The sequence below is a fragment of the Sciurus carolinensis genome, chromosome 10 (genome assembly GCF_902686445.1).
Source record: "Sciurus carolinensis chromosome 10, mSciCar1.2, whole genome shotgun sequence".
Classification (NCBI taxonomy): Eukaryota; Metazoa; Chordata; class Mammalia; order Rodentia; family Sciuridae; genus Sciurus; species Sciurus carolinensis.
The window spans coordinates 31,055,190-31,199,368 of NC_062222.1; the positions used below are offsets into that span (position 1 = coordinate 31,055,190).

General features: G+C 36.1%; 2 protein-coding genes across 2 annotated transcripts; one reads left to right on the top strand and one right to left on the bottom strand.

Moving 5' to 3' along the window:
- Positions 1–9,069: 9,069 nt before the first annotated feature.
- Tdo2 (tryptophan 2,3-dioxygenase) lies at positions 9,070–27,158 on the top strand. Its single transcript, XM_047565707.1, has 12 exons — positions 9,070–9,206; positions 9,395–9,500; positions 10,465–10,555; positions 13,275–13,345; positions 14,338–14,465; positions 15,739–15,925; positions 17,160–17,267; positions 19,965–20,076; positions 22,822–22,879; positions 24,174–24,253; positions 24,774–24,864; positions 26,581–27,158. Exons 1-12 carry the CDS (start codon positions 9,172–9,174, stop codon positions 26,732–26,734), a joined length of 1,221 nt encoding a protein of 406 aa, XP_047421663.1. The 5' UTR covers positions 9,070–9,171; the 3' UTR covers positions 26,735–27,158.
- A 1,644-nt stretch (positions 27,159–28,802) lies between these two features.
- Ctso (cathepsin O) lies at positions 28,803–55,935 on the bottom strand. The gene is made up of 8 exons (XM_047565668.1): positions 55,695–55,935; positions 46,900–47,008; positions 46,177–46,316; positions 41,729–41,896; positions 40,206–40,327; positions 34,192–34,355; positions 33,412–33,504; positions 28,803–30,658 (listed from the first exon to the last, which is right to left on the bottom strand). Exons 1-8 carry the CDS (start codon positions 55,827–55,829, stop codon positions 30,624–30,626), a joined length of 966 nt encoding a protein of 321 aa, XP_047421624.1. The 5' UTR covers positions 55,830–55,935; the 3' UTR covers positions 28,803–30,623.
- Between the last annotated feature and the right edge of the window lie 88,244 nt (positions 55,936–144,179).

Here is a 144,179-nt window from a genome sequence, read left to right on the forward strand (position 1 = left end):
CAGTGGTTAACCCCTTCATTATATTATAGAAATATTATTTAAATCAACAGTTAAGGGGTCCCACCCCACCCCCCAAAAAAATTCCCAGAACTGTGAATTTGAAAATTAACTCGTTTCCAATATCTGAAATGCAACTAATAGTTTGGAACAATTCAGAAACAGCATCTTTATTTTTCTTCCACCTTTAAATTCTTGTGAAACTAACCTAAAAGAATTGAATGACATATTAAAATAATTAATTCCTATCAAACAGCAAGATTTGTGCTTTATTTAATTTCAGCATTTTAGCTGCTGACTGCACTGTACTTGCTAATGGTCAAGAATGTTCAATTGCAGATGGGGGAGGGGCCTCATGAGAATCCTTCCCCCAGCCTTCCTAACCTTGAGGATGCTCCCCCCCAGTTGACAGAGGAAAGCTCCAGTTGCATTTCATCAGTGACCAGTGGGCCTGTCTGCTGTATAACGGATCTAGGCAAATAAGACAAGAACATAGCAACATAGGTAAACTCAGTAGGTAATGGACAACTCACAGCAGCAGAAGCCAGACCTCAACACTGTGTCCTCTCAGAAAAGATGTTTCACAATTGTATGAATAGACAAAAGCACTGGGATCATGGAGGCGGCACGTGGTTCTGATACTGTAGGGCAGCAAAATTCAGAAAAAAATTGTTTTGGAATATGTGGAAACAGTCACACTGTGGCTTACCCCACAGTTCCAACACAGCATTAAGTTCTATTTGTGAATATAAACATATTTATTGTACAATTTTCTATGTATATTTTTTCTTTATGAATTTTCTTTGGCATTAAAGTGCTGTAAAAGGTACAAGCATGGTGCCAGCTGATCTGATGTTCACTCAGATCTGAATCCTCATTATTCGGGATCCTTCTCCAAGTGAGCTTCTTTCATCCCTTCTGACCCCTGTTATTTCATCTGATCCACTGTTTTATTTTTCTCAAAGACATAATTGTAATCTAAATTCATCTTCTTTTTTCTTAACTTGTTCAGTTTTTTAATTGTAATTTCCTTTATGGATTTTAACTTTGTGATAGAATAGATATTTTCCATCCTGTTTCATCTTTTGAAACTTAGGATCTGGAAGGTTGCTGATCTTCAATAGTGGGACCCTGTCTCAAAATTTGAAAAAATAACAATAGGATTGTGGATGTGGTTCAGTGGTTAAGTGCCTCTGGGTTCAATCCCTGGTACCAAAAAAAATAAAAATCTATATTTAGATTATATTGTAGAAATATGATTTAAATCAACACTTAAGAGTACGGATTAGAAACATAGCTCAGTGATAAAGCACTTGTCCAGCACGTGCAAGGCCCTGACTTCCATCTCTAGTAACACACACACATACACACACACACACACACAAAAAAAAAAAAAAAAACACACACAGATTATTTTTATTTTGGTATATTATTTTAAAGACTTCTCCATTATTGGATAGATGATGGACTTTTCTAAAACCTATGCCATATATAAAATGTTCTAGAAATTACAACATAAGTAATAGTATGTACAAAATACCAAACAACTACTTATTATTACATCAGAGACATGAATTTTCAGGTGTCCTGTTAGTATTTTATTTGATTAATGTTAGAAACATTTCTCCCTATTTGGCTGTTTAAACAAGCCTGTTTTAAAGTAAATTTGGAATGAAGGAGACTTATTTTTTCACAAATGTCTTACTTCCTGCAATCATTAGTGAGTTTGTCATATGAATGAGACTCTGGACCTTACAAATTTGTTCATGCAATAAAATAAAATTTGAAATCTAAGTCAAATGAGGAAATAATCATTGTAAAAGTAATTTCTTTAGTATACAAGGTCATTAGAAATATTCTTAAATGTAGAGCAGTGCAAAACCTGGGTTTTTATTCTGGATATAGGGAAAGATAACAGGGCCCCACTGAGTTCCAAGGGTTTTATTCCCCCACAGCTTCCTAGTCATTATTTTCCCTATCTCAGTGGAGGGTGAAAATTTGACCCCAAAGTGTGGACAGTATCAGCAAGCGTAGAAAAACAGGATTCTACCTGGTTAATACAGCTTAGCTAAATTTAAGTATGTATATTTCCTGGCTTTTGTTTCTATAAATTGTACCTGTTTCTACAGGACCAGTGGAGGGACAGACTAACTGATTCTCTCCGGTTTTGAACAACTGCTTTAAATTTATTTTTACTTTCTACATTGTTTGTTTATTTCTTATGGGGGTGGGCAACTGAATCTAGCCAGCTGAGGTCTAGTCAGCTTCCCTGGCTTGGTAATAGGCAATAGAATCTGGAAAGGTTCCTACAGTTGGGAATTTAAGGCAGCCTTTGTAGGATAAAGAATACAGACTTCAGATGAGAAATTTCTAAGTTTATGTCTGGCTGTGCCAATTACCACCAAGTATAACCCCAGTAAATTCAGTTCTCAGAGTTCTAAATGCACCTACGTATTTGGTTGCTGTGGTATACACCTAAGATACTAGGGAACTTGAAGTTTGAACCTGATAGTTCAAGGTCAGCCTGGGTAACATAGTGAGACCCCCATCTCAAGAAGAAAAAGAAAAAAAGAACAACTATATTAATAAATAAATGCATGAATATATAAAATAGCCCTATTGCAGTGTCTGGCATGAAAAGAGATTTCAAAAACATAGTTCTTTTCTCCACTTTTAAATTTTCTGCACTCATTTGTACAGATAATTTTAGACATTTCCAATTATTTGAATGTGATCAATTTAATCTTAGACTCATGAGAATTTAAAATGCACAGAACAGAGTTAGGGGTTAAGCAAAACTTTCAGACTTACTGACATCCCTCTGTAATGTTATATACAAACAGAATACAATTCATTGCGCTAGAAACTTCATAACCTTAAAACAAAGTTCATTCAGCTGATTTTGTGTTTTGGAGAGTCCATGTTTATTTCTTCCCAGGAGTCCAAATATTATTAGTATGCTATTTCTCTGCCACAGACTGAGGCTTTTGAATTCATCCTGACTCTGCTTGAACAAAGGGTGATGGGAAGATGAAATTGAATTTTGTTGAGAAATTTTTGTTGTGTTCTTATATACCTGACCTCTGCTGAGTTCAAAGAAAAGTGATGCGGAGTGCTAAGAGGAAATATAGTGTTATGAGCAAGTTGGGCACAAACCAAAAGATGAGAATCAAATGTGATAAGTGCTAAGAATTTGAACAGAAACCAAGTTTGCTGAATCACTGGGGAAGAAATTGCTCCTCTTGGAGGCACCTTGGAAAGCATCCCAGTGAAAGGCTATTTGAAATGTATTTTAAAGAAAGAATTCAGGATATGAAAGGGGAGGGAGGCCAATCTAAGCATGGAGAATTTAGAAGATTCCAGGATTTAGTTCTTATATTCTGGTTTGTCATGAGGTGTTTCATTGGGAAGCTATGGGACATAAGATCTTGTTATGGTTTGGATCTGGAATGTCCCCCCAAAGACTCATGTAATGAAAGTTTGTTTCCTAATGCAACAATGATCAGAGGCGGGGCTTTGGGGAAGTAATAGGAACAAGAGCCCTTTGAACTCAGCAATCGATTAATCCACTGAGGGGTTAATCATTTTAATGGACTATTGGATGGTGGTGGAAATTGTAGGCAAGTGGGGCATGGTCAAGGAAGTAGGCCACTGGGGGCATGTTCTTGGGGACAGTATCTTGTTCTGCTTCACTCCACCTTTGACACCCGCCCCCTATCCTTTTTGGTTGCCCTGAGGTTCTTGGTTTCCTCTGTCAGCTCTTTTGCCTCACATCAGGCCCAGTAAAAATGGACCCCACCGACGGTGGATTGAAACCTCTGAAACCATGAACAAAAGTAGATCTTTCCTCCTTCATGTCAGTTATGTCAGGTATTTTGTTAAAAAGAGGTGAAACGCTAACTAACACAAATCTGAAGTCTCCTGTAAGAGAAAGATGTTATGGGTTCTCTGCTGATATATGAGGGTGGTATGCAAATTTTCTTGATTTTATAAAGAGATCACATATCATGGAAGCATTAAAATATGCTTTCCCCTTTCTCTTCCAAAACAAACTTCTCTGAGCACTTTGCAAATATGCTTGACTTTCAAGCTGCCTTTAATAGTATTTGTAGTGTTTCATGTTTAGTATGACTGTACTAGTAATAATAGGATGAATCATGAAATCACTGATAGTCAAACATTTTAGCCTATACCTTATAGATTTTGTATGATTCAAACTGTATATTCTGGCCACAGGACTGAAAATTTTTAATCATTTCGTTTTATATAATAAAATATTTACTATAATTTATAATAGTTATCCATAGTTTATAAAATAGCTTGATTTTGATAAAAGGTGCTTTTAGTGCTTTCAAAATTATTTAATATATATGATTAAAGTTAAAAAAACAATACAAATCAGTTAATTTTTATACAATTCATCTCATGTAGATAATTTTAACCTTTTCTCATTTATAAATAGTGCATTCATTTTTTAAAATTCTACTGAATTGAAAATGTATAAATTTCACCTATTAAAATTCATTCACTAAATGAAAAACATTATTTATTGACAATTTTAAATGGCAATATATCATGTTGGTGTTCAGAAAAATGAGTGTTGAAGGGTTGATTGGAATTTTACCACAATTTGCACCATCAATAATAAACAAAAGCAATTTTCATAAACCTGTGCTTGAAATAACTGCAATTTACATTTCAAATCTCAATGGAATTATTTTTATGATGTTCATGGCTTTTAATAAGGAGGAAATAAGTTTACTTGTATTTCCCGGTAAACATCACATTCCACATCCCGGGGTGAGAAAAGAATCTCTGGATTCTTTGTGGATTTTTTGTGGTTTGTTGGCTGTGTGAGGTAGATAATTTCTTTGTCTTTCTTTTTTTTGTTGTTTTTTTTAACAGGGATTAAACCCAGGGGTGCTTAACCACTGAACAACATCCCCAGCTCTTTTTTAATTCTTTTTATGAGAATATGCTGAGGGTCTTGCTAAGTTGTTAAGGCTGGCTTTCAACTTGTGATCTTTCTACCTTGGTCTCCTGAGCGGCTGGGATTAGAGGCATGAGTCACCGTTCCTGGCTGAGTTTCTTTATAAGACTGCTTAGATTAACCTTACCTATTTACAACTTCCAAGAATTTTTAAGTTTTTTTTATTTTTCCTTTAGAAAACATTAAAGAAATGGTGCTGTACTTGACCTATAATTAGCAACGCAAGTCCCCCTTCACTTGAAATCAAGGTCCTAATATACATATAAATATATATATACATATATATATATATTTTTTTTTTTTTTTTTTTTTTGGTACTGGGTATTGAACTCAGGGTTGCCCTACCACATAGCTGCACCCCAAATCCCTTTTATTTACAGACTGGCTGCAACTTTTTCCATCCTCCTGCCTCAGCCTCCCATGTAGCTGACTGTTATCTGCGTTTCCTGGAGTAGGCCATAATTATCACTGAGCAAACATTATTTGTTGATGACTGGTCCTGGACTTCACCAAATAAGACTTCAAAAAGCTCTTACTTGTATGACTAAGGTAAAACCTAGCTAAGGGATTTTAATTATCTTCAGATTCTGAAACAAGGCATGAGAAAACACATTAACAACAACAAACTACTTCATACCACAAATCATGATTCACCATACCAGCTAAACTTTTTTGAATGGCTTCTATGTTCATAAACACTTTTTTTCTTAGAAAGAACAAAGGTTTTGAAGAGAAGTATTCAATTTCTAAATGTATAAGTATAAATAGATATATCATTTTGGTTTTGTCCCAAGCAGACCTGAGATAAGGATTTAATGGGAGAATTTATTTAGAAGGTGATTCTGGGAAGAAGTAGTGAAGGATTAGGGAAGTGGAGACAGGAAACCAAGGAGAAAAAGCAAAATAAGAATAAATTCTTTATGTCAATACTGTGAGCTGCTAGGAGTTCCTCTAGAATATTTGAGGGAAGGTTCTATTATGGTTTGGATATGTGGTGTTCCCCATCAGTTCCTGTATGAGACCATTCAAGAACATTCAGAGGCAAATGATTAGGTTACAGGAGGCATGACCTAATCGATGCCTTAATTTTCTGATATGGATTAGTTGGGTGATAAATGTAGGTAGGTAAGGTATGGATGGAGGAAGTGAGTCTCTGGGGTAATATTTTGTTCTTTCTGAATGGCGCTCTTTTTCTGCTTCCTCGTTGCCAAGTCCTGAGCTTCTTTCCTCCAACATGCCCTTCTACCGCAATGCTCTGTGTTACCTCTGGAGTCAGCCATCTGTTGACTGAGATCTCTGAAACTATGAGCCAAAATAAACTTCTCTTCCCTATGTTGTTCTTGTCAGATCTCTTGGTCACAGTGGCAAAAAGTTGACTAAAACAGGTTCATAGTCCTTTCAGAATTTTCTCTGGAAAACAGGATGCTGGAGACTTCATCCACAAGAACATTCCTGTGGGCGGGTTTCTGGGACTATTGTGGTTTATACCTGTTGAGTAAGAAAAATGTGCACAACTGAGTTGGTCGGGTTGCATCTTAGCAGTTCTGATCTTGCAGAGGTAGACAAAAGGAGAACATGTATAGAATGCAATAGATCGCATGTGATGTTTTGTAGAAACAGATATATTGATGGCTAAAAGAGTATTTGCAAATTCCTATTCACATTCTGAATTTAGCTCTAATACCAGTGTCTGCTAATTCTTCTCTGCTCCATTCTCATGGGCTTACTTCTGTTCTATAGCATAGCCTTAAGAAATCACAAGGGAATAATTGAGCTGAACATTTTGATTTTAAAAGGCTTAATTTATTTTTCATATATTTTTGATACTTTTACTGCGTATCTGAGGAAAAAGTTATTTTATCTCTTAACTTTTCAGTGTTCTTACTTCTGAAACAAAGGAGATGGTTTCTAGGGGCCATTGGAAACTCAGAATTCTTTATGATTTGCATTCTTCAAGCTAGCTCATCAACCACTCTTGCCTCTAGCATATTGCTTCTATAATCCATGTGTACACTGAGTTATGTGCATTTGGAGATATTATAATAAGTATAGAAGATTATTGGAGATCATTGCCTCTACTCATCTCATATTTTCTTTGGTGTCTGTTAGAATGCCTGAGGTTCATCATTAGATTTGCTTCTTTGAGTTAACATGCATTTTCATAATGTCTGTGGAAGATATCCTTTATAGGGGCTGAGGGTGTAGCTTAGTGGTTGAGAGTTTGCCTAGCATGTACAGGACCCTGGATTTGATCTCTAGCAGTAAAGAAAGAAAATCAGTATATAAAATATATTAAGAATATTAGATATTATTGGTTAAGAGATTTAAAACATGATCATGAAGAAAAATTCCCACTTTGTGGTACACATCAGATCAACGAATGGGGTTCCAACTAAAAAACTTTAATATTGGCTAGATAATAACCAGAATATAATCAGTCATAAATTTGGTAATGCTTACTATGGCAAAACTTGAAAAAAGTGCATGTGCTTGAGGGACCGCCTTTGTAGTTACTGTCATGGTGAAAGGAATACCGCTATTCTTTCATGAGTTTACAAATTTAAATCTTTGAATAATGACTCTTGTGTTATAAAAGCAAATCACTAAACTGATACTACTTAGGGGATAAGAGTAGAAAGCTACCTTCCAAAAAAGGCAAGTTATTTTTTTCCTAAAATATCCATTTCTTTCTAATTTGTAGGGGAAAAGCCAATTTCCTTATTACTTTCAATAGAATGTTTACCAATAAAGGAAGAACACTTCTCAGCTCAAAAGGCTTAAGGAGAGTACATAAATTATTTAGCTCTCTTCTTCATAAGCACATTCCTACTTGCAAAATCAAGTGGAGAAAGAGGGCTTATCAGATATTCTCACCTTCCAAAAACTGTGGCCTAGGACACCAGAAAAAGGAAAAATGACTCCACCCCTTCCCCACATAAGGCCCTGTCTCATGTGTAATCAATCACCAGGGTCTGAAAATCCCCAAGGACTTGTGACTGGCATAGGATATGATTTGATGATTTCCTGTTTTTCTTATAGCATTTTATGTTGTTTATCGTACAATGTTTATGCATTTAAAATGATAGTTTATTATACAGTGATACAAATCAGCACTTTAGGGTGGATCAGGACCTTCAAAATTACAATTTGAATGCTATCATTTCCTTCTTTTTTTTTTTTTTTTTTGAGGAAGTCGATATGTACAGAAATTAATCAGGTTTCCCCATATCGTACAGTAAGTGGTAAGGTCAAGACTAGAAAAGAGGTTTCTGACTTTTCATTACTTTGTAAAGGTAGACAAATATTTATCATTTTAGGTGGTAGAATAAATGGGAAGTGCATCTCTGTGGACAGTTCTTAGTGAGCAGCCAGCCCAGACAGGCTAAGGAGCTTTTGCCCTGATATAAGGATCCCCATAGCAATTGTTTAGAGCTTAGACCAATAAATAATGGTCCTATAAAGGATGCTTGACATTGTTTCAAATTGTGGGCCCACAGTTATTGTTTTAAAATTCTCTATAGACAATGTACCCTAATGTAGATGACTTCTATTACCTGTCATTGTTGTGACAGGGTAAACTAATAATGTCCATTTCAATTCCAGTTCAATGTGTTGTAAGCTTACCTGCCTCTAATTATTAGAGGAGATTTTGGCTGGAAGAACTTTGATAATCACATGCAAGTGAACTTGAGTAAGTATCAGCTTCTGTCGTATAGTGAATTCTTTTCCCCAGAGATATTCAGGTTCAGTTTTTGGCTTAGGATTCATAAGAATATCCAAATCTGAAATAATAAATATTTGTTTCTTTTACTTAGCTGATCATCATCGTATACCCTAATACTATGGCAAAAGGTTACTTGAAACTGAATGAACTTTAAAAAAAAATTGGATTTATTTAAATTTTTTTCACCTTGGAAATAAAAGCAGAACTGAGCAAGTCAGGTGATTCAATTTGGCAGAATAGTTGCTGTACTAGTGAAAACAAATTGTACCCAATAAAAATCCACTCTAAAGTTTCCCACCCTGTACCGGTGGAATTGAGAACCTAACTGGGAGTACAAGAGAGTGCTGATTGGCTGGGGCACAGTTAGCAGAATGCATAAAAGGCAACTGGAGAACATCTGGTTGGGTCAATGATATCATCGATCTAGACTCACCTCCCTGTTCCTCAGTGCCTTTTCACCATGAGTGGGTGCCCATTTTTAGGAAACAACTTTGGGTGAGTATTGACCTCTATCCTAAGTGGAGTTAAACTCTTAAAGCTTGTGATTGTTTTACTCTCTGAATTTAAAGAGCATTGAAAATTGTCACCTTTCTTAAATTAGCAATAGAAGTTTAATCACTCATTATTAATTAGCTGTGTTTTCTCAAGCTCTGTTTTTTCCTCCTCATTTATTAAATCTACAGATATGCTTTTAAAAATCTAACTGTAGAAGGCAGCAAAGAAGACAAATCACAAGCTGGCGTGAATAGAGCCAGCAGAGGAGGTCTCATCTATGGTGACTACCTGCAGGTAAGTGGCAGGGTCCTTATAATATTTTGCCTCTAGGGTTAGTCTCTAAATTCTACTAGGTGACTTTTTTTTCCCCCCAGTCATCAGTTTTCCAGACCTAAAGACAGATTCCCTTTTTTCATGCAAATTTGTGCCTTTTCAACTTCTGTGGAAAAAAAGACTCTAGGTGAAAAGTCACCTCTCTGATAGAGGTACAGTAAAAAGCACAGAATCCAGAATCTGGATCGAAGAGTATAAAAAATAAATTGCAGTTTAGATAACAGGCAGGCATTGCACAATGTGGATAAATAAGACCTGGGTGATAAATCCCAGCCTAGGTAACTGTATGTGCATCTGAAAAGTAAATTTTTCTTATAACGTCTCTTCATAAAGTAGAAATATTAAGGGCACATGAAGAATCTTCTTGAAATCATTAGTAAATAAAAGAGAAATCTGGACAAGTGAGGTATGTGGATATTATTCTGAGCTAAATTTTGTCCTGTTTGTCTTTTTTTACTGTGTGTGTGTTTTTTTTTTTTTAAGAAGTCAAATAGTAAGGGACTTTGACGCCTTCATCGATGGGTTTCTAAGGATGAACTGATAAAGAATGTTAATACCTTCACAGACCAGGCTCTTAATGGAATAAAAGAGCAAAGGACAGGAAGATATACAGTCGACTAAACCAGTTGTCAAGCTTTTGTCACACTCCCATCATGAGACAGATGAGACTTAGTGAAGTTACAGCACTTGTTATAACAAAGTCCTGCCAAATCAAATTTTCTAAGGACAGAAATCCAAAATTCGACTCACTCTTTATGATGAGACGGCCTACATTCATATTTTTTGAAAGGAACTAGATTGGTTTCTGAGAGTTTGGGGCTTTGGGGAAACTTTTCCAGAGTTATATTCTACTTCTTATTAAAATTGATTAAAAAGACTCAAGTTCTGTAATTCCAAAATCAGTCCTTCTATTTTTCATTTAAAGTTGGAAAAAGTTTTGAATGCACAAGAACTTCAAAGTGAAATAAAAGGAAATAAAATCCATGATGAACATCTTTTTATCATAACTCATCAAGGTAAGTTACAAAGGGTTGGACAATTACTATTTGGCGGGCATTTATCATTGAAAATGAGGACAACTACCATCCTTTATCTGTCAGATGGGGGAAGATCAAAGAATAGTTTTTGTTAGAAGAGCTTGAAATATTTTGCTGCCAGATTAATTCTCATAGGACCCTTTTTGGGCATTTTAATAGTCATCTTTATGTTTCTTCATTGCTAGTTGGGTCAAATAGGACTTCAGCTTTGTCCTTAACTCCGAGGGAACTTTTCACCGTTTGGAATTTCACAAAGAATTTGCAAGTTAAGATGGTGCTATTTCTTGACTTGGAACATTAAAAAACTACTTTCAAGAAATAAATCATTTAAATTTATTGCAGCTTTACATAATTTTATAAAAATCTGCTACTGAGCAAAAATATGAATCTTTTCTCAAATGTGTTTATCTTTTCTGTATTCCAATTTCTGGGCAGCAATTTTTTAGAATGTCCCTGAACTCTGAAATTGTGTGCAAATTTTCATGAATATGTATCTTATAGAGTTCCATAACCCCCAAATATTAAGAACACTTGCTCTGTGATTGTAATACAGTCCTGTGTCTAACCAGGACCCACACATGCTGGCCCATGTCCCAAGACTACACACCTTCCCCTTCCCTATCAATTCCTTGTGTTCTTCTCTCAAATGGGTGCTTGCCTCACTAACTTGTTAAAATGGCAAAATCTGCCAGGTAAAGAAATTAAAGATGTAAAATAGTTGGTTTGATGTGTTGTTTCTCCTGTTTTTATATTTGCATTTTTATTAGTGGCTTTTCTCAACACAAAATCAATAGGAAGCCAGGCATAGTGGTGCACGATTGTAATCCCAGTGACTTGGGAATCTGAGACCATATAGAGGCCAGCCTCAGCAACTCAGTGAGACCCTCAGTAATTTTGTGAGACCCTGTCCCAAAATAAAAAGGACTGGAAAGTGGCTCAGTGGTAAACGTCCACTGTGTTTGATCTCCAATACCAAAGCCTGGTGTGTGGTGGGGGGATCAATGAGAGAAGAATTATGACATAGTAGACAAACTTGGAATTCAGAATTATTTAGAATAGCATCTCTACCATTATATGACCTTGGTTAAGTTGATTAGGTCTCACAGTTTCCTTTTCCTCATTAGTAAAACAGAGAGGATAATCCTATGTTCTCGCTCAGAGAGATTCTTAGGAAAATGAAATAGATAATGTGCATTAAGCAGTTTGTCCAAGGTATAGCATGTAATGAGCATGCAATGATTGGTGGCTATCATTATTTGATGAGTACACTTTCCTTGCACCATTTTAGTATAGTATGTAGGCAGTAGTCATGGGAATAGCCACATAAGGTTAGACCTGCAAAAGGGATGCAGAAAATAAGTAAACTGATCAATAAACATTTTGTCTCTTCATCCAAATATAAAAATCAGATCTCCCATATCTCCTTATACATATATTGAGAGTATAATTGGATTTTCCCATTATCACAGAAATGTAGCCCTTTTCCATATGATAGAGCCAAACAGAATGCACCAGAGACATCTAAGATGATTGACTATCAGAAGTCATTATTACATTGACTATTTAATTAATTTATCTGTTCACCCAGTGTTTACATTATGTCAAAAACTGTGCTAGGTACTAAGGAAAAAATAATTGATGAATATGACAAAATCTATAGTTTCTTGGTACTTAGAGTATTATGGGTAGGGCAAGTTAACAGAGAGAACCATTTTTGCTGGCCCTGGATTGTCTAGTGACAAAAAGGAATCAAAATGTCTCCCACTTCTGTTAAGTTATTATAAGTCTTAAGATTTTGAAACACAGACTTCTGCATGTAGGTGGTTAACCGATCAGTCTATAAGCGAGTCATTTGAAATTAAGGAAAATTAAGATTTCCATCCCACTTACCATTGTTAGTAACTTCCAATACATTGATTCTAACTGTGCTTCCATTGAAAACTTTATTGTTAATGGCTCCCTGTAAAAGGGGAAAACATACTCACTTTGAAGAGTCCTGTTTAAATCCTCCAACAGAGATGCTTTGACAGAACTTTGGTGTAAACAAATGGGTTTGATCAGAGGAGATGTACTGGACAATGCTGAATCAATTGCTGTAATGTTGCCTCTGGAATTAGCCACGAGACTAATATAAAGCTTTGTCATTATTGTTTTTCTACAAACATCCATTGACTTTCCCATTTGTCCTGTGCCTATGAATTACTGGATTTTTTTTTTTTTTTGCAAATAACAAAACAAAACAAAACACTGCATTTTAAGTAATTCAACCTAAAATTTTCAATCTTATTACACTATGGTATTTCATTTAAGTTAGTGATTATTAATTTCTCCTTTTGTAATTGAAATTGAGTATCACTGCTCTTTTCCTGTATGACTGCACTTTCCACATAAGAATTGAGAATGAGGTTACATGCTGTGTCCTAAAAACCCTAAATAATATTTTTATTGAGAGGAACTAGTGTAATAATAATGAACATAAAGCACATAGGTAAAAGGACTGACATATTAAAACAATCAATACATGGAGGTTATTATAACTTTAGCACTAGTGACTAAATGGGTCTATATTGATATTGACTGGTTTTAAAGTTATATTTTCATTTCTTTTTCAACATGTTAAATGTGTATTTCATATAATTATCATCCAAAAGACTCTTGTAACTTTCCAATTGAGATTTTCTTTTTTTTCTTTTAACAGCTTATGAACTCTGGTTTAAGCAAATCCTTTGGGAATTAGATTCTGTTCGAGAGATCTTTCAGAATGGCCATGTAAGTTATGCCATGATATTGATTTCACATATTCTTTGGAAAATGTAGAAATTTTTAATGTGAAAATTTAATACTAAATATTGAAACCACTTTTTGGTGATTTATTTTTAAAAAGCACACTTTCTGAGTAGACAGTTTAGACATATTTTCCCAGTGCCATTGCTTGGAGATGCAAATTTCAGTTTGAAGTTCTTTACATTGAACTCAGTATTTTCCTCTTAAAAACAGGTTTCAAAGTGATGGCAGATTACCAAGTTAACTCATAGAGATCCTTCATATAATAGGCAATGGATTGGTATTGTAATGCACACCAGCTGTGGGAAGGTAGGAGCAATAAGGAGGAAAGTGAAAAAGGCAGAGGAGGAGGGAGAGGAAGAGTGGGAGGATGAAGGAAGAGGGAAGAAGAGCAGGAAGGGTAGTGGGGAAGAAAAGGACCAGAGGACAAAGAGCAAGAGGCAGATAGAACAGAGCTTCAGGGGAAGGGGAAGTTCCAAAAGCACCTCCCCACTTTCCCAAGCTCTTTGGGATAGAGCTTCAAGTCCTGTACACCTGAGCCCCTGCTCCCAGAGGCCACAGGAAAGGAAGCACACATACACAGGCAGTACCCCTTGGTGAATAAGAGTACAATTCCCAGTTTTATATTTGGCAACTTCTGCCCTCCCTGAAGATCAAATTTATCCTGCTATTGCTTAATCCTTTCCTACAAGTCCCCATGTCACCTTAACCTTTCTTCTTTGACGCAAAAATAAAAGAGAAACTCATGTTGGAATCAGTGAGAGTCGTATTCCAAAATTTATTTCTACCTTACTTCCATGTATTTTCTGTTTATTCTAAATTAAAAAGAAAATGATTCTGATTTTGCAGAATTTCAACATATGTTTTGGCAAATTTTAGTTCTAATGTTCATCTTTAATATCTACATAAAATTAATAGGATACATCATCCTTTAAATCTATTCTTAATCTTCTCAAGTTTTCTCTCTTCATCTCCAGGTCAGGGATGAAAGGAACATGCTCAAGGTGGTGACCCGGATGCACCGGGTGGTGGTCATCCTGAAGCTCCTGGTGCAGCAGTTTTCTGTCCTGGAAACAATGACGGCTTTGGATTTCAATGACTTCAGGTGTGCACCTGTGGGATTTAGAAAACAAAATAATGGGGCTTAGGTGACATGAGGAGCCTGTTCTACTGACACTCACTTAAAGGAGTTTGGGATCTCTCATAACAAAGCATTTGGAAAATTATTAAAACATTTTATGATTCACTTTTTACTTATAAAAATAGTATGATCAATTGATTTCAATTTATCATTGTGTGTCATATTTTTTCCAAGAAGCATGTTAGACAATTTAATAAATGGTTAAAATAGTTAATAAACTATGTATAATTAACTTAAAAATTAAAATCTGCAAATACAAGAAACAGTAGTGATATATAAAGAAACATGTCAATCGAAGTGTCGTAAGTTATGTATTGAGCCACAAATTTTAGCTCTAAATTTTAAGGCAATTGTAGCTGTGGATGTGTGTCTTTAAAAAGCATACATACATGCTTTTTCTCACATAAATTAGAAAATTTTCTCCAGAAATTTACTTTGAATGCATTATATTTTGTAATGTGCAATGTCCCAAACATATTTTGACAATCAAAGGAGCATTGGTAGAATTCTTTGTGGCAGAGTGAAAAATTAGTTTCAATGTCAATTAGGTGAAAGACATTTATAAGGATATAAGATTTTGGGGTGGTTTTAAGGAGGTAGTAGTCACTTTTTTTTATGTTTTGTGCTAAGCAGTACCTTATTTCTTTAATGTGCATTATCTCATTGATGCTTCCACTAGTACTACATAAGAAGATGAATGATAATATCCAATATATCCAATAGTGTAAGAGGGATTAAATAATACTTGTAAGCAATCTTCTAGCATTATAGAGTAAAAACAGTTGCCTACACTCTACCTTTCTTTATCTTAGAAAAAAGTAGCAAACACACATTCACACACACAATTACTAGCATATATATATGTACACACACACACATATACATGCACATGTATACAAACATGTATATATATAGATACACACATGTATATAGTATTCAATATAATTATGGAAAATTTATATAAAATGTAACATCATATATTTCAAACTATATATTGTACATGGTATAATATATATGACATTTCACAACTGTATAATCTGTTCAACTTCAAGTTGATTGACAGCTCATTTTCCTTATTTCAATAAGGGTGAAGTCATATGTACAACTCCAGGTGGTTCGTGTGTCTGTTCTTGGTGCTATGCTGACCACCCATCACAAAAGAAGAAACCATTGCAGTGATTTATGATGCTAACCCATCTCTTCCTTTCTGTTCTCTTTGGGTCTGCATATACCTCAGAGAGTACTTATCTCCAGCATCGGGCTTCCAGAGTTTACAGTTCCGACTATTAGAAAACAAGATTGGTGTTCTTCAGAGTATGAGAGTCCCTTACAATAGAAGACATTACCGTGATAACTTCAAAGGAGAAGACAATGAACTGCTGCTTAAGTCTGAGCAGGAGAAAACACTTCTACAGCTAGTAGAGGTATACACTCACACACAGCTTGTAAAGTTTAATTCCATGCATTTCATTAATTTAGTGTCTGCTACATCAGAATTTTAAAACTCATATCAAAGTTGGGATACAATCATGGTAAATATGGACAGGACAAAATTTCAAAAATACTTTATAAGTTCAGCTTATTATAACTTTAAAAATATCAAGAACCTTCTTGAGAAATTCAGAAGTTAATCAAGGGTATGTTAATATTTAATAACCTCATCTCATTAAAACAATACTTTGAAACACTTTTGCTGAGCAACTTTTACTCAGTTGATTTTAGACTGGGTATGGAGAATTGTTCAAACAGTTTTATTTCTCTAAAATATAATGTAATTGAAAATTTCCACTTTGGCATTTTTCTTAATTAAATTGAATTACCAAGAACATACTCTTCAGAATTTTTTCCCTTCATATCTAAATTCCCCAGGGACCGATACTTAGTCTTCAGAAATTAGTAATTTGATCCTTCATAAGTAAATTATTAAATAAGAATTATACTGTTTTGAATTCTTTCACAAAGTCTTTTCCCTTGCAAATTAAACTTTACTTTTAGTGAATTATACTATGCTTATTAATTCCCTGGGTGTTATAAATGTAGATTTAGATTACTACATAACATACATATTATGTTATAATGGTTTTTTATGTATGATATAATGAGGAAAATTAAATCAAAAAAGTAATTTCAAACATAAATGTAGTTTAAATAATAATCCACGAATGTGTAAAAATTCAGTTTAATTTTTAGATCACGAAGTTTGGTGAACTATAAAAATAATTGCATGTTTTGTTAATTTTAAAGTTTTAGGACTGTGGTCCTGAAATTAAAAGAGATCATATGTTATGCTTTCTTCAGTTTCTAAAACATAAAGTTCTTTTATAACAAACCAGAAGATACCATTAAACAATGTTTAGTTATGTTCATGGATTTCTAGCAGAAAGTTGGAATTTCTATAACTAGGTATTTCTTAAAAAATAATAAAGAGTAAATATTATTAATAATGATTACCTTAATAATTAAGAAAATTAAATATATCAATTGCTTTTTCTCAAGGGAAGGAATTAAAGAGCAAGGAAAATATTTACAAATAAACTTGTGGCATTTTTAAAAAAAATTATGAGTATTTCTTGTTTTAATTTTATAAATGATAGTACAATATATTTTAATTATTTTAAAATTTACTGTGTGTTCACCTAAAAATAATATTTACTTAAGGCATGGCTGGAAAGAACACCTGGTTTAGAGCCACTTGGATTTAACTTCTGGGGAAAGTTTGAAAAAAATATCATCAAAGGCCTGGAAGAGGAATTCATAAAGATTCAGGTATTTATGATGCCATAAATATGAACGCAGCTAATATAAATTTACTATAGAAGAAGAATTGGGAGTTTAATTTTTTTTTTTGCTATTTCCTTAATTTTTCATTTTTTTCTTTCACAAATATATCATCTTGGGCCATATCACATGATATATTAAATTTTCTTCATAGGCAATAAAAACCTACTAAATTAAGATACTAAGATTTTGTGCGTGGTGAATGGCCGAGATTACTAGAATTTTTATTTTTGATTGAAAATTCCAAATTATGATCAGTTCAATCAACTAATCACACAAAGAAGTAGTCCAACAAATATATTTAGCCATTTAACTTTAACCTCCTTCTTATAATTTGCTGTGTTCTATTGACCATAGACAGTTGCTCCTGCTTTAAAAATACTGTTGATTCTTCATTTCCCTCAAGTTGCGAATCTCTCATCTTCTCTTTACTACTAAATTTCTTAAAAGAGTTGTTTAAACTCTCTATCTTGTTAGGTTGTTCCAGGATAGTTCTTAAAACGTGAACTTTGAAGTCACATTGTCTGGGTTCAAATTCCACCTCCACTGTGGAATTTTGTAATAGTAAACATGTTACTTAACCTCTCTTTGCTTCAGTTCTCATTGATAAAATAGAAGAGTCAACCTCACAGAATTATTGTAGGTATTCAATTAGATTGACATTTGTAAAGCATTTAGAACAATAGTCAGAAAAACTTATTTCTCATCTCCCATCTAACCCTCAACCCACATTTCATTATTCACAAATGGCATCCATGTTCATAAATCCAATGACCATTTTTAATGTTAATTTTATTTAGCGTCCCAACAGCACTCAATACCAATGTCTACTTATTATTATAAAATAATAATGAAAATAAAATGGAATAAAATAAAAATAGCAGTTTTAATAAATAATGATTCTATTTAATTCTCTAGCTCTTAGTTCTCCCTTTCCTTTATTTATTCATATTACTTTCATAGACCAATAAGTGGTGGGGTTTTGAACACATTGACTTAGATCCTTTTTGATCTATCTCTATTTTCTTTCATTAGAAGATCTCTTTTTTTATCCACAGTTTCAATATCTTTTACCAATGATTATCTTTTTTACATATCAATAATTATTGAACATTTATCTCTGGTTTGGATATCTCCTCAGTTTTCAGATCATATATTTAAAACTCTACCTAATATTTCTTCCTCTGAAAAACACATCAATAAAACAAAACTTAGAAACTTGCCCCTTCCGTTCACTCTCATACCAATGGGGCCCTCTCAAAGTTAATCTCATGTAAAACGTGTAATTATCAACAGTCAAATATAAGTGATCCTTGTGCCCAACCCCCTTAGCCGCTTCTTTGAGCAATTTCCAAATCCTAATTTTATCATCCACATTATTCTCAAATATTTCTTTTTCACCTAACACTACCAGTCAAGGAAAAATTACCATTGTTTTTCACCTGGACTGAAGTGATAGTCTCTCAACTGTCTTACCTACCTCCCATCATGGCTCCACTTCAATTCATTCTTGAAGCTACAGCCTGAGTAACCTTTTTGAAATGCATATCCGATCACATCTCCCAATTGCTTAAAGCCTTTTTATGTTTTCCCATTATTTTCAGGATAAAGATAAAAATCCTTAGTATTGTCTACCAGACTTTCATGATCTCACGTGGTCCAACCACACTGAACTTCTTCCACTAGCAGAGTCTACTCTTTTGTCTTTGCACAATATTTTTGCACGTTATTCTCTGGGTTTAAAATAATCTTCACCAGGTAACTCTATCCCACTTTTGGATCTTGGCTCAAGGAAGACTGCCTTAGGAAAACCTTCCCTAGACTCCTTCTTACTATGGGGTACTATGGCACTAATATACTATATAGCACCATTCGTGGTTGCAAATTCATGCTTGGGTAATTATTTGTGTAATATCTTATGCATACCAGATAATGGGTGTGAGATTAGGGGACTCAATTTTTGCTCACAGTTATTATCTCCATCAACTTCACATGAACATTACTGAATAAGTTTAATGATGTAAAAATCTGAAATGAATAATTAATTAAAATAATTAATTGAAATTATTAATTGAAAATAGTACCCAGACAGACTCTTTGTACAATACTGTGTATTTGTTCTGATGGTGAGAAGATTATTAGGTTAGCTAATTTGCTCCCTTTGGTTCATTGAGTTGTAAGTATAACATGTATGGTAGGCAGAAAAATAAGGTTTTACTTAAAGCAATCAATAGATATCAAATGAATAAAAACATATCTGAATTGTATGTACAAAATGCAGTACTGGATATAGCATGTCAATAGAGTTAATGTTTTTCTGACTAAGAATTCTTAACTCTTCTTAAGACAATTACTTTAGGTCTATTCTCAATAATTGATATTTAAAATTCAATCATCATTGACCACTTGTTACCTACAATTTTGTTCATCTTGGTCCATTTGCATGATTTATGAAGAGAATATTTCAGATGTAAAACATCATTAAACTTAAATAAAAGGATAGAAACATTGCGTGTGTGAAAAAATCCATTTCATAAGAAATAGTTTCCAAATTTTAATATAAGATGACAATATAAATATTCCAAGTACACTTGTTCTGAACCTGATAGTATATTTCTCCTAAGTGAAGTTGGCTTAAAAAGAAATCTATTCTTTGAGAGTATTGATGCAGTATTTTCCCTGAAGGCTAAAGAAGAATCTGAAGAAAAAGAGGAACAGATGATGGAATTTCAGAAACAGAAAGAGGTGTTACTGTCCTTATTTGATGAGAAACGTCATGAACATCTCCTTGGTAAAGGTAGGTATTTTTTTCCTAAGATTTTTTTCCCTGGAATGTACAAGTGTATCACAATATAATTTTAGAAGACTATCAAACTTTACTTGGGGAAAATAGAATGAAAATTTCTATTCTACCCATAGGAACAAGAATTGGGTAATGTCATTCATAATCCTATGTTAATAGATTTTTATGCCCACTGTACAAAGCTACTAGCAAAGACTTCCCAGTATGTGCTAGATATGAGGGATACCAAGGCAAATTAAAAGTGTTCGTTTTTAGTGTTTTTTTATTTTTTACAAACTGCATTTTGATTCATTTCATTGTACACAAAAGCGGTACATCATTTCATTTCTGTGGTTGTACACGATGTAGATTCATACCATTCGTGTAATCATACATGTACATAGGGTAATGATATATGTCTCATTCCACCATTTTTCATCCCCGCTCCGCTCCCTCTCATTTCCTTCTACATAATCTAAACTTCCCCCATTCTTCTCTCACTCCCCATCCCCCCACCCCATTATATATCATTCTCCACTTATCAGGGAAAACATTCGGCCTTTGGTTTTTTGGGATTGATTTAGTTCACTTAGCATGATATTCTCCAATTCCATCTATTATGTGCAAATGCCATAATATTATTCTTCTTTATGGCTGAATAATAGTCCATTGTGTATATATACCAGAGTTTCTTTATCCATTCATCTGTTGAAGGGCATCTAGGTTGGTTTCTCAATCTAGCTATTGTGAACTGAGCTGCTATAAACATTGATGTGGCTGTGTTACTGTAGTATACTGATTTTAAGTCCTTTGGGTATAAACCGAGGAGGGGGATAACTGGGTCAAAAGGTGGGTCCATTCCAAGTTTTCTGAGGATTTTCTACACTGCTTTCCATTCTAATTGAGTTAGATGAGATCTTAGAGTTGTTTTAATTTGCATTTCTCTAATTACTAGAGATGTTTTGAACACTTTTTCATATATTTATTAATTGCCTGTATGTCTTCTGTAAAGTGTCTGTCCTGTTCCTTGGCCAATTTATTGATTGTATTGATTGGGTTCTTTGTATTTGTGGAGTAAAGTTCTGTAAGTTCTTTATAAATTTTGAAGATAAGTGCTCTATCTGAAGTGCATGTGGAAAAGATTTTTTCCCACTGGGTAGGTTTTCTCATAGATTTCATCTTACTCCAATTAGAATGGCTATTATCAAGAACACAAACAATAATAGATGTTGGTGTGGATGTGGGGAAAAAGAGTCACACTTTTTATTTTTTTAAGTTTCACCTTTTTTTTTTTTTTTTTGGTGGTGCTGGGAACTGAACCTAGTGCCTGTGCATGCTAGGTAAATACTCTACCAACTGAGCTATATCCCCAAATTAAAAAAAAAAAAAAAATGTTTTCAAGTAGCTCACAGCCTAACAGGGACAAAAGAAAGAAAAATCATTGCAATTGTACATACTTTGGTAGAGATAAGAGGACACAAGGACTACTCAGAATATGAGGGTGACTTGTCAGAGATGTTTCCCAAGCTGACTTTTGGTGCAATTTACATTGAGCTATAATTTATTGAAATTAATTGACCAGTATAATCAGTATCCTCATTACTTTATTTTTTTCTTGTATTTGTTTCAATCTGTTGTGTTCATTTTGATTGAGAATTTTTATTGTGACATCCCTCAAAACTTGTTCAGAAGTAGACAGTAGAATGAATCCGATACAATTTTCCTATGTATATATATATATGTGTATATATATATACATATATATATATACTACAGTGAATCTCTACATGCCCAAGATTGGGATCCTAATTAGAATAAATGTTCTTCATGTTTATATAAATACTGTCATGTTTAACTAAAAATAAAAAAAAATAGATAGAAGTTACGTTGGGAATTTTTATAAAACAAGGCATAGCAGTATGCAAAAATAGTGTCCAAATTCTACAAGCTGAAAAGTTAGCCTCAGTGTTGTCAAAAACCTTGGTTAAGTATGGCAAATTTTGTTTCTACAATGTACTTAGGAGTAAATCCTTGTATAAGAGCACACAGATGCTTTGATATAATCATTGCACTCCTTAAAGCTAAGAAAACTTCTTTTAAGTGAATTAGAGAAAACCACTTTAAATGAAGACTTGAAGGAATCTTGTTTAATTGTTTGAAAGGCAATAATCATATTATTTCACATGGCAAGTTAAGTAGTTTCTTTCACATCAGGTTTTCCAGACACGGCATTGAAAGATTATGAAATGGACCAAAATATGCTATGTGCTCATATGAATATATCACAACGAATTCCACTTTTAAGTATAACTGTAATACACCTATTAAAAAACAATAAGTAAATAGAAGGAAGACCAGCAGAGCAGGGGAAGGGGTTCGATAGCAGGGAGTAGGGAGGGAAGAGGAAATAATGGGAAATTAAATGGAACAAATTATGTTATAGGTATTTATCAATGTGTCCTGATGAACTTCGCTATAATGTATAACTATAATGAACAAATAAAATGTATACATGTGTGTGTATATTTATGTGTGCTATTTTTAATTGTCTCTTAGAATTCAATATTCAAATAATGTTTTGAATGATAGGTTTCCAACTTCAAGCAAAGGGTGAAATATTTAAGATAAAACTTATAATGTTCTCTAAAAACAAATTAACCATTTAAGAAAAGGCAATATTATTATTTAAGGTAGTAACACTATATTAATATGACTACTCTAAACTACTGTTTAAATTAAAACTTGCTATGTATCTTGCAGGTGAAAGACGACTGTCATACAAAGCTCTCCAGGGAGCGTTGATGATATATTTTTACAGGTAAAGACACATAGGTTATATAAATTGTTATCATAGTGTAATACAGTAATTTAATTTTTGAAGAAAACAAAATAATTAAATTCTATTTTTAATTTTTATATTTAAATGGCAAGGGATGATCCTTGTAGGAGCTCTCTCTCTCTCTCTCTCTCTCTCTTCCTCTAATCAAATATTCTTTTTAAATTAAACTATACAAAGTATTTTATATTATTAATTATCCTAAAAGGCCAAATTCAATTTTTCTGAGAAACTCAGTTATGAAATGTATTCTGTCATTAAATAATGTTGCTTGGTTATTCCAATTTTATAAAATGAAAAAGAACTAAATGAAAACATTTTATCAACCGTTGTTCTACTTATTCAACAATTTCAAATATTTATTTTTTTTAATGTCTATAATGTTTGAAGGGCTCCTTAAATGTCCACATACTCATTTGTGTGTGTCAAGTTCCCTTCAAATCATCCATGAACCAAGTATGTCAAAACCAGGGTAACATGATAGCAAAAAGGATTCCAATACCTATATTTTCAGAATGTTTTACGTCCTCATATTTCTTTAATTTTTCTTTCAGTATTAGGGAGAAAACCAAAGATCTCATGCATGCTAGGCAAATACTCTACCACTGAGCTATTTCCCCAGCCTTTTCATTTTCTATTTTGAGACAGGATCTCACTAAGTTAACCAGGGTGGACTTGACCATGGTATTCTCCTGCCTCAGCCTCCTGAGTAGCTGGGATGACCAGCATGCTTCACCATGCCCAGCTCTTTTAATTTTTAATATCATCTCAAATCTGTTTCTTCAGAGTGTCAGCATAAACAAAGAAGTAAAGATATGCCAGTGAAGCTTAGATGTCCTAAGTAAAGAATGTACTGAGAAAGTTGAAGGATTAGATGAAAAAAGGAAAACAAATACAGGAAATAAAAAGCATTGTTTGTTTTTGTGTTTTAATGTATTTCCTAGAAGCTTTTGACCTGTCTTAGCTGGGAAATATGAGCTACTATAGGTATGTTCCTTTTAATAATAATCTATGTTAGGTGTAAGTCTTCCTGGTTGTTTTGTGTATACTTCTGGGATTTTCTAGGTTTCGAACAAATACTGCAAAGTGAGTATTATTATTTCCATTTTTGAGATGAGGAAACAGAAACCAGGACAATAATCCAAAAGCTGCTAAGGATCCTATTAGACAAATACAACATTGTTGCCAGGACCAACTTATTAATCATAAAACTCATACTCCTCTTAAGCCACTGAATTTGCTTGAATAGATGTTTCTTGTTAATGTTTCCCTTTAGGGAAGAGCCTAGATTCCAGGTTCCTTTTCAGTTGCTGACTTTCCTTATGGACATAGACATACTCATGACCAAATGGAGATGTAAGTCCTCCTCCTATTCCCAAATTCATTTTGTTTGGGTACTTAATATTTTTGAGGCCTCAAAAAATATTTCAATTTTATAATCTAAAAGAAAAAAATGAAGTTTAGGTCAAATAAAATATTTTAATATTTAATAGTAATATATGCTTATCTTTATGTCAATGCAATTTTAAAATACAATTTTAATCAACTTAACTTTTTTGAATTAAGATGAGAGTCCCATAAAGGCAAAACTGGAATGGACTCATGAAAGTCATTATGTGGCCTTGCCTTCCTGTATTATGTTCACGTGCTAACTGCAATGACGGATGGAGTGAAATGCCTGTCACCTAAGCCATGTGGGATGCTAGGCAACCTCATGTTCTCACCGGTTCCCACAGGTGAACCTCCCATATGGCTAAGTGATTACAAGTGTCAGCCTTTACTCAGAAACAATAGTCATTACCAACCCTTGTTTTAAGGACATCATGGAACTAATGGCAGAAAAACATTCATGGAGTAAATTTGTGTGTTTGCATAGATAACCATGTGTGCATGGTGCACAGAATGCTAGGCAGCAAAGCTGGCACTGGAGGTTCCTCGGGCTATCAGTACCTGCGCTCAACCGTGAGGTGAGTGGGGCCAGCGGGTTCATCTTGTAGAAGTCACCAATTCTTTCTTTCTCCATATCCATGTCCGTTATCTAGGAAACTGCTAGATAACTGTCTAAACTGCTGAAAATACGTGTAGTTAGATGATGATATTCCTACTGATTCTTTGAATTACAATTCTATAATTGTATAGAATCCTCAATTATGATGCTTCATTCATTTGGTCCAGTGATGAATAGGAGCATTGTTATCAATGACTGTGTGACTAGTGGGAGTTAATAGTGTTTGTATCCAGGAAGAAAAGTCTTCAGTTCATTCTGACTCAAGCTTTAACTAGACTAAAACTTTCATTGATAACACTTCTAATTTTTTGGTCAGATGAATGACATAACAAGAACAGTTTCTTGTCTCCTGACATGACTCTATTTTATATTGTGAAGCTCCTTTCAGCTACTCCAGAGGGTTCCTTTACCACAGTCTTTACAAGGAAAGAGGTCAATATTTATTGTGGACTTAAAACACACCGAGCAGGTTTTAGGACATTTGCCTTCTTATTTTATTTAATATGCTCAATATTATAGACAGATGTGTATATATAAGCAGATGCACTTGAAAATGAGGAAACATAGCTCCTTGGAAAGGAAGAATCAGTTAAGTAAGTTAGACATTCACATTTTTGTCCCTAGATTTCTTAAAATATTTGTTAGTTGTAGTTGGACACAATACCTTTATTTTATTTATTTATTTTCATGTGGTGCTGAGGATCCAACCCAGTGCCTCACACATGCTAGGTGAGCTCTCCACCCCTGAGCCACAACCCCAGCCCTGGCCCCACATTTTTTATAGTACATTACATTCATCCCTAATCTTACTACCAGATGGGCTGATTCATAAAATGCACAGGTTGAAATTGCAATTATACATTTTCACTGTCCATGGGAATAATTTCTGTGTGCATGAAATAGTACGTGTCTATAAAAAATTAGCACATACATCAGTGGGTATTGGGAATAATTAACATGAATAGTAGTATTTCTAGTGTGTGGTCATCTTATTTAATGTTCAAAAGGACCTGGCTAAATGAAGGGACTGTGTTTTATTTTACAGTTAGAAACAGGAACACTGATGTTTAAACACAAAGTCCAAGGCCCAGTGGTTATAGGTGACCGAATCAGAATTCAAACCCATATTTATTTGACTTCAAAGCAAATATCTTCCTCTATGAAACTGAAACCACTGAAATAATTGACTAAAGAAATTTTCATGTGAAAACCACTCCTACAGACATTTATAATTAATCCAAGATGACATTTCAATTCATTACTCCCTTCATGGCCGTTACATGGGGCTCCTTTGCTGCTGGGAAATACTTTTCCATGAACAACCAAGAATACATGCCAAATATATTGCTTTATGTACCATTCTTTAAATATAGGAAATAAAAACACACCCTTATACAGATAGCCTGATAATAATGATTCCAGGTTTTCATCTGAATCATTCTGGTCTTAATTTACTGAATATATAATATTGTTTCATGAACACAATCTTTGGACAATCTTAACACTGAACACTACTTAATAACTAACATAATACATATGATATCTACAACATGCAATATATGATATTGAATATTAACTATTTAATGGAAAATATTTGAGGAAAGAAATTTGGGGGTTAAAAATTTTAAATGTTTCATGACAAAAAATCTGACACATCTGCATATGTTCTTCCCAGTGACAGGTACAAGGTATTTGTGGACTTATTTAACCTTTCAACATATCTGGTTCCCCGACACTGGATACCCAAGATGAACCCAATCATTCATAAATTCCTTTACACAGCTGAATACTGTGACAGCTCTTACTTCAGCAGTGATGAATCAGATTAAAGTCATCTGAAATATTATTGGAGAATTTTATCAGTCTATTTTTTATTTTCTAATATTTCATGAGGCACAAAGAATCTTAATGTAATGTTTTTGTATTTGTATACATAGTTTTGCACTGTGGTGTTTTGATTCAATTCGGGGGAAAAACTTAATTACTTCATGTTTGTGATGTTGTGATTAACCATTAAGATGAGAAATACTTCAGTTGAATTGAAACATTGTAAACTGGGCATTTTCTTATTAAAAATTCAGTTTCTCCTGATACTCACCTTCGTGTAATCACTAAATGTCATCAGTCTCTCTTTGCTTCATACTTCATAACTTGTAAACCAGCTCCTTCTGATATTTTATGCAATAAATGCCATTCTGTACAAGATCTATTCAAACAAAATTTTAAAAATAATAAATTTAGTCTTTCATTGTGTATTGTTTTTGAATCATTGTATCCCTTAGCATTCTTGATGGCCAATGGCAGACATTTACCTGAAGCTTTCTTAGAGAGGATCCATTGGACAATTACTCCATTTCACTTACAGAATTCAAAAGAGCCTTAGACATGTCAGGTACTCAATTCAGTTCCTATCATGTGATATCCCTGGAAACCTTGGGAACCCTCTGTCTCTTCTCTGCGGATGTTAACTTTATTCTTTCCTGATATAGATCACTTCTTTTTTCAGACTGTGTCCCAACTCTCAACCATTTGGACCATAAAAGAGCAAGAGTGCACCTTTCCCTGGCTCCAGTGCCCATGGTGCGGGAGATAAGAGTCAATTTTAATACGTGGAAAATGTTCTCCCAAAGGAGAATGTTCTTTCCAGAAGAAGTGAGATGTAAACAGACTAAATAATGACCTCATTCAAATCTAATTCAAAATACCAGAGGAAGAATTTAGTATGTGTATGAGTTTTCATCTTCTTTTTAAAATTTTGTCCAAATATTGAAATATTCTGTTAAATTTATGTTAAGGGAGGTAGTACATAATTTTATCAAAGGAATCTAAAATGTACATCCATTTTAATGTAGATTGATTATCTCTAGCAAGCAGTAATTCTTGATGAAATAGAACTATTTCTTTGATCTCAATTACAAGATTTGTTTCCCTTAAAAGGATCATATCCTCTAGTTTGTCTCTAAATTACTTATTAATTTGATCACATTCATGAGTTCTGCATCTGCAGATTCAAGCAGCTGCAGTTTGAAAATATTAAAAATATTCTTCATCCTTACTGAACATATATAGTTCTTTTTTTGTCATTCCGTAAGCAATATGGTATGACAACTACTTGCATACCTTTTACCTTGTACTAGGTACTGAGGTAATAAAGCGGAGATTACATATGGATGCCTGATAACAACAACTATCACAACCCTCTTCCAGGACCACCACCATGCATGAAATGTCACCATAACTCTCTATAAAAGTACTTCTGTGAGGACATCTGCACAGTAACTGCCTGTTAACCTTGGACTAACGCCATCTTGGTTATGACTCTGGTAGCCAAGGATAACTGTTTCAAAACAACTCAGTTCTCTTCATTTTACCTTTAAAAACCCTGTTCTTCCATTGCCTCTGCAGATATGCCCACGCATCTGGTCATTATCATGTCCATTCCTGAATAATTTCATTATCTTTGAAGAATCTCTCTCCGCTCGTTATTTTAGGCGGGACAGTAGACTACTGAAAAGTAGCAGTAAGAGATTTCAAAGAATGCTCCTCTCACAAAGGACAACAGAATTGGGGAGGTGGCAGGTAATTAAATGATGGGTTTCCAAAGTGTAGTTTACTTGTTTGAATATGTAGGATTTCTTTTAAGTTTAGTGATACTGTTGACCAAAACTCCAGGAAAAGGAGTTTTTTGGTTTGGTTCTTTGTGTGTTTTGGACAGACAGAATAGAGTTTTGGAAGCATGGAGATTATAGTTGTCTACAGAGAAAACCAAAAATCAAACATATGGATTTGGGGGTAAGAAAACTGTGTGTGAATGTAACGTACATTAATACTATGTTGACAGAATGTAAGCCATACACTTGAGAAACTTCTCTTTAACCCAAGGTCAAAAATATAGCTTGTTTTATTATAAATGTAATCAAAGTCCAGAACAGCTGAGAAGTATTAGTTATTTTGAAATTGTAAAAATTCCTTAGCATTTGAAAAAGAGTATTAGCAAATATTAGCAAACCATTTATGTCATATACTAACCTAACACAAAATAGAACAGAAAAAACTTAATTCCTTCCTGACTTACTTGAATCATTAGAATACTTATCAATTGAAATATAAATATTTTTCCTTCTGGCATATCTCTAAACAAGTCCACAATATTCTTTTGAGATTGCTTCTGGTTCATGTAAGAAAAAAAGAAATAGCTTTTTTTTTTTTTTTTCTAATAAAGGAGAAAGATAAAGGCCAAAAATGAGGAAAAATGAGATGTCCTAGAATTTTTTTAGTGGTGATTGCTGCCTTCAAATTTCTATTTTTGTCAGCATCTTCTGCAATAAAAAGCAATCATGAATTTTAGAGAAGAAATGGTTACAAGTGTATTATTTGATAAGATTTATTACAGTGACGTTCAAAACACATTTCTACTTAAAATTCAATCAGAAGATCAGCTCTTTTATTACGAGGTTCTTAACACTGCTGCACAAGAAGTTGCTCGTTTCCTGGCTGCAGAGTAGGAGCTGCACAGAGTCCCTTCTGTGCACACAGATTTATCAATCACTGCTGAGGACACAAGTTCATCATGACCCATTAGTGGCATAGCACCTGAATTCACTTATGCAATTAATGACACCAGAATGATCATGGGCATTAAGATCCAGAAGCCAAATGAATGCCAAAGGGAAGCACAAAGAAGCAGTTGGGATGGGAGATCAGGAAAACTAAAGCAAAAACTGGAAGCCAGAGAGCCTGGGAAGCTAGGAGATGGGACTCTGAGAGGTGTGGTGCCCAGAATCATGGGTGGAAGAAAGAGATGGAAGAAAGAGACGTGGAGGAGAGCCAAGTGATTAGGAAATAGAAAAGGAAGGTAAACAACAAGGATCATTTCTAAAGTCGGGTGCACTAAACCACCAGAAAAATTTGGGAATTATGCAGTAGATTAGGAAAGAGTGAACATATGGGAAAATACTTTGTTCTCTAATATAGGCAGAAGAAAGTAAGAAGTTAAATCTCTTGAATTTCTGTCAACAATGAGGATTTCCAGGCAAAGAAAATTCCAACATGGCAGGCAATGCTACTTGAAGATTCTGATCACATAGCTTCCATAACGGTCGTTGAATTTCAGTTTGTTTCTCTTGGGAAAGGATTTGCCTTCTGTTCCTTACATGTGGTCCCTCTCCTGTTCAAGAGGTAAGCACCATTTGATGAGGTAAAGCAGCTGGTATTTCAAGTCTTTATGATATTCCATATTAAAAGGTTGCTGATATAACTGTGACAGGCACACCTCACTTTAGGTTGACCATTCTTGTAGACAGGGACAATCAAAGGCTAGTGACCATATCCCAAAAAGAAAAACAAATTCTTACGTTTTCTCTTTGATTTCACCTACTCAAAGCACCTCCTTAGAAATAAAGAATCAAACAAACAAACAAAACAAAGCAAAATAGAAAAGACAACAAGAAAATCAAAACAAATAGTAGCTTGTTTGGGTGTGACGGGACCTAAAATTCCTTCTAATCTGACCTTCTTCCCCAATCTGCTCCCCTAAAGGCTGAGATGCTGGGGCTCCTACACACTTTGGAAGAGGGGGACATTCTGTAACTTTGTTTCAATACCCAGGCCCTAGAGCTTTTGTAGGTAGCTGCTAAAACTTGAAGTTAGGTAATGCTTAGAATGCTACGTTTCAATATGAAAATCTTCATTTTTGCATCTCCTGTTTCTGCCAATACGTCACACAAATACAACAGAAACGGAATCTGCAATACCTAAGGAGAGAAAAAAAGAAATTGTTACTACTTGTCTATTCCCTCTTCAGATGCCTTTTAAGCATCAATTAAAATTTAGTAATCATTTAGGTTAGAATGAGTTAGTAGTTACTAAGAAAACAGTTAATGGTTATCAGGAGGTAAAGAATGACAACCTCAAAAGTTAATATTAGAAGAGATGCTTAATATGTTTGTATCAAGAAACTAAACTAAAACAAAACAAAATAATTGTAATAGTTGTTAATTCAATAAGTTAATGCATCTAAGATCTCCATTGCACTAATACATATTTCTTAAAGGAAATAAAATAACTTAGGATATTATTTTAAATATAATTTCAAATTTTAAACTCTAAGATTTGAACTTGTCACCTGTGTCTTTAACTTTCTTAACACAAAACAACACAGATGTCAACATCATGGTGAGTACAATAAATGAGGTACTTAAAGACTGGATTTCATGTTAACTAACCGCAACATTGAAAATCTCCTGGGCTTGTATAATACCATCTGCTTTACACCATTATTCACTGGAGTACTGTGACCTTCATCTGGAAATACTCTCAAGAAAGATATGATTCCCCCATGTAATTAATAACCAGGCAGGCTACTGGAGAATCAGATTGTGAATGCAGATAGAAGAAATCATCTTATAGTTGAGGGCTGGGAAAGGTCGTGGTGGGGGTCACAGAGTTACAACTGAAGCAATAATTATGAACCAATGTTTGAATTATGTTCTTGCAACTCCCCTATCGGAGTTCTGAAAACAGCTACTGCTTGGCACAAATCTAGGCACCTCCGCTTCTGCCATTAGGGATAATGTACATTGGTAGCACAAGTTCAAGGACTGGCAGCAGTAGTTTATCTGCCAGTTCTAATAGTATCAAAGCACCAGTGATGTTGTAAAGCAGAGGTCTGAATGGATTTTTTTTTATTAATTTTTTACAGACTGCATTTTGAATTCATTGTACACAAATGGGGTACATCATTTCCTTTCCTTGGTTGTACATGATGTAGATTCATAGCATTCGTGTAATCGTACATGTACATAGGGTAATAAATACTGTCTCATTTCACCTTCTTTCATACCCCCCCCCTCATTTCCCTCTACATAATCCAAAGTTCCTCCATTTTTCTCTCCCTCCCCTCACTCTCACTTCCATTATTATATTATTCTCCACTTATCAGGGAAAACATTCGGTCTTTGGTATTTTGAGCTTGGCTTATTTCATTTAGCATGATTATTCTCCAATTCCATCCATTTATTTGCAAATGCCATAATATTATTCTTCTTTATGGCTGAATACTATTTCATTGTGTATATACACCAGAGTTTCTTTATCCATTCATCTGTTGAAGGGCATCTAGGTTGGTTCCACAATCTAGCTATTATGAACTGAGCTGCTATAAACATTGATGTGGCTGTGTTACTGTAGTATGCTAATTTTAAGTCCTTTGGGTATAAACCAAGGAGTGGGATAATTGGGTCAAAATGTGGGTCTATTCCAAGTTTTCTGAGGATTCTCTACACTGCTTTCCAGAGTGGCTGCACCAATTTGCAACTCCACCAGCAATGCAGAAGTGTGCCTTTTTCTCCACATCCACGCCAACATCCATTATTGTTTGTGTTCTTGATAATAGCCATTCTAATTGGATTTTTAGTGCTCTGGCCAAAAGACTTCTGACTCCTTTCAATGAATTTAAGAAAAATATTATACTGTGGAGACAGCACAGGTCACTTATTAATTTTCATGGCTTATACATTTGGAATGATTAGACAATAGTAACTAGATTAAATCAACATACAAATTTTGCCATAACTTTTATCAGTCTCACAATCTGCAATTTTTTAAAAGTCACATACTACAGATGATAAAACTTGCAATGAGAGATTACTGTTTCCCCATGCAATTTAGTTTGGATCTAGTTTTTTTCAGAAAATAGGTTGATTTTTCTAAATTAAAAGTTTTAGAATGTAGTTTTGAATATAGTTATAAGAATATAGCTTAAAGTACTGAGCTTCCTAATTTAGTTTTGTCTATGGTTAATTTTCTTTAAGTTCAATGAAAAGTATGTTTGGTGTATGGCTAAACCTCTCAATTCCACAGGTGTTCTGCTAGAATTTTGTAGGTAAGAAGGGACAAATTAAGTCAGAAACAATGCTATTGCTCAAATTTTCAAATTTCGATACAAAGAAAAACTCTTGATCATGATTTATGCCTGCCTGCCTGACTTCCTCCCTCTCTCCCTCCCTCCCTTCCTTCCTTCCTTTTGATGCTGAGGATGGAACCCTGGATCTTGCACATGCTAGGAAAGTGCTATAGTACTGAATCTTGATAATCAAAGTGATAAAAAGTACAGAAATTCGGAATTATAAAAAATTAAATTGGGAACAAGGAGACATTTCTGGAGGAGTTCAGTTTCCAAGTCAAATGTTTATGTGGTTTTGAATATTGACTTTAATAAAATATTAGTTTATGTTGTGTTTTTACATATACATGTATAATACATATAATGTTTTCAATGCAATCCTCTTCCTTTATAAAAATGTGAATAAGTGGAATAGCACCTCTTTTTAAAATGTTCTTTTATTTTTATCAACTGGTTAAAGGATGAAAATTATTACCACGATAGTGCTCTGAGTACACTGGAAACATTCTATGAAATGGATTTGTATTTTTAATATTTTCAAAGAATCTGCCTTGATTACTTACTTACTTAGTCTGAAGTTTTAATCAGAAATTCATTACTTACCACAAACATTACCTCCCATTTTTACATGGGCATAGCCATCTACACCCCATGAATTTCCCCATGAGTTCCGCACAATCCAATATGGAGTATCTCCTACAAAACAAAACATAAAATGGTAACAAACTCTGAAAAACTCAGGTTTGTTATAAATGCATGAGTTCCGTATCTAAATTTTGGTTTCCTATAAGTCTAGTAGTTTTGAGAAAGATTATCAAAGTAATACGATCATTTACATTATATGTTATATTGTACAAATAAAAGTAACTCAGCTAAACTCCAGCTGTACTTTGTCACATTCCAATCAGCAGAAATATGTGTTTGAATTCATTTTGTTTAATAAAGATGGCATAAATTCAAAAACAAAAACAAGAATCAAAAAACACCATTTCCAGGGATTTAGGAAAAGAAAAAAATTACTAGATATATGACCAATTAATAACCACTTCTCTTTTCCCAGAAATTATCCTAAATATTTCAGATGGAGACTGCACACTCTTTAAATAGGCAATTATCATTATCAGGATGGGGATGTAGCTCAGGGGTAGAGCACTTGTCTAGCATGTGTAAGACCCATGTAAAATCTCCAGCACCACAAATAAAACAAAACAAAAATGTCATTATCAAAACTTGGTAGGTGGAACCTGACAGGATATTTACACATAGGTCATTGACACGGGGGATTTTGGACACAGCAGATCAAATTTCAATATTCTATGGGTTGTTCATAATCAGGCACAGGTCAATCTTGAAAGTAATCAATCAAGTCTTGTTAGCACTTACCTGTTTTATCAAACCCAGTTATAAGAACTGCATGATTTGCTTCTCCACTGGAGCAATGATGCTGTATTATGCCTCCCAGATAATCTTGCCAGCTCACTGCATCTACTATCACTATTAAAGGGCCAAAGGTGAAAAGTGCTTTTGCCATTTCATCTTCTTGGTCACTACCAAAAGAGGAAGTATAGGGGTAAAGAATTTAATGTTTAAGGTAAAAATAAAACTGACCTATGCAATCTCTATATGATCAGGCGTAGGTTGAGTTGCAAATACAAAAGATCAAAACATCAGAAGCTAAAAAAAAAATCTGGAATATTACCATTTCAGGATTGTACAGGGCTCCAGGATATCAGGAACCCACATTCTTCTATACTATTATTCTGCTATGTTTCCATAATCAAGATCTGTGCATGGCTCAAGATAGCTGCTAGACATTTAACATATATTTCATATATTTAACATATAGTTCCACAAAGAGGAAAGGAGATGAAGTGCTGTTCTTCCCTGAGAAGACTTCCCAGAAATAACATCCACCATTTCTGCACACATATGCATAAATCAGACTGGCTATAACCCAGTCTTATCCACCCTGAAGGAAGATAGGGAATAGAGTTTTGAAGCTGGCACGACACTATTTAGTTATCTTTTAATAACGAAAGTGTGAAGATTATTTATTGGAAACACTTTGTCATCTCTGCCACACCATGTGAGAATCAAGAGATGATCAACTTATAGTAATGAATGTCAAATACAGAAGACTGGCTCAAAAGTAGCTAATATAATAATGCAATAGAAGACACATCCAAAAAATAAATAAATAAAAAGAGTGGGAGGTAGAGAGGAAAGAGGAAGGGGAGGAGGACTAAGATGTGGGAAGGTGCTAGGTTGCCAGGACCTCAAGAGACCCAATTATTGCTTTCACAACTGTTCTGGACATTTACCAGCATAATCTCATGTTGCACAACATTTGGCCTTCATTGATCTTGCAAGTATGTGATCAAACCCTTATTTACATTTCTCAAAGGTCAGCCGTGTGGGTAAAGCACACGGAAACCAAGTTACTGATAGATCAGGCCATTAAGATAACATTTGGCAACATTGCTTCAGCAAGGCATGGGTGGATTAATGGTTTGAAAGAATAAATAATCCCTCCTCCTGCCTGCTGAGGTCCAGTGTCTAGCAAGGACACAGAAGAGGAAAATCTTGAATGCATAACAATGGAATTCATTGAAATACAAACATTGCATTCATTTCACATATTTGTGCACCTAAACTTATCATCAAGATTTATGTATCATCTTACCTGTCATTGCCACTTCAAAATTTTGTACATTTCCATCTCATCTTCCCTAGAATTCATTGTATTGTGTCCTGTATTCTTTTTTTTTTTTTTTTTTTTAGGAAGGTTTCTTTCCTTTCTGTTTACCTAAATAGGTATTCTAATGCAACATTTGTTCATGAAATTTGTTTTTTGGAGATTTGTAAGCAGGCATTTCTAATTTTTGCTCTCATAAATGGTATCATAAAGATTACCCCAAGATAGGCAAAATTAGAAATTTTTTAAAAAGATAGAAAACAGACTGTCTTTTCCCAAACCTTGATTCAAATTCCAATTGTACACTGGAGTTATACCAACTGTCACACAGAATGGCGTCTATGTTATGCAACATGCCTAGCATGAGTTACACACTTACCTTATGAGAAACATTCTTTCTCACATTTATGTCATCTAATAACTAATTCTGTTGAACATAGGTTTTAGCATATAATGAATAATTTATTGTCTTTAAACTCTCAATATTTTGCAACTTAAACATGATATATGATATAATTTGTGCATCACTAGAACATAGGTGTTTTACATCTACTTGACATAATGAAAGATATACTATAGATATGTCGTGCAGATGATCCAGTTACTAGGACACTATAGGAGAAGCGGGAAGATTAAGAAGGAGAAATTTTTTAGAATGTAAAGGATTATTAATTTCATAGCATCAAATAAATAACTAGCAATAATCCCTTTGAGTGAGGATAAAGAAAGTTATCAAAGATATTAAAAAATCAGTACTAGGATGACATGCCAAATCACCACCAGCAGACAAATGTTCCACTTGGCTCCTGAATCGAGTGGCATTGTAGTCACTTGACTTACAGAAAGATGTTGCCTTTTGGAAAGCCTAAATGTACTCCAAATGGCATTTTTATTTCCATGATTAGCATATACAATTAATATCAAAATGCACACTGTTGCTAATATATAGATTATCATGCCTTGGTTCCAGGTACTTATTCTTCATCTCATAGGTCAATAATTTATAAAATCTATAGTCTTCAAAGAATTCTCCTAAGCAGGGCATGGTGGTGCACACCTGTAATTCTCAGGAGGCTCAGGCAGGAGGATTGCAAATGTGAGGCCAGTCTCAGCAACTAAGCTAGGTCCTAAGCAACTTAGTGAGACCCTGTCTCAAAATAAAAAAAGGTCTGGGGATGGGGATGTAGCTCAATGGTTAAGTACCCCTGGCTTCAATCCTTGGCACTAAAAAAAAAAGTTCTCTTAAATTTCATTGTCAACACGACCTGTTGTTTAAGATGTATCTTTGATGTCACTGCCACTTCATGGTTTTATAGATTTCTATCTCACGTTCCCTAGACTCAGTGCATTGTATTGTGTCCTTTTTTTTTTTTTTTTTGTCCATTGCAATATATAATAAATGTCTTTCATTTTTGCTTGTTTAAATACTATTCTCATACCCTAATTTGAGTTTTGAATGCCTTTCATTGGATCTGATAAGCAAAGACTCATAAAGAAGCTCAGTATGAATGGTTATTTTGTTTTAAGACTAGATGATGTTTTCTGTGTTTTAATTATCTCCTTACTTAGATCTTTTCAGTTTCTGCACAGTGTTTTGGCTGCAGAAGTTTTTCTCTGAGAGCTGTGCACTGAGATGGCATTTTCCCCAAACCCTGGAAACCAGGACCTCATGATCTTAAGAACAGAGAGGAGGAAACGGGTTCAGAGTTGCACAGATCTAAGTCCTAACCCAGCCCTTCAGTTTAACAGCTGTGTGACTCTCTCAAGTCTCAGGTGCCCATGTCAGATGGGAAGTGGGTACTGAAGTGCCAGAGTATGGAAATATGCCTAGGAAGACCTCCCACATGCCCTGGCCCTCCCCACTGCGGTGCAGGCCAGCTGACCTCCAACAAGGAGACCCTCAGATCTTTGCCCAAGGCCTCTGTCTCTTCAAGAACCAGGAAATCAAGCAACTCCACATCTGCTGCAGCTGCAGCCTCACTAATGAATCACAGGAGCCCGTGAGCATCAACTGGATGGGAAAGCTCTGAAGGGTACATTTTACCTTGGCCCCAGAGTTCTCAGTAGGTTAAACACCAGGTCACCAACAGTCTAACTAGTTTCATAAAGATGCAGTTTTCCCTGTTTTGGCTCATTTCTCCATCTCCTACCAGACTCTTCTGGGATCACTTCTTACATATTCCAGCAGAATGCTTGATATTTCCTTCTAAATTTTTTGTCTTAGATTTTGATGCTTCGTTAATGGTAATTAATTTTTATTTTATTTTATTTTATTTTAGTTTAGTTTTTCCAACCCCAAAGCCTGGAATCCTCTTTGAATCTCTTTTTTCCTATCTACCATAAAAACTGCATAGGGTTTAACCCTCTTGGTGGGTTATTTACCTATTATCCTTTGTCTTCAAAACCCTTCTGCTAATATCCTGTTCTAAGGTTATTATTTAGTGTCTTTGGCTGGTTTTGTCCTTCTTACTACTGTTATTCAAACATGCCAGACATGTCCCTACTTCAGGACCTTTGCACTTACAGTTCCTTCTGTATGAAACAATATTCCCCTAGATGTCTGCCTGGTTATGTTGCCACATGTCTTCAAATCTTCATTCAAAGGTCACCTTCTCAGGGAGGGACTAAAATTTTCTAAAATTACATGCTTCCATTTCCCTTTATTTATTTATTTTTTTTTCTTTTAGAAATTACTACAACTAGCATAGCGTACATATTATTGTTTGTTATTTCCTGTCTTGATTACTAAAATATAGTTCACAAAAGTAGGGGTTATATCTGTTTTGTTCACTGTTAAATCCCCAGAACCTGAACAGTGTTCAGTAAATATCTGACTGAATGAAAACAATCAATGAATGATCTTTTGCAGTCTAATACAATCATCTGCAGATTGTACTATCACAGAGTACAGTAAGAGTATGATGTTCAGTGTTAAAATATGGAGACTTTTTTTGGTCGTGCCTGTGGCTCAGTGGTAGAGTACTTTCCTAGCATGTGCAAAGCCCTGGATTTGACCCCTCATACTAAAAAAAAAAAGCAGAGATTTTTATTTTATTGGAGTCTCTTCCTTGTTAATCAAAAATCAATGCCAATAATCTTTGTACATGCTCTTTAGCTTCCTGCTAATTCAGTCTAGTGCAGATTATTTTTGTTCTTCCTAATTTTTTCAATTTACTACCCATGACAAGAGATCCTCTGGATCTGAGCCACTCACATTTCAGAAATATGATTCCTTTTGCACACGCCCTTCCTTCTGCCCTGGAACTGGCAGATTACAGAGGCACACTTTTTCACTTTAGGAAGGGCATTACCTTTACGCCCAAAGGAGAAAGTGACCAATGTACCCGCACATCCTATCATAGATGCTAGACGGCTTGCCAGCAGTGGAATTAAGGCTGTCTGTCTTTTGTGGTTCCTAGGGTCACCCCTCGAGGCCTGGTTTAGACAGGAGCCAGCTGACAATCTGCCAGTCCTCTGGCACACTTAGCTTATTTAAGATGGTTACATACTGTTTAAGGATTAATTTCAACCTTGGTTTCCTTCAGATCCCAAGGGTAGATACCATCTGGATCAAGAAAGAGATTCTTTTATATTTTAGATTCTTTCATAAGGCATTGATTCCCTTATCCAAATTTCATTTAGTTCCCGTTTTCTGTTTCAAAAGATTGTGCAGAGTTCCTAACATAAGCAGGAGCTGGCTGTGGTTTTCCTGGGCCCTTATGACCCATGAATATTTCTTGCATTCCATTGAATGGTTCTAATGATTCTCTGTGCAGCTTTGTGTTTTCACATGTTTTTAAGGCATATTTTAATGCCTGTTTTCCCTTAAACCTATCCAAAGTTATCCTGTCTTTCAGTTTCCAACACAAGTTCTTTCCCCAGCCCACCTTTATCCACCCTGGCACTCCTATGGTGCTTACAATGTGTGCTACCTAATTTATCTTCAGTGTTACACCTTTACCTCTTGGTTTTCATTTATTTATTTAGTTATTTATTTTTTAATTAATTTTTTTTTGGTACTGGGGATTGAATTCAGGGGCACTCGACCACTGAGTCACATCCCCAGTCCTATTTTGTATTTTACTTAGCGACAGGGTCTCACTGAGTTGCTTAGCCCCTTGCTTTTGCTGAGACTGACTTTGTCCTCGTTATTCTCCTGCCTCAGCCTCCAGAGTCGCTGGGATTGCAGGCATGTGCCACCAAGCTTAGCTACCTCATTTTTAATCTGAAAGTTTTGGTATATTCATAAAAAGTTTCCGTTTTCTGAATAACTGAAGCCTTGAGATATACCAGGACAGTAGAGGGTCAAAAAGTGCTTCTTGGTGTGTAGCCTACCTGATGTTTGCCAGAGGATCTATACAAAGTGATTTTGGATTGATTCAATAGTAAGACTAAAATACGCCCACAGAATTATAAAATGGAAATTTGGTAAGACGTATATGGTAAATATAAATTAGACCTTAAGCTGGATTTAAATTTGTTAATTTGGATTTGTTATTTCTAGTGAAATGACACCTGGCAAAATAAGAATACCTTTAAAAAAACATCTTATTACACCCTATTGTGATTGCCAATCGGACTGGTAAAAACTAGGTTCTAAAGTAATGAAGAGTATATAGTGGTGTCTTCAACCAAGAAATTCCAAATACTCAGGACATCACACTTTAAGACTATGTAGAGAAAACCAAAAGAGAATATTTACCTGAAGTCATATGCAGAATAACCTCTGATTGAAATTCCAGAATGTGAACTGGAAAAGTAATGACACAGGCCATTGTGGGCTTTGAACGGGTATTCTGACTCTCTCACCAGTTTTACTTGTGTCTAAAAGAAAGCAATCACCCACCGTGTTCATGTTTTCAGTTATTTTAAAAATCAAATAGAAAATCACTCTTCAAAATGGGCTCATCTTTACCCTACCACATGGGCACACTTTGGGTTCTTATGATCTTAAATTAAATCTTAAGGTTCTTGTTGCAGACATCCTAGGCAACTAGAATCAGCATGGTTCTTTCCATTCTATCCTGTTTCTCTTATAATCTTTCCTTCTTTAACCCACTACTAATTGCCAGTTGTGGTGGCACACTTCAGTAATCCAAGTGGCTAGGGAGGCTGAGACAGGAGGATCGTGAGTTCAAAGCCAGTCTCAGCAAAAGAAAGGCACTAAGCAACTCAGTGAGACCCTGTCTCTAAATAAAATACAAAATAGGGCTGGGGATGTGGCTCAGTGGTTGAGTGTCCCTGAGTTCAATCCCTGGTACCCGCTACCCCTAAAAAAATCCAACCAATCTGCTAATGAAGTCTCATCATCTTTTTGCTGGATTCAATATGGTGACACATTTTTCTTCCGGGGCTTCTGACTCTGTGAGCAAGTCTTTGAGATCAGCACAGTGGTGCATACACAGGGGAGGCTGGGACAAGCCTTCTTTGCGTCACTCCTCTTTCTGCCATTCATCTATGTCATATCATTTTTAGGTTGTCTATACAGAATCCTCCCTTTTGGAATAATGGGCTTAATGGAAACAAAGGGATGTACAATTTAACATTACCCATAATGTGTGTTCAGCAGATCCTGGCCTAGAGTGATTGGAAATACAGCAAATGTAAAATGCAAGGATCTTGGGTGTGGGGACATCTAGCTTAACAACTTTTCACAAAACTGTAATGGAACCCTCATTGGCTGGTTTCATGCAGTTGATGCTGGGTGTGGAAAAATGTCAAGAAAATCCATGAAATTGAGAATTTAACTAAACAAAGCACTGAAATTAAAGGGAGGGGATTTAAGGTGCAGTTTTGGCTCAGTGACTGACTTGGCAACATGATCTTAACCCTCAGGTCTCATTTCTTTGTCAGAGTTAAAAATGTCTCTTTTAACTTTAACTTTCAGAAATCTTATGGAAATGAGTGATAAAATACTCTAATTACTTTCTGGCACAGTATGTGATATGCAATCACACAAAAATACTTATTAAGAGGTGTTAAGACGTAAGCATAAATGTCTTGAAGGAGACAAATCTCAGATAAGATTTTTCATCCTTTGATATCTCAGTGGCTAATTTTCCTAGGAGCAAGTACTTTTTTAGATCTTCTGATTAATTTAAGCTTTGATCATCTACATTTCTGACGATGGAAACAATGCTAAATATGAGAGTAATTGCATTTGGAACCCATATTGAACAAGAAAAAGTGGAAATCAAGAATTCAAAAGGCTGAGAGAATGGGTACCTTGTTCAGCCAGTTCAGAGCACTCACAGGAGCGCCCCCTTCACAGCCGTAGTTGTTGTAAGAGCAGTCAATGACCTGCTGCACACTCAGGTCTTCCAGAGGCTTCCCTCTGATGGCACAAGCCGATTCCACTGCGCCCACCACGCTGAAGGCCCAACATCCTCCACACTGTTCAAAAGTAGAGGTGGGGAGTAGATTAATCACGTAGTAATGTCCAAGTCAAATTTATCAATGTTTCTAAATATAACAATGTATCAAATTCCAGCAAAATTTCCCAAATCTGGAAACTTACAAAATATATATGACCACAAGCCTGGTCCTTGTCCCCAATGCCAATTCAATAAAAAGGACACAGTTTTGAGAAAAAGGAAAAAGAAGTTTTCTTGCTTTGCTAGCAAAGGAGAAGCCTGTCCCAGAGGCTGTGATTCTGCCCATCAGGAGGAACAGGGAGGTTTTAAAGGAGCTCTGCAAAGGCCAAGTGCCAGGTGTGTCCTGACAGAGGGTCCCAGGGTGCCCTGGTGGCCTGTTAACATTCACTTGTTAATTTGGGAGACATTCAGTTCCTAGATCCTCAGGCAGATATCTCCTTCCAGTGGAGCACAGATAACTCAAGGTAGTCTTGTTCCCCACCCCCAGGTTAGGGAGGGGGAGAGAGAGAAGAGAAAAAGGAAAACTTGTCCCCAAAAACTGGAACAAGGCAGGGATGCCCTCTTTCACCGCTTCTATTCAACATCGTCCTTGAGACTCTAGCCAGAGCAATCAGACAAACCAAAGAAATTAAAGGGATACGAATAGGAAAAGAAGAACTCAAACTATCCCTGTTCGCTGATGACATGATTATATATTTAGAGGAACCTGGAAATTCCACCAGAAAACTTTTAGAACTCATAAGTGAATTCAGTAAAGTAGCAGGTTACAAGATCAATGCTCATAAATCCAATGCATTTTTATACATAAGTGATGAATCTTCAGAAAGAGAAATTAGGAAAACTACCCCATTCACAATAGCATCGAAAAAAATAAAATACTTGGGAATCAATCTCACAAAAGAGGTGAAAGACCTCTACAATGAGAACTACAGAACACTAAAGAAAGAAATTCAAGAAAACCTTAGAAGATGGAAAGATCTCCCATGTTCCTGGATAGGCAGAATTAATATCGTCAAAATGGCTATACTACCTAAAGTTCTATACAGATTCAATGCAATTCCAATTAAAATCCCAATGATGTACCTCGCAGAAATAGAGCAAGCAATTATGAAATTCATCTGGAAGAATAAAAAACCTAGAATAGCTAAAGCAATACTCAGTAGCAAGAGCGAAGCAGGGGGTATTGCAATACCAGATCTTCAACTCTACTACAAAGCAATAGTAACAAAAACGGCATGGTATTGGTACCAAAATAGACAGGTAGATCAATGGTACAGAATAGAGGACATGGACACAAACCCAAATAAATACAATTTTCTCATACTAGACAAAGGTTCCAACAACATGCAATGGAGAAAAGATAGCCTCTTCAACAAATGGTGCTGGGAAAACTGGAAAACTATATGCAATAGAATGAAACTAAACCCCTATCTCTCACCCTACACAAAACTCAACTCAAAATGGATCAAGGACCTCGGAATCAGACCAGAGACCCTGCATCTTATAGAAGAAAAAGTAGGTCCAAATCTTCAACTTGTTGGCTCAGGATCAGATTTCCTTAACAGGACTCCCATAGCACAAGAAATAAAAGCAAGAATAAACAACTGGGATAGATTCAAACTAAAAAGCTTTCTCTCAGCAAAGGAAACTATCAGAAATGTGAAGAGAGAGCCTACAGAGTGGGAGAATATCTTTGCCAACCATACCTCAGATAGAGCGCTAATTTCCAGAATCTATAAAGAACTCAAAAAACTCTACACGAAGAATACAAATAATCCAATCAACAAATGGGCTAAGGAAATGAACAGACACTTCACAGAAGAAGATGTACAAGTAATCAACAGATATATGAAAAAATGTTCAACATCCCTAGTAATAAGGGAAATGCAAATCAAAACTACCCTAAGATTTCATCTCACCCCAATTAGAATGGCGATTATCAAGAATACAAGCAACAATAGGTGTTGGCGAGGATGTGGTGAAAAAGGAACACTCATACATTGCTGGTGGGGTTGCAAATTAGTGCAACCACTCTGGAAAGCAGTGTGGAGATTCCTCAGAAAGCTTGGAATGGAAACACCATTTGACCCAGCTATCCCACTTCTTGGCCTATACCCAAAGGACTTAAAATCAGCATACTACAGAGATACAGCCACATCAATGTTCATTGCTGCTCAATTCACCATAGCCAGATTGTGGAACCAACCTAGATGCCCTTCAGTTGATGAATGGATAAAGAAACTGTGGCATATTTATACAATGGAATATTACTCCGCAATGAAGAATGATAAAATTATGGCATTTGTAGGCAAATGGTCGAAATTGGAGAATATCATGCTAAGTGAGATAAGCCAATCTCAAAAAACTAAAGGACGAATGATCTCGCTGATAAGCGGATGAGGACATATAATGGGGGGTGGGACGGGCTAGCATTAGGTTTAGGGTTAGGTTTAGAGTTAGGCTAAGGAGAGCAGTAAGAATGAAGGAAAGAAGGACTGTGTAGAGGGAAAAGAGGGGTGGGAGGGGTGGGAGGGGTGGGAGGGGTGGGGGGGAGGGGAAAAATATAATAAACATCATTACCCTATGTAAACGTAAAAAAAAATAAATAAAAAATAAATAAATAAAAAAAAATTAAAAAAAAAAATTAAAAAAAAAAATTAAGCCTCAGAGCTATATTCACTGACTTAATGCTACACTGACTTATCAAATTAAGACAGAAAAGAAAGCCAAAATCCTCTTTTGAGCACCAACATCTCTTTATTGAAGCTAAATTAGTAAGATCATTATTGTAAATTAGACGATGCAGTGATCTTACTATCACTATCATTTTAATGATGAAGTGAAGTATTAGAGATTAGGAAAACATTTGGTCTGATGATCTGTTAAAAGACTAGTACATTCGCTGAACGTATAACTTCTGTTCATAAGCAGCTCCACTCCCAGATAGTGGGTACGGACTTTCACACCACACTTCAATCCTTGCTTCTCCCTGGATGCTCTGCTTCTACTGTCATACACCACGTCGGCCCCAAGGGTTGATTCAGTGATGAGGATGCATGTTGTAGTTGTGCGATGGAAACAGGAACTGAATGAATTACTATTAGGACTATCAAAATGCCAGCAGATACGTATTAAGTATGCATTACATGAATGTACTTGAAATATCCTAAGCACATAAACCCTTATTAGTCATTCCCAAAATATTGGCTGTCATTTTTGCTGATTAGGGGGGTCTGTTAACTTGTTTTTATTTAACAAAAGAAAACAAAAGAATGAAAAGGGCTGATCTCTATAGAAAGGAAGGGGACTGAGGGAATGAAATTAGGGATCCCATAAAAAAGCAGGATGATTTACAGAGACACAAAGAATATTTTAGAATTTGAAACTGGATAGAACTAATAATGATTAGAGCTGAAATGATTGTACTTGTAAAGACCACTGACAAACAGCTGTATGCTCTGAGCACACAGGATGAAGCTGAGAACCCAGAAGATCTGGCTACACTGTGGGTAAGTGTGTGCAGTCTCATTTTACTTTTTCAGCGTGGCTTTCCTTCTGAATCTCTCAAGCAGGTAGGGGCCATGTCTGCTTTTCAGTCTTTCACTAGCAAGTCTGTAAGAACCCCGAAACCACTCCAGACGCGGGAACTCACATAAGAGAGTTTATTAAGCAAACAGGCAGAGCGTCTCCCTGCAGGGTAAGAAAGAAAATGAGAGGAAAAGAGAGAGAGAGAGAGAGAGAGAGAGAGAGAAGAAAGAGAGAGTGAAAAGCCAGGAGGAGAGAGCAAGAAAGCCAGGAGGAGAGAGAGAGAGAGAAAATGGAGGGGGAGCTATTCTTAAGCAGTGGAATTCCACGGGCTAACAGGGGACCAATAAAGGAGAAGGAGACTCTCAGGCTGACTGATGAACCAATAGCTAGCTAGGATGTTCACAGACTGACAAGCTAGGTTGTAAATTGGGAGGTGGGGAAATGACTACAGCATAAAGGGCAGGGGAGCAGCTTTATATTATAAAGTCCATAACAGATGAACAGGTGTGGAATCTGGGTAACTGCTGAGTTAGTGTGCTGATGACAAATGCAATTAGCGAGCAAACACACCAAGGAAGATTTATCTTTAGGAAGGAAAGTTGGGGTTTGACATCTGCCTCTCATGTCTCAAAGATCCCCCTTTCTTTGTCAGTTTTGGATGATTGAGGTGTGATTTTACTCAGAGAAATGAATTTGCTATAAGTTTGAACTTGACCTCCAAGGCACACTCCAATGTTTAGCCAATGAAGACAAGAAAAATATAAAACTCACCATCTCCTGGTTTCTCACTTGTGTTATAACATGCTTGTCCCTCCAGTCAAATCTTAGCGGCAAAGACACATTGGGGATGGGGGTCTGCGCTTCTGCTGGGTATCTGGGAAACCTGGAAGGTGTACTTCTTAAATAAATGGCTGAACAGAAATAGGAAATGAAAAAAGTCAGCCAATAGTCTATTATAAGGAGGTCCCCTTGGGATTCTTTCTGGAGCATCTTTTCAAGCAAAAATAGCTTTTTGGTGAACCTATCATTTGAGGTTTTCCTCTTTTTTTTTTTTTTTTATAACATGAAATGCATTCTGCTGAAAGCTACAAAAGAGAATTCCTACAATAAGTTTGGAGCTCACACATAAAATGACTTGTTTGATAGAAACACATCTATAACAAAAATGAGTATAATTGACATCATTTCTTTCTGTAATCCATGAAACCAAGGTGTCCTAAATGTAAATGGTGCTAGAAAACTGCGTAAGTGATAACTGTCCTTTATAATGACATTGACATACATATAATATTTCATTCTTAAGCCACAATTAGTACACAGTGGCCATTACTTTGTTTTTCTTATGGTTAGCCCATGGCGCATGCCTGACAGTTGGCAATTATTTAATAAATGTCAAATATTATTTATTAGATTTATAATTAAATAATTCCTCAAAAATTAAGCAAAGAAGTTAAACCAGGAAATAACTCAATAAATAGTATCATTCAATCATACCTTTAAACTCTTCAGGAAGCAAATAAGAAAACTGATTTATTCCATAGAAGGCAGTGGAGTTTTCTCGAGGAAAGAAAGAATTCAAGTATTGGTGTCTATTAAGACTTTCCTGAAAGGAAAAAAAAAAGTCATTTTATACTTATTATATCAACTCTCCAAAGTGATCAGTTTATAGCTAACTTAGATATACTTTTTTTAGGTGCAAAAGTCAAAGCTTGATTTATTTCCTGCAGATTACAGTGAAATTTTATATAAGATATCCATATCAGATTTATAAACATTTTGTGTGTGAGACTGCTATCTAATTACAGACTTTTTTGAATAGGCTGGACAATGTATGTCTTATCCCTGTACAGTTCCTCTTCACCACACGTGTTGAGAGCATCACATATCTATTTGGTAAACTGCTGACACAGAAGGAAAACAAATTGCAGAGAAGCATGACAAGGCAATGGTGGCAAGTTGTGACTGACGGACATTCACTCGTGATTAAACGCTATGAGTATGGAAAGTGCCCTCTTCATTTTTGTTTTCCTTGGTGCTGAGTAATGAAGAGCATAAAAAGGAAATAAACGAATGAACAAGTCTAATTCCAATTAAAGCTTTACAGAGAGCTCTCTCTCATTTGGGGCAAAAAGTTTTGGGAAAGGGACATACACTTGGAAATTTCCAGGAAGACAGTCAGGGTTTTCTATCTGGAGTGAAACATGGGATCATTATTTATAGATTCTCAAACTCTGAATTTTGTTATGATTGATCATAGGCTCATCATTTCTATGAAGGTTCTTAAATTTCTTAACACCATCATATCATATGGGATAAATAAAACCTCAGAAGAGTAGTATGATTTGGACCTCTAGTTGCTACTGAGAAGTTCATATTTTGAAAGGCTGGTTCACAATAAGCAAGGTTCAGAGGTGGGACTCTCAGGCAGTGATTAGATTGTGGGATTTATTTTTAAGGGAACTATTTCTAGGAGTTATCATAATCTTTATTTTTTTTCCTTTTTGAATGCCAAGAAAGATTGCTAATCAATGAATTAATATAGTTTTTGAATTCAGGTATTTAAAATAATCTTGATGAAGTAGAACTCTGAAAATAATCTGGATATAGTCATATAAACATAGTACTAAAATGCAAGGCAATTCCATATATGGGAGGTAACACGTAGAAACCAGAGACCACTGCTAAGGAATCAATCAATCAAAAAGCCAGAGTTGTCCACCTGGGAATGCAGATGTTGAGGATGCACAGGAGAGTGTGGCAGCCATGGGGATGTACCTCACAGACCACACAGGGTTCCACTGCTGCTCACTGGATTTTTATGATGGAGCAAAGGGAAGCCACAGTCTCTACAGGCTGCACAAAGCCGATGACTGAGCACTGAGGCTGGCTGTCGGGGGAAACATGGGACTCCCTTGACAGCTGATTCTTAATTAATAGCACCCAGATGGCTCTGCCAAACTTCAAACATCCCTTGTACTGAACAGCAGTACAGGATGCTTCCCCAACCTTCCCTCCCTCTCGCCTTCACTCGGGGTTGGAGTTACCATGCAGTCAGACAGCTCTCTCTGGCCCTCTCCCCTTCTCTCCCAGGCATTGCCTCTGTGATTAAAAGAGAGAAAGAGAGTGAGAGAGAGAGAGAGAGAAAGAAAAGAGAGGAATAGAAAAATAAAAAGACAAATGACCAATATCAGGAATGAAAGGACCATGATTACAGAAGTTTCAGGCATGAGAAAATAGTACGTTGAGAACTTTATACCAATAAGCTTGATGACCTATATGAAATAAACACATTCCCTGAAAAACACAGAAAGTTAAGTGTAAGAGAAATCGAAAACCTGAACAGACCTTCATCAGCTAAAGACACTAAATTCACAATTGAAAATCTACCCTTGAAGAAAATTCCAGGTCCAGATGGCTTTATTGATAAAGTCTATATAATTAAGAAAGAAATAACACCCATCTCACAGAAAATAAAGGAGAAGAGAATACTTTACAACTCCCACAAGATCAATATTACCTTAATTCTGAACCAGAAAAAGACATCTCAAGAAAATGGAATTACATACCAATAGCTCTCATGGTGATAGGTGGAAAACCCTAACAAAATAATAGAAAATAAAGTCCAAAAATATAGCTAAAGGACAACACATCATGATTAAGTGAGGTTTTCAAAAATGGTTGGTTAGTTTAACCTTTGAAAAATCAATTAATATACTATATTAACACTAAGGGAATAAGAAAAATGGAATGATATTTTCAATAAATGCGTAAGAAATATGAAAAGCTGTTTCCTGATTAAAAAAAAAAAATTCTCAGCCAACACCAAAAATGAAAACACACTTTAGGATTGAAGAGATTCGTGAAAAAATCTACATCTTATTTTATAATGAAGGAACCAAAACAAAATTTCCTTTCTCAAAAAAGAAAAAATGAACAATGTCTGTTCTCATTACTTTTATTATACAAAGGTACTGAAATCCTGTTCTATTTGATAAAAGAGTAATAAGTAAAACAAAAACATTTTAAACAAATAAAACTCTCTTTTTCTAGGAAACAGGGTAACTATTAGTAGAAAACACAAGGAAATAGGCAAATATGCTATTTGAATTTATTTATTAAAATAAATTTTTGCAATATCATAAGATGAAAGATAACTGTAAAAAACAAATTGTATTGTTTATACTGGCAAGAAGCCATTAAAAGTAAGCTTTTAAAATTTAAAAAAATTTTAATTTATATGAAAAATAAAATGAATTTTTAACTATTTTTTAAATGAGCAAACTTAACAAAATTGTGTAAGACTTGGACACTGAAATCTACAAACTATTACAAAGAGAAATTAAAAGAGATTCAAATTAATGGTGATCTATACCATGTTCATGGTTTCAAAGACTTAGTATTCTCTATGATATCTATCTTCCCCAAAATGATTTATATCTTCAACACCATTCCAATTAAAATCTTAATTTTTTTTTTGAAACTGACCAGTTGGTAAGGGTTATTATAGTTTGATACCAAAGTAAAAATAATGTCAAAATCAATAGAATTGACTAACAAAACAAAACCAAACAAATCAAAAACCCCTGGGCACACCACAAAAACCAGAAATAAAAATGAAAAGCAAACCAAGTCTATGAAAATGATCCACAATTAAAAATTGAGAATATTATTATGCAAATGTCTCTTCTAATTAATAAGAAAAAAATAAAATACCAATAGAATGAGAAAATAACAAAATTTATCAAAAATAGAAAAACAATTAGTAAATACATAATTTCTTCAGTTTTGGTAGTAAAATGATGCTAAATAAAATAATAATAGCATCTTATTTCTGGTTATGAAATTTGTAAATTGTTTAAAAAATAAGACTCATTCTTCGATAATAGGAAACTAGAATACAACACACACATACAAGTTGTAGATTGGTGCAGTCTTGCAAAATCCTTAAAACTGCACTAATTGTTTAACCAAGAAAGTCTAAATCTTGCTATTTGTTTTGTTAGTAGTAATATTATCATTATTATTATTATTTGTGGTGCTAGGGATGGAACCCAGGGCCTCACACACCTTAGGTAAGCCCTCTATCTCTGAGTTACACCCCAGCCTAGAACTTTCATTTAGACTCATGGATGTGATCCATGTTGTAACTGCAAGCATTCAGTGGATGCATTTGTGGGTACTCATATGAATGTGTAATTGAGAGGGGAGGCAGGAGTTTAGCCCAACTCTTCAGGTTCTGTTAGAGACCTAATGCAAGGATATCTAAATGATTTTTGTTATCCTATGAGAAAAACAAAATATTGTCACTGAGTTACTAATGTCTTCCTGAAGCCAACATACTTAGAAATCAACAAATTCAGACATCGTCTTGCTTCCAGTGAATTCCCAAGTACCTCTCTTCATCTCATTGCCTTAGGAATGTCATTTCATCATCGAATTTTTAGTCATCCTGCTTGTGAAGTAGCTATAATAACACAAGCATAACCATGAAAGCAAAGAACATACCCTTGACTTATTTTAAATATTCACGTCCCTAATTTTCTACAGTGATTTCAAAATTTGTTTTTGGTCTCATACAAGTGTATGAAAAGACAACGGTCTTTGTGCTGCCGCTTTATGTATTTTTCTTTGGTGTCAGCAGTGCACGTATTTGCAGGGCTTGTGGAAATGTCACTGTGACACTTGTTCAAGTAGAGGTCAGCTTCTAAAAGAACGGCATTTGTGAGTCTTGAATGTCATTTCGGTGCAATTACTCCTGTCGTTTCGTATCTCTCCATGGTCCATTTCGGGGCTACTCAGTATTTAAATTGTTGACTTTTTGCCAAGAGCAAAATATTCTGAACCCCAAAGTGTAATGGTTCTCCCTCTCCCTACCACCAATCTCTACCCATGTTTGATTCTATTAGACCACTAATAACATTAAACTTAATTCCCTGGAGGCTTCTGAACAAAGCATAATTCTGTTGTTGCACATCTACACACACATGCACATACTTATATCCATTTATGGATGGATTTCTTTTCAAAACCCTTCTTAACTTAGCAACAAATTGAAATGTCTTACTATTGCCATACAGTCTCTGGCTATCTTCACATTTTCTCTGAGTTTTAACATTTTCATTGTCAAATGGGGTAATTCTAACCTGGAAGAATGTAGGGGTTAAATAAGAAAATGTTTTTAAAACACTTTAGAGGCTGGCAGAATAAAAGTTCAATTTAAATATCCTCATGCTTTATCTTCCTTTTGTTTAAACATAGAATATTTGGATTATAGAAAATGTCATTCAAAGATCATCCTTTCAGTTTTATTTGGGTTAAAGTAGAGCGAATTTTTCTCATGGTATTAGAAATGAGGAGTAATTATCAAAGGAGAGCAATCTGTTACTTTCATAACAAAATAATATAATCAGTAAAGTATATCCAACACCATTTATTCTCCTCTTTGCTATAACAGTAGAATACATATCAAATCCACCCAACATGGGGTTTACATTATTTAGAGTTTAAAAAGTCATTTATTTCATTTCTTGAATTAACTGTTTATTCTGGTGATTTTCCTGGTTGACTTTAATCCTGCTGTTGAAGCAGATTGCATAAAACCATCACCAACTGTGAGTGTATATTAGGTTCTTGCCCCTCCTCATATCAACCACTGGTATCCTGGGATCAAACATAGGTCAAGAAGTAATTAACAGATGCTCTCAACAAAAGGCAACAGAGGACTTAACGGGGAGCTATTACAGAGTTACCATCTCTGGAGCCTTAAAGATATTAAACTGAAAGACCTGAACCTTTTCCTTTTTTAAAATTTCGTTTTTGGTGCTGGGGATATAACCCAAGACCTTAGGCATGCTAGGCACATGCTCTACCACTGACCTGCACCCTCAGCCCCAGATGTGAACTTTAACATCATCTAAGAAAGATGGAAAGATTTGAGGAACATACAGGAAACTTCTCATTAGTAGTTTTAAAAGGTGCAGAAGTTTGAAAATCAGATAGCTCTCACGTGAGAAAATTTAGAACTGATAAACCAGAAGAGTCTTTGAATAGAAGTGATAAAACAGTGACCTTCACATACTTCTTGTTTTATTTTGATTTGAAAGGGTTTAATTGATTGAGTTACAAGCAGATAAGCCAGATTTCTGCCTGGAAAATGACTCAGGATTGAATAACTTGAGGAAATTAACCTGTTATTATAAAACTAGTGAAAATATGTCCTCTGGACAGTAATAGATATGTTTCCTAAATCTCAATAATTAACACCATAAGGCTTTGATCCTTTAAAACCTTGTTGCTAAAGCTACTTTTATAGAGACTTCTAAGAATCAAAATCTCAAGATGCCTCTGTGTGGGTGTGTGCACACATGCACACGTGTGAGCAGTATGCTCATATGCTTGAGTTGATCACACATTTGAAATAAAATTTAACTGTGAGGTATCCCTAATCAAGCTCTTCAGTATTTTAACTTACTGCTTTGCAGACCCAAACAGACTGTTTCATTAATGCTCTGAAATTCTTACCCACCCATAATCACAAAGGAAGGGCAATGTTTACTTAAAATAAGAGACAAGGACCCCTTGTTTCATTTTAGTACTACTAATAATAAAAAGTTAACTCCACTGATAAGAGAAGGAAACCAGTCTCATCTGGAGATTAGACTAAAGTTTTAAAATTCTTTAGAGAGCAACATTTTTCTGAAACAATCAGAAAGCCCTTCATTTCATCTTAGGCATCCTGACTCCCAACCAGCTTTCCAACTATGATAACAAGAGTCTTAGAAGTTGCTTTGATTAGGATATGCAGAGAGGGAAACGGGAATTGGTTTTCTAAGATTGGAAGCACGTGGGGGTGGATGGGAGCATCTGCAGCTATTTGGTGGTCCTGAACTCACCGCCTGGAGGAGAAATATCAATGCAGTCTTTCTCACAGACTGCTTCTAAATAAAAGTAAATTAAGTAACACATTTTTCTTGCATGTACTCAACTGTCTCTTAGAGGAGTAAGCAAATCTTTTAAGACAAAATTGTTGGGTTTTTAATTTTTGGAGAAGAAAGTTCTCAGTCATCAATTATACTAAATATACGGTTGAAGCGGTCGGTGGGAGTGCTAAATTTAATTCAAGTATTGGTTCTACCTGCTTCATATAAATTAGCCTGAATGAAGCAATTGCTAATATTACTTCCCTTTTACAGATGAATCACCTGAGGCACAGGCATATAATTTGCCTAAAGTCACACCAGGGGTACCTGGTGGAGGGGTGTGGCCATTCCACTTGCCGGGAATCCTCAGAAAAGCTGTAAACTTGAAGGAACTTTATGTCTATTTTATTTGCTAAGAAGGCAGTGGGGATTTTGTCTTTCTTCCTCACTGGTATCTGGATTGTCTTCTATTAATAGTGATTTTTTTTGTACTAAATATATAATATTGTGGTATTCCCCATGATGAATCCCATGAACACAGGAGTAAATTTTATACTGAAATTGTTAGAGAAGCATAAGGTACTATGTAAGATCATGGGTTTTTGTTGTTGTTGTTGTTGTTGCTTTGGGCCTGTGGTAGTAGAGGACATCAGGGTGGGAATATTCAGCAGAGGAGGGCTGTTCATCTCATGGCAGCCAAGAAGCAGAAAAAGACACAGAAAGGGGCCAGAGTCCTAATAACTTCTTTAAAGGCATCCCCTCACCCAACCCTAGCTTCCTTACACGAGGCCCCACCTCCTACAGGTTCTGCCACCTCCGGAGGAGCACCAGAGGCTGGTAACCAAGTCTTTAGCCCACATGTCCTTGAGGGTCATTCTAGATGCACACAATAGCAGCTATGATGACAAAAACCTACATCCTTCTCTAAACCCAGGACCATGAAAGACATCACTAATCAGATCCTTCTCCAACTCCAGTTTCCAGTAGCCATCCCTGAAGACTTCCAAGGTCACAGTTCAGGCCGTCACTGTGGATCCATCAGCCTACAAATATGATGGGACCTATCTACTATCTCTACTTTTTCCAGCTATAATTTATAGGTTCTCTCTAGCACAACGAAGAGTGCCTTATTACTCTATTTTACTTTTAAACTTTGATTTTTAAAATGTTCACTTCATTATACATAATTAAACTGGTAGATAAACACTGAGGAGTCTCAACTCAATCAATTCATGTTATTCTGAGTTTTATTTACCACATAATTTAACACATCCTGCAAGGACAGAAGAAGTCTAATACTCATGGTTAGCCAAGAAGCAAGGATCTTTCCATCTGTCCTGTGTCCATCCAGTCATGTGGACACAAACACTATTCAGCCATCTCCGTTCAAACCCAGTATCCATTTGGCTGATGACTACATTATCACTATAGGTGAGATTGACTATTTTCCCCCTGGGGGTTTGGTTCACCAGGAAATGCAACCAAGCTCATAAGAGTAGAACACAGAATAGACAAGTCCTGCAAACAGTAGGAAAAAATATACATATACTTCCAATGAGCAGCATTACTGTATTCAGACTTATTTGATTCAGAATGAGTAATTTCTTTTATAATAAATTAAATCATAATGACATATTTAAGATCGTTAAAAATATGTTAAATAATATCAAATATAGAAGAAATACAGTGAGGCAAACTCTAAAGCCGTACACGTAGTTTCCTCAGTTTCAGGAAAAACTTTTACTTATACTCAGCAAACTGATCCCTTTGAGAGTTGTAATGCTACAGTAAAACCGCAGTATTATGAAAAATTGTCTAAAAAATCCGAAAGGAAAATTTATTTACTTATTTTTTTTCAGAGCAAAACGTCCCCAGCGCAGGACAACCCTTAACCTGCAGGAGTCTGCGCTTTTTGTTTATATAAACTTGATTACAGGAGGAGGATACCAGCGCCCCCTTCTGGGGGAAGAAATGACATGCTTCTTCCCCCAACAGGCAGCACCCCGTTTCTGGTTCGAGTAAACGTGCAATGGATCAGCTGTGCCAGCGAGAGGGGCCAATCAAGGAGACGGCTAAAAGGGACGAGGATGCTTCTGTCCATCAACCACATTTTGTGGCGCTATCCGTCGATGGCCCTGGGTGGACCGCCTAAGTCCCGGGGACAAACCTTTTGGTTAGCCAACGCATGTTACCCTGGCGCACGGGCCACACAGAACCTCCCTGTGAACGCGCAGCTCGTGAACCCCGGGCGCGTCACGCAGCCGCGGGCCCGGCGGCCACCAGGCGTGTCAGCCGGGGGTCCCTTTTCCCCGCCCAGACCCGGGACAGGAAGGGAGAGGAGGAAAGAGGCGCGGGAGGCGCGCTCGGTACCCGGAAGGCGGCTGCCTCTCGCTCGCGGCTCGGCGGCCAGGTGCGCGTGGCGTTGGCGCGGGGACCCGCTTCGCCGCGGCCGAGGAGGCAGCAGCAGCTGAGCATCCAGAGCCACCGCGGCGCCCGCGGCCCCATCCCGCGCCGAGCCCCGCAGCCGCTGCCGCCCCGGCCGCTGCTTTCGATTTCGCGGCTCCTCCCCGTCCGCGGGTTGGGGCGGCGGGAGGAGCCAGCGCGGTGCCGCGTCCTGGACGGGAGAGACTGACCGCCGTGTTGGGTCCCCTGGCTCTGTACTGGGACTCCAGCTAGTGGGAAGCGGTTGGGATTCTTGCTGGCTTTATAATTTAATTTTACTTCTAAATCTTCAGGCATTTAATGACTTGACCACGTGCTTTTGAGTTTCAGGGTTTCCCCTTTGATCTTTTAGAGAAAAGCCCAAGAGGCATGCCTTGCTATATACAGGAACAGGAAAGTACAAACCTCCGCCTTCCCTGCACTTCCAGACTTAAACTCTTTATTGTTCTTCCTTTGATCTCAAATTGAATGATTCTGGCTGTTTGTTGAATTTAACTTGGCCTTATTTTTATTTCTTTCCAAGGTACTTGCATTCATATTCAAGACCTGAAATACGTATGTGAATTTCCACTGAAGCATTGATGCTGCAGATGTTTATAAACACATGACAAAATTTTATACTCCTGCGAAAATGGCAGTGTGTTCACGTGTAATGTTACGGACTTTTTGCAAAGGAGAGAGATGGCACCTACTTCTTAAGTTTGTGATGAAATTTTACTGAAGTTATCCATGGCAAATGCTTTATAAGATGCCTGATATATTTTAAGAGCTGTGTTAGCTACTTTATTGTTAAGGTACTTTTTAAAAAAAAAATTACTTTATTACATTGCTTTCTTCTTGCTTAGTTTACTTTATAACCCATAATTCATGCTTTCCTCTCATTGCTTTTATTTATTTGTTTTTCAAATCATTTCATGTTAAACCAATCCTAAAGAATGAACTGTAGAAGGAACAAAAGGAAAAATGTTCAAAACTAAATGTTTAACATCCCAATCTGACAACTCTCCAGTTAAGGATTATCTAGTGGACTGGGGGAGGCAGAACTCTATTAAGGAAATTGGGGACTTCCAATGTTCTTGATCATGCGCTGTAGTGACAAGTGGAACAGGGTAGCTTTGTGACTCAGAAGGTAAGGTTCATCAGAAATATGGAAAAATGTTCAACATCTCTAGTAATAAGAGAAATGCAAATCAAAACCACCCTAAGATTCCATCTCACCCCAATTAGAATGGCGATTATCAAGAATACAAGCAACAACAGGTGTTGGCGAGGATGTGGGGAGAAAGATACACTCATACATTGCTGGTGGGGTTGCAAACTAGTGCAGCCACTCTGGAAAGCAGTGTGGAGACTCCTTAGAAAACTTGAATGGGACCACCATTTGACCCAGCTATCCCACTCTTTGGCCTATACCCAAAAGACTTAAAATCAGCATATTACAGAGATACAGCCACATCAATGTTCATAGCTGCTCAGTTCACAATAGCCACATTGTGGAACCAACCTAGATGTCCTTCAATTGATGAATGGATAAAGAAACTGTGGTATATATATATACAATGGAATATTACTCAGCCATAAAGAATGATAAAATTATGGCATTTGCAGGCGAATGGATGAAATTGGAGAATATCATGCTAAGTGAGATAAGCCAATCTCAAAAAACCAATGGACGAATGATATCGCTAATAAGTGGATGATGACACATAATGGGGGGTTGGAGGGGTTAGTGTTAGGGTTAGAGTTAGGGTTAGGGAGGGGGGCAAGAATGGAGGAAGGAAGGACTGTATAGAGGGAAAAGAGGGGTGGGAGGGGTGGGGGGAAGGGAAAAAATAACAGAATGAATCAAACAACATTACCCTATGTAAATTTATGATTACACAAATGGTATGCCTTTACGCCATGTACAAACAGAGAAACAACATGTATCCCGTTTGTTTACAATAAAAAAAAAAAAAAGAAACGCACATTCTGATTTTGTAGTGGGTCCTGATTCTGCTTTTTTTTTTTTTTTAATCCTTTGTTTATATTTCCTTCCTCCTCCTTTTCCTTCCTCTTTTTCCTCTTTCTTCTTTCAGAAGCAGATCTTCTATGAATAGTTCAACCCCAGGTTCTCCAGGAATGTGAAGATTCTGCTTTTCTAACAAGCTTCTAGGTGATGTGGCTGGTGATGGTTGCACAGGCCACTTAGGAGTAACAAGCAGTTTCCCAGGGCCGTTGATCCTTCAGTTCCCTCCATTCAAAGCAACCTGCAAACAGAGATGGTGCTATAGTTTATAACTTAAGTGGCCCCAAAGAGCTGTGCGTTTAAGGCTTGAGTCCCAAGGTGGCCCTATTGGGAGGTGGTAGGACCTTTGGAAGGTGGGGGCTAGTGGGAGGTCCTTAGGACACCGGGATTGTGCCCTTGAAGGGGACTCTGGGACCCCACCTGTTCAGTCACTCTGCTTCCTGGCTCATGACACAGTGGTTTGTTCTGCCACCCACTTCTGGTATTGTTTCAGAGCTGGGGCCTTCCAGGAAACTGAGGCAGCATGAAGACACCCCCTCACAACCCGGTTCTTACGATCAAGTCAGAAGATTTCAGACATGTCACTCAGAGTAACAGGAATGAGTTTATTGAAGGGATAGGAAAAGGGAAAGGGGACACTCTCAAAAGACAGAGGGGATCCTCTCAGAGAGGAGAGGGACAGCATGCTTCTTCTACCTCCCGGAGAAGTTTCAGAGTCTTGCCGAGGTCCTCCTCTTGACTTTTGACTGACAGCAAGATGATATCAGACTTGCAAGTACCCACTGCTATGACAACTCTAGGTCACCTTGGCCCATGCTGACAGGTTCTAATTGGGACCATAAATTCTTACAGATTTTATGGTTAGGAGGAATTATCCTCATCTCCCTGAGTTTGGGGATCTGGTCTACGGAAAGGCATGCAAAAGTCTCCCCCTACAGGGTAACTTGGGTTCCTCTTATTGACATTTTGGGCCTGTGTTGCTCCTGAAGACAGCAGATAGTTTGCTGAGGATGTGATGTATCCTCTCGACATAGACCAGGCAGGGGTGCAGGTAAATTGCTGCTTGGAAAAGAAAGCATGGGGGGTCAGTATAAAATGGGGGCCCATTTTATAGAATTATTCTCTTAAACTCATGTTCACATCATTCACATTTGTCTGTCCCCTAATAACATGAGTACTGTCCTCATCAAACATCTGAAGGAATAGAACTGTTCTGTCTTGGACTAGAACCTATAGATCCATGAACCACACCACACCTTTCATCTTTATAAGTTAATTGTCTCAGGCATTTTGTGATAGTAATGGAAAGTTTGCTAATACACCTGAGTTATCTGAGAGAAATTCCTTTTTGCCTTTCTGAGTGTTCCATCTCTACCTGACTCCTTGATCAGTGAGTGGTAGCTAAAAGAGCAATGTAGTCCTCTCTGGGCTTTAGGGTTGGCTACATAACTTATAGGGCCCCGTATAAAATGACAATGGAGGTTCTGTGTTCAGAGAGTATTAAGAATTTCAAGGTGGCGACTGCAGAAGTGATGGGCCCCTCTGAGCACAGACTCCGGCACCTGTCACACGTCCATGAAGCTGGTTCTTCTGGGCCTTTTCAGTGCACTGTGATCTCTTTTAAATAAGGCTTCCAGATGTCTTCACAGTTGATTGTCATAGCTCTCATAGATTTTTTAGAAACAACATCTGATTTACATCTTTAGTTTTTACTAGGTACAGTGAGTAACATTCTCTGATGCAAAATTGGTAATAAAAATCATGTACATCTGTTCTGGCTATTGAGAAGGAAGACATCAGAGTCTTTTTATATGCATCTCCGATAAGTTATATTGCTTTTGGAAAGTATGGTGATAAAGATTTTAATTTAGATAATGAGTTCACAGGTCAATGTTCATGTTAACCTCAGCAGTTCTTTTGCACCTAACCTTTTCTTAAAACTCATTCAAATGCATACCCCCCCCTTTTTTTTTTTAAACTAAGTTTTGCTTTCAAAGTCTAGTTCTTGTTTGTGGACAGTCCTCTTAGGAAATTTAAATATAGGCAGTCATTCTTTCCCCAGGGTAACTGGTATTGTTAAAAAAAACAAGGAACTAACTTTACTTACATAATAACAAATATTTATTTATTTACTGAGCACCTACTCAGTGCCAGTCTTTGTACTAGGCAATGAGGATGTATTAGTGGACAATGGGCTGATGAGACAAAAATCTTTGACCTCATGGATGTGGCATTCCAGAAAGAAGTATCATTCAATAAAATTATTACAACTGGTAAGGGGCAATAAAACAAGATAAAGAGAGTCATGAGTGTGAAGTGGGTGTGGCTGTAATTTTTAGTATGTGGGCCCATTTTGTAGAGATAATTTGAGCAAAGACTTGAAGGAAGAGAAAGTGAGCCACATGGGTATTCAGGTAAAGAGGGGAAGAGAATCAAGGATAGAAGGAATAGTCATTGTGAGGATACGGAAAATAAAGATTCATTCTTCTTCATTGTTGAGTAATATTCCATTGTGTTTTTCTTTATCCATCTGTCTGTTGAAGGGTACTTAGGTTGGTTCCACAGCTTAGCTACTGAGAATTGAGCTGCTATAAACTTTGTTGTGTCTGTGTCACTATCGTATGCTGGTTGTAAGTCCTCTGGGTATATACCGAAGAGTTGTATAATTAGGGCAAATGGTAGTCCCATTCCAAGTTTTCTAAGGAATCTCCATACTGCTTTCCACAGTGGTTGCACCAATTTGCAGTCCCACCAGAAATGTATGAATGTACCTTTTTCCCTATATCCTCACCAACATTTATTTTTATCTTTATCCAATCCTTGCAATAGATAGTATCATCATTCCATTTTATAGAGGAGTAAACTGAAGCATAGAAAAGTTAAGCTACTTGCTCAAGGTTCTGCATCTAGTAACTACTGGGTCTAGTATTTGATGCTAGTGGACTCTGGCACTGGTCTGCACTGTATCTCCTCTCTAGTTCTTTATCACTATCATGTGTTTCATAAAATCCTGCTCTTTCCCAAGGCATGCATTGTTCCTTTTAATTCTCAAGCACTCAAGTTGCATCAGATAGTATAAACAGAATCAGCTACAACTTGTCAAGTAATTTGAAACCGAGAAAGATGCAAGGGTTAATCTGGGTAACTATTTGAATAAATACCCATTTTATAAGAGATTAGTTCTCCAGTGAGTGTGTTCATGATATGAGGCATTTTGCATCTGTGCAGAACCTGGAGATTACAGGGTTTCAGATAATGGATACACTGATCAGAAGGAACTGCTCCATGATCTCTAATCCTTACGATAATCACCCAAGGTGGGAATTATTATCCTCACATGACACATGTGGAGACTGACAGGGAAGGTGATTAAGGGACTTATTCAAGATCCCAGACAGTACGTGGACAGGGTGAGGTATTTATTGAGTCCTCAGTCCTCAGAGCCCAGAAATGCTCTTTCAACTACATCAGGCTGCCTCAGGACTCCAAGACCTAACTTGTAGTTTCTTACTGCTATTATCATGTGTTTCCTCCCTCCCTCCCTCCCTCATATCTTTGTAGGGCACTTCAAGTTTTCTGTGTTCTCATAAATCTTACCGGAAACCATGGCATTCAATAACACAGGGGAGTCACTGGGTTCTTTCTGAGTTGAATCTTTTTTTTTTTATTCCTTTAAAATTTTTCTCCCTTAAGTGCAAGTACGGTGGTGCTTGCCCGTAATCCCAGCGGCTCAGGAGGCTGAGGCAGGAGGATCATGAGTTCAAAGCCAGCCTCAGCAATTTAGTAGGGCCCTAAACCATTTAGCAAGACCCTGTCTCAAACTAAAAAAAAAATAACTGAGGATGCAGCTCAATGGTTAAGCACCCCGGGTTCAATCCCTGGTTATCCCCCCCCAATATTTTTTTTCTCTTTGTTATGGTCAGGGATTTTCTAGGCAATTAAGTGCCTAGTGTCTGTGTTGAAGTTTTTATTATCATTATTATTCTTACTATTATTATTATTATCTTCAACCTTGAATTTTACACCTAAAAGTTTACTAATGCCATGAAATTGCTCTCTTTTGCTCTTTTCTTTTCTTTCTTTTTTCTTCTTTCATTTTCTTTTTTTTTTTTTTCCTTTTTGCCCTTGTTTTTAACTGGGTTTCCACGGTCATTGGGCTTGTCCTTGCCCTTCACGTTGGCAACATTCTTTACGGATGACATACATTCTGAACAAGAAATTATGTTACATAAATTTCGAGGTAAGAGACTTTCAGACTTTCTGGCCAAAGGAGAAGCAATGTTGTGGCATCAGCTATCAGTGAGCGCAGCCTGTGTCAGGCTGGCCCTGTCCCTCTTCTCTGCCAAGGCAGGAAAGCTGTGAGCGGGTGTCCGCCAAGGCAGAAACCCCAAGGGGCGTGCAGAAACCCAGCGCTGAGCTCTAAGGATGAAGGAAAGCCAGGAAAACCGCACCCAGGAAAAGCCACAGCGTACACCTTTTCCTCCAAACAGTTAATGGAACAAGTGCCCCGAGAATCACCTGAAACCATGAGTGGTTTCTATGGAAACCTCCATCCACTTCTGTTCTGCTGACATTTGAATAAATGTGAATAGACTGAAGCTTTAGCTCGACTGCCTGCACACGGTGGAGACGGCACTAATGGGTTTACCTTAGAATCATTATTAACCGCTGCAGCAAAACAGTGTCGTTCTCTCTTCAGGCACCCAGACAATTCCACACTCCTCCTTACTACCGAAGAATCTGGAATCGGTCGACAAAAACGATGTTTTAACATGACTGGAATATATTGTAGGAGCCTAAAACTCCTTTTTCTCATTCCTGTAACAATTCCGAATAGCAGACAATTAACATTGCTATGGCCTAAGAAAGTATTCCAGTGTCTTTTATTCTGTGAATATCATTTATGACAAGGCCACGTTCTGCTTTGATAGCTGTGTGTCCCCCTCATGTCAGATGGAGCCGGCCAGAATTACATGCCTTTGACTTCTCTTGCTTGTGCAAATATCACTTTATCCCAAAGGAGAGATGTAAGAAAAAGAAAGGCTGACAGGAAAGGGACAAACATAGAAAACCTATCCTGAGGTGGAACTTGTGAAAACAAGTGCAACCCATACTGACTGTAAATCCTACCTTACCCTTAAAAATGATAGAAGAACCTTTATCTCAGGCAGCATATGATGAAGAGAGTTGACTTCCAGGCAGATCACAGGCTGTGAACTGCAGAATGATTTGGTATTATTGCTTTGAGGAAATGCTTGGTTTAAATGATTATATTTGATTAGCCTTCTCAATATCATATTTGTGTGCCAGAGAGTCTCTAAGGCAATTCTTGAGCTAAGACCCTAGGCAATGCCAAAAGACCTAATGGAGGGGATACAACACATTCTTAGATTTGAATAAACATGGGTTTTTGTAATTGTTTGCTTACTGGCTTTGTGACCTTAGGAAAGTTATTTATCCTTGGTGAGCCTTAATGTCATCATGTATAAATTAGAAATACTAATTTCTAGTTCTCGTGTTGTTATGAAGATTAGAGATAATGAGTAAACAGTGCTTGGATCATAGGAGTTGATTCATAATGGTAGCTATAATTGTTTGGCAATAAAGTTTCCTTTTGGGGAAATATTCAGAACCAACATTATTCGACTTTATTTTAGTCTTTTATTCAAGTCCTTGGACAAAATAATTTCATACTTGAAGACTGGAGCCCTTCCTTTTCTATTTCTTAATCATCATCTTTGCTAATATCAATGCCATATTAGTAATTGTGTAGTATATGAGCCAACTTTTATTAATACCAGGAAATTGAGGTAATTTTCTATAATGTTAACTTGTTTAGGTTTTATACGTACAGTCATGCCTTCCCAGCCATGATTTGCTCTTCTATTCTCACTGACTCTGCAAACTCAGAGAATTTTTCTTTTTGATCACCTTGAGATTACATGTCTTCAGTGAGAGGCATTGTGAGAGGTAATATGGATGACAGAGTGGGAAGCATGATTTCTGCCATGAAATTTGGGGAGAGAGAATGTTGAAATGGAACCACTGTCCTTTGGTGTCTGCATGGTCCTGTGAGAAGCTCAGATGGCATGTGCAGTGGCATTAAGTTAATATGGGCAGAGATATGATCACCCACTCCAAGACTTATAGATGTGGCTGACAATTAGCAAAGTAAGTTCCACGCACTTAACCAAACATGCATCCTCCTGCCATGGGGTCTTTCTGAAACCTAACCCACAGGGCCAGGGAGGGGGCTGTGATACAATGAAAGTGGTCAAGAAATAAGGCAGTTTTAAATAGAAGACTTTTAGGATCACTGCAAAACTGGAGTGGGGGAGCTAGCAGTACACGCACAAACCCACAGTCTTGTCTCCAGTTTGGAGATGAGAACTTTCCTGAAGAAATGAAGAGCACCTAAAGGCATCCAGCTATTGCTTGGAGAGCCAGGGCTTGACCTGGTATCATCTCCCATTTTTACTGTTCTTTCAAGATCCTATGTTGCATCCTAGAGATAGTTATGCCCTTCATGCTTATAAAACTAAAACCAACCTTGTTTTTCCTTTGTGCTATTTAAAACACATCTACTGCTCATCTGTTTCATGAGGTCATCCCATACAGCTATATAACTTTTAAAAAGTTCCCCTTGATTATGAAATTTTATATCCCAGTAGTAGAGCAGTTATCTAGCACCAGTGAGGTCCTCGGTTCCATCCAGTACTGCAAAAGGAAAAGAAAAAATTCAAATACCTATTTTCATACTCACCAGTGATAAAGTTTGAGCTGCTAAAAAACTTTTACTCATTAATTGGCATAAGATATTTTATCTATTGAATCACATCATGATTGAGAAAAGTAGTAATTACCAAAGGAAGTATATATGGCTAACAAGATGATATATAATTAAAACATAACTTAACTTTCTTTGACCTCAGATTTTCACATTAGGCATTGTGTTTATACATGTATTACCTTACATTTTTAAGCATTTTGTCCATTTTCTTATGAACATCTCAGTAAGAAAGGAATGTTAGAGAATTAGACTGTAAATATAAAAGAGTGAGAATTAAGTGGCGAAAGCATTTGGTCTTTGGGGTCAGACAACTTGAACTCAATGCTGGCCTTACCAATTTGTTCATTGTGATATTTTGGCCCATTCCCCAACTGGGTTTTAATTTTTTCATCTGAAAAATGATGTCATTTAGGGATGTAGGGAGAAAGAATCAAATGAGATGAATTATATAAAATACTTGTAGTGCCTTATACAAAGATAGATAGTGCTTATTAATTTTGACTGGTATTTGAATTTGAATTATTATTGCTGTACGAACAATTTGCAACACTGAATTGGTAAAATCTTGACACTTTTGTGAATGGTTGTTTCAAAGTAATTCAGTTATTGACCTTTTCTGAATTTTACTGTAGAATATAGTGTAGTAAGTGTAGGATTGCACTTACCATTCATTCAAACAAAACAAAATACACATTTGCTGGTTTGACTGATCATTAGTGTGCTACTTCAGTTCTGACCACATGGGGGCAACATGGTACCTTTAATGACAAGGCACACAGATGGAAGGAAAAAAATTAGTTGTAAAGCCTTATAAGAATTCTGGATACAAAATTAAAACTAAAGTCTCCACAATGATTCTCTTATCCAAATTTTCACTTATCAGTTGAAGGAATTGAGTTCCAAGGAGGCCAATTAGCAAGTCCAGTCACACAATTGATGTCTTTTGGAGGTAGAGCAAAGAACCATTTGACATTAAGAGTAGCAATAATAATTACATTATCGGAGAACCTAGCTATTTTAGAAAAATTTTTATTATACGTTAATATTTCGTGTGATGATGTTTTGGAGGAAATTGAACATTACTGATAATGAATTACCCTCAGAAATGTTCCTTTCTGGAAAAATAGAAAAACACAAAGAATCTCATTTGTGGAAAGACTTAAATGTGCACTTGAAGACAGGAGAGTGAACTTCTCAAGGTTGTCATTAATATTTTGCTCACAACCATGTGTTTGTGACTTGTCTCGAAACTGCGACACTGTCTCTAGGAAGCAGCAGCAATGGAAGGGCACATGTTGGTCTTGCCTGGAAATTTCCAAGTTTTGATTTTTAATCTCCTTTTCTCAGCAACCCCATCCCAGGTACATGTATATACACACATACACATATGTGATAGAATCATGCAAATACCTACTCACAAATGATAGCTCCTTAGTGGGAGGACTTGGGCTAGGGGGCTGACTTAACTTTACTAGTCTTCCTCATCCATGCCCCTTTCCCACGCTTCCCAAATAAACACTTTCCACAAAGTCTACGTGAACAGCACATGTTTACTCTAGAATCCCATTCCTCCTTAATATCTTCCAAATCTTTGTTGACCTTTTCTTCTCTACTTCCATCATTTTGGATCGTCTGCATCACTCCATTAGCCTTGGAAAATGGAAACTATGCTGGTTAGTTCATGGGTCAACTTGACTGGGCCATGGGGTGCACCGATAATTGGTCAAATGTTATTCTAGGCATTTCTGGAGAGCTATTTTGGATGAGATATTTGAATTGTTCAATTGCATGAAGACAGTTGCCCTCTGTAATGTGGGCAAGACTCATCCAATCAGTGGAAGGCCTGGAAAAAGCTAAAGACTGACTCTGTCTGGGTGAGAGGATTCCTCCTGCCAGCTTGCCTTTGAACTGGGACACTGGCTTTTTTTCTGCCTTTAGACTCAAATGGATACATTAGTTTTCCCTAGTCTTCGACCTGCTGGCCTTAATTTTAGAACCACTCAGCAGCTTTCCTTGTTCTTAGTCCTTCAGACTCAAACGAAATCACTGGGCCTCCTGCTTGCTGACTCACTCTGCAGATCCTGGGACTTGCCAGCCTCCTAATTGTATGAGCCTATGCCTCCTAATATATCTCTCTCTGTATATATACATCTTCTTGGTTCTGTTTCTCTGGAGAATTCTAATCCAGACACATATCTCTTCAATGTATTTTCAGTTGAAACCAGACCATCTTTGGTTCAATAATTTATAAATTGCAAATAATTTGCTAAATTCAGAACCCCAGCCTCTTGCAAGATACCAACCTTGAGTCCTCAATTGTTATCATCGTGGTGGGCATTTGTTAGGTATTTAACAAATACATGTTGAATGAGTGAAAACATAAATTTTATCAGTTATCTTGTGAAAGAATTTATTTCATTCAGCGTGCCAGCATTTTTCCTTCCCTCTGCGTGTGAGCCTGTTAAGGTTATTAACTTACAGCAAAGAAAGTGCTTGTCATTTTGTTGCTAGGATACCAGTTGGTCCAGTCACAAAGCTATGCATATTAAAATTTTAAGTCAAAGGACAAAACAGATTCCAAGTATGATTGACCTAAAAAAAAGAGGTGTAATATAAATGTTAGTTTTTCATCAATATGTTAACGCATGAGATTTTTGTTTAATTTGAGCCATTAAAATCTATAATAATACCTTGGGAGTATATAGACTCGTACATTTTGCAATTTATAAAAATGAGATCCACATGAGTGTTTGATTTGACGAATTTGCATAATGAATGGAAACCGAGTCCTGGCTGTTTATTCAGAGGCAAGCTGCTTGTTTTTGATGGTCTGCATATACTACCCACTGGAAGTCACGATCATCTATGTCAAAGCTTTCGCTAGGTGACCAGGCCCCTACCTACCGCAAAGTCCAGAGTTCCGGCTGCCTGCTGCTCACTGGCACGGCACCTTGCCTTTTCTCACCCATGTGTCTTGAACACCCCAAGCTCATTCACCCAGGAAGTTCTCTCTTTTATTACACTAAAGCTGAAAATCTGAACTCCCCCAGCTCCACGCTGCTGACTCTTTCTCCTTTTCTTCCTTGAGATTTCAGCTCCCATGTCTTCTTTGACCTCCTTGTTTGAAGTAGCACCCATACTGGAAGTCAAAAATCTGAAAATACGGTTTAGGTCTGAATAATAAAGAAAAACTAGGTGTTGAAGTGTCTTCTAACTTTGAAACTTACTATGTAATACAAATTTGTTATATTTGTATGAAATTTCTAAACTTTTAAATTGGAAGATTTGGATATGCATGATATTGGGATTAGTTTAGAATAAAAGATACATATTGTAAGTGTAAAAGGACGGGAGGCAGACCTGGTGGATTCAGAGAAACCTTTATTCCTTTGTGGACTTGGAGGCTGTTGGGACCCATTTTCTGGATGGGGAAAATGGCTACCAGTTACAGAGGGGATTTTGGTTTTACAGAGTACAATGATGTAATCATTGGAAGCTGTGTATGTGCAGTTTTGACGCCAAGGGTAGTTGAATATGTTAAGACTTTAACTTAGTGGGGTGGTTGTAAAAACTTTGAAACTCATTTGCTCTTATTCTGGATCCATTGTTTCCCAAGTTTCAATATTTGCTGTGCCTCCATTTAGGGCTAATTTGAGATGGGGGAAGGTCTAAGTTTAGGGCCCATCGTTATTAGGAAAGGGTGAGCTGGGAGAGGTTTAATGTTTAGCCAATTTTCCCTTTCTCCTCCTGAGCCACGGTGTCTCTCCATTTTTTTGTGGGGGAGCTGTCTTTTAGGAATATTATTTTCCATAACCCTTAACATATGTCTTATACTAGAAAAGATAATTTTAATATCTTGTCTCTAATATTTAATATCTGCTGAGTAGGATTATATAGAACCTGTGAAGTTCACACTTTGCCATCATTTGAATGAAGTTACCAAGAAATCAAATACAGGACACATACCATATGAAAAGAGAATGGAAATTTGCAAATTTTTAATTTTTTGGTACTGGAGATTGAACTTAGGGACATTTACCACTGAGCTGTACCCCCATCCCTTTTAAAATTTTTTAAAAATTTTCACACTTGTGATCCTCCTGCCTCAGCCTCTCAAGTCCCTAGGATTATAGCTATGTGCCACTGTATCAGAAAGAAACTGAATCTCAATGACAGAAGTTAGGATAAAAAAATAAACTGTCTTTTTCTATTATATCTCATAAATTCTTTAGCTTTTAGGAAGCCCAACCACTTTTATTTATTATTAAAAAGTACAATATATAAAATCATAATCTTTATGTACAATAGATAGTCTAAGTTCATAACATTTTCATTGACTTATAACTGCTATATTTCAAGGTTAATTATTATTCTCCATAGGAAGTTGGATCATTTACCAGCTACTTGCCAGGTGGAGCAGAAGGATCCCAAGTTTGAGACCAGTCTGGGCAATGTAATGAGAACCTGTTTCCAAAATTTAAAATAGAGTACCCCTGGATTCAATTCTCTGTACTAAAAATAAATAAATAAATAAATAAATAAATAAATAAAGAGTTGGATCATTTAAATGTAAAGAACACAGCTTCAGGGGTCGTAGTTTCAGGTTCTAAGAGCCAAGTGCTCATGGTGAAAACTTGGATGTTGGAAGCACCTGATCCAGGGTGAGTGAGTAAAAATAAGGGACTTGGTGAAAACGAATATGTGAGGCAAAAGCTAGCTATAAACCCAGGAGAAAATCTGCAATTTTCTCAAGTTATTGCCAAAATACTAAACTCAATGAAGGTGAGGAGGGTGTGCATGTAGCTGAGGCAGGGAGGCATCCACAGTATTTTTTTCCCTCTTTTTTGGTGGGCGTGGTACCAGGGATTGAACTCAGGGGCACTCAACCACTGAGCCACATCCCAGCTCTATTTTGTATTTTATTTCAAGACAGGGTCTCACTGAGTTGCTTAGCACTTCGCTTTTGCTGAGTCTGGCTTTGAACTCGTGATCCTCCTGCCCAGTCTCCTGAGGCGCTGGGATTACAGGCATGTGCCACCATGCCCAGCCACATCAGTTCTTGGAAGGAATGACTAAATGGGTATGGAGCTGCTCCTGGTCTGGACACCAGCTCCAGTTTTACTTATTAAGCAATTTGAATTGATGCATCCTGACCTTTTTTTCAATTACAATGTTCTTAGCATGATGTTTGCACATGATTGCATGATGCTAAGTTTTATTATCCATCTCTTTACTTGCATCACTGGGGCATATTGTATTTAAGTACAATATGCCTACTGACTATAAATTCTCCCCTACTGACTATAAATTCCCTATAGGTGGCATTTGATCTCTCCATTGACTTGACCAAATGTTATCTCCTTTGACTAATGAAATAGTGATAAGAAATAATTATGTGCCTGTTCTAAACTGAAGTTTTAAAAACCTTGAGCATTGCAGCCAATGCTTTTGGAACATCTCTCCTTTGTCCTGAAAAGAGAAAGCCTCAGGGAGCCTTCAGCCTGGATCCTTAAATGCAGACCCAAACTAACCCAGTCCAGTGGAAAATGGTTGCCTGTAAAATCCACGAAAACATGGTGGGTGTTCGTTACATAGCATGATTATAGCAAAAACCTGATTTATTTGCCTACTGATACAATACCATTAGCAACATCATACCTTTATTGAAGATAAAACAATTAACCAAAAAATGCTTGTAATAGTTGAAAATAATATCTGATTAATTAGCAAAAATGCTATCATCAGACTGGGGATGTAGCTCCATGGTACACAGCATGCCCAGTATGTGCAAGGCCCTTGGTTCAAACGCCAGCACTGCAGAAATACAAAACCAAACAAAGATATCATTACTACTTAGTTTAAATAGCCTGTTAGGTCTCCATAGGATGACTGTAATAATTTCCCCATGATGATATCTAAAAACAACCCAAGTTGGATAGGGATAACTCTGGCTTAGAGGCATTGTATCATTTTCTTTTGCAGAAAGCCATCCTGGGGCAAGATTCTATTTCAGGAAAGGACAGATCAATAAGCTTGTACAAGACACTGGAACCTGAGCATTGTGATCCCAGAACTGGATTTTCCCAGTGCGCTCTTTAGAAGAGCAATGTATTTCCAATTTGATAAACCATTTGTCCATGTACAAATTATACAGTAAACTGTTGATTCCCCAGATGTGGGAAGCCTGTTATTATTCCTCTGTATTATATAAGAATGATCTAGTATTTTTTGCACTCAATTTTCTTTACTAGATGGTCTGTTCTAAACAAGAAAAGAATTGCACCAATATTCTCATCTTCAAAAGCGGTTGTGCTACAAACAAAATCTTTGACTTCTGCATTTGTCTGTTTCTGAAATGCTAGCATTTTTATTCATGTGTATCAATGCTTTCCTTTTTAATTTTCAGCACATGAAGGCTGAGACTGTTGCTCTCTTTAAAGTTAGCCACAGGACATCCTAGGAGGGTTTTCTGAAAAGTGAGGCTTGAGGAATTGCTGCTAATTGCCTCTGTTCACCACTTCTCATTGCTGCTACAGACCTGGCCAAAGACTCTTTGTTTGAATGAATCCCATCTTTGTTTCCAGCTAATAATAATTCTTTGAGAAGAAGTGAACATTGCTATTTAAAACCAGTAATAAATAGGCATCACACATTGAAGGAACACTCTCATTTGGTACATAAAAAACTGCACAAAAGAAACAAGATCCAAATTAAAGGGAAAATTATTTTATTCTTCTGAGTAGCCAGACAATCTAGTTTCTGAGACATTTTTATGTGATGGGCTTAAGGAATATGACCATGTTACACTTTAATAACTAAGAGTTCTATTTTTTCATGTAGCATAACTATTGCAAACCTAAAAATTCGAGTAATATTAAAATAAATCAGTGAAATAAACATAAACAATTTCAAAGACAGTTTAGGCCATAGGTGGTTTAAATCTACTCCAGATGCAAATTTCAAGTGTTGTTTCTGAGGCTTTAATTCCTTCACTTCAATCCCACTTTGTTCTGTGTAGAAGACCAATGGGTCTATCTTAGTACCCATCCAGGTAGGGGTTCAGGTAAACTTCCCTTAAAGGCTGTCAGGGATAGGGGATCTGGTAGAGAACGTGGGGTCTCTAGCCCTGCACATGCCAAGGAAAATCTGGGTCCACAGGGAGAAATGGCTGATCCCAAATGAGCTCCCAATTGAGAACTAGTTGATCTCTAATCCACCAAGTGCTGATTCAGGCATCATTGCTAATCAGAATATGGAGAGATGGAGCCGGGATGTGTGTGCTATAAGTAGCACCAGGCTGGCCGCTACATAGCCAGAATGCAAATGGATATCAGGAACACAAAATGGATCTGAGGACCCGTTTCCTATGCTTCTTCAAGATTCTGTGACTGTCATTGCACTCTTATGTCAACACTATCTAGAGAGGAACATGAAGGTGGGCTGGAGATGAGAAATAATAGATTGGACAGACAAAGGGAAGACGGTGGGCGTATAACAGCTACTTCATTCTGGTTGACCACTGTTTGAATTGGATTAACAGCTGTTCACAGTCAAGAGCAAAGCTAAATTCCAACTCAGAGAAGCAGTGGTCGGCAGAAACATAGGAATATTTTATTTAAGAAAAATAAAAGCATTTGAAAAGTGGGGGGTGATATTGTACAATAATGCCAGTCATATGGATGCTTGGATGGACAGGACAACTCCCTTCCAGAATTCTGGAAAAAAAAAATTTTTTTTTAAGAGAAAAGAAGAATCATAAAGATCTGAAGAACTTCAGACTTCACCATCAGACAGATATACAGTTTGAGCTGGAAGGAGATTTAAATATAGTATAACAAATTGGTGTGACTCAGGACCAAATTTGTACTCCCTGCTGGAGATTGTAAGAGTTTGGTCCAGTATCTGTCTAAAAAGGATACCTTTGTATGCATGGAGGATCAGGGATCATCACACTTTTTTTCTGTCTGGTGTCCTTTTTGTATCCTATTTTTAAAATCTCCAAGACCCTGCAGACTCCAATAATTTCCTTCTCTTCTCCTCTCCTCCCTTCTCCTCTCCTCCCCTCCCCTCCCATCCCCTCCCTTCTCCTATCCGTTCTCTCTAACAGGATCAACAGTATCTGAGACCCCAGAATTCATCCAGGAACAGAACTATGTCTGTGTGCATAATCCCACTGGAACTCCACAATGCAACAGGCTTAAAGGTTGAAGGCAAGACCCTAGAAGTGGGTGGTTTTATGCTATAGCCTGACTCAGTTTGAACTGTCCAGAATTTTGAGTAGGGGGAATTCCCACAGGACTCTCAGAGTCATGTTGCCTATTTGTAATTAGGGAGAGAGAAAGAGAGAGAAGAGAGAGAGAGAGAGAGGAGAGAGAGAGAGGAGAGAGAGAGAGAGAGAGAGATTGAGAGCCAAAGACACCAGTGCTACTATCAAGCCAGGGGTAAGCATGCACCTGTTTTACAGTGATTCATAGCGTGGGATTCTTAGAACTGCCTTCCATGGGACACCTGCTTCAGCAGTGGAGGCCAAGCATGGGAGACTCTCAGACCCAGTTTTAAGCCCGAAGTAGAGCGGAGCAGCTACCTAATAGCAGCTGCAGAGATTAACACTCAAGTCTAACAATGTCATATTGGCTGACTGACTGTTTACCCTGGGGAAACCAGCAAATGAGCACCTTTTGAACCTGTTGGGATTCACCTGGTCTTGTAAAGTCATCCATCCTCTGACCCCTCCTCCAGGACAGGGGACCCTCTTCAGATGAGGAGATTCAACTTTCAGGTCTTCCAAACCCAGCAGAACCATCCATAAGAAGAGAGCAGGAAGGAATTTACAGTTAGCCCCTGGGGCAAGGCATATCATTCCGAACACAAATTGACTCTTCCAGGAGCAGAAAGAGAGTCCCACAAGGCTGAAGACAATCAAGAGCTTCCATCAAACCATCCTCAGAAGCTTCTGGTGTTAGGAATGCTATAAAAATTCTGTAGCCACATAAGCCCACACCAGAGATGTACAGGCAGAGGCCAGTATGGAAAAGTGCAAGAACTTGAACATAGGGAGACCTTTGAAGCAGAAATCTGATCTAGAAATAACATGCAGCGGAGGGGACCAGTGCCTCTGCTGCTGCCACCCTCAGAAACGCTCTGAGGTTGCACTGTGGTGGTCTGAATATCGACCACACCTCCCCTTATCTGGCATAATCCAAAGAAGAAAGTCTCACTAAGAACTCCCTGTATCTCAGAAATTTTGGTAAGGAATAATTTCAGATGCTTTTATGTTAGTCCTTTTTATTTCAGTGGTGAACTGTATGTATTGATGTGACAAGTTTCCCCCATTCTATTGGAGATTGCATTTCTTATTTTATTCTTACGGACTTTTTATATATAATTCAATAATGTGTTCGTTGGAGATATTCATGCTACCGTTCTCAATTTTGATTATATTCTCTTCTCCCCCTTTCTTTATCCAATGTATTTCTACAAGATATTGACAGATTTCTAGACAAATATGACCTGACCGATTTGAACCACAAAGATTAAAAAAACCTAAACAGACCAATATCAAGCAATGAGGATGAAGTAACAATGAAAAGTCTTCCCAGAGCTGGGTGTGATGGTGCATGCCTGTAATCCCAGTGCCTTGGAAGGTTGAGGCAGGAGGATCACAAGTTCAAAGCCAGCCTTAGCAAAAGCAAGATGCTAAGCAACTCAGTAAGGCTCTGTCTCTAATAAAATACAAAATATGGCTCTGGATATGGCTCAGTGGTTGAGGGGCACTGAGTTCAATCCCTGGTATATATAAAAAAAAAATGTCTTCTAAGAAAGAAAATCCCATGAATAAATGGAGTCTCAGCTAAGTTCTACCAGACACTTAAAGAACTAACGGCAATTCTTCTAAAATTATTCCATGAAATAGAAAGGGAACATTCCCAAATTCATCACATGAATACAGTATCACCCTCATCCCTAAACCAGGTAAAGACAAATCAAGAAAACTACAAACCAATGTCCCTGATGAATATAGATACACAAATCTTAATGAAATATAACAATCTGCATCTGAAAACACATTAAGAAGATGGTACACCATGATCAAGCTGGTTTCATCCTAGACATGCAAGTTTGATTCAACATATACAACTTGATAAATATAATTTATCACATATATAAAATTAAGGACAAACATTCCCAGGATTATCTCAACATATACAGAAAAATTCTTCAACAAATTCTAACACCCATTTATGTTAAAAACACTGCAGAATATAAAGGTAGAAGGAATTTACCACATCATCATAAAAGCTGTATCAGAAAAATCAAAGACAACATCACACTGAATGAAGAAAAATGAAAACATTTCCTTTAAAATCAGGAACAAGAAAAGGATGTCCACTCTTACCACTCTTAGTCAACATAGTACTTGAAAATCTAGCCAGAGAATCAGGCAAGAAAAGGAAATTAAAGGGAAAAAGTAGGAAAAGAAGTCAAATTATATCTGTCTGATGATGCCATGATCCTATACTTAGTAGGTCCAAAAACTCCACCAGATATCTAGAGTTAATCAACAAATTCACCAAAGGAGCATGATACAGGTCAATAAGCAAAATTCAGTAGCTTTCTTATACTCCCAAAAATGAATGTGTTGAGAAAGAAATCTGGAAAATAATTCCTTTCACAATAGGCTAAAAACAAACAAACAAAACTGGGACTAAATTTAACCAAGGAGGTAAAAGATCTCTATAGTAAAAATGATAGAACACTGAATAAAAAAAATTAAAAACTGAGGAAGACCTTAAAAGATAGGAAGACTTACCATATCCTCATAGAACCAGAATTAATATTGTCAAAGTGGATATATTACCAAAAGTGATCTACAGATTCAATGCAATCCCCATCAAATTACCAATGACAATAAACTACTGTGGAGTTATTGTAACAAAATCAGCATGGTATTGGCATAAAACCAAACATGAATACCAATGGAATAGAATAGAATACAAAGAATTCTTAACAAAAATGCCAAAAATATAGGTTGAAGAAAAATTGCCTCTAAAACAAATGGTGCTGGAAAAACTGGATTCAAATCTTTTGCCTTGCATCAAAATCAACTCAAAGTGGGTCAAAGACCTAGGAATTAGACCAGAAACACTTTAACTGATAGAAGGAAACATAGAGTCAACATTCTTAACATCTTGGTGTAGAGATCACCTTTCTTGAGAAGATTCCTAAAGCTCAGAAATAAACATATTATCAACAAGTAAGAAAGCATCAAATTAAAAAAGCTTCTTCATAGCAAAGGAAAGAAGAGAATGAAGAGAGAGAGGCTATAGTGCAGGAGATAATCTCTGCCAGTTGCTCTTCTGACAGGGGATTAATATATAGAATATTAAAAGAATTTTAAAACCACCAAAGAACCAAAAAAAATCATTAACCCAAACAATAAATGGACAAATATGCTAAATAGATTTGTCAAAAGAAGACATGTAGATGGCTAACAAATCTATGAAAAACTTTCAACATCCTTAGAAACAGGGAAATGCAAATAAAACTAGACTGAGATTTCATCTCACTCCAGTTAGAATGGTAATCATCAAGAATACAAATAATTGGTTTGTGGTGAGGATGCTGGGGAAAAGTTACACTTACTTATTGTTGGTGGGACAATACATTACCACAATCACTTTGGAAAGTAGTATGGAGATTCCTCAAAAGACTAAGAATAGAAGCACCATAGGATGCAGCTCTCCTACTCTTTGGTATTTATTCAAGGGAACTAGAATCAGAAAGCTATACTGATAAGAGCACACCAATGTTTATAGCAGCACAATTCACAATAGCCAAGACATGAAACCATCCAAAGTGCCTGTCAACAGATGAACGGATAAAAATATGGCATATATACACAATGGAGTTTTACTCAGCCATAAAGAAGAATGAAATTATGTCATTTGTTGGTAAATTGAAGGAACTTGAGAACCTAATGCTAAATGAAATGAGCCAGACTCAGTAACTCAAGTGCTGATTTTTTTTTTTTTTTTTTTTTCTGATTTGTGGTGGTTAGAGACAAACAAGGAAAAAAAAATAGGGGTGGGGAATATCATGACAATAATGAGAATAGTGAATCAAAGGAAGGGGATTGAGAGGAAGTACGGAGGAGTCAATAAGAGGAGAAACCATGGAATGAAATTGACCAACTTTTGCTGAATGCAAGTATGAATACATCACAAGAATTTCCACTTTTATGTATAATTATAATGCCCCAATTTAAAAAAAGGATGAATAAAGAAAAAGAAGACCCATAGAGTAGAGGATGGGTATCAGGGGAAAGGCTGGGTGAGGAGATAAAGGGGAAGTACGAGGACTTTGAGAAAAATAATTTAAAAAAATATTTTTCTCTTCCAATCACCTCATGTAGGTTCTTGAGGAGAGACAATATGATATATGCACATGAAGTTGGATTAAGTTTTGACCACACAACAGAGGGTAAAGCAAACTTTGTACACCCCAAATATTTGTGTTTCTTGTCATTTATTCAATTCTATTGTTTCTCAGGCTTTCCTTTCCCATTCTTTATGGTGTGTGGTTTCTGTAATTCAACACTGATTAGGACTTTTCCCTTTAAATCTCATGCCCTGTTTCCCTGACTAAAAAGTAAACTCAGTGTTGCCCCGCAATTCACAAAGGTTATGAATCATTGCAGCCAGACACCTTCGGAATCAGCACCGTGAAAGCAAGAACCTGCTGAGATTGAGGAGATGCCCAAGGAGGGGTAAAGAGAGTTGAGTTGAATTTTCAGCCTTTAGAGAACTATAGAGTTAGTTGTGAGCAAGGAGTCACTTCATCTTCAGGGAAGGAAGCAGCACCCCATTTCTGAACCTAAAGCTTATTGACAACAGTGAAGGTTAATGAAGAAGATAACAAGTGGAGAAAGTTGCCTGCAAAAAAATGGAAGCCTGGTGTTCTGGGCCCCACATGGGTGCCTGTTAGGCAACGCTGCTGCTCCTCTGCCTTTTGCTGCCTGTGTAGGGGAAGGAGATGGGAGAGGGATGGGGCGGGCTGCACCTCCATGTTGACTGAGAATGCCTGTCCCTCATGGGTTAACCAGAAACTTCTAGAAGGAGTTTTCATTTGTGGTGGGACCTTGGTAACAGTGGCTCAGTGTGGACTCCTAGGGGCGGGAATGGCAGGGACCAACTCAGATTTCTTGTTTCAGAGAAGTGTGCCCAGGAGCTTCTGGGGGGTTTTTTAAGAATCTCACAGGGCTGGGGATATAGCTCAGTTGGTAGAGTGCTTGCCTTGCAAGCACAAGGCCCTGGGTTCAATCCCTAGCGCCGCAAAAAAAAAAAAAAAGGAACCTCACAGATGTGCCCAAGGACGGTCAGTGCAGGCTGACTGCCTCACAGAGGGTCTGACAGCCAGTCAGCATTCGCTAGAGATGTTACACAGTGACATCATTCTTCTCCCTCAGTCCATCTCCTCATGATGATTAGTGTGGACTTAAAGCTTATAAGGGCACAGAGGTGGTTGTGTGTGTGTGTGTGTGTGTGTGTGTGTGTGTGTGGTGTGTGTGAGGTGTGTGCATGTGTGTGTGTGTGTGTGAGAGAGAGAGAGAGAGAGACCTATCCCTTTCCTGAAGTCATGTCTCAAGCATTGCCAGAGATGGTAGAAGGGAAAGATTGAATTAGATGTGAGACCGTGGTTTTAATTTGGACTGGACTAAATCCTAATAACAACAAAAAAATACTCATACAGTTTTGAAAATTGTCCAAGATGACATTTGGTGATGGGTGAAGAGATTCAAATGAGTATAACTAAAAATAGTGACTGGAAAAACATAAAGTCATTTCATTTTTATAACATCAATAAACCCCTTTTATAATGAATGAGCAATTATGAAGTTAGATCAAAGCAATGGAAGCTATTTTACAAGGAAAGCAGGAAAAGGAAACTAACATTTATTGAGTACACATCAATAGGTAAGTAGTTTGTCAGGAGTCTATGTCTACTATTTCATTTAATTCTTATAATAATCTGTTACTTTTCTCATTCAGACAGAAAGACCGAAGCTAAAAGAATTTAAGTCACTTGCTCAAGGATGCACAGCTATATGAATGATGGGTACGGGGTAAGATTTAGGCAACTATAATGTCCAAGCTAGTCCCTATTCCACTTACATTTCACTGCCACCAGCAGAGATGGACTGTCAGATTCCTTCCTAAAACTTTCTTAGTGTCTTCTTTGCCTTTCACATCTCATCTACTATGACATTAATCCTTTGGGTATGGTGTTTGGACTTGCCAAGTATATATGATGATTCTTTGTCAATTCAAACGCTAATTCCCCATTTAAGACAAAGGTACAGTCTTGCCTTTGCTGTGAATGTCCTTTGTTTGGGTGGTGTGCGCTGGTGCCATGGAGATGATATCTGCAGACAGGTGTAACCATGTCATGACAAACACTGCCTGTTCCTCCTGTCTGCTGGAAATGAAGAGTTCTGTTAGTATTTCATGGCACATCGCCATCTGGACTTGACTCAAATCTTCTCTCTTGACACATTTTCATTCTGAATGACTAGTTTCCTCTTTGTGTGCTTCTGGTTCAGAGTTCTGAGGTCATGTTTCCATTTCTATTTTGAAGCATGAATGATGGGAGGAGGAGGCAGAGGATGGACTTTAATCTTTTCTGTTTTTATGTTTGAGATTTTAGTAGACCAACTCTGAAGGCAAGCACTGACTGACTGGTTTATTCAGACTTCCCCATCTTAAGAAGTCCAAGGTTTTCTTATATTTATTTATTTATTTATTTAGATTCCCTAAATTTGATAACCAGCCAATTTTGAGAGTCTGTATTTGACTCTGTGCTCAGTGTTTGATTAAATCCTTCTAGTACATTTATGTTTGGCCTGAGTCTACCTAAATTTTTAGCTTTATCCTGAGAGCTAAGACTGACTTGCATCAAATGTCTTTAATACATCTTGTAATGTTTTCCTCTTTGGAGCCAATCAGGGACACTTCCTCTTATACTATAGATACTTGGTAATTTGATGCTTGGGACTTTATTTGCATTTAGTCTTAACTTTTATATCTATTTGGAACATTTTTCCATTTGCATGTCTATAACAATTTAAATGACTTGGAATACATTTCCACCAGTAAAATTATCTGGTCTCAGAGCAGAAGGCAAAGCATTAGTCTCTCATCCATATACAGGAAGTTATCTCTTAGTGAACAGGAAAAAAAAAATGAATAAAACAAAAGAAATGTTCTATACAGTCTCTCTTAATTTAATAAATAGAAATCTAGAGGTTTAGTTCATTTATTTTCTGTACTTGAGACCAATAATAAAGTGGAGAAAGATAAATAGAATCTTTAACTGCAAGGGGAAGTCTCAAGACACAACATTTGAAGATTTATATATCTAGCCTTCCATAGAGGCTTCACATTTGATTGCTGCTTTCCTGATTGGACACATGGCTGAATAACTGGAGGCCAGAGGAGGGGGCTTAATAAGGAAGATGACTTAATCTTGTCAATCTTCATTAGATTTTTGAGACTGTGATTCTCATAGTAAGCATTAACTCTCTTTCTATCATATCTATATCTATACATACATACATATATATATATATTTTTTTTTTTTTTTCCTGGATATGGGGATTGAACTCAGGGGTATTTTATCACTGAGATACATCCCCAAACTGTTTTAATGGTTTTTTAAAAGTTTTTTTTTTTTTTTGAGACAGGGTCTCACTAAATTACTCAGGGCCTCACTAAATTGCTGAGGCTGGTCTTGAATTTGTCATTCTCCTGCCTCAACCTTCTGAGTCACTGGGATCATAAGTGTGGAACCACCATGTCCAGCTCTATTTTATACTTTTAAAAGCACAAGTTCAAATGTGCTATAAAAGTCAAAGGGCAAGAAAACATCCAAATAGTCATGAAGACCCTGCTTTATTGACAAAATTGGTGATGCTCTGAAATTTAGTTATTGATCAGAAGGGCATCGAAAATGAGCTAGTTCAAAATACTTTTTGTCAGATGCTGTATAAATATCTGAATTTGACAAATGGAAGGTGACTTAGGGCTGCCAATGAATAATATACAGGAGTATCATGTGTATGAAAGTTAAGAAAATTTCAGTCTAAATTTTACATTTGCATTTCCCCACACTAAGTCCAGGCTTTGTGATATGCCCAAAAGAAAAAGAAAAAAAAGAAAAAAAAAAAAACTTACAAAGATCTTACCAGAATGACCTTGAGTGCACTTGCTATCAGCATTAAGGGTCATGTGTGCCTGCACTAGATGGAATTCTGGAGACTGTGGCTATCATTGTATGTATTGAATGAAAATAGAGATTGTGGATTGCTTAATGCAGAGACTTGATTGGAATGTAAGGTTTTTAAGAACATCTATTTTAAACTCACATCACCAATTAAGTGACAATGTGGTGGGTTGATGACATTATCATTAGCATCTGTTCACACTTTTAAGGTGAAAGAAGCTGTGCAATTCCCTGGATTCACATTTTAAAAATGGTGATATCTATCGAGTCTTTTAGTATTCTTTTGAACCTTCCCTTTCAAGCAATATATCCATTCTACTGAGTGGTTATTTGAAAAGCTCAGTGGGTAAAAGCTTTTTGAACTGTATTTTTCTTTTAGCTGAATGAGAACATCTGAAAGTCCATCTCCCATTTTCTTTCATTGACACTAACTCAGTTTGACAGTCTGTACCCCAGAGAACAATATATCACCATGTGAACTAGAGTTGGCCAGACATTTAAATGCTCTTCCAGCCCTGAACTCACAAGGCAATTTTTAACTTTTATTTTGTTTGTAGACTGCTATTCAAGGTAAGTTCCCATGTAAAGTAACAACTTTTGTTCAATGTAGACTTCACTTCTATTTATTAAGCAAACAACATATTATTTTTTCTCATGTTACATTGCAAAACATTTTAGAAGCCTGTGCAAGAAATTTCGTCTTCTTTTCCCTTTAATGTTCATTCATGTGTAAATTTATGACAATCTGGTTGTTCAACACAGCTATCAAAATTAGATATTTGACAAACAAATATATGATATACGCATAAAACTAGATTCAGCTTCATCAGTGCGGTAGAGTGTACATTTAAGAATTGCTTTATGTCTTGTCCAAACTATATCGTATGTATGTATGAATATGTAACAACAAATCCTTTCATTATGTACAGCTATAATGCACAGATAAAAATATAGAAAGAGAAGAAAAGAATTGCTTTATATAATCCTAAATGAAAGATACTATTTTTCATGATTTCACTTGATGCTGTTCCAAAATTGAATCTATCACCATTAGATATTATTGCAACATGAATATTAAACCTAGAACTTGTGTTTTCTCTTTTTTTTGCATGAGTTCCTTTACTTAAACTACTGGAGGAAATTCCATTTAGGACATGTAGAATATGTTTCTATTTTGTCATTTTGTCTCTAGTTTCATCATGATATTCTAGGTCTTTATTCTCAATTCAAATGAAGAGCTGTAACCCGAGGAAGCTATCTTTGGTCTCTCCATTTTTTAGTGCCTAATGTTTGGCACTTATTGAGTGGTCTATTGTTCTAAAGCAATGGGGGACAGTGTTTGTCTTAACATTAGTTTTTAATTTAAGCAATTTTTTTCCTAAGCACAGTCCTTAAACTTGTCCTTTGGAATACCTCTGTGGATCTTAATGTGCAAGACACTACTTGAGGAACCATGGTTCCTGCTGTTAGGGAATTTACCTTCTTGTGGGTAATGGGCATGTCCACAAACAATGCTCTCCAGGAAGTGCTGTGCTATCAAGAAGTAAGAAAAAGTGTTGGAAAGCCCAGAGGAAACAGAGGTTGTCACAGGACTCCTCTAATCTCAGAGAATGTGACATATTGAAAGATAGCTAAGAATTTGATATGCCGAAAAGATGTCAAGGGAGGAAGTGGGTAAGATACCACAAACATTCCAGTGGCTTGGCTTTTCTCTTAGAATCAAATTCAAACTTTTTTCTTTAGCATACACGACCCACATCAGTGTTTTTCCTGTTTGGCTGAATGTCAGAATCTAGTGCCTGAATTTCCGAATCTAATGCTTGAACTTCAACTCCAGAAATTCTGATTTATCTCATTCCCAGGTAGTCTTCATGTAACAGCAGTGCTGATACTTTGTGAACAGACTGATCTGTTCACTTTATCCAGTGTTCATTTTTCTCCTGACACCTGACATTCCCTACCATGCCCCATGACTTTGATTCCTCCAAAGCATAATTTCTTGCAAGGATAACTTGCTGGTACCTGTGCCTGGACAACTTTTTCTGAGATAGTAAACAATAGTTGACATGTGCCCAGCCTGGGGCATTGTGTCACCCATGCCTGTGAAATGTGTTATTTAATGTTCCCAACAGACCTAGAAGTTGTCGAGGGAGGAAGTGATACCACAGACATTCCAATGCCTGGCTTTTCTCATTTTGGGAGAGGCGCAGAGCCATGATGTGATGTGCACGCATGTGGCAGAGCTGGGATTTGGATTGACGTAGTCCATCCTCAGAGCCCTGACACCCAATAACCTACATATCATTTAAGCCTTTATCCAAATGTCATCTTAGAAAAGTCTTGTTGACCATCCTCTCTATGGTATTTCCCAGTTCACTTCTATTTCTCTGTAGTCCTGAATGCTGCTGTTATAACATATTCACTTATATATGAAGGTTCTCCTCTAGTATAAGGCAAACTACACAAAATCTGACTGTATTTGCTGGTTCACCACTGTATCTCTGGCACCACAAAATATTACAAAATAGGGTTTTCAGCAAATGTGTATTAAAGGAAAAAGAATTTCTAGCACAGGAACTACTCAAGGTGAAACACGTTTGCTCCAGGCATTAGTCTTTTCTAATATATATCTGACATAATGGTTTCATGGCTGGTGCCTAACAGAGGGTCAAGGTTAAGAAGTGTTGATTTTATATATTCAGTTGGCTTTTTAATATTCTCAGAACCTAAGCTTTACAGTGGATTTGTATAGCAGACTCTGTTGTTTACTAAAATCATGGCCTTTTTGTCCTGTTTCCTTGGTGACTAAGTACTAATATTGTCCTGGTCTTCCTGCTCCAGGAAGCTTCAGGAGAGCCTGGTTACATCCCATCCCTATGAGGTAAGTCCTGAAAGTGTGAGCTAACCACAAGTCCTGTCCTACTGGTTAACGATTGTCCAGGTGAGCAAGTGCGTCAGCTCTGGATGTGAACCCCAAGTGAAGGCCTGATGAGAGAGCACTCAGGCAAAGTTCTTGCTCTTTGAAATGCAAACAATGCAATGTGTTCCTCTGGTGTCTGAGACCCTATCACATATAAAGGGAATTTCTGCTGCTGCCCTTCCATCTTGGCACTGAGCTTGGATAATCTAATTCATAAAAATATGGGCTCTAGAGTCAAAATATTAGCTTTGGCTTCCAACTCTGCCACTTGTTAACTGTGGTCTTGCAACAGAGTCTGCTATACAAAACCACTGTAAAGATTAGTTAATCTGTCTGTGCTTCATTTTCATTCTTTGTAAAATGGACAATAATATAACAATACCTATTTTACAGAATAAGCTTCCTTATTTGTAAAAATAAAAATAATAGGAAGTCAACCTCCTACAGTTATTTGATGATTGCATGAATGAAAATCTAAGGTACCTTAACTAAGACTGGTGCAAGGATAGCATCAGTATGTTTTATTTAGAAACAACACAAAATAGCAGAAGGCAGGGCCGAGACGGTCAAGACAGTGCAGCAGAACTGAAGTTGAGATTGCACTGAACCTGGAGCAACCGCAACATTGAAATTCTTTTATATAAGTCTTTAAAAAATGTTGTCTTAATGTAAGCCATTAGGACCAGAGTGTTCTGTATTCTGTAGAGAAATTTATTAACTGATTTATTTCACAATAAAAGTGTTCGAACTGTTGTCTACCATATCTGAAACCACTGGGCCATGGGTTACTTTCTGCATGAGAATTCAGTCTAGGGCCTGCTGAGGAATAGAGGAGAACCTCTTATTTATACTGAACATTCTGCCTGCACATTCAATCCTCAACCTTTAAATATTCTCAACCTACATGGCCAATATTTCCAACAGTAACTATAGGGCACGAGTCTGCCTGTAACATTCAGACACTGTTATATGCCTAGAATCCTGCAGGGTTTAAAAATCTTCATCTCAGGCTAAGACAACAGGAAAAGTTTTATATTTTATTTTCTTCCAAATCTAGCTTTCATGATTAAAATTCTAAAGTCCAGAACATGCAGGGTTTAATTATCTAACAACTACTGAATCTCATTCAAGCAGGAACAGTTTGATCGATGGGTCCAGCTGTGACCATTGTGTAGCCTGAGTTTTCTGATGGCTTTAAAACGTTGGTTATACAGCTGTCATCTGGAACTTGAGAATGCACTGGCATTAAAGTGCCAAGGCTATTTTATAGGCCTGTCTGCAACCATAAGAGAGATGGCATTCTTCAGGGAAACTTCAATATACTATTTGTCCCATCGTCAAGTGATGTTGTAATCAGTGTTAATGTTTTTGTTCCTCTTAAATTCCTGTATTAGTGTAATTGAGCAGTTTAGAATGGGGTTATCTCAGGACAGTTTTGTTCCTAGTAAAGGACTATTTGTGAGAGTTCCATTTTGCTCTCCTCTACACAATGCTATTTATAGTGGCTAAGACCATGGATTCCTGTTTTGTCCATTCCCACCATGCACACAATTTATTAGAAGGTGTGGGAGGAGAGGTCTCTTCAGAATCTTTCTCTCTAAGGCCATCAGAGTTAGCAGAAGAGATGCAGAAAGATCCACAAGCTGGGAAATTTGCTTCTGTTTGAGTCAGGAAGCATAGAAATGATGAGGCAACTGGCTCCCCATTGGTTTGAGTCACCTCTGGTTAAACTTATGGTACATTAGTTAGAGTCATTCCCTACCCTCCATTGAAACCACTCACCAGATCTCTTACAGATATACTGAAGTATTTCTATAGTAACCTAAGTCAAGAATGTGGAGTTTACAAATGGTCAGGCAAGAAATGACAGTGTTTTCATATAACATGATTTTAAATGATGCTTATAATCTTTTTTTTTTTTTTTATGCAGTAATGGTTTCTGGTTCCCAAGTATATAGAAATAAAGCAATCTAAATGTAACTTGGGTTTCCTGCCAAATGAATCACTTATTGTTTCCAAGGTTACCATTGTCAAATTGAAGGAGAGAACAGTAATCATTTGTCTGGAAATGTCTATTTCAACATTTTAGGAAGGTGAATAAATTTCTTTCAGACTCTCCCTCTATGCTATATACATTAATAATGCAGTCTGCTATTTGTAAAGCTTAGCTTTTCTTTAATCTTTAAATTTAAGGAAATTTCTACTGAAATCCAAAGGAAGTCTGAAGCCTCATAGGAGTGTTTAACATGGAAACATTTTGTGAATCTGACCATAGATCTTAGTAGATGCTTGCTGTAGATGTTTGTACTAATTTTGAGAAAGAGGAGAAATAGTTATAGATATGGGCAAAGCTTGATAGCATATTTATTATAGTAAACATTTAAAATGTTTTGTTTGGAGGCTATTCCACCTAAGTAGAAAATCCTCCACAGCTGTCAAAATTATTTATCCACATAAAATATCTAAACCTTTGTTTTCTTTTAGTTGAACTGAATTTTCCATGGCTTCCCTCTGATCAATTGTGTCTACATCTCATACACAAAGCATTAGCCACTAATGATTTTTGTACTTTCAGTTCAGAGAAAAATGTTCTTGTTTCTGCTATTTTTCAGGTCTAAAGATCAAAGATTTAAACATGTTCATATTTTCCATTCTATTTTCTAGGAGAGCCATCCTACTACAATGTAGCTGACTCTGACCTCATGGGAAGTCCTGGGCAAATATGAGATGGGGTTAATTGTAAAGAAAAGATCCAAATGGACACATTGTTAAGTGTAGCTCTTTTCTTCAGGTTTAGGATCCTGGTGGTAGGAATGGTGGGAGTGAATTAAACTATCAAAAACTATTCTTGTTGTTTTTCCCTTTTATTTCAGGATGTGTAATTAGGGATTAGAAGGAGATGAAAAACCTAGGTGGAAAATTGTAAAACTTAAAAATATATTGATTAACCCTTTAAAAATATCTATGCTATGCTCAACCATTATAAAGAAAAATCACACGGAATGTATTTTTTATACAAAGGGTACTCACTTACTTTGTTCTCCAAGTGGTTCATATTTATTGTGTGAAATGTGTCCTTCTATATTTATTACCTAAAAATTTCTGTGTTTTTCTTTTTTTGTCCTTTGCCACTAAGAGTATTTTTTAATAATTTCTATGTGATATAGAAAACTTTACCTAAGTTTCTACGTATTTAAATGGTCAGGTTGTATTGTATTTTTTAAGTGTGTTTGTAATCTTTTAGAATGTCCTGTATACTGTACAAAAATATCTGTCTTTCTCCTTGAAGTTGACTGGTGCTGTGGTTTGAATATGGGGTGATAGCGCAGGCGTATTCAGAGGTGAACTGACTGGGCGGTAACTGCAGGCAGAGTGAGCATGTGACTGGAGGAAGCGGTCCCTGGGGGTGCTCCCTGGAAAGGTTCCTTTCCTACAGTCCCTTCCCCTTTCTCTGCTTCCTGGATGCCATAAGCTGAGCAGTTTTCTTCCACCACACCCTTCAACCATGATGTTCTGCTTTTCCTCAGTCAAGAGCAAGAAAGTTGATGGACCATGGACTGAAACCTCTGAAACTGTGAGCCCCAAATAAACTTTTCTTCCTCTCAGTTGCTTTTGTTCGTTATTTTTGTCATAGTGACTACAAGCTGACTAATACAGTTAGGCACAGGGGGTGGGGGCAGGGAGAAATTGAAAGAATAAGAAGATTGAGACATCCAAAGTAAGATACGAGGAACAAGAATTATCTGTTGGTTGTTCCAAGAAAGAAAGGACAAATGAAAAAAGAAAAGAAAAATTGGAATGAATGAAAAAAAATTTCTAGTCTAACTGTGGAAAGAATGGCAAATCTTGAACAGTATATAGACAGGACATATTATAGTACAACTGGAACAACTTAGATAAGGAAAAAATATTAAAAGAAGCTATAGTAACTCACAAATTACAGCAATGAATCAGAAGAATTATAGTTTGATAGCAAATTCCACATTAGCAAAAATTAATTATTGAAAGAATCGCTTTGAAGATACTGAGTGAAAATTATTATCAACCTGAAGTATTGTTCAATAGTAGGGTAAAATATATTTCACAGCAAGGTAAATTTTACCACTGGTAGAATTTTGCTGAATGAACCATTAAAGGATGATATTTACCAAGAAATAAGAATGATTATTACCAAGAAAGAAACTGAACCCAGAAAACAGCTATAGTTTAAAATAAATAAGGTGATATATGTGTTCATGTGTATGTGTGTGTGTGCGTGCATATGTGGAGGGGTGGGAAAGAGATGATAATTTAATAACAATAAAGATAAATTTGGAATTTTGAATTCAATGGGGAAGTAAGATACTAGGCAAACATTACAAAGCAAAACAAGTCAAAGCATTCTAAGTCCCCTAGGAGAGAAACTGAAATATTGATTATTGTATGCTTTTATTAAGTCAAGCATGCTCAATAAATTTGAGGGAAAACCAATAAAAGAATGGAATCCTGTACACAGAGAAAAGGTAAATGTACTGGAAGGTATAGCTAATGGTGTAATGTGGAATACCTTACAAAGAATAAGTTTATTTAAAAATGAAAGAGAGGTTGAAATACAAAGATTCAGAAAGTTGAACACAACACTAACTAAATTTTCAGAGAAAAAAATAATGACAGGGAAAATATTTGAAGACATACTGAGCATATAGTAGAGGCGATAAGATAGTAATCTGCAGATTCGAAAAGCCAAAAGAAAAAAAAAACTTACACACAATTTGTGAGACTGTGTTATTATTCTATGGGGGAAATATTTCTCTATCCAATGAACATTGAACTTGGCAGTGAACCTTGCTTTATTTAATGAAATGGAATCAGTGGTATGTCTTAGGGTTTAGCACGTCTTGTCATGCTTTCTTTTTCTTTCTTTTTTTTTTTTTTTCCCTCCCATGATTACTGAAAATGCCCTTAAAAAAAGGTTCCTCTATCTTCCTGGATCCCATATATGGAACAAAGTCCTACATAGCTCATCATGGACGTGTAGCATATGCCACATATAAACATCTGTTGCTAAATTTACTGATGTATTTGAGGATTTTTGTTAATGCAGTTTCATTTAGTGAGCAGTTGCTGATGAAGAAAGCTATTCCAACCTCCCCCAGGGGATATTTGTCAATGTCTGGACACATTTTTGGTTGGTACAACTCGGCATAGTGTTGCATACTGAGGGTGGAGGCCAAGAATACTATTGAATACCACCCCCCTACTCATCTTCTCCTTTCTTTTATCCCTTATCCTCAGCCCTCCATCCGGCCCCAACGTCCATCACTCACTCTGGGGAAAGGCAGCTGTCAGGTCATGAAAACCTCCTTATGAATAGGCCACCAAGGAAAAGAACAGAAGCCTTCTTTAAAAACCCACATAAATGAACTTGGAAGTAGATCTTCTAGCCTCTGGCAGTAGCCTTGCCTGACAACTGGTCTGCAACCTTGTAAAAGACCCTGAGCCAGAACCACCCAAATGTGGGGCTCCAGGACTCCCATTCATGTACCTGGGGAACATAAGTGCTGTTTCTGGTACTATGCCTTGGGTAAATTTGTCATCCAGTGATAGATGGTGAATGCACCTGACTTCTTGCAATTCTACTTCAGTCTGTGTGGCAGGCAGACGGTTGCCTTCAGTACTGTTATCATGCCATGGCTCACACAGAATATGATAAAGCCAGTATGAGTAAATAGGCTGTCACCAGCCTGAGGCAGCCTGACACCTCAGGGGACATCAGTCCCATCCAGATGCCTTCATTGCTGAGATTATTGTCCCGGCATTTCTACAATCTACTCTTTCTTAGTAATCACGGCTAGAGGGCAATACAAGTACAGAGAGATATAAAATAATGTTCATAGGGAATAGTTTGTTATTTCCAAACATTTGGATACATTTTATCTTGTATATTAATGTTTGAGAAATAGAGAAATAAAAACTTGAGGAAAAAAAGCAGCATCTATTTTTTATAAAACAAAATTTTCCATTGCATCCTCTTGCCTTCCTGTCTCCTGCTGTTTGAGTAAGATACAGAAATAGTCTGGGAAACAGTAAGTCAAGGAGAAAAGTATCCTCATAAAAGACAAATTTTACACATTTGTATTAAATGCTTATGTATATTACTATTATATTTATAAAAATTATATTTGGAAGACATAAATTTTATCATTATATCTTTGATAAGTTTTATTTTCTCCTTTCACTATCAGCACATTTTGGTCCATTTCTTTCATGTTCCCATTTATTTCCCCTGGAAATTGAAGATTTGTCTAAATTAAGTATGCCCATTCTTTCAGACTTAATTTTTTATTTGATTTATACTATAAATGAATGTTGAATAAAGTCATTAATGACCTGTTTTAAACACCAGAGTATCAGAGAACTTCTGATGAAAAGCAACCCTTCTAGTGTGCCCCAATATGTGTTTCATTTCCTGCCAAAATTACTTTTGAACAGTTTTCCCAAAGTATGGACTCATTTTTTGTTTCCCCACAAAATTTATATGTTGAATCCCTAACTCTGAGTTAGTGGCTATATTTGGAGATAGGATCTCTCCACAAGTTACTAAGTTAAACAAAATCATAAGGATGAGGCCATAGGATGTCCCATAGGATGAATGTCCTTTCAAGAAGAGACACCAAAGAGCGCTCTCTCTCTCTTTTTCTTTTTTTCCATCCCTCCCGGTGACTCACACCAAACATACTCTATGTGAGGACCTAACAAGAAGGTAACATCTACAAGCAAGGAAATGAACTCTTACACAAATCACCTGGTCATAGACTTCCAACCTCCAGAACTATAAGAAAATAAATGTCTATGGCTCAAACCAATTACCCTGTAGTATGTTGTTATGGAGCCCAAACTGACTTAGACACCTCATCATTGAATTTTTACTACTGACAAATATTCATTCAGATTTCTGAACCTTCTCCCAAGACCATCTGTGAACTTACTTGTAAAATCCAGATTTAGCAAAAACCTTACTAAATCATTTTAGTGAGAGCCTCACAACCTTGATATCTGATCAGGCTCCTCATTCTTCATCATGCCCATGTGATGTCAGATCTCCCTGTCCCATTAAGATGGTTAGCCAGAATCTCCCTTACCCATGATGAGTCCTCTTAGCAAATTTTCATCCACTGACCCCTTTGCGACTTTTTGGCTGTGAATTTCCATTTGTCCATGTTATATTTGGAGTTGAACCCAAGCTCTCTCACACACTGAAAGACCTAGTTTTAGTAGTCCCTATGACCTTTTGCAATGACCCTGATTGCTCTGCCTTACTTTGCTTTAGCACATCATTGGATAATATGTGGAAATATGAAATGAAAAATAGACTTCTTTTAAGTTCCACATTTTTTGTGATGTTGATGAGCCCTCACAGGTCCACGTGTTAAAGACTTGGTCCAGAGGGTGCCTGTGTTGGTAGGTAATGGATCCTTTGAAAAGTGAGGTTTATCGAGAGATCGTTAGGTTTGGAGAGTAAATTGGCCATTGAAGGTTATTGTGGGACCCCAGTATCTCCCTATTCTTTATTTTCTGGCTCATTATGTAAGCAGTTTAATCCAATGTGCACTCACCATTATATGTCACCTTTACCAGAGGCCCAGAGCTATGAGTTCACCTGACCTTGAACTGGAACCTCCAGAATGATGAGTCAAAACAACTCTTTTCTTTTTATAAGCCAATGGTCTCAGAAACTTTGCTATAATAATGCAAAGCTGATTACTACATCATAAGCTATTTTTTAACCCAAAGAGAATTTGGATTCATACCTGGATGGGAAATTGTCACTGAAAGGAATGTACGTATATGAAAATGTAAGGAAGCTGATTTTGCAAATCCATGTATCTAGATTATTCCTGAGTCAGACTCTAGGTACTGTGTGGATTTATGTCAACACATGATTGCTTCTAAACTTAATGGTTTTGTTTCATTCATTGATTCTGTGCAGGCATTAGATAAATGTCTTACTCCATTTTATGTTCTTTTAGTAGAAATTATAAAATTGGGTGATTTATAAAATAATTATTTAGCTCATGGCTCTGGAGACTGTGAAGTCCAAGGATATTTGGTGCTCTATGTTATAACATGGTAGAAATAAAATGTGAGCACAAACCAGCAAGAGTGTAGGGAGAGAGCTGGTTGATTTCAGAACAACACACTCATGATAACTAACCCACTCCCGTGACAGTGATGGTGACGTTAACCCACTATGAGGGCTCCACCCTCATGACTCTTCACCTCTTGCAGGCTCCAACTCCCGACACAGCCACACCAGGGAATCAAGCCTCCAACTTCTGAATTTATGCACACTCAAACCACAGCAATAAGCAAATCATTTTAACCTGTTTTCTATTACAATACCTAGCTAATATAGCATGTGTTATTTAAAATCCCTAGGTCCATCACTAGACAAATCAATTATGTGCAAAACAAATAGAAATGTAAAAATGACTTTCAAGACTCATTTCTATGTATTACATACACTTTAGCCAAAGATGATCAACAGCCAGAGACAAGGTTGCAATTTATAAGCATAATGTACATTTTCTAATTTCAATATCAGGGGCTATTATGAGAAAAATAGAGAACAAATTTAAATTATAAGATTATATCAAATATGCAAATAACATAGGATGATTTCCAGAGTTAAGACAAATGTTTACTTAAGTGCATAGCCCTTAACATGTTAAGTGCTTACTTTAAGTGAAAAGGTGAAAGTATGGTTAAGTACAGTAAGATATTTTAGGAGAGAGAGAGCAACCACATTCATATAATATTATTATAATTATTCTATTATTAGTTATTGTGGATTTCTTACTCTGCATAGCTTATAAATTAAGCTTTATTATAGGTATATATATATATATATAACATATGTATATATGTATATACATAAATTAAACTTTATTATATATATATACATATATATATATATATACATATATATATATATATATATGAAAAAGATAGCTTAGCCAGGGTTGGTACTCTCTGCTCTTTCAGATATCCATTGGGGGTATTGGAATGGTTCTCCTGCAGACAATTGAGGACTACTATACTACCCTTCACTACATTCATGGCCAAAATAAGTATTCACCTGTGGGGTTCTCTCAGCCACATCCCACGTGGATGAGAAAAGGATTAACTGCTGGAGGATGATGTTGGCTAAAAATCAATCAATTACCCATAAACTTATCTAATCAATAAACACACAAGAGTCAATATCCTTTTTAAATGAGAGGGAGCTTGACGGGTCTGGACATCAGTTCTGGCCTCTAACAACGTGGAATAGCCCAACTCTCTTTTATTTATAGACACAAAGGTAATGGTGCCTGGAACGGGAGGAGTTTCTGTGATGGACAGGATAGGGTGGAGTTAGGGGAGCCATTTTCTTAGGGGGACCATTACAGAAGGAGACAGGAAACCACTCTCACGCAGGCCACATGCTTCCTGGCAATCTGGGACAGACCTCTGTGGTTGTTAGTTCCTGGAGGCCAGGCCTCTGCATCCCTTGGCTCAACCTAGTCTGATTCTGCTAAATACGGATGACTCCCCACATTCACCATATAGAAATACAACATATGGCATACCTAGAGGAAATTAACGCTTTTTAAAGAAAACTTTATAAGGGCTGATTGATGACTTTGTTGATAGTGACTGAATCTATTCCCTAGAAAGAGAATTACACTTATTTCCTACAACCAGGTCCTGCACAATAAGTTAATAAAGGCACATAAAGAACTGACACCAACCTCCTCTATAGGGGATGAACCACTATGCATTTTTCATTACTGCTTCTAAGAGATCCTTGTATATCCTCCATGGTGAGCCTATGTTTCCCATCAACCAGACCATCTTTTAATTCAAAGCTTTTAAATTACACCATGGAATTTGATATTGATAATGCACTCTGAACCATGTACTCTTTAATACTGCATCTTTACCTCTTGATTACAGAAGATTTATTTTGCTCTCTTGCTTATACAGTATTATGATTATGAGACCACTACAGCTTTCTCTCTATGCATCCTAAGTAGTTTACTCTCTGTGTTGTCTTCGTGGCTGCATTTTATCTGCAGAAGATGAGTTTCCTTTTTATTATGTGGTAAAGAGATGAGGTACTTAAAGCATTTGGAGAACTTTCTGTTTAAGGTTCCAACAGTAAAGCAGATTCTCTTGCTTTTATAGGATGACAAATTTCCTGCATGATTCCAGAACTTATTGTTTGATCTTTCTACTTGCTCAAGCATGCATTACTGAAAAGATTGTGAAATATCCAAGTTACTAGGCAAGATTGAACCATAATGTGTGTGTGTGTGTGTGTGTGTGTGCGTGCGCACAAGCAAGAAATAAAAGATATAATGGTGTACACAGCTATGCTATGTCGACTACAAGGTTTAAAATATGTATGCTAGGAAATAATATATTTCCTCAATCTTATAACTTTTTATGGTGTCTGATTTTGTATATTCGTGTTTTTCTCCTTTTTTGCTTACTTAAGTTCCCTGTTGTTTTGTTTGTATTATTGTCTTCAAAGAACCAGATTTTAGCTATAAGTATATATTTTACATTTCCATCTGGTTATCAAACTCATCAGTTACTACTTTCATAAACTGCTCCCTCTTTTCACTAATACCTTGATTCATGTTTTTTCTTGCTTTTCTGGAAGGATAGGTATTATCCCTGAGCATATCCTGCTTGGACTGCTAGGTTATAGGGCATAAATGGCTCCAAATTTTGTGAGTTTCCCTTGAACTTACCCATAAATAAAGCCTGGCTGCAGATTTGGCTGAAGATTTTAGATTAGCCCACTTAACTCTACACTGCATGAAGACTAGATGGCTAAACTCAAGGATGGCTACCTACTTGTGATTTTTCCCCTTGGTCTTAGAACTCTTAGAATTGCATTTGCCTTACCACCACAGTTTTCTGCATAGTTGCTAATAATGAAGGAAGCATGTTGCTCTTGGTGGTCAGACACCTTCAAATGTGCATTGGGTTCTTTAGAGTTGCACTGTCCTTTTTCCTTCCCCCCACTCCTTTATCCTGTGTGTTTTTGTGAGACACCATGAAGTTACCACCATCTTCCCTTGACTTATATTTTTTGCTTTTATACACTAAATTTAGATTTGATTGATTTGTTAAAAATTAAAGTTATATATATATATTTATATTTTAATGGGGCAACGTGTAATGTTTTGATACGTGTATAAATTGTGTAATGAATCAGGTTAAACATACAAACAAATTAGATTAAACCTATTTAACTTCTTAGACATTTATCATTTCTTTATGGCAAACATTTTCAAAATCCTTTCTAGCTTTTGAAAGGTACAGTATGTTACTGTTATCCCTAGCCACCCTACTGTACAATAGCCAGGAAGATTTCTTGTTCCTATTTAACTGTAACTTAGTGCCTTGCTGATCAAGTTGCCATTCCTTCCTCCCCCACTACTCTTCCCAGACTCTGGTAACAACCATGCTACTTTTAACTTCTGTGAGATCTACTTTCTTGTTTCTACCTACAAGTGAGACCATGTAGTATTTGTCTTTCTGTACCTGGCTTATTTCACTTATGTTTTAGTCAACTTTTTTGCTACTGTGACCAAAAGACCTTTCAAGAACACTTACAGGAGCAAACGTTTATTTAGAGGCTCATACTTTCAGAAGTCTCAGTCCCTTGACTCCGCTCCTCGGGGCCTGAGGTGAGGCAGAACATCATGATGGAAGTGTGCAGGAGAGGAAAGCAAATGGGGACGTGGCACCAGGAAGCTGAGAGAGAGAGAGACTTCCACCCTACAAGGACAAAATATACACCCTAAAGGCATGCCCCCATTTACCCACTTCCTCCAGTCATACCCTTCCTGCCTACAGTTACTGCCCAGTTAATTCCTATCAGGTGATTAACACGCTCATTAGTTTAAGCCTCTCATAGCCCAATCATTTCATCTATAAACTTTCTTGCCTTTTCTCACACACAAGTTTTTTGGGAACACCTAATTTCTAAAACATAACTACTTAGGATAATGATTTCCAGTTCCATCCATGTTGTTGCAAATGACAGGATTGCATTCTTTTTTATGACTTCATGGTATTCCTGTGTGTGTTATCTGCCATATTATCTTTATGCATTCATTAGTTGTTGGACATTTAAGTTGTTTCCGATCCCTGGCTATTTGTGAATAGTGATGCAATAAACTTGGGGTGCACATGTCTCTTCTACAAACTGATGTCATTTCCTTTAGATAAATATCTAATAATGAGATTGCTGGATCATATAATAGTTCTTTTCTTAGTTTTTTGAGGAACTGCCATACTATTTTCCACAATGACTGTTAATAATTTACATCCCACCAACGGTTTGTGAGAATTAGCTTTTATCCACATCCTCACCAACACTTGTTAGCTTTTCTTTCTTTCTTTCTTTTTTTGATTAAAATCATTCTTACTGGAATGAGAGGATATCTCATTATGGTTTTGATTTTGAATTTCCCTGATACTAACTGATGTTGACTTTTTCTCTCAAATACCCATAGAGCATTTCTATGTTTTTTTTTTTTTTTTTTTTTTTGAGAACTTTGAGTTATATTTTAAATAAGCATTGACTGCTACAGTAGCAAGGCAGTTCAGGAATGAACTGGGAGATAGGGAGAGTAGTTCTGAAGCTATTGCATTGGCTCAGGTGAGAGATGAGGGTGACTTAGACACTTTGTTAGTAGGGCCAGAGAAAGCCTCTCCTAAGCACCAATTTCTTAGTGGGAACAAGAGGATGAGAACAGACACAAAAAGAGCTGGGAAAAAAGCCTCCAGGCAGACATAGGTATACATGGGTGGTGACGAGCTAGAGAATGAGTAGCAGAGATACCGATCCAGGGAGAGATGAGGAACTGCCCTTGTAAACCCCTGAAATATTTTTTCAGTGGTTGATTTAATCTCTTTTGTAATGTGCTTTTTAGTTTAGCATAGGTTATTTTCTTATACAAGTAAGAGTCTCCCTGATATGCTGCTTCTGAGCTAGCTGCATGCCATTTTAACAGAAGGATTCATATGATCCTTTAAGGATTCGAAATGCACCCTGAAGCCATTTCAGATCACAGTTTATGTATCTACACAAGGAGACGACTATAACAGAAGGGAGAATGAAAGAAGGTCCAATGCAGAGGTACAATGAACTCACCATCATACCAGAAGTCTGATTTGATGTTGATGTTGTCATAAATCCTTTTGAAAATAGAATTGCATTCATGCCTCTAAGTAGGATTTCAGTGGATGGGGAGGAATGAGTTGAGAGCTTTCCATCTTTTTCAGCCTGATAAATACCTGGGTCTAGTGAAAAGTTTGCTATTGTATAGTGTATTAAAATATATCTAATAAATAAATACTTTCCCACACAAAATAAATAAAACTATCACCTTCAAAAAAGTAAATTTAAGGCATGGTATAATAGCCCTCACCCAAATATATTATGGTTGAATTATGTACACCTATGAAATCTCTGAAGGCTATAGTCATACTTATGTTTTATTTTGGGATTTTATACAAATCATATAGGGAAAATTGACCCAATTCTCCAAGAAGCAAGCATACCATGCCTGAACTTCTTTTTTTCTCATTTTGTTTCCAATTTTTCTCGGTTCTTCTTAGTTATACATGACAGTAGAATTCATTTTCATAAAATTACATACACATGGAATATATCTTATTCTATTAGGATCCTATTCTTGTGGGTGGGCACGATGGTGGGATTCACTTAGGAATTTTTATATGTGTACATAGAAAAATTATGTTAGATTTATTCTACTGTCTTTCCTAATCCTTTTCCTACTCCTCTCCCTAATTTACTTACCTTCTCTTCTTCCCCTCCCCCTCTTATTGTGGGTTAGCTTCCACACATTAGCAAAAACATTTGGCCTTCGATTTTTTGGAATTGACTTGTTTCACTTAGCATGAAAGTCTCTTGATCCATTCTTTTACTGGCAAATGTCATAAATTCATGCTTGGTCACTATCTTATTAGGTAGTGGCAAACAACTAATTAAACAAAATACTCAGCACATTTTATTGAAATACTGTATGAGAGTCATGATGATTAATAAAAACTAATCTGTGCTAAATGTTTTATATGCATCAGCTCACACTTCTCCATAGTCCTTTAAAATGAGTGAGACTATTGTGTTCAAATTTACAGGCAAGTCAGTTGAGGCTCAAAGTTCATGTGACATCTGAGGATATTCATCCGTGAAATTGCTAAGCTGAGAGTCACACAAAATTCTGCCAGGGACCCATTATTTGGTTACTACATTCAATGATGGAGTCATTGTTTCACTGGACAAGAAGTCTTTGCCTTTGAATTCTGTAGGATTTTTAGGAATTAAACATATTTCAAAATTAATTTGTCCTCCTGTCCTAGGAAAAATTCATTGCATGAACATGTCAAATAAGGTTGAATTAAATGACCCCAGATTAATAAAGTATATTAACACAAACCAAATATTTTTTCAGGGGTTGATTTAATCTCTTTTGTAATATAATTTTTAGTTTAGCTAGGTTATTTTCTTATACAAGTAAGAGTCTCCCTGATATGCTGCTTCTGAGCTAGAGCATTCCATTTTAACAGAAGGATTCATATGATGCTGTTCTTTCATTACTTTCCGATTAGTTGATCAACAACCTGCAACATAACATTAAATTTAGTTCCCTGTGAAAATGTTTACACTAATAGGTTTCATACATTGTTGCTCAATTTATCAGCCTATTAGAAGAAGTCATTAAGTAGAAGAAAACAGCTTTTAGAAATAATGAGTTTTTCATTTACTGGTACAGGCATTTTTCTTTAAAAAGGCATCATTAATCACTTAGTTAAACCACTAATTAAAAATGCTTCACTTTGATTTGCTTTATATTCCTGAACTATATTAAATACTACTTGGTCATGTGGATGGCATGCAAAGATCAAAGACCTCTGTGCTCCCATTTGTCATTAAAAAATTAATAATGCCCCACTTTGCACCTCTTTTGTCATGTGTCCTTGTGCATGTGGTGTGCGTGGGAGTGCGTGCATGAGAGAGAGAGAGAGATTGTGCAGGGCAGGGGTGTGGCGAGAAGGAGGGATATACAGCTCAAGCAGGGATATACAGCTCAAGCACATGAGTGACAGATATGTTTTCCACTAACATAGCATCTTTCTAAATATAGAAATTATGTCAAATATAGAAGCTAATTATCCAAGCATGTGAAATATATCAAAATGTAAATATCTGAGAGTTGCTGAAATTATATTTTTATTTCTATTGATGTCTATTTGTTGGCTTAAATGTAAAAAGTCCATTTCTAAACATTTATTTGTCATGAATTGTGTTTTGAGAAGTTATCGATTCCAAATCTCTCTCACTCTCCTTTATTTAGTAAATTAAATGTAATAAATTATCTAATCTGCCATTCATTTGCTCTGCATTTCAGATTACTAAAAGTCTTCAGCCTCATTTTTCCACAATTATAAAATGGCAATTTTGCAAAGTTGAAGTTCATAATTTTATGTTTCCTTCTATATCTAATGCTCACTGGGGTTAAAGTACTTTTATGTTTTTAAAAATTTAAAAAGATTTCCAAGAATATGGATGCATACCCTACATTTTATTTTCTTACATATCTTACTATTTTATAAGATTTTATACTATGTGACTTGATTTGAAGGTTCTCAACCACTGAATTAAAGTCCTACATTGAGTGAAAACAAACCAAATAAAAAGGATAAATACCTTGCTTCCACCTTTTTCCTGCAAAACTAGAAATCTGTAGTAGTGTATTAAGTGTTCTTCATGGGCTAAATCTACATACAGATCTACATATTATTCACATAAAATACTGTGTGGCATTGCATGCCAGCGTTAATGAAACTTCGGCACTTACTAATGTAATGTATACACTTCTGAGAATAATCTTGCACTTATTTTAATTCTCATTTTGGCACATCAAAATCGAGAGCCATAGAGAAATATAACTGAAGGTATAAATAGATCACCCATCTTGCTCTAATTTATTTGAAAATGTCACCTATTTTTAGTTCAGTTGCTAGGTCGATAGCTAAGTTGTCATTGGTGGGATGCTGATAAAAGAAACCATGGCAACAAGTGACACCGGGAGGTAGCAAAGAATCTTCTATTCAGCAATACACCAGTGTCATTTACCTATGGTTTTCTTTACTTTTTGTTTTTTTTTTTCCTTCTTGAAGATTTCAAAAGCTGTGAAAGCTTAGGATTGGGAGTCAAGACTGGCTCTAGTTGGAAAATTAGGCATTATTAATCCTTAGTAAATATAATTCATAACATTTGTGAAATGGGTCTAGCACTTCTTACTTCATGGTGTTATTTGATGGCTAAATGAAATGCCATCATTCATTCAACAACATTCATTAAATGCCTCCTATTTCCTAACCGTGGGAGTACAGTGGAGAACAGGATGGCAAAGCTCCACTCTAACGGATATTATGTTCTGGTGGCACGGACACTATGCAGGGAATAAAGTCCTTGAAGGGGTAATAACCAGACATTTATACAATATTTATTAAGAATGATCAGGTCCCTTACTTTCTCATAATGTGACTATTTATCTAATATTTGAATACATTGCATAATACATTTATTAAATGATTATTTATACTTTTTGAAACTATGTGCTGCAGTTTAGATTACAAGTGTCCCCCAAAGACCCACATGGTAAAGGTTTAATCCCTAGTGTGCTGCCCTGGGAGGTAGTGGAACCTTTAAGAGGTGGAGCCTAGCAGGAAGAAGTTAGGTCATTGGGGGGAATGCCCTTGAAGGGGACTGTTGAATCTTCACCCCTTCCTATTTCTCTTTTTTGTTTAGTTGTTGTTATTGGCTATAAGGTGCTCTCCCACGTGTTCTCTACCATAACGGGAGGTTTTGCTATAGGTCCAAAAGCAGCAGGGCCCACTGATCAAGGATTGAAACATCTAAAACTGAAATATAACAAACCTTTTCTCTTTTTAAATTGATTTATCTCAGGTATTTGTTATAGTGATGCAAAACTGACTAACATACCACAGTAACTAAGAACTTACCAAAACAAATAGGCAACCCTATTTCTTCAGTGGGAAGCACTGGATATAAGTCCTTCAACACATGAACTAATCTTTGCTGTAAGTGAGAGACATTCAGATAATTGATGTCCAAAGGTCTCTTTCTGGCATCATCTCTTTTCTAGAGCAGCACCATAGTTCCTTTGATCATGTTCCATGCACTGTGTTTTGGAGTCTTAATTTTTAATGTCCTTTAGTTTTCTCATTTTTCCCCTAAAAGTAAAGCTCCATCAGGCTATGTCAGTACAGAACAATGTGCACTTACGAATCGGATGCTAATGTTCTCTGTCTGGGTTTTTCCTAATGCTGTCGCCTAATCTCACATTGACTATTTTGCTAACTATGTAACACTGTTTTTATCATACAGGCTACAATTAGAACATTCCAGACTTTTACATATTTCACTTCAATTTTAGCTTGTTCTTACTTTAAAAGAAAATGGTTTTATAGGCTTATTCCTGCTCTTTTTCTGGAATTGAAAAACTAAATGCAGGTTTGATCATTCTTTCATAAAACTGATTTAGAAAGATGGAGAGTATCATCTCACTGTCACAGAATTATGTTGTTTAGATTCCTACCAAGTTCATAAGTGAATCTAACAGTATATTTTTGAAATGATTGTTTGCATGTTACATACTAATTTACATGCAACTTGTCTTCTTTATGACTGTAGTCCACAGTTACATCAGAAAGTATGACTCCATCTAATCTAAGTATCATTGCTTGATACATGGGAAGTATTTCATTCTGGAAGGATGAATTCTAATTGCAATGCATTGAAGGAAGGGTGTTACATGGGAACTTGATTTGATTCTTAAAATACTTCAAAGCCATTTCATGAATATATTTTAAAATTTAATTTATAATGTTCTACATATTCCGTCCAAGAAATTTAGAACAAATATTTCTTGAAAGTAAGATAAATACTTTCATCAATGTATTTTCCTACCTCAGTAATGTCAAGTGTGGAATAAAGAGTCGACAGTAGGTCTTATGAAGCAACTTTCTATAGGGATTGCTACTGTGTTGCATTTGTCCTCTCTGGGTACAAGAATCTTAACTGCATTTGCCATTTGGGATCCTGTGCTGCAGATGTCTAGTCACAAAGAGTATATGGACTGTTTTTCATTTTATTAAACATTATGAAGAACTTGAGATCTGAAAAAAATCTCAATTTTAGAAATAAGACATACTCTATTCAATCACTATAAAACCGAACAATTTCTGCATAATTTATTAAAAAACCATACATGATATTCTTGAAATTTGCATATAAATTTTCAGTTTCTCTTCACTAAGGAATAATAAAAAAAGTTGTTAGTCAGGTTTGTTGGAGAATATGCTTTGCTGTGGATTGGTCTAGATTGCTCTCAACCTATGTGATCGAATTTCCCCCATAGTTTTGTCATTGTCTTCTATTAAATTTCTTAAGGCTCAGTGTCTGCTTGTGCATTGCTCCAGTTCACTTAAAAGAGACTTTCATGATGACCTGTCTCAGAAGATTTTTTCCTTTGATCATCTCTGTATTGTATAACCTTTGCTTCAGATTTCTTTTTTTTATTATTCTTTTTCCATTTGTGAAGTCCTGAGACTTGTATTAAGTTCGTAGGGCTGAAAGACTTCATATATTGGTCCCTGTGTTCCATTTATTCTTAGATGCCAACTTATATTGTGTTTAATTCGTATCCTGTACCATATATTACGGAAAAGAAGAATGTTTTTGACACTTTGTTGGTAAGAGTGGCTTCTCAATTGAATATCAAATTCGCAATGTCACACATAAGCAGAGTTATTGATAAGGTGGTACATCCAATATAGCCACATTTAATATGGCACTCATTTTTAGGAAATATTTCATGTGTTAGAGAGCTATTTAGAAAAGTGTGGCCTTAATTTGCTTTCATTTAAAATATTTATTAATTCTTAGTAATGGTAGCAATTCTCTATTTTACTCTGGTCCCACAGAAATACTCAGAAAATCAACTAGCATTAATACTCATTATGTAATAATTCTATGCACCTGTTCATCTAACAGTTGATTCAAGATGATTTAATGATGACACTCTACACAGTCTAACCCCTTGAGAATTCATTTAAGAAATACTATTTTTCCTAAGTTTATTTATTTAAGGTTTTATGAATTCTTTATTAGAATTAAGCTATTTATTTTGAGATAATTATAAATCCACATGGTGTTGTAAGAAGTGATACAAAGAGCTTCTGTGTACCCTTTACCCACTTTCCTTCAACCATACTACTTTATATAACTATTGTGCCTCCCACAGTCAGGAAATCAAAACCGATACAGACAAGATAGAGCACATTCTCATCCCCGCAAGGATTCCCCCAGTGGCCCTTCCATTACAGCAAGCACTTCCCTCCTTCCCATCAGAAACAATAACAAATACCTGAGAAAATCACCTTATAAAGAGAAAAGAATTATTTTAGTTTACAGTTTGGGAGTTTCTAATCCATGATTAGGGGAACACATTGCTCTTTGACCCAAGGAGCAACCCAATATGGCAGGAGCATGTGGTGAAGCAAAACCATTCACCACATGACCAGTACAGGAAGGAAGAGAGAAGAGACTGGTCTCCCACAATTCCCTTCCAGGGCACCACCCTCCATAACCTGAAGTCCTGCCTCTAGGCCCCACCTCTTAAAGATTCCACTACCTTCCAACAGCATCAATCTGCAAAACAAGTCTGTAACACATGGGCCTTTGGGGAACACTCCAATCCAAACTATCACACTCCTAGAAACCACCAATTCCTTTGCCAATTCTATAATTCTGCAATTATCGAGAACATGACATAAATGTAGTATGTAACCTTTATGTCACCCTTCAGAATTGACTTTGTTCACTCAGCATATTTCTCTCATGATTCATGCCTGTTTTAAGCTTCAACGGTTCTTTCATTTTAATTGCTCAGAAGTATTCCATGGTGTGGTTGTACTATAGGTTTCTTTTCTTTTTCTTTCTTTCTTTTAAAAACCACTTACTCATTGAAGAACATCTTTTCCAGTTCCAGTTTGGGGCTATTATGAATAAAACTGCAATGAACATTTGCCTATAGGTTTTTATGAAACTGTAAATCTTATTTCTCTGGGAAACCCAGTGCAATTGCTGGGTTCTATAGTGTTCGTGTGCAATAATAGAGATTTTCATTTTTATAGATACAGTCATAAATTGCTAGAAATTGTACAGGAAAAAGATTTTTAAATTGAATTTTTATAAATTAATCACACTTTAATACAATAACAGAGTTCTACATTTTGAAGATGAAGACTATTTGTATTAGTGATAATTATTCCTTAATTAAAAATTTATTCTGTAGCTCCCTAATTGATAACTTTATTCTATATATAGGCCATTGAATTGATGGCCTCAATTTTATTTCTATACCATGTGCTTATTTCATAGGAGGAGTTCTTGGAATTATTTCAAATTTTCACCCTGAAAATCAGTTATTATCATGGTCCCTAGTTTTACATTTATCTTATGCAGTATATACATTGGGCTTAAGTAGTTAAGTTTTACATTGTTCAGATTAAAAAGAAAGAATTTCTCTTTCTCCTCCTCTGTACCATTCATAATCAAAAGGCAAGAAGTTATTTCAACACTAAGGCATTTGGGTGTGCTAAAACAAACAAACAAACAAACAAAAAACAGAAATAGAAAAACCTAGGGTAGTTAAGTTGTTTATCACTTCTGATTCCCTGAAAAATGTTTTTCTCTTCCCTGATGTTACAGACAAAATGTCATTCCATCTTTTATTTATTTGTTTATTTATTTATTTATATTTATTTTCTGTGAAGGGGAATGAACTTGGAGGCTCATGCATGCCAGGCAGATGCTGTATCACTGTGCTTTCTCCCAAACCCATTATTTTATTTTATTTTGGAACAGGGTCTTGTTAAATTGTCAAAACTGGCCTTGAACTTGGATTCCTCCTGCCTCGCCTCCCATACAGCTGAGATTATAGGTGTGCACTGCTGTGCCTGGCTGACATAATGTAATTCTCAATGTGAAACAAATACTTAGCTTTGATAAACTGTTTTTTTTTTTTTTTCTTTTTTAGGTTTAACAGAAGACTTTATTTTTCTAGTTTATTTAATTAAAGAGTTTTCTTTATGTTTGTGAAACTGGGAATGGGACTCAGGTTCCATTCCCCAGGTCCTCGTGCATGGAAGTCAAGCGTTTTGCCACAGACTTATACCCTAAACCCTATTTGTTTGTTTTGAAGCAGATTTTTCAGTATATGCTACCAGTTTTCTCTTTATGCAAATATAAATTTCACAGTCATTTATTTTAATTTTGCAAATTTATTTTAATTTTGAAGTCAACAAAAAATGTAAAACATTTTAGAACCTTTTTAGAACTTTAAGAAGTATTTATTTACCACTTATCTGTCCTTTTTTGAAAAGGAAAAAAAATTTTTTTCTATGGAATGTTCTATTATAGTTTGTAAACTCACTGAAATTAAATACAAAAATCTCTAAGGAAAAACATGTAGATTTAAATGGCATGAGCAGCACCAGGGTGAGACTCTACTAAATGCTCATAGCACATCATTCCTGAAGTTTCCACCTGACTTTCATGTGGAAAGCAACACCCTTTCTGTCTGTGTGCTAAATTAGAACAAAAGTTTTCTGATCCATTCTGATTTCATTCTAAAATAATGACTCTCATAGGCCAAATTTTTTGGGGAAGTAGAAGTTACACTAACATCTGATTGATTGCAAGACAATCTAAAGAGAACATCACTGCAATTGTAACTGAATTTTAAACTTAGTATATAATTCTTAATCATAAAAGAAGTGAAAAAATGGTCATTGTATTCTCATTAATCCAATACCAACAGGTATCCCTTCTGAACAGATTACTAATGGTACAAGTATGGTGGAGATTCAAGGGAAAACCACTTTTAATCACTACCTAAGAAGGTTACCCTCAAGTCCTAATCTGGGTCCCATGTTGAGTTAGTGAACTGTCCACAAAGATAATTTAGCTCAAGGTAAAGTGTGATGCTGACCTGAACTTCATTTACTTCTTTTCTAGATTAGTCCAAAAAAGTCACTTCCTTCTGAAAAAGACAACCTTGGAATCTGGTTCTACCAAGCCAATTGCACTAAAATGAAGAACAAGGTGGGGGAAGCACCAAAGAATAAGCAAAGAAAGATCAGAAAAGAAGAGAGGAACTGACCTCAAGTAGTTCTATGGATTTTCTTCTTTCTCCTATAAGCTCTCTTTCTTTGGGGATACCTATTCATGTGTCCTGTGAACCTCACATTTTCATTGATAGTGGACTATATCCATCATGAGCCTCCTTTGGGTTGGAAGGAGGAGTGTGATGAATTGAACCCTCTTGGACAGCAAGCCACATAGCCAGGAGAACTGGACATGGTCTCAGCAAGTTCCTAACTTTACAATCATGAAACTTGAGGTTTAGAGAGTTTTTTCATGTTTCTGAAAAGTTATTGCAAAGCTATTGTAATTTCAATTCATCATGATGTCCAAGTCTGACATATTTTTTCTAAATTTTCTTATTCTTTTCCTAACTGGTGCTCAATTCTTGCAAGAAAATACATGGGATACAGAGTATCTGAAGTTATTATGCCTTAAGTTCCCAGCTGTGAAAGCCCTATATAAAGAGGGAGAGAACAGGACTACCTACCAGTTTTTGATCTACTTCATTAAAACAAGGTACTGAGTCTCATACCTGCTGTCTGTGTTCTCTTACGAGGTCCTCAGATACACTTCTTGGCCCCTCTCATGCCTCCTTTTCTTCTCATAGGTTCTTGGGGGATTTAGACATTTCCGTTTTCAAAATGCCCATCCTGTGTTTTATTTTTGTGAGTCGCTTTTTTTTTTTCCTTTAAGACTAGCAATAGAGAGCTGGGGGTGTAACTCTGTGGTAAAGTACTTGCTGAGGATGCAGGAGGCTCTAGTTTAGAGCCCCAGAACCAGAGCAGGTGAGGAGGGGACCTGGCTGAACAAGGTAACAGAAAATATTCTCTATAAACAAAAATAAGCATATAACTTATTTTTATGCTAATTACTATGAAACACAATAATAAGTTACAAATAGTTTATAAATTCAAAATCACAGTGCAGCTCTTTTCAAATCCTAGTACAAAAGAAGCTCTCTGAGAGTGCTTGTTGAGTTGTTAGCTTTGGAGCACATCTTCAGAATCTGGGGCACCATGATGTACATTTTAAACAGAAACTCCCACTCACTCGCCATGGTCAAGTTGTTCAGTTGTAGATAATATTCTAACAAACATCGAGGAACACTGTCTTTGTGTAGTCTCTTCCACCCCTCTCTAACAGGGGTGATTCCAGAATTCTCATGATATAGCTCCTGTGTCAACCTCAAAGTAGTTTCTGGGTGATTCCAAATAGAAAGTCTGGTGGAAACTCCAATCCTTTTCAAATCCTCTTTCCTAATTGCTTTTCTGGTTACTGTGCTTTGTTATGATTGTCAAATCTCAATTTTCTACCCAGTGGATTATTTAATAATTTATTTGCCACCCCTACTATTTCAATTTATTTGTGAACAAGTTTCCATTTCAAGGAGAGATATTTGCTTTCTCGTATTCATACAGGGCTTCTAGAATTCTAGTGCTTCTAGAGTTCTGTCTGGTCAGTGAGTAGGGCAACGATTCAGAGTTAAAGTGATGAAACACAGTTGACTTTGGTAGCAGATCAGAAATTTCTAGATTCTAAGGACAGTGAGGAGCACAGGTGAATGTTGGCATTTTTTCAGAAGTTATAAACCTGCAGGGACAATCCTATTCTCTAGAACCTAAGACAGAAGGAGGAGGGGGGGGGGAAGGAAGAGAAGGAAAGAAGGAAGAGAGAGGGGAAATGATGTAGCACCAGTCTGGGAGGGAAGGCCTGAAAACTCTCTGAAGAATCACTGGTCAGAGTTTGCTTTCTAAGAGTGAAGAAACTAGAATCCTATGGCCTCAGGTGATCTCAGCAGCAATAGAAGCCACCTGCTCAAGAAAAATGCTGCTTTTTTTTCTCATTGACTTCTTCATTCTTTACCTTTTGTTCTGTTCAGGTTCCAGCTGATTGTACTGTGCCACCCACATTCAGGACAGGTCTTCCCCCTCAGTTCACTGTCCCCCATGCCAATTATTTCTGGAAACACTGATGTCTACGAGTCCCTTAATCTTAGGCATTTCTTTAATCCAATCAAGTTGACCATCCAGATTAACCATCACAACAAGTAACCAATAATTACTGATGTTATTGATTATCTATACAGAATTTTATCTTAATGATGAAATATGGAGTTTACGTATGGGTATGTATATATAAAAGTACAGACTTTTAAAACTTTGAATCTGTAAAAATAGAATAGGGAACTGCACCAATAGTACCTATTTACATATTGAGAAAAAAAGGCACAGATGGCAAACACATTCACCAACTTGCTTGCATAATTATAATTAGAACACAAACTATGAATGTGTATAGTCAGAAAGGTTGCTTTCAAATGCACTGATAAAATACAGGGTAAGTTTACAATGATTCCTTAGAATGCCTGGGTGTGTGTGGACAGGGAACAGGCAGATTGTTTTGCAAGAGTCTAGAGGGCACTATTTGCAAACAGTAACTGGTATCAGGATGCCAAATGTTCTGTAGTATTCCAAATACCTTGCACAATTAAGGATTGTCCCACTTTCCCCACCCCTCCTACCTCCACTGTGAAACATTTTAAGAAGCTTGAAATGCTCCATGCCCATGAATGCTCGTGATCCAATTCTATGTCCTTCAGAAACATACAGCAGAACTTTGTTTTCTATTGTGAGAAATACAAACGAGTTGTACGGGATTGTCATTAGATCAACCTTTGTATTCTTTGTCATCATGGCAATTCAAAGAAAATAACTACTTTATAAAATGCACACTATATTAGTTTGTCATTTGAAGGTATGAAAAGAGCAGATACACTTTTATCTTTGGAGTAGAAATTACAATGCACTTTTCTTAATAATGAATTTTCAAGAGAGAGGTTTATAATTCCGTAGTGCTGATGAAAATTTAAGTTGTTGTGAAATATTTCCCACTTGCAATGCAATACTTTATTGCAAGTGGGAAATAACACTGGTATTTAACCAAATTTCAAATAAAACAAATAATTAAACATGTGGTTATTACTAACGATTGTTAACTAAATGTACGGTGAATGCTATTAAAATTCAGTGAAAATATATTTAATAAGGTAATGCATAGATGATATAATAACTCTTACAATACATTAATGAGTAATGTCTAGGAGCTAATTTACAATATTCCTTCTAGTTTTAGTTACAAACTATCTCTATACTATTAAGTACAAGATCATAGCTGCATATACAGTTTTCTTACACTATAACTGAATAAAGAGGCAAAATGGTAAAAAGTCCCTTGTCAGTGTACTTCTTACTCAAAATGTTAGAAGAAAACCTGCTATTTCAAAACTCAAGGAATATTTTTTCTTGAAGAAAGAGATGAGCAGAACCTCTTTTTAATTTTGCATAAAGAAAAGGGTGTAGATTAAGAAACTAACATTTGTTAAAAATTACTCAAAATCAGTCCAGAAAACTAAATATTGCCAGAAAATTAAAGTTTACATCCATTTTAAATGTCAAGGGCCATGATGTTACATGTAAACAGTCCTCTAATTTTCTTAGTGGTTTCACTTTCAGCATGCATGATTGCTTTACATTTTTCAACCATGTATTTATTAGCAATCACGACTCCTGGAATCAGTCGAAGCCTTCTAAACAAATGTGTAAAAAGGCACAACTCATAGATGTGCAAACTTGTTATGCTGGAACCAAGATCCATTCTGTTTTTGTTTAAAAGATATTGTGTGAAGAAAAAAAAATGATCAGAGAGCTGGCAAAATGTAGTTGGTATTCAATTCCTACAGGGTCTGGCTGTCATGAGGAAGGGTTCACAGGGAACAATTTGCTTCACAAACAAGGTGGAATCATTTTATTCCATTTCATATATTATTCTTTGTGACTGTCAGGGTGGAATAGGAATGTTCCCATTTTCCTTTCTCAGCTGGTAGTCATTAATATGTATTTGTTAGAATAAACAACTCTATGCCTTTTAACCCCATTCCTCTATTGTATATTTGGATTTTTCTTGCCAGTTAAAAGACCAGAATAGCACTGTAGGCTGCTTTATATTGTTTTGCACTTCCTCTCTCTCTCTCCTCTCTCACCCAATAAAAAGAAAATGGAGGAACAGAATATCTGGCATCAGTCTCTGTGGTATTCCTGTGAGATCCTTATTTGGTTCTTATGTTTTAAACATGAAATCCTGGATAGAAGGAACGTTTCCTCTTGCGGTGTGGAGTATCAGTACTTAGCATCAGCATCACGAAGCTCTGTTCCATCCAGCTACTCATCTTGTTTGTGGTGTGTTTTCTATTTACGGAGGGTGATTGGAAGGGAATGCTGCCTTCATGTGATTTCACTTCCTCTGCATCTAACTTGAGGGAGGCTTTATTGATAAAATATGGTTTTAAAGAGCTTTAGTATTAGGTTTGATTTTTGCCATTTCTTAAAATCAGTTTATCTTCTTTTTTTTGGGGGGGTGTACTTTGGTAGAAAATGAAAATGCCATTTATTTTAAGCTCAGTACATATTGACTTCTTCAAACAGATTATGTCATTACCAATTCAACTTTTTGGTTATTTATTATCTCTTTTATACAAAAGAAAAAGCCAAGAGTGGAAAGGAAAAATAAAGTACACAAGTCCGTCTTCTAAAGAAATAGTGAAAGAAAGGTCTCATGTGCTTATTCTAGGCCACTACTGAGCTGTAGCTGGGAACTCTTCAAATGCCCTTGGCTTTCTGAAACACATGAAAAAAATTATTCATCCAGTTAAATGATTCTAATGTTTCATGTGGGTTTTCTGATAGCTTCAATATCATCTTCCAATAGTGCCCTCTTTTGAATTTTTTTCCAGCTAAGCAACTTCTTTTTTTTTTTTTTAATTGTGTACAAATGGGATACATGTTGTTTCTCTATTTGTACATAGAGTCAAGGCATACCATTTGTGTAATCATACGTTTACATAGGGCAATGATGTTTATTTTTTTTCCCTTCCCCCCCCACCCCTCCCACCCCTCTTTTCCCTCTATACAGTCCTTCTTTCCTTCATTCTTATCACTCTACTTATCCCTAACCCTAAACCTAACCCTAAACCTAATGCTAACCCCTCCCACCCCCCATTATATGTCCTCATCCGCTTATCAGCGAGATCATTCGTCCTTTAGTTTTTTGAGATTGGCTTATCTCACTTAGCATGATATTCTCTAATTTCGTCCATTTGCCTACAAATGCCATAATTTTATCATTCTTCATTGCAGAGTAATATTCCATTGTATAAATATGCCACAGTTTCTTTATCCATTCATCAACTGAAGGGCATCTAGGTTGGTTCCACAATCTGGCTATGGTGAATTGAGCAGCAATGAACATTGATGTGGCTGTATCTCTGTAGTATGCTGATTTTAAGTCCTTTGGGTATAGGCCAAGGAGTGGGATAGCTGGGTCAAATGGTGTTTCCATTCCAAGCTTTCTGAGGAATCTCCACACTGCTTTCCAGAGTGGCTGCACTAAGCAGGGGGTATTGCAATACCAGATCTTCAACTCTACTACAAAGCAATAGTAACAAAAACGGCATGGTATTGGTACCAAAATAGACAGGTAGATCAATGGTACAGAATAGAGGACATGGACACAAACCCAAATAAATACAATTTTCTCATACTAGACAAAGGTTCCAAAAATATGCAATGGAGGAAAGATAGCCTCTTCAACAAATGGTGCTGGGAAAACTGGAAAACCATATGCAATAGAATGAAATTAAACCCCTATCTCTCACCCTACACAAAACTCAACTCAAAATGGATCAAGGACCTCGGAATCAGACCAGAGACCCTGCATCTTATAGAAGAAAAAGTAGGTCCAAATCTTCAACTTGTTGGCTTAGGATCAGACTTCCTTAACAGGACTCCCATAGCACAAGAAATAAAAGCAAGAATCAACAACTGGGATAGATTCAAACTAAAAAGCTTTCTCTCAGCAAAGGAAACTATCAGAAATGTGAAGAGAGAGCCTACGGAGTGGGAGAATATCTTTGCCAGCTAAGCAACTTCTGAGTGTGGGATTTTCTGAGGACAGGAAGAGGCATCTTATTCACTCCATAGATCAATTCTTCAATCTTCCCTTACTACAGTCACCCATTTTCTTCTCTTAGGTCCATGAACACCTTGTTTATTTCTCCATCTACCTGTAAGGCTATTGTAGTATTTCAAATGGAAATGGAGTCCTTATGGATGACATCTTTGGTTCGCCACCATTAATTTAAAATTTAATTTACACAACTGTGGAGATAACTGGTTGATAATGATATATCATCTGCAAGTTCTATTAGGTAAAACATGTTTTTAACATGTGACTTCTTTGATTTAGTAAAAATGTGTGGTCTTGACACAGGGACAAAAATTGGTGTATACAAAAATTGATCAAATATAGTTATGATAATATTTAGCATATTAAGACCTTCTGTATTTATCTGTAGTCTTCCAAAAGTACATCTTTAGTTCCTGCCCCATCTCATAAAGGTCATATAATATTTACTTGCATCAAACTATTCTCTATGCTGGCAGAACATTAGAAACATTAACACAAACCCTTAACGTCACAAGAGCTGTTTTCTAGACTTGTTTCATTAACCTGGGAACTTCCAGATGACATGAAGAAGAATTTCACATATGAAAAAGTAATGAAAACTTGGACTCTTGTCAAATTAGTATCTTTATAATAGAAATGATCTATGAGAAAGCACGTTATGTAGAAAACTTTCTGCTATTCTGACTTGCAGTCAGTGATTCTGTTTATTATGATGAGCTTTTGATTATCTTTAAAATGGCACAGGACACATAGTTGAGCTATACATCCATTTGCTTAACATTAAATTAGAGTTGTGTGACTTATTTGCTATATCTAATCTATCAGGTTGTCATTTACATTTAATGATTGTAAGAAAGTCATTATTTTTTATTACATTAAAGTAAGGCCTTTTTTTTTTCAGGTGTTTATTGTAGCCAAGAAAATGTATTAATTTAAAATTCCATCAAGTCATTCAATGGTTCATGTTTATAGACAACTCTATTTAGTGATTAAAGCCAGGGTCTCCTTCCCACCATCCCAACTAATTTTTCCTAAAACATTTCCTTATTTAAGTCATACTATTGAATAAAAATGTGTCTGATGTTTTTGTGACCTTAGGGAATAATTTAAGGGTAGTGCTAGAAAATAAGCTGATAGCTGTAGCAGATTCAAAGTAAGTGAGAACATCTGTATTTACTTGTGGTAACTTTAGAGCCTTTCATAAAACTACATGGCAGGTCAGAATACCAGAGACAGTAGATATGAATGGTTGTCAACAGCTTCATGTCAAGAAAAATGTCAACCAAGTATGTTATCTGAGATCTCCTTAAGGGAAGATCAATTTTCACTTTTAATTAAAGGGAGAAAATCCAACCTTCTCATTGAAGTGTGTTTGCTTGGAAAATTACACTGTTAGAAAATAAGAGACTCTTAATTCCTTTTGTCCATATATCCATGTTGCTCTAAAGCTTCTGAGTGGACTGCCTTTATATACACATATATATTTAATTAAAGCTAGTTTTTAAACAAAGTGATATTGTTTAATGCAGTTGTACCTTTGCATAATTTCAAGACAGATTTAATAGGAGATACAGTTAAAGGTAGAATAGCGACCTAGATGGCAACTTCTCTGATCCAAACCTCTAGAGTGCTCTTTATATTAGCTAAGGGGTACATTAGTGGTGCTGAACTTTTAAAAGGATATTGTGTAATGAGATAGTTACTCATCAGCGACAGGGACATAGATGTTTTTCCTTGTTTCTTGATTGGGAAGGATTCATCATTATCTATTGACTCAGTCTGAAGGAAGAAATATCTATATGTAGTATTTTAAATCATATTGAAAAATATGCATGAAACCCTTTGTAATTCTGGGTTATGGATAGAGCTGGCATCAGCCTTAAAAGAAAAGCATATTATCTCAATACTAGCCTGTGCCATAGTAGGAGTTGACTGAGGTAAGACTATCCTGATCCAGCCCCATGGCTCTGGACAAGGCCCTTGTCCAAACTCCGTAATATCCACTCGTCTCTTCCTCTGGGTTTTCCTTGTCTCCACAAACATTGTGTACTGTGTGCCTCCACCCAATATCACACTGAGGTGTCAAACTTCACCTCCAATATCTCCGAACGTCAGATTCCACAAGCATTATGAAGATTTAAAATGACAAAGAAGAGGAATTCTCAAAAGCAGAATGAATCGTCTCCTACAGTTTCCATAATTCAATTTACTTATGCCCCAACTCCTCCCAAAGCCCTCATTAGTGACAGAAGACCTTGTTAGAACCTTCTGGAAAAAGTGGCCCACTACTCCCATTTGTCTTTCATAGCCGTAAGCCTGAGTCAGATGCCCTGAAATTTTGATGATTAAAATGTTCTCCATATCAGTGAATGGATCATATTGAGAGGATTGATCTACTAACTCATTATATGAAAAACTATTACCATTCTTCAGTGAACTTCTTATCTTGGTTGACTTGGGTAAGACCACGGAGAACCACCAAACCTTTTTACAGGTATTGTTTGTTCTTGTTAATTTGGTGAAACATGCGACCTGGTGGGAGATGGGGCTGTCATTGCAGTTCAGTGGCCCTTGGAAATGTGTGGATTGTGATCAAGGACTACAGGCAAAGATGCAACACCATCTGAGAAGTGATTCCAAGTTGTAGGCCCAATTTGGGTCACTGGACAACCTTAACAGAAACTTACAACTCAATTATAAAGATATGCACAGTGGTGTATTCCTGTAAGCCCAATGACTTGGAAATCTGAGGCAGAAGGATTGCAAGTTCAAGGCCAGCCTCAGCAACTTAGGGAGGTCCTAAGCAACTTAGTAAAACCCTGTCTCAAAATAAAAAGTAAAAAGTGTTGGTGATATAGCTCAATAGTAAAGTATCGCTTGTTTAAATCCCCAGTACCAAATCAAACCAAACCAAACCAAACTGAATGGTAAGGAGGAGACACAAATCTTCTATGGCAAGAGCCAGTAATCTTAATAGTCTTAATTTAATTGTCATTTATATGTACTACCACTATACTCTGTTAGAAATATATGAATTTTTCAAGTATCAGATTATATATATATATACAAATTTTTACTCAATGAAATAAAATATTTAATTAAAATCACTAGTAAGTAATTTCAAAATATCACAGTAATCCAAATTCCATTAAATTTGAATTTTTTTTTTCATTTTAAAATTAAAAGAACTGACCCTAACAAGGGACTCTAGACAGATACTATTAGATTGACTGTAGAAAAGTTCCTTCATCTGCTCTTTTTATGTGCATATAGAGGAATGGCCTTTGGACACTGGGTCTGAAACAAAAGGCAGTCAATGTTTTAATACAAAAATTTTGAGTGTTTTTATGGCCTACAGAAAGCCTTTTACAGATTTACTTACCATTTTCTAAATTAAAAACTTTTATTTTACCAAAATCTTACCTGCTTTTTTCTGCTTGTATTCCATGTTACAATTTTTTAAAAGAAATCAAGTACAATATTTATTTGCAATGTTCAATATCCAATTCAACAGTGAAAGATTCCCTATTTTCAATCAAGGAAATCTGTCTTTCTTGACGTTGTTTTAAATGTATCCTTTGTGAATCATTTAAATCATGATTGCATTTTGCCTATCTTGAATTTTCTCCAGTGCTTTCCATACTGGTTAAAAATGCAGATGGTTTTTAAATTCCGAGCTATCTCTCTGGAAGAGATTCTAACGCCTTATGTAACAAACTTCTAAGAACACCTCAGGGTGGAATGTTGTCAGTGTTGGGGGCAGACCTCCTTACCCAGGAGCTTTGATTAAACAGGCAGGAAACAGGCAGGCTTCTGTTCTTGTCCTAAGGTAGAACCTAAGGGAGAAGCAGCTCCTAATATTTTTCCTTTAAGTCCCTGATTCAGCATCACATTCTCTGTGGCAGAAGGAAACATTACTGCGGATTAGCCCTAAGGCAAAAACAAATACGTTTGCCCTTATTAATAACATAGAATTGAATCATGATGCTTAAGAATCCCCCCTCTCCTCTGTCTCCTTGTCTTGGCCCTCCCACACTCTGACATGGGTTTGTTCACACAGACCTCCAGGAGGTTGCAGGCAATCTACAGTGACCAAGGGTCCTCTCTGACTCACACTGGGCGTTCTCCCTGTAGATCTCTAATCTAATAAATGATTCAGCTTAACTCTGCTGAATTGATGAGCCCCGTGGGATGTTACAGCTCAAAGTAAGTAGACTGAGGTCTTCCCAATGGCTAAAGAGCATTGGAAGGATTTTCTCTAAAGATTTGCTTAAAAACAACTTTTCGCCCATGTACAGTTCCAATCTTTTAAAACAAATGTCTTCTTATATCTTAGTACTACACTTAACTGTAATTGCCTGCTTGTTTAATTATCTGAGAGTAGGTAACTTTACTCTCTCTTTTTTCTATCTTAGAACCTCATATAGTGTCTAATGTCTTGTAGTCATTCTATGGGTGTGTGTGTTTATCCTTCCTATCTATCTATCTATCTATCTATCTATCTATCTATCTATCTATCAATCTACATCATCTACTCACTGTACGTCTGTCTACGTCTATGCTTACTAAATACCTATATCAGCATGCATTCTATTCTTATTCTTTTCCAGATGTTGCTGTACATCACACATACTGCAGGATTTTCATTCCTGCACATCCCTGTAGAGTAGGCATCCTTCAGAGAGATGAGACATCTTCCCCAAAGACACACATGTTTGTGGTTGGGCTACAATTCAGATCAAGTCCTCTGTGAATTCAACGTGGATCCACACTGACTCATATATAGTAAAAAAAGTGTATTTACTCTAACTTTTTCCTCAGTAAAAGATGTCTTTCCGAAGATTTAATGAAAACCAGCATTACCTCATTTTTCTAAAAGTAGTAACGTTGTAAATATTAACATAAAAATTAATAATTATTATTTAGCATTATCAGATATTGGCCTCTCATTTCTCCCAAGGCCCAACAAAATGGCATTGAAAGTCATGTAAGTATAAAGGAAAAGAAATTTAGAGATTCATAAGATATGATAACTGAATAAATTTCTGGAAGATAGATGATGAAGAAAACTTCATTATATCGTCTAGAAAACTTTCGTTGTTTCTGAGACTGGGGGTGTAGCTCAGTGTTAAAGCAGATGCTTAGTGTGCACAAGGCCATAGATTCTTTCCCCAGTATTAGAGATAAAATAAGGGGCCAGGGATGTACTTGAATGGTAGAGAGCTTGCCTAGTATGCACAGGCCCTAGGTTCTATCCCCAAACCCTCAAAAATAAATAAAGGAATAGAAATAAAATAACTTTTGATGGCCACTTTGCATATCTATGCCACACAGAGTGCTTACTCCCTCAGCATACATTAAAGGGTATTGTAAATTTTTAAACAGTAGGGTCACATGACAAAATAATGACAATTGAAGTTTCTCCTGTATGCAAATTAGATGATAAAGAGATGAGCTGATGTTTCTGCTGCAACCCTGAATTCACAGGGCTCAGGAAGTCTAGAATTTCACCCTACACCTAACAAATTGTAGACGTGATTTTTCAAAATCAATTCTTTTTAAAAATTGGTTTGAGAAAAGTCTTTCTGCTAGGGCAGAGATGAATGTGGCATTTTGAGGAATTCTTCTCCAAAGACAGGTTTGCCCACACCTGCTTACCCCAGGGAGGGGTCTTTTGGACGGAGACCCAAGACATTTAGAGTCTAGATTCTTAGAGTCCTAAACAGAGAGAACTCACAGAGCTACCCAATTCAGCAACCCGGAAGCTTATTCTTAAACATGATCTTGAAATCTAAGCCAGACAAATGAATAACTAGTAACATGGAAAGAAGTTAATGTAAATTAAATAATACAATTTTTTGTGGGGCAAAGAGGAAAGTATCAGATAAGATTTGGTCAAAGAAGAAAATTAAAACTTACACATTGTTCATACAAAATAAATGAATGATAGTGGAAAAAGTGATGTCAGGAGACAAGGAAGATCTCTTGGGATAATAAGTGCAATCTTTCTAGTGTACATGAATGGGCAAGCATGTGTGTATATGTGCAGAGAATAAATATTTTAAAAATTGTCATGACTAAATTGATTTTATTATTTGAACACTAATTTGTAGTATCATTCAGAAAGGCATTTATAAATAATGTTTTGTTTTTGGATGCGACTTTCTTTTTGGAAATTAGACGAAAATTTTTTAAAATTCTTATTCCCTGAATCCAGATTTTTCTACTCTTCTCTGTGCATGGGTAACTAACTCATTAGGCCATATTTAGAAATATGTTTGGAGACAATATTTCTTGACAAATATATGTAATCTATATTTGTCATTGTATTAGTTTCTGTTACTATAATGAAATACCTGAGACTGGATAACTTATAAGGTAAAAATCTATTTAGCCTACAGTTCTGGAGGTTCAAGAGCATGGAACTGACTTTTGCTCAGCTTTGGGGAGGACCTCATGGTGGATGACATCAAAATGGCAGGAATATGTGCAACAGGGAAAGATGACAGGGCAAGACAGGAAGCTAGAGCATGAGTCAGGGCCTGAGGGTATGCCCACCCAAGGAATCAAGGTCCTCTCACTTGGCCATATGTCTTCAGGGTCCTATTACCTCTTCGTATCTCCACACAGAGGAGCAAGTTTCTGACATATGAATGACTGGGGAACAAACCACAAGCAAACTATAATAGTCATGAATCCAGCATTTAAACTCCACTATCATCTAGTCATTCAAAACTCTTTGTTACCTCAATTTCTTCATAGATCTAGAGATGATTAAAAACATTCCAACTAGATCTATCACATGCTTAAAATTCTTTGATGGACTAAAAAAGCCTTCTAGGACTCCTGTGATCTGGCATACCAAATTTTGTTATAATGAGAATTATTCTATTTGTAGAATGAAAATAAAATATTATTTTAAAAATAGTTGATTTTAAATTTTTCAGTATTGCTTGTAAGGTAGTCAAGCACCATCCTCCTCACCTCCAACCCTCCCACTTTACAAACTGATACCAGTCCCCCTAGTTTATTAGCATTGGGTCATACCCACTTTTCTTGAAACACGTTTCTTCATAACTGCCCAATTCTTTCCTCAGATTCAACCTACAAAGAACCAAAACAAACCAAAAAAAAAAAAAAACAAAAAACAGTTTTTCCTAGGTCTCAGGTCTTCATTTCTGAAGTCTCATGTAATGAGTTTAATAACATGAAAAGCATTGATTAAATACAGGCCTCATGCTTCTTCTTATTCTCTTTTGAAGTAATGATGTCAGTCATGAACCCTGAGATGAGTGAGAAAAAAAAGAAAAAAAAAAAAAAAAAAAACGGATTGTGGGCATTATTGGCCAAAATTAGGGAAATTTGAGCATAAACATAAAAAAAGAGACAAAACGATCTCCTTTACAAGGAGAATATGGAATAATAAAAGACGAACAAAAGACTCAGAAAATCAAAAATTTGTGAACGTCCTCTATTTGCAGGGCTATATTCCACTTGGAGATTTTAAGGGACATTTGTTCCCTCACCTTTTCCGGTTTTTATAGGCCACTTGCATTCCTGGGCTCATTGCCCCTTCTTCCATCTTTAGAGTCAGCCTTCAACACTCTGGCTCCGATCCTCTTGCATGCCCCTTATAAGAAACTATGCCATTGCATTGCTCCCATTCAGATGATCCTGAATAATTTCCCCTTCTCAAGATCTTTACATTAATCAAATGTGCAAAGTCCAATTGGCCATGTCATGTGGATGTCTTTTATTCAGTCTTCCTCAAAGGAAATGTGGAAATTTATTATAGTTTTGCAATTTCTCTGTAGGTCTGAAATTTCTGCAAAGTAAATTTTTTTAATTTAAAATCAAATATGTAATATGAATAAATTGATGTCAATTTCAGCCTAAAATTTTAGATTATAATGATAATGATTAGACTGTTGGGAGACATAAAACAAAGGTACTAGTGAGAAACTTCCACCAGGAAATTATGAACTTAATTGGTAAGGTTAAAAAAGTTTTAAATACATACATGCATACATATGAGACATATATTTTCTTTAAAAGTTAACATAAAAATAATCTGCTTCTATTAAATATTTTATGTGTTTGGACTGAGTGGGCATTGTTGCAAAATCTTTAAAAATTCAAAGGTGCATCATCAGCTATTCATATAGACTTTTTTCTAATACTTTAAAATTTTTTGTACAATTATGATTCCAACTTCTTCTCCCGTAGAAGGTTAAATGATACTTTTATTAAACATTGTAGCTCAATACTACATTAGCATAGTTGTTTCATCTGCTTAGTTGAGACACTGGTTTTGTGTGGTCAGTGTTCATTTTGTGTTAAATATTTAGGTCTTTGAGATCACTGTGTATTTAATGGTGACACATTACTTGAAATCATAGTGCATTTATTAAACATGATGAATAATATTTGTGTCAGTCTCTGATATTTAACACTTAAGATTGAAAGATGCTGTTTTTTTGGTGAAAAAAATTCTCTTGATAGACCTAAGGGCAATTTAAAAATTCATATGGTGTACTGTAGAAAGTCTCATAAAATTGACATTCAAAATTCATTATGTAGAGTCTCTGAGTTATATATTAAACCTCAGTTGCAATTGAATGGTAGAAAGTTTCATAAAAAACGGGGGTTTCATAATATGTGACTGGCATCTCCAACATGCATTCTGAAAACTGCCTTTTTCGCTGAGGACATGAACGTTTCACACAAAGAATTGTTTATACACTGACTTTCCACAGTGATGACTTTGGTTTACAAAGAAGAAAGGGAAGTAGGGATGTAGCTCAGTGAAATAGGATGAGCATTCACAATGACCTAGGTTAGATGCCCACACACACACACACACACACACACACACACACACAATTTAAAAAGGAAGAAAAGAAAGGGAGGGAGGGAAGGAGTGAGGTGGAAAGAGAGAGAGAAAAGAATGAAGATGAAATGATTGCCTAAATCTTCGCATGGCTATGACAATACAGATACCAACAAGTACAGTCAGTTCTGAGACCACATAACTCAAGGTAAGTATTTATTTAGTCATGATTTTTGAAAATTATGTGATAAGTAAGAAATATAGAAATTCTCATTAGGGTTTTTGAGCCCCAAAGAAGAAACACAATGAAGCAGATTAACAGAAATTAGTAATTTTACTGGATTCATTGAATTCTAATTTTATGCATATCTTTACTCTTGAAATTATGCTCTTTTAAAGACATTGGTCCCAGTGGCTCGGTGGTGGGTGGGGGGGCTAAGGCAGTTGCCAGCCTCAGCAACTTAGTGAGGTCCTAACACAACTCAGTGAGACACTGTCTTTAAATAAAATATTAAAAAGGACTGGAGATGTGGCTCACTGGTTAAGCATCAGTGGGTTCTATCCCTGGTACCAAAAACAAACAAACAAATCATTGGAATAAAATATAAGGTTGACTGTTGATTATCTCTTTTTCTCCTGACATATCCTTCCACATGTCTTGGATAGGACAAATCATGTGATACCTTCATTATTATTATTACATTTTATCTATCACTATAAAAAACAAAATATTACTTAAGTTTATTTATTTCAAGGTGGGAGGTAAATTTATAATCACATCAAACAGAGTAACATACAGAGATTTGGATGAATTCACATGTTTTTGGCAGCAAGATAAAGACTTTTCTCTGAATTCATGAAACAAATAAATAGCCTAGCAATAAAAGTAAGACAATTTTGAAAGAATTATTTTCGAAATTTCACAGAGTCACAGTAAAGTTAGGGATTCTACCTTGTCAGATGATTTATTCATTTGTCATCTTTTTATCCTCCACAGTGACACAGACAATTCTGGCATAGTTTATTTTCTTAAAATCTGAATTTTAGTTTGAAAGTTACATGGAGAAGGTGACCAGTGTGACAATAAGTCTCAGTTTGTCTGAGATCACCACACAGGCCTCTGTTGTCCTCTAATAATCATTAATAGTACCCCTTTTGATCTCAAAATTTCCTGGCTTATGATATCAAATTATATAGTCACCCTATTCATGTCTTGTTCTCTTGATTCTAAATAACAAAATTTTTCCAAAGTGGCATCTAAATAGATAACCAAATAACTCCTTTTCTAAAAATTTATAGCTATATTGTTCATAGATGCACAGAATATAAGGAGGTAATTGACCCTGGTCATTCTGAGAACTGAATAGATGATTATTGCTGACAAGTTGAAACCTTTAGGGGCACTATTATTATTAATCACAGTCTTTCTGGAAATGAAGTCAACCTCTGGAAATTCATTGCATGATCAAAATCATTTAACCATTAAAAGGACACTTTGTTAATGAAGAAGATAAATTGAGCCTTACCAATAGAAGGGAGAAAGGCATCAGCATGCATATCAATGTGCTTGCCTCTGACAATTAAAACTGAGCTTAATAGTTTAATTCCACACCAACTACTAACTAATCCAATCACCTTCTGGCAGCAAGTTCTTTAAAAGTTCTGGACTTGTTTGTTTTTGTGGTTAGAAGAGTGAATCCAGATCAGACGCTGGTCAGCCTGAAGTTTTCATTAGGCTGTTGTGTAATGGGAAAAAAAAAAGTTTTTTTTCTGAAAAATTGGGTCAATATAAGCATTGATACTTTACTGTTAGATTATATACTTGGTATATTTGATTTTGATATCAAATAAGGTAGTTGGTATAAATCTACCTCTGTGTCTTGTGTTAACTCAAATGAATAGTTTTGCAGAAGGCAGTTAGGATGAATTCATGGACATGGTGCTTAAATGGTTGTTACTAGCTCCATTTCAAACAGGAGAGGCTCAGCTGTTCAACTTTTGTACTTCAAATATATGTGTTCCATTGACTTAGCACAAAGGAGCATATGAAAATATTTGGTGTAGATAAATAGCTTCCTCACCATAGGCTTAGCAATACTTTAAGATTTGTGGAAACTGAATGACTCAAAGTTGTAGCAGAAATAAACTGCTATTCCTCTAGAGGCAAAGTCTTAGAAATAAGATAATGAATGCCTTTATCCATTGGGAAAAGCTATATTTTTGTGAATACCCAGTCAAGCTCTTCAACTTAAAAGAAAATTTCATACGATGCACCTTATTTTATCTTGTCTATTGTTCTTGAATGACTATTGGAATAATATACAGCAGTACTATGGGAAGTTTACACACTGGCTTTAAAGAAAAAGATGAGAAGGAGAGAGGAAGAAAAGGAGAAAAGCTTTGATAGTGCCAAAGGAAACCACTTCAATACTCAGGTTGACACAAAAACCTTTGAAAGCATGAAAATGGATACTCTGGACTCCGTTAGTAGTAAGGGTAATGTACGAAGATGGGGAAAATGCCCATGGGAAAAATTAGGATATTATGAAAACCATCCTAAGTCTATCTTAATTTCTGAAGCTGATTACTAGTGCAGCATCCCATTTTGAACTGAGAATTAAATAGTAAAAGGCCAAGACTGATCATTCTTTTATTTGTGAAAAATTCCAGCGTAGAGAAATCTTGTAAATAACAAAATAATTCTGAAGTCAAAGCAACTACATTTACTAAACCACCAGTTTAGTTGGTACCCACTCACCAGAGGATTTAGTAGACTGAAAAGTTTTTGAATAAGGCATCCTTCTTGAGGAAGTTACTACCTAGTGACTAATTATCAGAAGTAAGCAATATAGGATGTAAGAGACCAGAATGTGTCACTCTAAAGAAGTCCCTTTAGCATAAGGGTTATTTGGAGTTGATTGTTTTGAGAAACAATGAACAGGCTGACCTCTGAAAACCCTTTATCCTTTTGTACACAGTGTGACCACAGTGGAAAGATCAGAGAGAGCCCCGCCCTGTGTTAGATGGGATGAGATTCAGTTCCAGGCCTTCCCTTTGTGATCTCAAGGAAACTGGCCATTCTACTAGATTTGGTGCTGCAATAATGTAAATGCAAAGAATATAAAGCCACCAGTGGTGGTTGGAGAGGATATTCAGCACAAGGAGACTGGAGATGGAGACAACAACTCAGAATAAGCAAAACTAAGAGTGGTATTGTTTTAACATGGAAAGAAGAGGCATCGGAGGTGAACTCTGCCTCTGAACTGTTGAGATACGTGAGCTAATGGACTCTCTCATGTTTGCTTGTTCATCCACAACTGAAAAGATGTTAACCAATATGTGTAATTGCCCTTACACAGTGTCTTAGTCAGTTTTCTATTACTATAATAAGTACCTGAGATAATCAACTTAAAAAGAAGAAAGGTTTATTTTGGTTCAGTTTTGGAGTTTACAGTTCATGGTTGATTGGCTCTTTTGCTTTTGGGCCTGTGGTGAGGAAGCACATGATGGTGGGAACATGTAGTGGAGGCATCTGCTCATCCCATGACAGCCAGGAAATTAAAGAGACAAAAACAAAGAGATAGTTGTTCCATGATCCCTTTGAGGGCACATCCCCAACACCTAAGTCCCTTCCACTAGGTACCTCTCCAAAAACTTCTACCACTTCCTAGTAGACTAGGAGGCCAAGTCTCCAAGAACCTTTGAGGGACATTCAAGATCCAAACTACAGCATTCAGGGAGTCTAATAATTTATCTCCAAATCTAAGGCTGATAAAAGAGAGAAGGGCAGGGAGACAGATTCCTTCACGATGGAGTTAGTTTCATAATAAATTAAAACTGGATCTACTAAATAGTGATATGACCTGGCAGTAGAATCAGCTGCAGCATTTTAAAACAGCAGTATAAGGATTTATCAATCATGATGATTGCAAAAGCAGCTTTTTAGAACTTATAGATCTAGATCTAGCCTGTCTCTAGGGAGGCAACTATTATCATGCAGCCTTGCTCTATTCAATCCTGGAATTTGGATAGCCTAAAGTTCAACAGAATATTTTCCCTAACCTTTCTTTGTTCCTTGTGAACATTTTCCCTCAAATGTCTTCTGGAGTACAACATATTTGAGAAAAGAATTTGGCTACTGGATAAAATCCTCTGAACCTGGTTACCTATTTCTATTCTCAGTAGTATTGACGGACTGGTGCTTTAATATTTTTATTTTATTTATTTACATTTTCTGCTTTCTAAATTATTGTTTAACTTTTTGCAATTAAAAGAAAAATCTATTAAATAAGAACCAGTCAGATGAGACCCAGGGTAATGTCTTGGTAAGGAGGTTTCCAAAGGCAAAAATCTTAAGAAATGTTGAAGGAAGACTGAGAAGAAATCACAGGCATGCACAGTAGGTATGGAGGTTCAAAGACCACAGATCTTCCTACTCAATGATGCCAAAAATGGGAACTGGTAAAAGACAAGGCCAAAGGTATTTAGGGAGGAGGAATGAATGTGGGAATTTGAAGTTCTGGGTAAAAGATTTAAAACATCTCATATTTTATACTTGAGAGTGGAACGTTAATAACTAAGAAAAAAAAAAAAAAAGGTTTGCTAAGAAGATCCAGCGGAAGTTGAGGAGCAAGCAGTTCTAGGATGTTCAGTGCTCGGGTTACCTGATATTTATCTGTTAGAACATAACCTCTTAGCTAAACCAACTCCTACATTTTGCAATTAAACAGGAAGAAAATTCATAAATGTGTCAAGAATTCTTTCCCTGCTGAGAAAAACTTTAACCTTGACAGAACATCAGAATTGGTTTTGTGAAGCAGAATTAATGCAGGTCAAGTGCATTTGAGATTCCTAAGTGAAAAGAATAATAAAAGTGCCAAGTGCAAACTTCTTCATCCTTATTCTTTGAGAGATTCCTGGATCTGTCAGAAAAATAATTGCAGTCATTAAAAAGCTACGTCTTCTGACAGGCTAGGGGTGTGTGTTCATGCATTTTTACTTTACTAAATTGACCAAGGAAACAAAACATTTATTGTGCAGTAATTTTTACCATTTTAAAAATATTACTAAAAGATGTCATTTATAGGTCTGAAGAAAGGCAATGATGTTATGGTTTTTCTCCCATTTGGTAAATGGAAGTAAGGACGTGTTTGCATTGGAAACAATAATAACCTAAGAAATGGCCTGACAATGACCATAGGTAAACAGCATTTTGTTTTCACACTAATATATTTTTTTCTTTTCCAGCCAACGTGTTATCAACTGGAGGAACAGAGCAAAATGAGACAGAATTCCTTATATTTAAACAAAAGTATATTTATTCATTCAATTTACTTACTTGTTCATTTTTTTTTGCCAACATTATTGCTAGTCTCAAGAAAAGTGAGTCCTTAAACATTCAATTGTTTTAAAATTCCACAAATGTGAGAGAATAGCTCTCATTTAAAAACTGGCTTTTTGGGGATAATCTTAAGTTAACAAAGAGTTTTGATTTACTATAATTAGAATGGAATTCTTGAGCACTCTTGTTTGGCTTCCAGTGGCAATTTAGTGCCTCATTAGTCTAATAACTTATTTCCTTTTGACTAATTTTTTTTTTATTGAGGCAAAAATTTACATATTAAGGTGAAAATTTCATCAGCATCTGGTACATTCAAAATGTTGTGCAACCTGTACCTCTATCTGGTTAAAAAATATTTTCATTACCACAAAAGGACTAGATGACCTAATTAGTTACTTCTTATTTTCTCTGCCTAAGCTCTTGTAAACCCACTACCTGCGTTCTCTGTGGATTCACTTACTAAGCAGAATTCTGAACATAGGATGAGAATATCTTACACTGTATCTCTCAAACTTTAATATATATCAGTATCATAGATACAGGATAATGTTTGCTAAAATACAAATTCCTAGGATCCCACAGTCAAAAATTCTTGAATATTCCATAGCCAAACTCTGATTAAGTAATAATTATAATTATTGTCATCTTGATAGTCCCTAGCCAAACTTTATGAAACTGCTCTCCAAACTTTCTGTTACATGTTTCTAGATTGGTTTTGTATTGTTCTTCATTGGTATTCTCTCTAAAGCAATTTTTACTAGTTAGAAGTCTATATTTCATATGTAGCTTACACATGATATTTTTTTTGTACTAAGGATTGAACCCGGAGTTACTTTACCATTAAGCTAAATCCCTAGTACTGCTTATTATTATTATTATTAGTAGTATTAGTATTAGCATTTAAATTTAAATTTAAGGCAGGTTTTCACTAAGTTGGTTAGGGCCTTGCTAAATTGCGAAGATTGGCCTTGAATTTGCCATCCTCCTGCCTCAGTCTCCCTTGCAGCTGGGATTACAGGTGTGTGCCACCACTTCTGACTGTGTTTTGTTTCTTACCAACTGTCCTGAGATTAGTAATAGCCACTCCAGTTTAATTGAGCATGTACTTATTCGTTCACTAAAGACCTAAATATTCTAAATATTTCCTACACCAATGTAGGAAAAAAAATCTTATTGATTTTTCTAAGTACTTAAATTGTAATCCTTGATTAATAAATTAATTTGTTTCCTTTTCCTTTATTCCTGGCACTTCAGAATGCACATTTTTCTTTTTTCTTTTTTTTCTTTTTTTGTACTAGGGATTGAACTCAGGGGCTCTTTTCCACTGGGTCACATCTGCAGCCTTTTTTTTTTTTAACTCTGAGACAGAGTTTCACTAAATTTCTTAGTGCCTTGGTAAATTGCTAAGGCTGATCTTGAACTTGCAATCCTCCTGCCTCAGCCTCAGTGGGATGCAGACATACACCACAGCCCTGGCAAGTACATACAATTTAGATTTATAATCACAGGAAAACCATGATCTAGTGTTCTTTAAAGTTTTATTTAACATTGCATAAAATAATATTTTTAAAAATTTGATGTCTAGACAGGTATAATGGTGCTGGGGCTGGTAACTGAGTGGTAGAACTCTCTGAGTTAAGTCCCAAGTACCACAAAAAACTGTGGTATAGATAATCATTGACCATAGTATACATTTTATTTAGAAATATTTTTGTAACTATTTTTTTTTCTTTTCTTAGGAAATCCCTTCTCCTTATTCCTCCCTGTGCTGTAATTCATTAATTTTTTTTGTGCATTATAGTTATATATAAAAGTGAGGTTGTTTTTGACAGATTCGTAAATGCATGGAGTATGATATGTGCCTTTTCAATCTCCAGAACTTCCACTTTCCCTCCCTGCCTAATCCCCTGCTTCCCTTCTTCTATTCTACTGGTCTTCTATGTATTTACTGTAATTTATTTATTTATTTATTTATTTTTGGGCTTGGTGTTATATATTTTTTTATTTTTTAAATTTGTTCTAATTAGTTATACATGACACACTGTACACAAATGGAGCACAACTTCTCATTCCTCTGACTGTACATGGTACAGAACAGTGACACGTTTCATGCAATCATACATGTATTTAGGGTAATAATGTTCATCTCATTCCACCATCTTTTCTACCCCAAGCCCCCTCCATTTCTCTCATTCCCCTCTGTCCTATCCAAAGTTCCTCCATTCTTCCCTAGTCCCTCCCCACAATTTGGATCTGTATCTGCTTATCAGAGAAAACATTTAGCTTTTGGTTTTTTGAGATTGGTTTATTTTACTCAGCATGATATTCTCCAGCTCCATCCATTTCCCTGCAAATGTCATGATTTCATTCTTCTTTAAGACTGAGTAATATTCCATTGTGTATATATATCATAGTTTTTTGATCTATTCATCTGTTGAAGGGCATCTAGTTGGTTCCATATCTTAGCTTGTGAGTTGAACTGCTATAAATACTGATGTGACTGTGTCACTGTAGTATGCTGATTTTAAGTCTTTTGGGTATAAATGGAGGAGTGGGATAACTGGGTCAAATAGTGGTTGCACTCTCCAGACTGTTTTCCATAGTGGTTGCACCAATTCGCGTTCCACCAGGAATATGTAAGTGTACCTTTCCCCCCACATCCTTGCAAACATTTATTGTTGCTTGTATTCTTGATAATTGCCATTCAAATTGAGTAAGATGAAATCTTAGAGTAGTTTTGATTGTATTTCTCTAATTGCTAGAGATGTAGAACATTTTTTCACGTATTTGTTGATCAATTATATTTATGTGAAATGTCTTCTCAGTTCCTTAGCCCATTTATTGATTAGATTATTTGTTTTTTGGTTGTTGTTAAGTCTTTTGAGCTCTTTATATATCCTGGAGATTAGTGCTCTATCTGAGGTGAGTGTGGTAAAGATTTTCTCCCATTCTGTAGGTTCTCCCTTCATGTTATTGATTGCTTCCTTTGCTGAAAAGAAGTTTTTAGTTAGAATCCATCCCATTTATTAATTCTTAATTTTACTCTTGTGCTTTAGGAGTTTTGTTAAGGAAGTCAAGTCCTAAGTCAACATGATGAAGATTCGGGTGTGCTTTTTCTTCTATTAGGCACAGGGTCTCTGTTCTAGTGCCTAAGTCTTTGATCCACTTGGAGTTGAATTTTGTGCAGGGTGAGAGGTACAGGTTTAATATTTTATTACCTATGAATTTCCAAATTTCTTAGCACCATTTGTTGAAGAGGCTATCTTTTTTCTCCAGTGCATGTTTTTGGTGCCTTTGTCTTGTATGAGATAACCATATTTATGTGGGTTTGTCTCTGTGTCTTCAATTCTGATTTTTTTGGTGTGTGTTTGTGTGGTACTGGGGACTAAACCCAGGGCCTTGTGCATGTGAGGCAAACACTCTACCAACTGAGCTATTTTCCCAGCCCTCTGTGTGTTCTATTCTGTACTATTGGTCTACATGTCTATTTTGGTGCCAATACCATGCCATTTTTGTTACTATTGCTCTGTAGTATAGTTTAAGATACATCAAGGAAAGAAAAGTTCAGATCAATATCTCTGATGAACATTGATGCAAAAATTCTCAATAAAATTCTGGCAAATCACCTACAGAAACATTAAAATTATAGTGTACCATGATCAAGTGGGGTTCATCACAGGATTGCAAGGTTGGTTCAGCATATGGAAATCAACAAATATAATTCATCACATCAATAGACGTATAGGTAAGAATCAGACGGTCATCTCAATAGATGTAGAAAAGGCATTTGACAAAATACAGCATTCCTTCATGTTCAAAACACTAGAAAAACTAGGGATAGTAGGAACATACTTCAACATTGTAAAAGTTATCTATGCTAAGTTCAAGGCCAACATCATTCTAAATGAAGTAATAATGAAGCATTACCTCTAAAAACTGGAAAAAGACAAAGATGCCCTCTTTCATCAATTCTGTTTGGTATAGTCATGGAAATTCTAGCCAGAGCAATCAGACAGACAAAAGAAATTAAAGGGATATGAATAGGAAAAAGAAGGACTTAAACTATCACTCTTTGCTGATGACATGATTCTATATTTAGAAGATTCAAAAAAATCCACCAGAAACGTTTAGAACTAATACACGAATTCAGCAAAGTAGCAGGATATATAATCAACATCCATAAATCAAATGCATTCCTATAATCAGTGATGAATCCACTGAAAGAGAAATTAGGAAAACTACCCCATTCACAATATCCTCAAAAAAATACTTGGGAATCAATCTAACAAAAGAGGTGAAAGATATCTACAGTGAAAACTACAGAACACTAAAGAATGAAATTGAAGAAGACCTTAGAAGATGGAAAGACCTCCCTTGTTCTTGGATAGCAGAATTAATATTGTCAAAATGGTCATACTACCAAAATCTTTATACAGATTTAATGCAATTCCTATTAAAATCCCAGTAACAGTCTTCACAGAACAGAAAAAGCAATTATGAGATTCCTTTGGGAAAAGAAGAGAACCAGAATAGCCAAAGCCATCCTTAGGAAAAAGAGTGAATTAGGAGGCATCACAATACCCAGACCTTAAACTATTTATTGTTTTTTCAATTGGTGTTTTATGCAAATATGTACATAAAGTTGGAATGCACCGTGGTACATTCATACATGTACACAGCATAATTTGGTCAATTTCATCCCACAGTTCCTTCCTTTTCATGTCCCCTCCTCCCTTCCACTCAATCCCCTTCCTCTACTTGACTCATCTCCTTTCTTTTATTATGGAATATTCCTTTTTTATTGCTTCACTTCTCTTCAGCTTTTGCATATGACAGAATATATTTGACTTCAGACTTTCCAAGTCTGGTTTATTTCATGTAGCATGAAGTTCTCCAGTTACATCCATTTACCAGAAAATTCCATAATTTCATTTTTATGGTCAATGAAAATTCCATTGAGTATATACACCACATTTTCTTTATCCATTCATCTGTTGAAGGACATCTTGGCTAATTCCATAACTTGGCTATTGTGAATTGTGCTACTATAAACATTGATGTACCTGTTTAACTTATGTTGATTTTAGTTCTTTTGGATAAATACTAAGAAGTGGAATAGCTGGGTCATAAGGTTATTTCATTCCTGGTCTTTTAAGGAATCTTCATATTGCTTTTCAAAATAGTTGTGCTAATGTACAGTTCCACCAATAATGTATTTTTCCCCCAAATTCTCTGCAGCATTTATTAGTTTTTATACTCTTGATTGCTATTCTAACTGGAATGAGATGAAATATCACTATAGTTTTGATTTGCATTTCCTACTTTCTAGGGATCGTGAGCATTATTTTTTTTATATTTGTTAGTCATTTTTATTTTTTTTTTCATTAGAGAAAAGTCTGTTTAGTTCTTTTGTCCATTTATTGAATGGATTATTTTTTTCAGTGTTAAGTTTTTTGACTACTTCATATATTCTGGACATTAATACCCTGTAGCTGGCAAATATTTTCTTGCATTCCATAGGCTCTCTCCTCACATTCTTTATTATTTCCTTTGCTCTTCAAATGCTTTTAAATTTGATGTTTTGCATATATTGATTCTTGGTTTTATTTCTCAAGTTTTAGGAGTCTTCCTCAGGAAGATAGTGCCTGGTTCACATGTTGATATTGACCATATTTATGCTTTCTTCTAATAGTTGCACAGTTTCTGAGCTAATTTCTTAGTCTGTGATCTGCTTTGAGTTGACTTTTGTGCAAGTTGAGTAATAGGGATGTAGTTGCATTCTACATGTGGATATTTAGTTTTCCCTGTGCAATTTGTTTTAAAGGCTTTCTTTTGTCCAATATCTGTTTGGGGAAACTTTGTTGAGTATCAGATAACTGTAACTATGTGGAGTTGTATCCATGTCTTCTATGTTATGCCATTGGTTTTCATGTTTGTTTTGTGCCAATACCATGCTCTTCTTGTTATTATAACTCTGTAGTATAGTTTGAAATCTGGTATTGTGATACCTCCACTCTGATGGTTCTTGCTAAGTACTACTCTGACTGTTTCTGCTTTTTCATTATTTTGTATGAATTTTAGGACTGTTTGTTTTCTAGTCCTGTGAAGAATGTCATTGGTATTTTGATGGATATTGTATTAAATTTACATATCACTTTTAGTAATATGGTCATTTGACAACATTAATTCTTCCTACCCAGCAACAGTGATGTTCTTCAATTTCTTTCATCTGCATTCTATAGTTTTCATTGTAGAGGACTTTAACCTCCCTAGTTTATTTATTTATTTCTAAGTTTTTATTTCTTTTGAGGTTAACATGAAGAATTTCCCTGATTTTGTTCTCAGAAAATTCGTTGTTGGGTTATAGGAAAGTTATTGATGTTTGTATGCTGACCCTATATCCAGCTACTTTTCTGGATAGATTGATCCACTGTAGAAGTTTTCTGGTGTAGGTTTTGGTTCTTATTGATATAGGATCATATCATAAAAGATGAGAGAGAAATTGAATATTCTTTTCCTGTTTGTTTCCCTTTAATTTTCTTCCCTCGCCTGATTTCTCTGGCTGGAATTTACAAAATTGAATTGAAAATAATGGATGAGAATGTACATCCTTATTTTCTTCCTGATTTTAGAGAAAATGCCTTCAGTTTTTGTTGGTTCAGTATGATTATGACTTTGGGTTTGTTGTTTATTATATTGAGGGAAGTTCCTTCTATTCCCTAGTTTCTTTGGCAGTTTTAATATGAATGAGTACTAGATTTTGTCAAAGGTTTTTTTCTGCATCTATTGAGATAGCCATGTGATTCTTGTCCTCAAGTTTATTTATGTGGTAAATTATACTTTTTGATTTGTGTATGTTGAACCAACCTTGCTTCCTTGGCATGAAACCTGTGTGATCATGGTGTACAATCTCATTAATGTGTTTTCAATGCAGACTGCTTTATATTTTATTAAGGATACTTATATATTTGTCAAAAATATCATTCTGTAGTTTTCTTTCTTTGATTTGTCTTTATCTTTTTGGGGGATCAGGATTATACTGGCTTTATAGAATGAATATGGAAGTGTTCATTTCCTCTCTATTTAATGGAATAATTTGAGGAAGAATGGCATTAGTTCTTCTTTAATGGTCTGGTAGAACTCAGCTAAGAATCCATCTGGTCATGGGCTTTTCTTTTTTGGAGGACTTAGCTGTTGCTTCAACCTCATTGCTTGATACTAGTCTATTTAGGTTTTCTTCATTTTTCTGGTTCAAATTGGTCAGGTCATATTTGTCTAGAAATTTGTCAGTATGTTTTAGCTTTTCCATTTTATTGGAATATAAATTTTCAAAATAGTCTCTAATGTTTCTCTGGATTTCAGAAGTGTCTGTGGTGATTTCTCTTTTTTCATCTCTAATTTCATTGATTTGAGTTTCTCTTTCTTTTGGATGGTTTGGATAAGAGTTTATCAATCTTGTTTTAACTTTTCAACAAACCAACCCTTCATTTAATTGATCCTTTGTATTGTTTTTCATTCTCAATTTAATTACATTTTGCTCTGATCTTAATTATTTCCTGTCTCATCAGATTTGATCTGAATTTAGTTGGTCTTAGGTCCCTAAGTTCCTCCAGTGTCAGCCAGGCTCTTTATCCCAGAGAACTAAGGTCCCCGACTTCAGGTGAAAGAGTTTTTCATTTTCTTTTTCAGACTCAATTTGCTGGTGATGAAATGCTGCTTTGAATCGCTGCTATGACAATGTGGCTTATTCCAACCCGCTGGTTCCATTTCCCAAAGAGATAAAGTAAATAAATTTTATAAAAAGATGTTAAAGTATAGCTCATTAAGACAAAATAAACTGGGGTATGAAGGCAAAAGGAAAGTTAGAATATTCACACAGTGAGAGGACAGAAGTGGATGAAGGGTAAGTTATGAAGGCCCTAAAAAGGGAGGAAGTGGAGAAGAAGAAAGGACAGAGAGATAACAAGATATTTTGTGGTAAGAGGAGAGGAAAGGAGAGTAAGAGTTAAAAACAAACAGTAGAGCCCTTCTAAACTGAAACAGACAAATTAAAAAGTAAATAAATAAATCACTACATCTTAAAAGAAACTAAACCAAATAGTAGAAGCTTAGTAAAGGAAATGACAAAATAGAAAAAAAAGCATAAACATGTCGATGTATACATATATACATTTTGCCATTCAGCAAATATAACCAGAACAAGGACTAAAATGATGATGATGAGGAGAATGATGAGGATGATAAATAAAAAAAATGAAATGACGAATGCTAGAACTTTTGCACCAAGGTGGCTGAAGTTGTGAATATTTCTTTCCCAGTCTACACTGACTTTTTTCTCTTATTCTTGGTTCAGACCCCTCTCAGAGCAAGGGCTGTGTGCTCTTAAGCCCACCCTCCTTCTGTGATTTTTGCCACTCTGCCTTCTGGAGTGGCTTGGAAGTGTAGCTGATTGACATGGCTCTCCACTCTTTTACTCACCAGTAAAATTTGGAGAGAGCTGGAAATAATGCAGTTTGGTCCAGACATCTTAGATCACTTCTCTTCTTGGTTGGAAGTCATGCAGAGATCTATTTAGAAAGTTCTGGTGTGGGTGTTTAGCTCTAAACAGGACTTCGGACCTCTCTTTGAGGTATCTACTCCAGCACAATAAGTCCTTGCACCCCTAGAGCTACGCTGATGCTGATTATTCACTGGCTAACTTGAGTTTTAGCATCTCCTCAGAGTTCTGCTGATAGGGAAGGTGTGACAGACCTCTCTGTGTGATGCTACCTGGCAGGTTTCCTTCCCATCAGATATGAACTTCCAAGTGTCCATCCCTGAATGTAATCACACCTGTGCATTCAGTTTCGCTAATCCTTTCCAGCTGGTTGCTCATTCCACAGAGCTCAAAGGGAGTGCAGGTTGTACTTTCCTCCATGTCTCTGTCTTGAATATTCCTGTATTCACTACCCTCTGTAACTATTTTGGGGTTGTGTGTCTTCACAGTATGTACTGCCTGAGGCAGAGTGGAAGTATTTGCTAAGAACTCTGCTCTTTTGTTTCTGTTTATGCTGTCCCTCTCTTTGAGGTAACTCAGCTCCACTACCACTGTCCTGTTCACTGTATTCCTTTTTTAACCTTTATTCAGAACACCAGACTTTCTGAGTTTCTTTAAATTTCTGAAAGGCAGATATTGCTCTATGATAATTTTCATCAGACACCTACCTGGTTATGAAGCATATTCCTGCTATTTCAATTCTAAACAGAAAAGCAAGTGGAAAGTACATTTTTCCTCTATTTTGCCATCTTATAACTTCCTTTTTTTCTTTTTTTTTTTTGTAATAAAGTACTTTGTGTTATTTTGGGTTCACAGAAAAATTGAGAAGGTATAAAGATTTCCCATTTTTTCCTACACCCAAACACATGTAGTCTGGCCCATTATCCAACCTCAACACCCTCACCAGAGTGGTACATTGTTTTACAATTGATGAACCCACAGTGACATATCATGGTCACTCAATGTTCATAGTTTGCACTTTTATATACATTTTGATGGTGTACATTTTATAGGTTCAGACAAATATTTATGACATGTCCATTATTGCTCTATCACATGGAGTAGTTTAGCTGCCTTAAAAATATTTTGTGCTCTGCTTATTCATGAACCCACCCTTGCCAACCCATGTTAACCACTGAGATTTTGATGTCTGCACAGGTTTTCCTTTTCCTAGAGAGTTATTTGGTTAGAATCATACAGTGTATACCAATTTCAGATCAGACTGGCTTCTTTCACATAGTACTATGAATTTAAATTTCCTCCATTTTCCTTTCATGGCTTGATAGCATGTTTTCTTTTTTAATACCAGGTAATGTTGGTGGCTATGCCATGCGGACTCACCAAGATGGCGCCTGGCAGCCAGCCAGAAGCTGTTTTGATCACGTTGGAGGTCCACATGCACAGGTGTTCCCAAGTGCTCCTGCTCGCGCCTGCTCGTGATTGGACAGCTGGCTCCTCACCTGATCTCAACTGGCATGTCTCCATCCTCTGCCTCTTGGAGGGAATATAAGCGGACAGTAGGTAGAAGGGTAAGAGCAGCAGCTAGCAGAAGTGGAGGGGCCATTAGCAGAAAGGAAGAAGAAGAAGCGGCAAGCAGATAGAAGCAGTGAGTAGGGGCAGCAGCGGAAGGCAGATCGCAGAGCGGAGAACTGAGAACACATCTTTAGGTTGCAGATCACAGATCGCAGTACGCGGGACACATCACTAAAGCACCTTAGGTAGACACACCCTTAGTTCACAGGATGCAGGAAGCATCTTTAAGAAGAAGCAGCAGCACTAAGAAGATAAGATCTCTGAAAATGTAGTCTCTGTCTCAAGCAAAGTCTCTTTCTCTCCGATAAGCAAAGCCTCTCTCTCTCTATCCTCTCAAAGCAAGTAACTTCATTTCCTCTATCCTCTATAAACAAGCAAGCAAGTAAGGAAGTAGCTCAGAAATAGAAGTAGCTCAGTTTCCAGTCCACCACCCATAAAGACCCGCACAAATTGTTGCTGCAGGCAGTGACAAATACCTGTGGATTTGGCACCGCAAAGAGCCAGCGACAAGGTAATGTTACACTGCATGAGTGTACCACAGTTTGGTTTTTCATTCACCTTTATAGGACATCCTGGTAACCTGCAAGATTAGGCAATTATGAATGAAGATGCTATAAGCACTCATGTACAGGGGTTTTCTTGGAAATACATTTTCAACTCCTTTGAGTAGATACAAAGGAGTGTGTTTGCTGGATCATATGGTAAGAGTGTGTTTAGTTTTGTAAGAAAATGCCAAACTGCCTTCCAAAGTATACAATTTTGCTTTTCCACCAGCAGTGAGGATGTTCCTCTTGCTCAATGTGTCAGTTTTCCATTGCTGTGCTCAACATGCCTGTCAAGAACAACTTAGAGGCCTGGGGATATAACTCAGTTAGTAGATGGCCCGAGTCAGCATGCACAAGGCCCTGGGGTCAATCCCCAGTATCACAAACAAAACAAAACAAAAACAACAACAAAAACACTTAGAGAAGGAAAAGTTCATTCTGAAATTTCAAAGTTCAGTCCATGTTTGGTCAACTCCATCACTCTGGAGTGAAGTTGAGGCACCACATCATGGTGGAACAATGTGGTAGAGGAAAGCTCATAGAGGCCTGGTGGTGGAAAGAGAGAGATAACAATGAGCCAAGGACAAGATATAGTTCCCAAGGTCATGATCCCAATAATCTACTTCCTCCAAACATGCTCCCTGTCTATAGTTACCACCAAGTAGTCCTTTCAAGTTATTACAACATCAAATGGTTTAATCCCCTGATGAAGTTATAGCTCTCATAATCTAATCATTTTACCTCTGAACATTGCTACATTGCCTAACCCATGAACTTTTGGGGACATGCCTTATTTGAAAACATATATTCCAAATTCTTGTCAGCATTTGATGTTATCAGCATTCTGGATTTTGATCATTCTAAAAGGTGTAGAGTTGTACCTCATCATTGTTTCAATTTGCATTTCTCTTATCGTATACAACATAAAGCTTATTTTCATGATGTCATTTGCCATCTGTCTTCTTTCAATGAAGTGTTTGTTAATGTCTTTGGGACATATTCTAATTGGTTTCTTGTTTTCTTATTGTTGAATTTTAAGTGCTCTTTGTATATTTTGGATAACAGTTCTTTATCAGATGTGTTATTTGCAAACATTTTCTCTCAGCTTAAGGCTTACCTTCTCATTTGCTTGACATTATCTTCACAAAATGAGAATGTTTTATTTAAATTTTTAATATCATTGGGAATTTTCAAGAGCAGCATAGGAAGATCTATTGCATTCATTTTGGTTGTGGTACTGTAGGCTTCATATGCATGTACCTTTATTTATTTAGTCAGTCCATATTAATTCACCTTTGCATTTAGAATTGGAAGCAATTTTAAAAAATCAAGTTGCCTCTTAACTATAAAAAATCATAGAAATAAAGAAAAAAATTTATGTTTAATAATCAAGAATTGTGTACTGATCAAATTTTTATTTATTTTATTGAAGTGATTTTTAAGTTTCAAAGATTGACAGACTCAATTGTTATAGAAGTCCATATTTTACAAAAAAATGTAAAGCAACATTTTGGGGAAAAATGCCACATTAAAAGAATAAGTTCTAGATGCTATGTAAAGTAATAACAGCATTTAGGTAATATTGTATCCAATATTTAAGTAAATGAATTATGACTAGACCACTTACATGACTCAATAACATTTATAAGAAATTTGAGTTCCCAAAAGATAAATGGACAAAGTGCATTTCCCAAAAGAAAAGATACTCATAGTAAATACATATTAACTGTAGTAGCAATGGAAAATACAAATTAAATTATGGCAGACTAGCATCAAGAAACACTAAACAACCAATAAATATAATTAATTTAATACTCAGAAACAAAGGAGACCTTTATGACATAAAATGAAGAAACTGAATACAAAATAGTTATCATTCCATGAAAATAAATAATTAAATATATACACATACCAAGTATAGGAGATAAAAACAAAAATATGAATAGTTATTTTGGGATATTTTAGTTTTGTATATTTTACATCTTTAAATATTGATATTGATTTATTCTTATTTTTAAAATAAAAATAACAGGGAACAGGTATGGAATTCCCGAGTCTTTCATCTACCTTTGAAGTTTTGCCTCTATGCTGTGACATTGGGAGATTGGCCATTAGACAATATTTGTCTTGATGTCAGGAAGCCTATCTTTTAGCCTATTGGTACAAATGTTTGTGTCCCATAAAATTCATAGGCTGAAATCTAATCACCAATGTGACAGCATTACTCCTTGGGGATTTTGAGAGGTTACCATGTTTTGAGGGTAGAGTTCTCATGAATGGAACTATTGTCCTTATAAAAAAGACCTGAAGGAAGCTTGTTTGCTTCTTCCAACATGTAAGGACATAGCAAGAGGTTTCCATCTATGAATCAGGGTACTGACCTTCGCCAGACACTAAACCAAACATCACCTTGATCTTGAACTATCCAGATCTTGATTAATAAATTTATGTTCTTTATAAGCCTGCCCCCTCGTGTATGGTATTTTGTTATAGCAGCATGAATAGGCTAACACAACGTGTAATTCATCTTAGCAGTCTCAATGCTTCACAGAACCCCAGTCTATAAGAGAAGCAGAATAGATAAGTACCAAACAGATGTAAATGGACAAATTTGCCATTTGTTTTAAGGTGAACTCCTTACTCTTTTGTTCCCTGAATGCCTTGGGGAATCTTTAGGGACAATAAAGTGTAGAGGTCCTCCAAGTCTAGAAGAGGTTTGGTTGAACTTTTATTTCTGAGAATCTCTGTGTACTAATAGAAAGTGAAGAAAAACAAAACAGAGGACAAGTGTTATGTAGTATCTTATGTTACTAGAGTTGCCATATTACAGAATGGTTTGGTTAAATAACAGAAATTTATTTCTCACAGTTCTGGAGGCTGGAAGTCCAAGACCAAGGTGTCTGCTTGTTTGGCTTCTTTGTGTCTTGTGTGTCTTCACTTGCCTTCCTCTGGGTGCTCTCATCCCTGGAGTTTCTTCCTTTTCTTAGAAATGACTTGTATTGGACTAGGTCCTCACCTTTATGGTCTCATTTAATTTAGGTTCCTCCTTTACTGCCTATCTGCAGATGATATTGTATTAGCCATAGTATGAATTTGAGGGAAACACAATTTGACCTGTAAAATACAGTGTATTCAAATGTTTGCATTTAATAAATTCTTACTTTTCAAATTGTTTACTTTTATAAAAATGCAATAGGTACTTATTATAACTTCATCTGATGATGACTTCGAAAGTTAACGTTTTAGAATCTTTGTGAAGAGAAGTCGAAGCCATAAAACCATCCCAATCCCTCTCCGTCCCTGTGAGAGCTGTGACTGGGTGGCATCCAGCTTCCTGAGGTGCCATGAAAGAGAACAGGAAATCATCCAGGCAGTGCACAGGGAAGATGTGAAACTTTGATAATGGGAAACAGAAGGTGGGGAGGAGCTGTGCAGATGATTTTCCTCTGGTTTCTCTTTGGTGAATTACACTTAGCGTGCTTCAAACTAGAAATCTCTTTCAAGGTCTTAGCTGGTAAGTGATCTTGGTTCCTTAGTGACTGTATCTCTTCATGACTGATTATAGAACTGTCGCCAGTGCAATAATTCATTTCATCATTTTCTTCCACTCATTTATTTTAACCTGACTTTCCCCCCCCTCATATCAGTCTTTTAATTCCTATCTCAACCTCTGCTTCTAATTCAGATAAACACAGGTTAATACAATTAGGTTGTGGAATGGCTTGTGTTGTTTCAGGAAAAGGCATGGCCTCGGTAAGGGTTTGCTTAATAATACAGAGACTTTCAGGTTTATGTTAAGACCTTCCAAAGAGAATAATTATTCTATATTAATAAGCCAAAATGCTATTAATATTTGGAAGCTGTTTTAAATGATTTAAAACCACATAAAACATAATTCTGGAATGGTATTACTATAAAGGTTAAAAGTCATTAAAGACAAAAAAGAAATACATTTAGTAAATTAACATTTATGACATAATAATTTCATTTTAATTGTGTTATTCTCCTTCAGTACGAATTTTCCTGAATTCCTCTGAAGTATTATTTCTATATGCATTTGCATATGTGTGTGTTTATTTTTTTGCTACTTTTCCTAGAACTAGCAATGAGGGGAGTAACTTTTTAGAAATTGGTAAATTTGGGTAATGTGTTTTTATGATATATTTTATTTTTTAGTAAATGTCCATTATATAAAAATTCAGGCCATTAGATCAAAGACATTAGAATGCATTAAGTCATATGACAGATAAAATTTAGAAATTTCCCCTTTTTATTTTGTTATCTGCTAATATGAGGAAAATGAAAACTACATATTCTCTGTCTTAGATTTTATATGATGTTTTTGAAGAGATAAGGCATTTTAAAATATATAATTCAATATGGAAAATATCAAGGGCCTGTCTTATCCTGTTTTCTGTTGTGGGAACAGTACCATAGAGTGGGTAAGTTGAAAAGACAAGAGGTTTACTTTGACTCAGGGTTCTTATCCAAGGTTGGGGGGCCCATCTGTTGTTGACCTCCTTACTCCCAGAGTCCTGAGGTGATGCAGCGCATCAGGTGACAAGAAACAGTGTTCTATGGATCTTGAAAAACTGTCTTTTATAGTAGACTCTCTCTCCAGTCAGCCCATTTGCCTATTAAGCAATTGACTGAATTAATAGATAAACCCTTTCTCTAGAGGAGAGCCCTAATCACCTCTAAAGGTCACCTGCTCCCATTCTTTTGTTGTTGTTGTACTAAGAATTGAACCCAGGGGTGCACTACCACTGAGCTACTCCCAGTCCTTTTTAGTTTTTATCTTGTGACACAGTCTCCTTAAATTGCCCAGGCTGGTCTCAAACTTGTGATCTTCCTGCCTCAGCCTCCCAAGTAGCTGGTATTACCAGTATGTGCCTCCACTCCTGTCCCATCTCTTAGTATCTATCTCACAATGGAGTTTAAATTTCAATGTGAGTTTTTGAGTAGACAACTTGTATTCAAATCATAGCAGGGCCATGAAGGAGGTACTGATAGATTGTTATTGGAACTCAAAAGAACTCCTTGCTTTTTAGTGTTTTTATTTTGAAATATTTTATTAACAATTTTTACAAATCTGGAGGAGTTTCCCTCCTCCAAATAAGCATCTGTGAATCATTCAGTTTACTAATTTATTACTATTAATTTGGTTTATTAATTATTGATGAAATTAATGATTATGTGTAGGGAACACATAAAATGATGGGCATCAGATAATCATCTCTAAATTCTAGTATCAGTTTGTAGCAGAATTTCTTGAAAATTGTTTTCTTTTAGTTATACATTACCGTATCTCCTGCTTAGACCCCAGGTGGCATTTATAATCATTTCTAAGACCAGTAAGGAACAAGCCATTATCACTTGTGTGATTATATAAATACATTGACTCTATCTCTGCCTGACATACACATTTGATTATGGATGTACTTGACTCTTACAATTAATCTTATGTTGCCTCCTTTTGTCATTTTGACATAAAAGAAATGTAGCATTTTATTTACTACAATATGTTTCCTGGGCATATCTATTATAGATGGAGGCTTATCATTTTTTAAATTTCCCCTAACACTTTAAAATATTGTTCCTGGCATTTCAACCTGTATGATACTTTGATTTTTTTTTTCTTTTTAATGTACTGGTTTATTCATTAATTCAACAAATATTGATTGACTATTATTTGTTAGGTATGGTGGTAGGCACTGGGACAATAGTGAACAAAAGTGCTTAGTTTCATGAAGTGCACTCAAGGGTGAGAGATGGATGACAAAAAATAACTAACCTTTCTAACAAATAATCCTATGAAGTACGGACACTCATTATCCATTTGCAGATGTTACTTTGATCTTGTGGTACAGATTTGAGAACTTAAAATTTTTTTAAAAAATCAATTTTTTTGTTGAAACCTAAAGTACTTCATATTTCCCCTGGGGATTTTCAACCATTTTTGATTTTTCACTTATGTAATTTTTCTTTATCTTTCTTCAGCATTGGTTATCCCTGGGAGAAATACAAACTTTATAGGTGCTGTAAAATACTGATTTCTCTGACAGTAGAAACTCAAGAACTTTTGAAAAAATCCCCCCTTTGCCTTCACATTTATTTGTGCATTTCCTAAGAATATCTTACATGTTCCTTATCTTGAGGTGTCTTCTGGTGAATTGAGAAGTTGTGTCCATATTTACTTCATTTAGAAAAGGAAGAATGTGAAGAAATAAACTCTATTCCTCTCTTCTCCTTGGTGAGAACATCATAATTTATGTGTGCCGAGTGCACTACTGCAGTCCCCTGAGATTTTCAAGCAAAACATGAGATCCAATAGAAATTGCTCTGATCTACGACTTTCAACTTATTCTAGAGCAATGGCTAATAAAGCCTGAGAGAAACAGAAGAACCAAGATAAATATCACTGGGCACTATGAAGACTCAACTAGCAAAACTGACCCAAGAAGAAATCAAAATATTAACTAGACCTAAAACAAGTAAAATAATTGAATTAATACTATTTCCCCAAAAGAAAAGCTAATGTCTAAATTCTTTTACTGGTGAATTCTATCCTTGGCCTGGTATTGGTTAGATATAAGCTGCCACCCTCTTTATAAAAGGGATTGTTAGACTTTTAGAAATTATAAAAATATAGAACATATATTTCTACTATTTGCTCAACAAGCTTATGATTAAGTGGTGCATATATGTTTGGTTGGTGCAGTGGGCAAGACAATGACAGTGGTTAAGAGTAATTGTGAGAATATATACAGATATGAGGGTGAGCATGACTTTCCCTGAGATTCTACTAGTTATTATTATCAAATGTAGAAACAGGTATCAAATATATAAGCTAATTCTTTGTAAGCGCTGTCAAATATTCAAATAATCAGCAGCCCCTTTTTTTTCAATGCTACAGCTGGTTTATAATCTTGCATGAGCACTCCATCATGATTCTATCATATTCTATAAATTTTCATGCTTGTCTGAATGAACAGGTGCTGTTGACACTTATTGATGATGGTGTTGAAGTGCTGGCATCTTCATGTGATGAAACGATTCCTTTCTGGAGGTTGTGTTTATTTTTATAATATTATTTGTGAATGGCTTTTCTTCCAGAAAAATGACAGTATGTGAAATAAAAATTTCTCTGTGAATTCTAAGTAGATTCTAATTATAGAACAGTTGCTGATTACAGAAAGACAATTGCATTGTTATCCTTTACAACATCCATATTGCAAATATCCCTTTAAATTTTAAGTAAGCACAAGTATCTATTTCATATTTCCCTATAATTATCTAAAA

Bases quoted from the DNA above. Each gene is read 5' to 3' on its own strand.
- Tdo2 (XM_047565707.1), top strand. From the start codon at position 9,172: ATGAGTGGGTGCCCATTTTTAGGAAACAACTTTGG. The intron at 15,926-17,159 runs GTATACACTCAC...TATTTACTTAAG, and splicing joins CACTTCTACAGCTAGTAGAG to GCATGGCTGGAAAGAACACC. The intron at 22,880-24,173 runs GTAAAGACACAT...GTTTCCCTTTAG, and splicing joins TTGATGATATATTTTTACAG to GGAAGAGCCTAGATTCCAGG.
- Ctso (XM_047565668.1), bottom strand. From the start codon at position 55,829: ATGGGGCCGCGGGCGCCGCGGTGGCTCTGGATGCTCAGCTGCTGCTGC. The intron at 47,009-55,694 runs GTACCGAGCGCG...TTTTCCTTTCAG, and splicing joins GAGAGGCAGCCGCCTTCCGG to GAAAGTCTTAATAGACACCA. The intron at 41,897-46,176 runs GTGAGTTTTATA...ACTTTTGAACAG, and splicing joins AAGTGAGAAACCAGGAGATG to TGTGGAGGATGTTGGGCCTT.